This window comes from Nycticebus coucang, chromosome 10 (genome assembly GCF_027406575.1).
Source record: "Nycticebus coucang isolate mNycCou1 chromosome 10, mNycCou1.pri, whole genome shotgun sequence".
Lineage (NCBI taxonomy): Eukaryota > Metazoa > Chordata > Mammalia > Primates > Lorisidae > Nycticebus > Nycticebus coucang.
Genome location: NC_069789.1, coordinates 82,312,903 through 82,434,677, shown reverse-complemented (window position 1 = coordinate 82,434,677; position 121,775 = coordinate 82,312,903). Strand labels below are relative to the sequence as shown.

The following is a 121,775-nucleotide window of genomic DNA, read 5'->3' as shown; positions in this document are numbered from 1 at the left end:
ACAATAGCCAAGATAAGGAAACCAACCAAATGTCTATTCACAGATAAATGGCTTTTGACATATCCAAGAACTTACCGCCAAGACCAGTGTCAAGAAGATTTTCCCCTATGTTTCCTCCTAGAAGTTTTACAGTTTCAGATCTTTTTTTTTTTTTGGTTTTTGGCCGGGGCTGGGTTTGAACCTGCCACCTCCGGCATATGGGACTGGCGCCCTACTCCTTGAGCCACAGGCGCCACCCACAGTTTCAGATCTTATATTAAGTCATTTCTTCCAATATCTTTTCTCCCTTGGAGCTTAAAGCTAGTGACTCCTCATTAACTTATTAGCTCTTTGATGCTTTCAAGATGGTTTTAAACATACATTAGCCAAGTTATGCAAACAAACCAAATGCCTACTGACAGATTATTGGTATGCAAACACGGTGAAACTTTTCAGCCCTAAAAAAGAAAGAAGTCTTACTACTTAGGACAACATAGATGATCTTGGAAAACAAGCTCAGTGAAATAAGCCAGTCACCCAAGGGTAAATATTAGCTACATGATTTCACTTATATGAAGTCACTTACAGAAGTACAGAATAGAATGGTAGTTTCTAGTGGCTGAGAGGAGGTGGGAAATGGGTATAAAGTTTCAGTTATGCAAGCTGAATACGTTCCTGAGATCTACCTAACAATACAATGCCTATACCAACAATGCTGTATCATACATTTAAAAATTTGGTAAGAGAGTAAATCTCATGTTAACAGCTCTTAAAACAACAATATAAACCTCATAAGAAAAGCCCAAAAAATGAAGAAACACCAGGAAACATCTAGAGATGATATGTATGTGTATCACCTTGACTTGTGATGATGGTTTCACAGCCTATTCATATATCCCAACTCATTAAATCGTATACATTAAGTGTGTGTAATTTACATGAATGAGTTTGGAGGACATTGTGTAAAGTTGAATAAGTCAGGCACAGAATGTTAAATATTGCACGTTCTCACTCATATGTGGCAGCTATAAAAGTCAATCTCATGATCTCTCTATAGAGTAGAACAGTGGTTATAGGAAGAGGGAAAGGGTCGTGGGGAGGGCATAGTCAAAGGCTGGTTAACAGAAACAAAAGTACAGCTAGATAGGAGGAAGATGTCCTGGTGTTCTATAGCCTTATAGGGTGACTATAATTTAAAATGATTATATATTAAATAATAGCTAAAAGAGCAGGTTTTGAATGTTCCCAATACAAAGAATAATAAATGTGTGAGGTGACTCATATGCTAATTACCCTGATTTGCTCATTATATACATTGTATACATGTATCAAAATATCACCCTGTACCCCATAACTAAGTACAATTATTAGATATTGATTAAAATAAAAAAGACAGTGGAAAAAAATGTATGCACTTTTTTATACGTCAATTGTACCTCAAAGCTGTCTTTTAAAAATCTAAAAAACGAAGAATTTAGTAACATGAAAATAATTATACACCTTGAACAACAGGGCTTTATTCCAGGGATGCAAGCCTAGTTCAGTTCTCAAAGACCAGTATAATCCATCATGTTAATAGGTTAAAAAAAGAAAAATCAGGCCAGTCACAGTGACTCAGACCTGGAATTCTAGCAGTTTGGGAGGCTGAGGTGGGAAGATCACTTGAGACTAGGAGTTTGAGACCAGCTTGAGCAACACAGTTGCTGGTTGCCCACAGCACTCAACCCTAGGTGACAGAGTAATACCCTATGTTAAAAAAAAAAAAAAAACCTACATGATTATATAAACCAATTTAAAAGCATTTGACAAAATTCAACACTCGGTGACAAAACTCAGAAAAATAGGAATAGAAGAAGAACTTACCAACTTGATACTTATAGCTGATTTATATTTAATCATCAAAGACTGAACGCTTTCTCCCTAATTCATATCAAAATACCAGCAAGGGTTTTTGTAGATATAAAAGAAATTATTCTAAAATTTAAAGAGAAAGGAAAATAAACTAGAAGAGCTAAAACAATTTTGAATACAAAGAGTAAAGCGGGGAGAATAAGTCTACCCAATTTCAAGATTTATTATATAACCACAATAATCAAGACTGTGCCGTATTGGTGGAAGTATCGATGGAGCAGAATAGAGAGTCCAAAAATAGATCCACACTAATATGTGCCAAACTGATTCTTGACAACGGTGCAAAAGCAATTCAATGAAAGACAAATAGACTTTTCAATAAATGATACTAGAGCAACGGTATCTTCTTAGAAAATATAAAAGAACCTTGACCTAGATCTCACATCTTATACAAAAAAATTAACTCATAATGGATCACCAGCTTAAACGTAAAGTGTGAAAAAGAAAAAAAGACAGGATAAAACCTTTGGGGTGTAGGGCGAGGCAGCAAGTTCTTAGCCTTGACAGCAAGAACATGACCCATAATAGAAAAAATTGAAAAACTGGACTCTATTAAAGTTAAAAACTCTGTCTACCAAGTGCATGTAAAAAGGATTAGGAGGACGTAGATTAGGAGGAAATATTTTTAGAACACACATCTGAAAAAGGACTAGTATCTAGACTATATAAGCAATTTTGAAAACCCAATAGTTTAAAAAAAAAAAAACAAGATCCAGCTAGCAAAAGACATAAACAGACATCTCACTGAGAGAACACACAGATGGCAAATAAGCATATGAAAAGATAGTCAACATCATTAGCCATTAGGGGAATGGAATTTAAAACCACGATGAGATATTGCTACACATTTATCAGAATGGGTAAAATATTTTTAAATATGGGAACACCAAATGTTGGCAAAGATGTGGAGAAGCCAGATCACACGTATATTGCTAGTTAGGATGTAAAATGATACAGCTACTCTGGAAAACAGGCTGGCCATCTTTTTAACAAGTAAGCATACAACTATCATATGATGTAGCCATGGTTCTCCTTGGAATTTAACAAAGAGATATGAAAACTTAATGTTCATGCTTCATGCAAAAACTTGTATGCAAACATTATGGCAACTTTATTTGTAGTAGCCCTAAACTGGAAAATTAAAAAACAAACAAACAAACCAAACAGATGTTCTTCAATGGGTGAAGTTACGGTACATCCATAGGGTAGAATACTACTAATATAAAGGAGCAAAATATTGATACAACAACCTGTAACTCAGTTTGCTGAGTAGGGGGAAAAAACTCCAAAGGGTTATATACTGTATGATTTTGTTTATACTATGTTCTTGAAATTGCAAAATTTTGTTAATGGAAAACAGATAAGTATTTTCAAGAGGTCAGGGATGGGGAGGAGTGCAAAAGAGAATTAGGTGTAGCTATAAAAGACTAATAAGCAGGATCTTATGTGGTAGAAGTGTTCTGTATCTTGACTGTGTCAATACCAATATCATAGTTGTGATATTGTACTACAGTTTTTGCAAGATGTTACCAATGGGGGAAACTAAGTAAAGGGTACTTGGAATGTCTCTTTATCATTTCTTACAACTGCTTGTGACGCTATCATTATCTCAAAATCAAAATGCTAATTTTATAAATTATTCATGATTAAAAGATACCATTAGATGAGTAAAAAATATTTGCAGTCTGTAATTGACACACCCGTAGCTAGAATATATAAAGAGCTTTTATGAATCAATAAGAAAGTCAGACAGCTCAAGAGAAAAATGGGCAAACACCTGAACAGGCACTTCACAGAAGAGAAAATTCAACTAGCCTGTAAACACATGTAGTGAGTAGGAATATAAAATGAAGATCACAATGAAACACCATTATACATCCACCTCATTGACCAAAAACAAAGTCTAATAATATATTTTGGCAAGGATATGGTGCAACTAGACACATCTCTGATGGAAGTGCAAATTTTATGAGCACTTCAGGGAATAATTTGATACCACCTAATAAAGCTAAATATAAGCACACTCTATAGCAATTCTACTTCAAGGTATACGCCCTAACGAAAAGTGTAAACTTGCTTACCAGAAGATATATATGAAAATGTTATTAGCAGCATTATTTGTAATAGCCCCAAACTGGAAACAATCCAAATAGCTGTAGGACCAGAATGGTCCCATCAGTTGTTGTATGTTCATATAAGGGAATGTTAAGTAGCAGTGAAAACGAGTGAGACTACAACTACGTGTAACAAAAGTAGATGTTCCCACAAAGACAATCAAACAAAAGAGGCCAGGCACATACAAAAATATACATGCTACATTATTCTCATTTATAGGAAGTTCAAAACAAGCAAAACTAAAGGATAGTGGTTAGGGATGCTTTACAAATTGATACAGCCATAAAGATGTATAAGCAGGTGTCCTCAAACTTTTTAAACAGGGGGCCAATTCACTGTCCCTCAGACCATTGGAGGGCCGGACTATAGTTTAAAAAAAAAAAAAACTATGAACAAATACCTATGCATACTGCACATATCTTATTTTGAAGTAAAAAACAAAACGGGAACAAATACAATTCACACCACTTCATGTGGCCTGCGGGCCGCAGTTTGAGGACATCTGATGTATAAGGAAGTAATTACCATGAAGTCAGGATATTGCTGCTTTAGGAGGAAGGGAAGACTTTATGAAGGAAGGAAGACTCAGGGCGATGGCAGTGACCTGGGTGGTGATTACACAGGTGTTTGGTTTATGATGATTCGCCGGGCTGTCCATGTATTCACTTTTCCATGTCTGATGGTTTACAGCAAAATTACACACCCTTTCCTAGTTCATCGTGTTGTTTTTGAGAAGAGGTGAGGCGAGAGAGGGTTGTAGGTGTGAGATTTAACTGTGCTGAAAAAAGGCAGCACATAAAACTCAGAGTTCAATATTAAAAACTTGTGAGGAGAGAGTAAACAAGTGGAGTGTTGAAACAACAGCAGACGTGCTGGAATGATTAGGTGGACAGCTTGCCCTTGATAGTTGTTTTTAAAAAATAGTGCATTAGAAATCATAAAGTTGCTGTGGGTGCTAAATTCCCTGCTCCCTTTCTTTGTAAGTTGGGCCTAGGCTGAGGGTCCTTGATTTTTCAATGTTTTAAAGAGTTTTTAAAATTTGTTTTAGAGTTTTAAAATCGATACCCTGATCACCTTTGCCTTGAATCCCCTCCCCCCAGTCTATCCTGGATATGAAGAGGAAGACATTTGATGTAGTGGGAAGACCGCCTCCTCGAGCCTCAACCAGGGCGGCCCATCCCTTCCTCCTCCCCATCTTCAGGCCAAGAACAGCAGGATCAGGAGAAAGACGAAGAGACCAGAACAGGTAAAACTTCTGTATTAAGAAGCTTTGGAGGTGCTAAGAAATGACAGTTTCTTTCCATCTCAACCTGCCATGTTTTCTCAGCAGACCTTCTGAATTACTGATGTCAGAACTCACAGTTTGGGGTACAGCAAATAAGAAACTCGTAGAGTTTTAAAACATTGACAGCAGATGGTTTTCATGGAGAAATCTAGTGCACCATTAACCTTTCTCCCGTGTTGAAACCTCGCTTCTCCCTTCCCGTCTTTTCCGGCCAGATCTCGCCCCGTCACAACTCTAGTTATACCCTGACTGGGATCCCAGCCCGCTTCTGAGGACCCGGTACCCCTCAAAAGCGAGGAATCCGGGGGTCATTGGAATTCCAGGGAACAGCGCGTGCCGGAACTAGGAAAACCAAGGAGCCTTTCGGGAGGCCCTAGAGGCAGTGTCTTTCCAGTGGACAGCGACACACCCTGGTCCCCAGATTCCCATTGTCTCCGGATTGTCGGTGCCAGACCGTAGCGCGCCGAGTCCACGCGCTGGGGCGCGCCGGGAGCGCCCGACGCCGAGGGAGGGTGTTGGGAAGGCGCGAGCCGTGCGCCTGCAGCCCTTCCCTTCGCCCTCGCGCCGTCACGGCTCCAGCGGGGGATTCTCGCCGGACTCGGACCCGCGCCAATCAGCTCGCGCGGTACCTGCCCCCAGTCTCGGCCACCTGGAGGGGCGATGAGGCTCCACTCTCAGAGCGGGGCTGGTCCTGCGAGCGCAGCGCGGGGAGGGCGCGGAGTCTCACGTGTGCCGCCCCAGCCGCGGCGCCGGGAAGGACGCGCAGACCCCAAGCGCGGAGCGCGGAGCCTGCCAGGGCTGCGGGGCCGGTCAGGGCTGCGGGACCGGCCAGGGCTGCGGAGCCGGTCAGGGCGCGCCTCCGCGCGGGGAGGAGACGAGCGGCGTGCCTGGAGGCCCGAGGACCCCGCGGGGGCCCCGGCTCCGCGCGTGGATGTGCCTGGCCGCGGCGCACTTTCGAGGGCACCTCGACACCGGGTAAGCGCGCCTGGGACCACCTCCCTCTGCCTCGGCCGCAGCGGTCCCCGGCTGAGTCTGGGGCTGGGTGGGCGCTCGGCTTTCCCTCTGGGCTTCGGGAGCCTCTCTCTTCGAAGGGCGCGGCGGCGCGGGGCTCATCCCCGGCCTCCGGGCCAGGCCTCGGGTGGCGGTGCCCCCTCCGTGGGGCGGGACCCACCGGGCCCCTGACCCCTCAGCTTGTCCTCACCCACCGACCTCGCAGCGCCTCCAACCCAAGCGGGCCCCACACCGACCGGCTGCTGCGCCTTGGCGCTCGCTACTCCCGGGGTCCGGGCGAAGACCCGGCTGGCGACGCCGCGCGCTCTGGGGATGGCCGGGGCGCTGGGCTGAGACCCGGGGCGGGCAGGTGCGACCGCGCGTTACTGGTCCAATCCTCTGCCGTCGGTCTGTGCTCCAGTTTCGTACGGGCGACTCTAGACAGCCCTGCGACCCGAGCTCGTCTCCTCTGGGATAGTCCTCAAGTTTTACAAAATAAAGAGGCCGACGGGCTCTCGCAGAGCGAGGTGGGCGCTTGAGCAGCGAGGCCTGCAGGGACAGGGTCTCGGCCGGCGAGTGCAGGTCCGGAACAGCGGAGGCACCTGCCTGCCTAACAGGAGGAGGAGCAGGACTTGCCCGGGCGACTGTCCCCTTTCCTGAGACCCCAGAGCCTGCGTCTCGCACCCTGGTCCCGAGGGCTGGAGCCTCCGGCCACACCAGAGCTGCTGCTCAGAGGCCTGTGGAGAGAACCGGGCGAGCACAAAGCCCCGTGGGGAGAAAGCCGGCTCTCTGCGGCCCGGTGGGGCGGGCAGAGTCCCGGGAGGCTTCCCACGGGGGTGGCTTCCTTAGTCCTCCGGGACTCCACAGGCAGCGACGAGGACTGGGGTGGAGATCGGTCCCTCCGTCAGCGCCCTTGGGCTGCTGGTCACTCTAGGAAGGAACTGGGGGCCCCTGGAAGTTTTCTAGGCAAGTTGGACGCGGCGGGGGTGCAGACATCCTCCTGCCTTGTCCTTTCCAGGCTGCTGAGCGACAGACTAGAGACCCTGCCCCCGCCCCGTGCCTCACCCTTGGCTTGGCTGCAGGACCCGGCTTGGGTGGGAAGCGGGGTTCTTGCACGTGGGCTGAGGGCCTGTGTCGAGGAGGCGGCCGTGTAACGGGCAGGGGTTGACGTCTACGCGGTCGGATCTCTGTGCGCTGCAAGGTCTGAGCCAGAACCACGTTCACACTGCGTGAGAGACAACAGTGACCGGGGCTTGGAGGCTCACTTTGTTATTCTCTGAGGTTTTGTGTTCGGAGAGAAGCGGCTTGCTTTCTGTCCTAACAAAGAACTTGGAGTAACAGACATTCAGAGCCTGCCCCTTTGTTCAGGCTAAACAAGGGGAATAAAGAGCAAAAGTGGTCTCTGAAAATGGGTACAGTTTCTCAACTTCTACGGAGGCTCCAGCTCCCACACCTAAGAGCACCTGAGCCAGCATATGGAGTCAGGGGGTCGCGCTGCCATCCCGAGAGGAAATGTGGCTCTCTGGAGGGTTAGCTGGAGCGCCGGGCAGATGGGCAGCTGCCTCCTCCCCACGGTTCCCCCTGCAGGCGAGGAGCATGGCTATGGTTTCTGCCATTTGGGGGATGAAATGAGGTAGGAGCATCTCTGAATGGGAAAAGCCTCTTTAAGTTATTTGAGACGGTGGCAGGAGGGTCACACGCATGGACAGAAACCCTCGTTGTAGGCATCACTAGCATTCCTGCCGGAGCTGGAGACCTCATCAGAAGCAGTGTTCTGGAAAGGCAAGGCGGAGGGGCTTGTACACATGAGAGCAGCCCTCATGTTTGCCAGAGTTTCTGTTTTTTCCCCTAGCTTGCCCGTCTGTAATTGCAAATGAACACTGCTTAGTCCAGGGAGTGCCTCGGTCTGAGTTACAAACATCACCTGGCAACAGGGGAGCCTGGCACAGGAATAGTGTCACCCAGAGCCCAGGGTGGGAGGTTAGTGACTCCTGAAAACTTTGGGGAAAGGCTGAGGTGGATTAGAGAAGGAGTTGGGAATCTTCTGGTGGCCACTTGACAAAAGAGCCATTTGACTGTGGTTGGGCCATTTCAGGGTCTGTTGATTATGAAAAATGCACTGCAGCTTAGAATCCAGCCTGGTGATCGTTAACACTAATAATGTTAATAATGAAAGTTGCTTCGGGGGAAGCAGAAAGAGGGACGGATGGAGGGGGGTGGGGCCTTCGTGTGTGTCACACTTTATGGGGGCAAGACATGATTGCAAGAGGGACTTTACCTAACAATTGCAATCAGTGTAACCTGGCTTATTGTACCCTCAATGAAACCCCAACAATAAAAAAAAAAAAAAGAAAGAAAGAAAAGAAAAAAAAAAAGAAAGTTGCTTCCATTTGTTAAGTACTTTGTATGTGCCAGACACAGGCTTTGAAAAATCAGTATTATCCCCCTTTTTTCACATGAGGAGACTGAGTTTGGGGGAGGCTGAAAGAGGGACGGATGGAGGGGGGTGGGGCCTTCGTGTGTGTCACACTTTATGGGGGCAAGACATGATACTATATGAACTATACTTCGTTAAGTTCATAAAGCTATTAAGTGGCAGAGCAGTGCCTAGAGCCCAGGTCGCTCTGGTTCCAAAGTCACTGCTCCTTCCACAGAGGGCTTCTCTCTTCCCATTAAAAACAGACACACACAGTAGCTGAAAATCCAGAACCATCATGATGAAAGGCTGTTATTTGTAAACTCAAGAAATGTTGTGACCCTTCATACATGGGCTGGGCTGGTAAAACTTGATACTAGATACTCTTCATTCCCCATATGACACAGGGGCTTAATTCATGCACAAAAGGTTGATTTCTTTCACATGTAAAGTGCAAACTCGGTAACATAACTAATTTACCTTTCCATTAGCAAACATCAGAAAGATGAATACATTGTTGATGAGGTTCTAGAAAAACATATGCTTTCATAATATTGTTTGCGGGAGAGTAAATTGGTACAACTTCTTTAAAGGGCATTTTGAAGACACCTGTCAAAATTAGAAATGTCTGTCCCATCTGATTCAGTGATTCCATTTTTAGGAATTTAACTTACTGTTATACTTGTATATAGGCACAAAGATGTGAATTACAGCTTTGTATGAACTGTCAAAGAACAATCTACATGTTTAACAAAGGGGGACTTTTTACCTAATTCATGGTACTTTCAGAGAGTCAAATACTGTCGTATTCATTCATAGAAAAAGAATTAGGAAATTTAGTATATAATGGATGTGAAATGATTTCCAAGGTATATGGCTGACTGGAAAAAATAGCATGCATAAAGTGTTTATAATATGCTACTTTTAGGGTTATAAAAGAGGAAGAAGGGGCAGAATGCAAGATGTTTACTTGTATGTGCACAGCTATAGACACGAAACCTAATCATATCTGTTGCCTCCAGGAAATGGGACCTGTAGAACTGTCTTGTACCTTTTGAATTTTGAACCATGGGACTATATTAACTATTTAAAAAACCCTCTTTCTCTAGCCTGTGCCCAACATGTTCCCTCAAACACTTTTGTGGCTTAACAATATGGGGTGACACACCCTATCCCCCTCCAGGTCGCTTGAGAGGTTCCCTTTGGATTAAAAGCCAAAGGGCTGTGAGACCACACAGTACCCGTAGTATCTGGGCCATCCAGATGCCTTTGAAATATGCCGAGTTGTACTTGGAAAGGTGTCTCTGGACAGCAGGCTGTCTGAGCTGGATAGGCAAGATATGATCATTCAGCCTTGAAAACAACATGCAGAAATAGAAATCAAGCCTCTTTTTATTGCCCTAATGTTCCCCCATACAGGATAAAGTGTTAGTAACTAGATAATACTGAGTAAGGGAGGAAGAGGAACACTGGGGTTGGGTATCACAGAAGACAGAAGACATAGAGGTCTATTTCTGATGTTGCATTTGGAACTCAAAAAAGAGCAGAGAAATATACTTCAGAGAAAAGTTTGGAAATTATTCAGGGGTCTAGGGCTGTGTTGCCCCTGAGGAGGAAGGAAGGTTATTGATGGAGTCCCTACATACCTCTTTGGGCACTTCCCATCAACACAGATGCCCAGCTCAGTCCATCGCCCCCCACCCAAGAATTCCCTTCTGCTTATCACTCAGCCTGAAAGCCGACGGAAGCATGAACTGCCTTCCCTTTTTCAGGCGGCACAGGCTGTGCCATAGCAGAAGCAATGGTGGAAAGATTTGCTTGCTTGCTATCAGTGCTTAGTGACCTGGGCCCACCAGGACTGATGGGTGAAAAGTCTTCATGGAGAGCGTTCTGTGTTCCAGTCACTCTGCTGAGCATCCTGCCTACACTATCTTGTTTAATCTGTTCAATTTGAATTTATGTGAGAGCCCAGGCTCTTTGCCATCAAGCAGCATGTCTTTTACTAGTGTTTCCGTTCTCTCTACACAGTAAGCTGCAACACAGGCACCGTAGCATCACAGAGGGGCTCGCAGACCCAGTTTGGGTGCTAACAGCATGTGGCTGAGCATTCATGACATGCTTTGAGGGATGAGTTGAAATCTTTGCAGGATGTACAGATTCGTACAAGGTGTGGTTCAGGGACAAAGCAGTGAACATTCTGGGTTTGGATTTCCGTTTCTCTTATTTCTCTCTGTGTGTGTGCATTAGGGCCAGAGCTGAGCATATAGAGCGTGTGACGTTTTCCAGGGAAGGGAAGAGGAGGAGGAGGGGCTGTCAGTGCTTTGATCCAGATGCTAGTAATATGGAAGGCTGTGAAGATGGGCTTATGAGGCCCTGTGTCTGTACCCAAGGAGAAAGGTCAGCAGGGGTGCCTCTGAACCCCAGATCTGTGCTGGGAGTCTGTCTGCTGTTTGGAAGAAACAGCCAGAGAGCTGAGAACCTCTCTCAGCAAACCTCTCTCGTTGCAAACCTCCCACGCAGCTCATTGGTCAGGGTTCACCTCTGACTTCCATTCCACTTCAAAGAGAAACAGCTTGAGTTTTTCCCCAAATAAATTCTGGAGCACTCGAGGGAGCTGCTTTTTTTTAACGTGATGCTGTTGCCCACAGAGGTGAGAGCAAGAAGCTGGACTGGGCTTTCAGCTACAGCTACCAGAACCCAGCCAGGAGGGGCGAAGTCAGATTGCCCCACTATTAAGAAAAAGAAAAACAGAAAAGTCACCTTATGACAAAAAAAAAAAAAAATTGATCTTTACATAGCATACTGGTAGCTAGATGACCAGTTTAACCAAACTGAATTCAGAATATGTCTGTTACACAAGGCACCGAGGAGGTAGAAAGATGATCAAGGCCTGAGCTCAGGCTCAGGTTGACCACGGTCAGCGCTGGGAGAGGAACATTCATGTCACCAGCAGGACTTCGCACACGGAAGAATCAAACGCAAAGTCCAGGTGCAAGGAGCATGACATCAGGTGCAGGCTGCTACAGAAACTGAGAGGCCGGCCCAAGTAATTCTGAGAGAGGTTACCATAGCATTGGGCATGTTTCAAAGAAACATTGGTATTTATAATTCATTATTGACCCAACTTCTGCCACAGACATAATACATGGCATTTTTAAGTACTTATAGAATGAAACTGCTCAGATCCCCATAAAGTAGTGTGTGTGTGTGTGTGTGTGTGTGTGTTAAAATCAACAGGGATTGATGTTGGGTTAGAGATTAGAATCACACAAGACCTGTAAAACTGTAATAAGCTTATGTCAGATTTATTTTGCCTTTTAAAATGATGGATGGCAATCTTGATATGAGGACAATTAATGACAATTAAGTTTATGGGGGGGGAAGCAGAAAGAGGGATGGAGGGAGGAGGGTGGGGCCTTAGTGTGTGTCACACTTTATGGGGGCAAGACATGATTGCAAGAGGGACTTTACCTAACAATTGCAATCAGTGTAACTGGCTTATTGTACCCTCAATGAATCCCCAACAATAAAAAAAATAAAATAAAATGATGGATGGCATTTTATGGTTTTTTGTTTTTTTTTTGGCCGGGGCTGGGTTTGAACCCGCCACCTCCAGCATGTGGGAACGGCGCCCTACCCGCTGAGCCACAGGCGCCACCCTGGATGGCATTTTAGACGTGTGGCATTGACACTGCTGATGTCGCAAGCAACTGGATCACTATGGTTTTTACAATGGGGAGGCAGCAGAGCACAGGAATGAGAGCACTGGTGCTGAGGATTCACCTTCTGCTGCACCATTTTATTCAGATTTTTACTTACTTGTTCACTTCTGCATTCAGTAAATACGGTCTGTGTACCTGATCCAAGTGCTGGGCTGACTGTGATGAGAGAGAGAAAAGGAAAAGCCATGGTCCCTGGACCCTCCAGGGAGGCACAGTACATGGAAGAGATCACCAGAGAAGGTGGTAAATGTCATTAATAAAAGCAGGGACAGTAAGCTGTGTGAAAACATAATATGTGCTCAATAAATACTGGTTGCTAAAATGAATAAACACAACAGCCAGATATCACCACGAGAACAAATCAGAGGACTAAAAATATTTCTTTGGATTTGGTCAATGGGTCTCAAAATTTTATTTGTGTCAAAACCCATGGAAATCATACTGCTCTTTGGAGAATACCAAGAATTTTATATATTAAAATGAATGAAAGTATACTTTTGAGCTATTAAGATCAGAGAACATTTTATGTTAGATTTTACCACAGCCATAGAATAGCAGGTGCCAACTGTTAAGAAAACTTTATGAAACAAAAGCTTTAAGTTGAGGATATCCTTTCAGTTTGTTTATTTTTCTGTGAATTGGGGAAAGACCTACCAGATTCTATTTTAGTATAGGAAACCCTCAGTCCAGGTGATAGAACACCAGAGCTCCACAGAAACACAGTTTGGGCCACTTGAAGGTTGTTGTTGACTTTAGCAAGGACAAAATGAGGCCAGAAGTTAGATAGGAATGGGAATTGAAAAGTGAGGGTTGTATTTTCAAGATGTCACCAAGTATTTATTGAATGTCACTGGGGATGGACACGGTATTGGGTGGAGGAGAAGACAGTCGAAATCATGCATTGAAGACATCCAGGGACAACGAATCTGTCCCAAAACAAAAGTAAAGAAACACTCACTGTACCAAAAGCTATAAAAGTGGAGGTACATGAGATTATAATAGAAAGTGGGGACCTTCGGGGAGGAGCTGGGAAGTCATCCTGAGGAGGTGATGATTGAGCTGAAAACTGAGAATGAGTAAGCACTAAGGAGATGAGGGGAGTTCCAGAGCTGGGAGAAGATATTCCTGGAATGGGGAAAGACCGTGGCTAGAGAAAATAGGACATTTTGAGGTACTAAAAGGCAGTGGAGCTGAGGTTCAGAGAGTGAGAGTGAGAATCCTACAAGGGGAGCAGAAGAGGCAGGAGGGGGTTAGAACATGCAAGTTCTCCTCAGCCATGTCAAGGACTTTGACGTTGATTCTAAAGCAACAGGTAATCACTGAAGTACTTAAGCAGGAGGGTGACACCATCAGATTTTCTATTTAAGAGGATCACTCTGGCTATCTAGTCAGGTAGGATATTTAAGGTGGTCAAGAGAAGATCAGGGAAAACTTTTGGGAGACTCTTGAAGTAGCCCAGGGAAAAGTTGACAGCTTTGGGAAATTTGTAGTGACTATAGGGAGAAATAGATTGGAGAGGTTCTAGAGGGTAAAGTGGAGAGGGAGTGGTAGTATAGGTGAGGGTTGAGAGAAAGGTGTGGAGAGTGAGCTCTAGGCTCCCAGCTTAGTATCACCGGATGGCAGGCAGTACCGGTCCCTGAGACAAGAAACAGCCACAGAGGACTGGGCTCCAGGGCAGACATCATAAGCGAATCTCAGCCAGAGATGTCCACAATCTACGTGGATGGCTTATAAGGACAGGTAGATAAACAGGTAGAAGTTTGGAGGAGAAGTTTGGGCGAGAGATGTGCCTGTGTGATTCATTTACATCTAGGGGTAACTGAAACCATGGCACCGACGAGTCTGCCTAGGGAGAGAAGATAGACTTAGAGAAAAAGCCTGGAATTAAATCTCCAGTAGAGGAGGATGGTCCTGCAAAGGAGACAGAGAAGGATGACTGAGAGAGACAGGCGAAAAACCAAGAGGTGCGAATGTCATAAAAGCCAAGAGCAGAGTGTTTGCTGAAGAAGAGAAGAGAGAGTGTAGGTGCTACGGAGAAGTCAGTTACAACAAGAATCTAAAAAATAGGGCGGCGCCTGTGGCTCAAAGGAGTAGGGCGCCGGCCCCATACGCCAGAGGTGGCTGGTTCAAACCCAGCCCCAGCCAAAAAACTGCAAAAAAAAAAAAATGTCCATTGGCTTTAGAAACTCTTAGTTTAAGCAAGAACTTCAGTGATGTGAAGGGCTAAATCAGATGTAGTTGGTGCAGGAGAAGGTGGAGGGTGAGAAATGGAGAAAGCACACATAAATCAGTCTTTCCAGAGGTTTGGCTGTAAGAATCACATGGTTTCATTCTGTTTTAATAATGAGAAAGAATTCAGCTGGTGGAAATCCCACAACTAGCATCAAACCCAATGGTGAAAAACTAAAAACTTTTTCTCTTAAGATCAGGAACAAGGCAGGGATGCCCACTCTTGCCACTTGTATTCAACAGAGAACTGGAATTTCTAGACAGAGCAGTTAGGCAAGGAAAAGAAAAGGTACCCACGTCAGAAAGGAAGGAATAAAATTGTCCCTATTTGTAGATGACATGAAGAAAATCCTAAAGAGTCCACAAAAAATCATCCTAGAGAGTTTCAACACACAAAGACGACCTCTGTTCATAGTCTAGCTTCAAATTCCCTTCATTTCCTTAATGCCAGTGGGTTTTACTTTCTTTTCACTCACCCACTACCATCACAGTCTTCTGAGCAATCATTCTGCCTCCAATCACAGTGAATCTTAACCCCGTCCTCCTCCACTCTTCCACCCAAATGGTTCCTCTAGTGACCACTTTAGTGATCTTGCTAATGTGTAAGGCAGGTGTTATGCCTCTGTTCAAAAAATCCACAGTGGCTCCCCATCTACAGAGTCAAATCAAGGTCCTTGGCCCAGCGGGCAGCACTCCAGGCTGGTGTGTGACCTCTGATCCCCATCACCTGATGTTCAAGTTCTGACACTCCTGGATTGCATGCAGTTCCCAGTTCCACTTTCCATCTCATGAGCCTCATGGCCTCCCTCTGCCTGGAAAGGCCATTTCCTCCTTGTCTGAAAAGATGAGGAAGTAAAGACGACAAATACCCACAAACATTAGGGAAGCTTTGCGGTGAGTGGGGCAGGGGAATGCAACAGTTGGGTGATTGTTGTGAAGGTTTGGAGACAGCTTCTAGGTGTTTATCCCTAATAGCTTTGTTGGGAAGAAAAGGAGAGAGAGTTGGGATAGTAGCTATGGGGGAATGTGAGGAGAAGCAATGAGTTGTTTGTTGGTTGGTTTGTGTGTTTGTTTTGAGACAGAGTCTCAAGCTGTTGCTCTGGGTAGAGTGCCGTGGCATCACAGCTCACAGCAACCTCAAACTCACGGGCTTAAGCGATTCTCTTGCATCAGCCTCCCAAGTAGCTGGGACTACAGGTGCCCACCACAACACCCGGCTATTTTTTGGTTGTAGTTGCCATTGTTGTTTGGCAGGCCTGGACTGGATTCGAACCCACCAGCTCCCGTGTATGTGGCTGGCGCCCTAGCCACTGAGCTACAGGCACCGAGCCAATTGAGTTGTTTTTTAAGAGTGGAAGAAACGTGACCATGTCCATGGGCTGAAAAGATAGAGCCTAGAGAGGGGAAGAAGGGAAAGTATGCAGAGGAACATGGACCAAAAGGAGGGGGAGTCATTCAGCCTTTCAACATGCAGTGAAGAGAATGGAGGTTGGGGTCATCCTGGATAAGATTTTAGGTTAGGACTTGGAAGGGGTGGGAAGCTTAAGTAGTTCACCCCTGGCCAGGCATCGGGGCTCACACCTGTAAATCCTAGCACTCTGGGAGGCTGAGGCAGGTGGATGGCTTGACCTCAGGAGTTTGAGACCAGCCTAAGCAAGAGTGAGACCCCAACTCTACTAAAATAGAAAAACTAGCCAGGTGTTGTGGCGGAAGACTGTAGTCCCAGCTACTCCAGAAGCAGAGGCAGGAGGATCTCTTGAGCCCAAGAGTTTGAGGCTGCTGCAAGCTACAATGATGCCACAACATTCTACTCGGGGTGACAGAGTGAGACTGTTTTCTTTTGTTTGTTTGTTTTTTGTTTTAAAAAAGTAATTTACCCCTGATGGCATCAGTATTCCCCATGATATTGACAAAGTTGTTTGTTAAGCATAAAGAGGATGGGGTCAGGCAGGGGCATGAAGAAATAGTCCGTAAGGGGAACAGAAGTATCATGGACTGAGGGATTCAAGTTTTTGAGTCTAGGCCACTAAACAGTGATGACAGTGTTGGCAGAAATGGCCGTTGTTGTTTTGGGGGACATGGTAAGGATGTTTTTGAGCCTGTTGAGGTCAGGGGAATGGCAAGAAATCCATGTGAACAAGTGTGTTGAGAATATCTTGAGGGTATGTGGCTCCTGAAAGACAGCATCTCTCCCAGACTCTGCTAACCAAGCTGGTCAGCACCGCTGCTGCAGAACTTCCTGGTTACTTCCTTATACACATGTTCAGTAATACGCCCTGGGAGAATCTTTAAGCACAAAGTCATATAGGCTTCCAGATGTTGGTGTTATTGATTCCTGATGCCTTGTTAGTTGAAAAGGTCACATAGGAAAAGGTAGGCTGGACACAAACTCTTCTTGTAGCTTTTTTTCTTTTTTACCCTTTTGACTCTGTTAGCAAAGCCTTGCTCAGAGGACTCGCTATTTGCTCTGGGAGGAGAATGCTTATTTGGATTTCAGAGCTTTCCTCAATGCAGACCATCTTCCCAGATGTTTTCCTACTGTCAGATAAATAATAACTCTATATTCTGGATCTTTCAGAATATAAATGAAGTTATGTTTTTTTTGGTTTTTTTTGTAGAGACAGAGTCTCACTTTATGGCCCTCAGTAGAGTGCGGTGGCCTCACACAGCTCACAGCAACCTCCAACTCCTGGGCTTAAGCGATTCTCTGGCCTCAGCCTCCCGAGTAGCTGGGACTACAGGCGCCCGCCACAACGCCCGGCTGTTTCTTGGTTGCAGTTTGGCCGGGGCCGGGTTTGAACCTGCCACCCTTGGGATATGGGGCCGGTGCCCTACCGACTGAGCCACAGGCGCCACCCGAAGTTATGTTTTTTTAGAATCTTAATTAAGATAATTTTGCTTCAAACATTTTAGGAAAATGTTGGGGTCTCTCTAGGAACCTGCAGGCTTGGGGCCACATGTGACCTTCTGGATCCTTGAGTTCAGCCTTTTGACTAAATCTAAGTTGTATAGAACAAATCCTTTTAATAAAGGTTCTGTGAAGTTTGGATTCAGCTGAGGGGCCAACTTGGGGATCTGGAGGGTCACATGTGCCCTTGAGGCTACAAGTTCCCCACGTCTGGTTTAGGAGAAAAAACAACAGAAAGAAGAAAATTAATGTTCTGCCAACCCCATAATGCTTTCTGTCTGCCTCATTTTTATGTCTGCTAATGCTTCTAGCATACTCTGTATGTTCTCTTAGCAGATAAGTTTGAGTAGATGTGCAGGGCTCAGAGCTTCTCTGTCCACACATCCACTAGAAATAGGCCCCTTCTGGTACCTGTCCTTCCTTCAGCTCACTAGCTGCTTCACTGGTGCGCCCGGCCTTCTTTTTCTATCTGCCCTTGCAGGACCGACTTTTAGCAGCTGTGCACTGGTCAGGCCATGCAGTTGTTAAAATGCTTACATACTGGCTTACCAGATGGTGAAGGGTATATCCTGGGGTCCCTGGAATCCTCCACCCCTGGGGCTGTTTCAGCCCCTCCCTTGGGACACCCTGTTTTTTCCCAGCGCCAGTGTCATGGTTGGCCTTTCTGACTGATCTTGACATGCCCTATGAGTGGTTAAAAGTCTTAGTAACACCACTGCAGCCAGCCATCTCTCTACTTTTCTATTCAGCAACATATCAAGGACTTACATATCTCTAGCATGACACTAGGAACAAGGCAACAAAGTCCCTGGCTTTGTGGAACTTACAGTCGAGAGCAGGGTTTCTCAGTCTTATCACTATTCACATTTTAGGTCAATGACTCTTTGTCGTGGGCATTGTAGGATCTCCAACAGCATCACTTACCTCTTTCCCTACGTGCCACCAGTACACTCCTATTGGGACAGCCAAAAAATGTGTGCAGATGTTGCCAATATTGCCCTTGGGTGTATTTCACAACCTCCTCCCCATTGAGAGGATACACAGTATCATCAAACAAATGGTCACAAAACAAAAATATAATTACATGGTATAAACATGCTCTGGAGACAGCAAGCAGGTTACTATGCTAGAGAATGAAAGGAGACTGACTTTAGGTCCAATTATGAAGCAAGGCCTCATGGATGAAGTGGAGGGACTAAGGCAGTGGTTCTCAACCTTCCTGAGGCCGCGACCCTTTAATACAGTTCCTCATGTGGTGGGGGCCCCCAACCATAAAATTATTTTCATTGCTACTTCATAACTGTAATTTTGCTACTGTTGTGAATCGTAATGTAAATATCTGATATGCAGGATGGTCTTAGGCGACCCCTGTGAAAGGGTCGTTTGGCCCCCAAAGGGGTCGCGACCCACAGGTTGAGAACGGCTGACTAAGAGCTGAGAAGGAGCCAGTCACACGAAGAATAAAGGACTGAACGTTCCTGGCCAGAGAAGATCCCAGGAGAAGAAAGAGCTTCAGTTGTTTGAAGAATAGAAACAGAGCTCATTGGCTGGGGTACGAGGACAACAGGGAGAAGGGGTACAAGGTGAGAGTGGGGAGGCAGCAAGGGCTGAATTATTTATAAACCACGGTGCTCTAAGAGTAATCTAAATGTGTGCAGTGTTTCAAGTAGGAAAGCGATGGGTACAGAGTAACATTTTAAGAAAATCATCTGCTGAGTAGCAATGAATTTGGAAATGATTATAGTGGTCCAGGCAAGAGACTGAAGGTAGCCTGGAGCACGAGGTCACTTGGGATTCACCTTGCTTGTTCCTATTGCCTCACATATTTCTGACCTACTCAAGGGTTGGCAGTACTCATCTGGGGACCACCTTACTTTATTCAGTAGCATTTATTAAATACCCATTGTATGCCCAATGAGTGAGACACTGACCCAAGCAGCTCAAAATCTAGTACAGAGACAGACACAAAGTGATAACAGAGTATTAAGATGTTGAAGTCTGGGGAAGGGAGGTTTAATCAGCCTGGAGGAGGAGAGAAAGGAGAAACTGGAGGGGGTGACAAAGGGAAGTGCAGGTCTAGCACAACCCAGCGAAGACCCAGAGGACCCCAACAGCAGGGCCGGGCAGAAGCATAAAGCCCAGGGCAGGCACAGGTGAGAGAGGAGGCTGGAGGAGCTGGCAGGGCCAGCTCATGACGGCAAGTGCCACCTTTGGGTCTCCAGGAGCAACTGACAGTGTAGGGAAAGCAGGAGCAGATGGGGGTGTGGGGGGGTGTCTCAGGCTCAGGCTCCTCCAAGGCACCTCCTCTCGCTACCAGGGGCATTTTCCAAAGTCTACAACTGCTGAGACCTCTCCATGTTTCTCTCTTCTGTATGTCCCACAAAGCTCCCCACAACCCAGCTCCAGAGTGCCCTCATCCCACACCATGCCTGGTACCCCGAGCGAGGTGTGCTTTTACGTACCCGCCACTCTCTTCCACACCACATCCCAGGGCTTACGCTGCTCCCTAAATCCCCAAAGAAGAAACCGTAAGGTTGTTCTCACAACTAACACAATTAATATCAACTGAAATACTTAATAATAGGGGATTTTTCTAGTAAACCAACAGAAACTTTAAAATGATGTGGAAACATATTTACACAAAAAGATAGTCACCAATATTGTTAATTATAAAACAGCATGAACAGAGTCTGATCCTAGTAAGTGTACGGGTGTGTTGTATGAATAAGGGTGCAACAAAATGTTACCCAGGCTTATCTCCAAGTGGACAGAGAATTTTAATTTTACCTTTGACGTAAGCAATTTAAAAATTTTCTAAAACACAATTACTACTTTTATGATAAGCAAACAACAAACAAAGCTGCTCTGGGGATCTGGTTGGCAAATGTTCACAGGAGCAATCAGCCTCTCGCTGGTTACTGTGGCTGCACATGTAGACACAGCCATATTTTTCTCCAAGAGGACTGCAAGCGAGACTAATTCATTAAGTGCTTTCAGTCCCAAAGATGACAGGAGCCAGGAAAGCATAAAGTCTTGTTACTACGACAGCTGGTAGCCTTGATGTCTGTGTGTTTATTTATTAACTGGACTTTATGTATTTATCCTCCCAGAAGGTCCAGGAGCTTCACAGCTGACTTTGATACAGATCACATCCTCAAAATAGCATAGCCCATCCGTCAGAATAAAGACAGGGCCGCCTCACCAGAGGATTAAAAGTCCAAGAACACTGTCCTAAGAGGCAAAATGAACTCGAAAAAACATACCAGCTGGAGTGGGTAAGATGTTCAGAGACGAGAGAGTGGAGGAGCAAACTGGATCACTCTCTTTGAGCTAAAAATTACTAAATGCCTTATTTGTGCCATCGAGTATAGTTCCATACACTCTCTCCCTTTTCCTTTACAATGGTTCTGTCAGGAATTATTCCCATTTTAGAGCTGTTAAAACTGAGACTCAGAGAGAATGAATAACTGGTGAATGACAGAGCGTGGGTTTTAACGTAGGTGTTTGTTCACTAACCACCACCCACCTCTCTGCTTCCCTACCTGGTGGATACTGCTTAAAGGCAGGCAAACTTTAAGCTTGGAAAATATCCTATTGATTTGGGAAGGAAGTAGATGAATGAATGAACAAAGGAAAGAATAATTCTAAAAGGTCATATAATCTTATCAAGGCAGGGAGACATAACCACATTAGAAACCTATCTCACGGTTGCTACAAATGAGTGGATAGCAAGGATTCAGTAATTCTTTCTGCTTCCTTCCCAAGATTTACAAGTATATGCCTATAAGGGGAGTAAACATCAGGAGAGTTGTTTTCTAGGGCTGGAGAGAACTGGGATCAGGCTGAGTATGTGGGTCATGTCGCCCTGTCACAGGAGGAGAGGGGTTAGCCTGGTTGTGTTCCTAGCACACAGCTAGATGTCTGCTGTTCTCATTTGCAAATTGGTCAGCAATGTCCTACTGTGTTCTAGCACCGTTTATGGTCTAGGGACACAGAGAAGGAGGCTCTGATGGCCCAGCTTCTTGAACCACTTGTGAGAAAAATGCTTAATCTCTTTTTTTCAAGATTATATCAAATGAAGAGTTGTTGTTCTCCATATGTGTGCTGTCAACTTTAGAAATGCTCAAGACTGGTTACTGGGTCAATGAGTAGGTGATAGAAGCTTCGGTTCAAAGCTCTTATCTCCCTAGTCGTTTTCCTTGCTGCACGTAGAAGAGGCGCACATGTACCTTTCTCCAGCTGTACGTTAGTTAGCCAGCAACAGGAAGGAAGGCCACTGTGTGTAGAGACATGCTGCAGGCATTGTGGAGTTCACAGTGTAGGGGAGAAAACAACAATTTTCCTTCTATCTTAGCTGGGACCTCCAGTAACAAAAGTCCAATTAACAAGAGAAAAACACACAGAAGTTTAGATATATTCTTTATCTATATGTGAGAGATAACTAGGAGAAAATGAATAAATCTCAAAGAGGTAGCTTAACATTGAGGTTCAAGCACCATCTTGAACTAAAGACAAAAGAGAGAACCGTGGAGGAGAGGTCAGTTATGGGGAGGTGACCCGGAAAAGTCCAAGGGTAAGATTTGTTGTGCAGTTTTAAGTTGGCACCTTCTCCATTTATAGATAAGACTTTGTCAGTTAGTCATGCTTCTCTTCCTGGTACAAAAAGGGAACAGGGGTCCTCAAACTTTTTAAACAGGGGGCCAGGTCACTGTCCCTCAGACCGTTGGAGGGCCAGACTATAGTTTAAAAAAAAAACTATGAACAAATTCCTATGCACACTGCACTTATCTTATTTTGAAGTAAAAAAACAAAAAGGGAACAAATACAATCTCGCCTTGTGTGGCCCGCAGGCCGCAATTTGAGAACCCCTGAATGAAGATGCCTTTATGGATGTAAATTTCCCTTACAAAAGGGTAACTTGTACTCTGTTTTCAGAGCTTCTCCTGTATCCCCCATTTCTCAAAATGATCAGCTCAAAATAATCATTATGCCCAAAGAGGCATATTTTGGCACAGCATATTATGGTCTCCTGCAGTCATATTTTGGGGTGGCATAGTCTGATCTCCTACAACAGCTTCCTTGGGAAGAAAATATTAATATAGACTGACTTTAGGATTACAGACTAATGACATTAAAATAATTGTGGAAAAATTTGTGAGCAATGAGGCTGGCTGTTAAACATTGGACTGGCTAGTTTCTTCTCCTGAAAAACTAAGGCAGTTGGGATGGACTCTACTTTTTCCTTTAATTTTTTTCTCTATATATACATGTGTTTATTTGGTTTCTACTTTTTGCCTTCATAAAATTAAAAAGGCTTAAAATTTAATAACAATGTTTAAGATAAGGACTAGAAAAAACCTTGTAAAGAACGAACTAAGATAAATACATTCAGAAAAGAAATCAGACGATTGCTGCAACAAAATATTGAGCAATAATGATAATAATGCAAAAAAAGTAACATTCACATCGTCAGATAAGAGTATGTCTATCATAGAATGCTTTGACTCTAAGGTACAGTATGGAGTCATCAGTTAACTTCTTTTTTTTTTCCAAAGTCTCAAAAAATAGACACCTAATATTTATAAATAAAAATAGAAGATAATTTAAGAACACACACACACAAAAAAGATCATGCCAAATCTTATAGACAATAGAAAAAGAAGAAATACTTCAAAATCATTCTACTTCATCTGGATATACCTGTTATTAAAACTGGAAAAAATATTATAAAGGGCAATTACAAACATATTTCACTTATAAATGAGGATGCAATAAACAATATATTAACAAGTTGAATTAAAAATCATTGTTGAAGGGTTGGCGCCTGTGGCTCAAGGAGTAGGGCACTGGCCCCATGTATCAGAGGTGGCGGGTTCAAACCTGGCACTGGCCAAAAACTGCAAATAAAAATTATTGTTCAAATAATGTACTTGGGTCAAAATTAAACCCAATTTATGTGAGAATTAGTGGACTCTACTTTTTCCTACTCTCTTTCTCATCTAAAAATTTAAAGCTTTTAAATCACAAGTCTACTAAGGTTGGTCAGGAAAGACCTGCAGAGGTGACTTCTCAGAAAGGGCATAGGACACTAGGGAGAATTGAATCTTAGCGTGTGAGGAGACACATGGTTTCTGGGGGTAGATTGTAGCAAGTCCCACTTTACAGATGTGGAAACTGAGGGCTTCCCCCAATACCAGAAGGACAGAGAGATTCTAATGTTTCCACTTGTGCAATAGCTATGAGATAATTGCCATCCCTTGGCTGAGGAGAGGTACATTTCAGGAGGACTCAGCCGGGTGTGTGTGTTACAGAACCAATCTGGGATCTGCTCACCCAGTGCAACAAAGCCAGATACTGAAGCAGAGGATTGTGGCAGGAGAAGGAAACATTTTTTATCACATCATACCATACAAGAAGTACGAGCAGCTAATGCTTAACACCATAAGTCCCCAATGGCTTAGAACCAAGGGTTTTTAAAAGCAGGGGTACATTTCAGGAGAGCAGAAGTTGCAGACAGAATCATAAATCAATACATAGACCTTGTACATTGGCCTGGCCTAGAAGGCAGGATATCTTGAAGCAGGGGCCTCTGGGTCATAGAGGGATTCAGAGATTCTTGGATTAGTGGCATGGACTGTTAAGATGGGTGTGACGTTGTCCCCTGAGGGGCCATTTTTAGAACAAAAAATTCAATTCCTCAATTCCTTCTTATCTGCATTTTTCATCCAGTGGGAGTTTCTGAAAAACAACTCAAAAATATATGTATGGTAAAATGCCATCTTTCAGTTTCCACAGGGAACCAAAACGGCCCGTGACTCTGGCTTGTCTGGAAGGCTGTTGTTGTTACTGTCCTCCTCCTCATCAGGCTGCCTATTCACTTCTCAAGGCTAGCCAGGTGCCTGGAACTTTCCTTGAAGGCGCTCAAGATTTTCCTTTTATTTCCACACTGGGAGGGCCTGGCAGGCCCCAAAGTAGGATCCCTGCTCCTGCTCACGTGGAGAAATCTGAATTTCTCTCGTTGGCCTTCTGCCCTGGTGCTTCCTGGTCAGCCCCATCCAACTTGGATTAGGAACGATTTCTAAAACTTATTTATTTTTTTTGTTTAACATTTTATACTTTATTCCTTAATATTAACAGGTTAGAACAAAAATTTCCCAAATACTGATTTATAGGTAACATTTTTTTTTTTTTTTTTTTTTTTTGTAGAGACAGAGTCTCACTTTATGGCCCTCGGTAGAGTGCCGTGGCCTCACACAGCTCACAGCAATCTCCAACTCCTGGGCTTAAGGGATTCTCTTGCCTCAGCCTCCCGAGTAGCTGGGACTACAGGCGCCCGCCACAACGCCCGGCTATATAGGTAACATTTTTAAGTGGCACACAAAAAGTTCAGGTTCACAAAGAGGAATATTCAGTGATCTATTTTAATGCAATTTTAATCCTTATTTCAACTTAAATGCAATAATAATTTGATAAGATACATACATACAAAACCCACATGTCCTGAATTACCAAAGAGTTTCCATGGGGCTTTAACTCAAATCCATCCCTCTAAATCCTAATTCTCTATTGGTAAAAATTTACCCAATATTTCTTCTTTTCACATGGCCTTTTTCTTTTTTTTTCTTTCTTTGCAGTTTTTGGCCAGGGCTAGGTTTGAACCCGCCACCTCTGGCATATGGGGCCGGCACCTTACTCCTTTGAGCCATTAAACAAATCTTTATTTCATTTTGATTTATGCCGAATGCAACATAAAAATATAACAAGGTAGGGCGGCGCCTGTGGCTCAGTGAGTAGGGCGCCGGCCCCATATGCCGAGGGAGGTGGGTTCAAACCCAGCCCCGGCCAAACTGCAATAAAAAAATAGTGGGGCGTTGTGGCGGGCGCCTGTAGTCCCAGCTGCTCAGGAGGCTGAGGCAAGAGAATCGCGTAAGCCCAAGAATAGAGGTTGCTGTGAGCCTTGTGACGCCACGGTACTCTACCCAAGAGCGGTACAGTGAGACTCTGTCTCTACAAAAAAAAAATATAACAAGGTTAAAATAAACATTGTATAAGAAAATTAAAAAAACAAAAAGCGGCTTGCACATACACACACGGTTTTCATCAAGTATGTTTCCATGATGAATAAGTACTTACAAATATGGAAATAAAACATTACCATAAATGCTTATCTTGCCATCAATGCCTTTCAATTTTTAGGCATGCCATTCTTGCTACTGAAAACATTTTTTAAGAAGCTTCTGCCAAAACTTAATAAATAGTATATTATAATCCCCAAAAAGTTTAAATCTTCCACTTCCACGTTGGAAAGTGAAATATTCACATGAAACTTTGTTTCTCCAAGAAAATAAAATCATTCTTAGTATCAGAAGAAAAGAATATTAAAAGAAATCAGCCATAGGTGGTGCCTGTGGCTCAAAGGAGTAGGGCACCAGCCCCATAGACCAGAAATTGCGGGTTCAAACCCGTCCCGGCCAAAAACTGCAAAAAAAAAAAAAAAAGAAAGAAATCAGCTTTAAAACAGATAAACATCTATGCCAAAAAAAGATCTTTTCCTATATCATCCCTTCAAATGAAACATAAAAAATGTTCACTACAATAATCTCAGACTACTTTCATATAAAAATTTCAGAATACATAAAGCACCATTTAGATTTCACATATTAAACAGATACTGCATAGCTCACAATGGCACAAATATGCCTAACACATGAACACTATTTATGTTTAATCCCTGGCTAACAGTCAAAAAGAACTGCATAGTTTGAAAGGTGGTTTAATGTATGTGTGGTCACTAAAATTCAGTAGGGAGTGATTTAGGTATAGTCATATAAAAGCAGGCAATTAATCCAATATCACTATAAAAAGCAAAGCCATGAAAATAAAGGCAGAAAACTTGGTGTCTCTACGTTTCATTTACATAGGTAGATATCAGGACCTTACTGTAGAAAATACAACAGTTCTTACATACGGTTTCCCTAGAACATAATGGAGTTTCAGAAACTACAAAAGATGTCAGGATCCATAGTTTATTTCATCAAATGCTTTTCTAGCCCATTTCAATTCTTCATTCATAGTAAACAAGTCTTTAACCCTAGTAAACTTCCCGGGGTCCTTTTGAATCAAGAAGATGATATCTTCAACTTGCACTCGACCTTGTCTGCCAGTAGACATGGCCTTGTGAGTCATTTCAGTGATGAACTCTCTCACAGTGGATGTTCTTCAAGAGGAAATATTGTTCTTCAAGAAGCTCTACCAACTTAATATGAGGATTCTTTTCATCTCCAAAGCCACACATCATACATCTCAATTCTTCAGAAAAAAGTCTCTGTCTTTTACCCTGTCCACCTTCTGCACCTCCTCTAATTTCTTCATTTTCTTCCTCAAAAGCAGGGTCTTCCTCCTCATCTGCCACCCCATCAGCCCGCCAGCCTACAGCACCCCGCAGGCTCCCTCCCAGCAGGTTTCACTACTTGCACAGCCTCACTTCCGGTGACTTCCACATTAAAGTGAGTTTTGGTTGTATTTTATTTTATTTTTTAACTAACATGCTTAACAGTTTTATTTTCGCATTTCACAATACAAATGAAAACTGCCCCTTTTTTGGGTTTACTTCTTCCCTTCAAAACTATCCTCTCTTTGAGAGGAAGGAAGAGCAAGTCTTCCTTACCACGCTATTCGGAAAACACCCAGAGTCACAGCACCACGATCTCCTGGTGAAACAGAACAAGGAATATGAAACTGACGTAAAGAAAACTCCCCTCTACCCTTATCTGTCTGGTTCAGTCATTCCAGGACCAGTGGGCACCAACATGGGACCAGCAGGAGGTCTCATCTTGGGGGCCCAGGCCTCATTGGCATGTGACCTCCCATGGGTGGCCTCATTCCAGGAGCAGGTCCCCCTGGCATCATCCCAGGAGGAGGAGGACCAATCATCGGCATCATGGGAGGGCCCCACATATGGGGTGCTGGCATCGTACCAGGATGAGGAGGACCCGGAAGATTAGTGGGAGGTGGAATCATCGCCCCTGCAGGAGGAGCAGAGAATGGAGCAGGAGGTACTTTTCCTTGTTGAAATGCAGCCATTGTTTTGTGAGTCGGGCTCTGGGCCTGCTCCTCCATCCATCTCTGGTAGTTCCTTCACATTCTCTCTGTGCTTCCTCCCCCTGCAGTGTGTCTTTCTCACAGATGGAAAGTCCTGGGTGAGATGTGTATCACAGTAGTCACAATAAAACTTGGGCATATTCCCTCCTGGCCGTTGGTCATTAATTTCTAACGTGAGTTTTTAAAAAGAAGCCTCCATGCCAGTGTGGGAGGAAAGAACTGTAGAGCGGGCGAAGGAAGTCTGCTCTATTGGTAATAAAGCTCCAAGTTCATCCCATCATGGATTTCATAGTCCCCTAGAGACATGTGGTCCTTAAAAATTGTGTACCACTTCTTCAGGACAATCTTGTTCCAACGGGTGCCAGTTTGGGCTGCAAACAGCTTCTTAAGGTCCCCAGTGGTGTCAGTGTGGCATTTAACACAGACCTTCTTCCCCAGATGGTCGTTGCAAACAACCTTGCTCATCCAGGCTGGAGCTCCAGACTCAAACTTCCAACCTGCAGACGCCACAACCTCCAGTCTCAAGTGCTCTGATGGACGAGATTTTAAAAACCATGAGAGTAAAGATCTTGAAAAAACATTACTTCGTTTTATATGGAATCAGAAAAAACCTCGAATAGCCAAGACATTACTCAGAAATAAAAACAAAACAGGAGGAATCACACTACCAGACCTCAGACTTTACTACAAATCAATAGTGATCAAAACAGCATGGTATTGGCACAAAAACAGAGAAGTAGATATCTGGAACAGAATAGAGAACCAAGAGATGAATCCAGCTACCTACCGCTATTTGATTTTTGACAAGCCAATTAAAAACATTCAGTGGGGAAAAGATTCCCTATTTAACAAATGGTGCTGGGTGAACTGGCTGGCAACCTGCAGAAGACTGAAATTGGACCCACACCTTTCACCATTAACTAAGATAGACTCTCATTGGATTAAAGATTTAAACTTAAGACATGAAACTATAAAAATACTAGAGGAGAATGCAGGGAAAACCCTTGAAGAAATTGGTCTGGGTGAGTATTTCATGAGGAGAACCCCCCGGGCAATTGAAGCAGCTTCAAAAATACACTACTGGGACTTGATCAAACTAAAAAGCTTCTGCACAGCTAAGAACACAGTAAGCAGAGCAAGCAGACAGCCCTCAGAATGGGAGAAGATATTTGCAGGGTATATCTCTGACAAAGGTTTAATAACCAGAATCCACAGAGAACTCAAATGCATCAGCAAGAAAAAAACAAGGGATCCCATCGCAGGCTGGGCAAGGGATTTGAAGAGAAACTTCTCTGAAGAAGACAGGCGCACGGCCTTCAGACATATGAAATAATGCTCATCATCTTTAATCATCAGAGAAATGCAAATCAAAACTACTTTGAGATGTCATCTAACTCCAATGAGACTAGCCTATATCACAAAATCTCAAGACCAGAGATGTTGGCGTGGATGCGGAGAAAAGGGAACACTTCTGCACTGCTGGTGGGAATGCAAATTAATACATTCCTTTTGGAAAGATATATGGAGAACACTCAGAGATCTAAAAATAGATCTGCCATTCAATCCTGTAATCCCTCTGCTGGGCATATACCCAGAAGACCAAAAATCACAACATAACAAAGATATTTGTACCAGAATGTTTATTGCAGCCCAATTCATAATAGCTAAGTCATGGAAAAAGCCCAAGTGCCCATCGATCCACGAATGGATTAATAAATTGTGGTATATGTATACCATGGAATACTATGCAGCCTTAAAGAAAGATGGAGACTTTACCTCTTTCATGTTTACATGGATGGAGCTGGAACATATTCTTCTTAGTAAAGTATCCCAAGAATGGAAGAAAAAATACCCAATGTACACAGCCCTACTATGAAACTAATTTGGGACTCTCACATGAAAGCTATAACCCAGCTACAACTTAACAATAGGGGGAAGTGGGAAAGGGGGGGGTGGGTAGAGGGAGGGGAATCGGAGGGATCACACCTGTGGTGCATATTACAGGGGTATTTGCGAAACTTGGTAAATGTAGAATGTAAATGTTTTGGCACAGTAACTGAGATAACGCCGGAAAGGCTATGTTAACCACTGTGATAAAAATGTGTCAAATGGCTTATGAAGTGAGTGTATGATGCCCCATAATCATATCATTGTATACAGTTATGATTTAATAAAAAAAATAAAATAAAATAAAAAAACCATGAGATCCTTTTGCTATCTCCATGCATTTAAAAACCACTGGAAGGCACGTCCAATCTCTACTCTACTTCAGCTTTTCAGAGCAACACCTCTAAAACTTATTTCCAAAGGAACACACACACACACACACACACACTGAGTGAGCTCTGTGTATTTTATTTGGAAAATCATAGTGACTCGGGCTAAATAGAAAGCTGAGACAATCAAATAATCTTTCCAGGGTTCAAAAGAAACAAGAATCACTGCACTGGCTGGCCACATGGCAGAAAATAGAGTAGAAAGTGACACCCATGTGGGTGTGAGGTGACCTTGACTAGGGAAACACTCCCAAGTATTTTTACGTGCCCTCTTTCTCTCGGGACACTGCCGTTGTTGCATACACCAGCAACAGGCTCCAGTTTATTATCATAACATCTGGGCAGAAGGGATAGGGAAGGCTGTGAGGCAGATAAGAGTATACCTGTTTTCAGGAAGAGAGAAACTGAGCCATAAATAGAGAATGAAGCTTGTTTAAAGTCCTATGGACAGGGGTTGGGGTTCTTCAAGTGGAAACAGGTTGAAGACATAGCCCATTGTTCCTCCTGGACACTCAGGAACTACCTTGAGGCTTAAAAGCAAATTCTCTAAGACAAAGGAGCTGATGAATGTAAAAAAAAAAAAAAAAAATTTACATTTCCTTTTGGTCTGCTGGGGTCCTCTGTGGTTTGTGAAAACAGAATCCACAGGGTCCGGCAAGACAATTTATAGAATTGATATTTAACTGTTACTAGCAAATTGCAGGATTAGGTACCTTTGTGTTATTTTTGCAATTTTTGCAAGGCCACCCCTTTCCACCTGGGTTCGCATTCAGTGCTCTAACAATTCAAATTTTGTAATCACAAGGAGTTTCTATTAAATATAATTTTCTTGCCCTTTTTATCTCTTCTGTTACCCTTCATAGGAGGCAAGATATTGGCCAGGTAACCAGCTTTTTCAGGACTCTCCCAGTTTTAGCACTGAAAGTCTCACATCCAGGAAGTCCCCTCAGGTCTTTCCAAACCAGATGGCTGGTCACTGTAGAGATATGTCACTGCTTAAAAGAAACTCCTGTTTGGGGGAGAGTGTTTCCCCAGCCCCCTCTGGCGGTGGCCTCTCCTGGTAGTTAAGATCGTGGGCTCTGGGCACGTGGCTAGGGTGCAAATCCCGCTCTAACACACATCCACGTGACCTGGGACAAGTCATTTGACCACTCTGCCTCAGTTGCCTCATCTGTTCTGACAGCGTGTATCTGAAGAGGTTGCTGTGTGAATTTGATAAATCCATACATGAAAAGCACTTTTATTTAGGCTAGTGCCTGCCTCATAAGAAGGGCTCAATAAATGGTAGCTACGATTGTAATTTTGCCAGCGTCTGCCTGTTAATGAATTACAAGGATCACAGAACCTCAGAATTCATGGCATGCTTCTGTAGACTTCATCTCAGTGCCCCCGAATTTAAATGCACTCCACACACTGTAGCAACCCTCTTGTGTGTGACCCCCCCATTCCTTGATTCACCAAAGTGGCTGCTGCTTTGCTCCACCTGGTGGTGGTGGTGGGGAGAGGGTCCTAAATTCAATAGTCTCAGACTTTTCATGCACACAAATCACCTGGGCTTCCTGTGCAACGTGGGTCTTGATTTAGCAAGCCTGGGATGGGGCCCCAAACTCTACATTCTAATAAGCTCCCAGGCAATGCTGCTGATCAGGGGACTACTGTGTGAGTTCAAGGTCACACTGTGTGTCAGCCTGTGGGAACCTGCGCAAAAGCCTATAACATTCATGCTGTTGATGTGGGTAAAATAATTAAAAGAGGTTTATTCTGAGCCAATATGATTCAACCATGGCTCAGAGAAACACAAAACCTTGGGTGAGTGGTCTGGAAGCAGTCAGCTCACAGTTTGATTGTATATATTTCAAGAAGGCAGGAGTTAACAGCCAAAAACATAAATCAGTATGTAGAAGATATATATTGGTTTAGTCCAAAAAGGTGGGGTATCTTGAAGCAGGGGGTTAATGAGTCACAAGTGGATTTAGGGATTCTTTCATTTGTAATTAAAGGAGTAAGGCTCTATCTAAAACTTGCAGTCAGTACAAAGGAATACTTATGAGGTTCTGTTCTCTGTCATGTGCGACACCATGTAAGCAAAAGAAAAGATCTGTTTAACCTATTTATGGATTGTGAGATATGACTTAACCCTGGCTTTGCATGGGCTTAGGTCTTGTTTATAATTTGGTATCTTACAAAGAGTCTGTTTCTTCAGTCTCATGATCTCTATGTTAATATTAATGCTGGAACATTGTTGTGTCTAAAGACCAAAAGGGACGGCGTACAGCGAGGCGTGTCCAACCTCCCTTCCAGCCATGGCCAGGAAGTGTTTTTCAGGTTTCTCTGAGATTCCCTTGGCCAAGAAGGGGTCGGTTCAATTGGTTGCGGGGCTTGGGATTTAATTTTTAGTTTACCATGCGCAACTGAAGATCATAAAATGTAGAAAATTTATGCTGGGGGTACAGTGGGCGTTGCTGATACGTGCTTGGAGCTTTGAGGAGCGCCACTCGGAATGGAGAAGCCAAGCAAGCCACCGGGGTTGAGAACTGTGGTGAGGAGTGTTGCAGGTAGTTATAATACTAGCTAAAGAATTGAGCTTTTGGAATTTTTTTGCTTGTCTTAAATATCAGAGCTGGTTCAAGACTATTGCTTCAATCACGTCCTTCTCACTCTGAGTCTGTGGATTTGCTCTCTCTTTTTTTTTTTTGTAGAGACAGAGTCTCACTTTATGGCCCTCGGTAGAGGGCCATGGCCTCACACAGCTCACAGCAACCTCCAACTCCTGGGCTTAAGCAATTCTTTTGCCTCAGCCTCCCGAGTAGCTGGGACTACAGGCGCCCGCCATAACGCCCGGCTATTTTTGGGTTGCAGTTTGGCCGGGGCCAGGTTTGAACCCACCACCCTCGGTATATGGGGCCGGCGCCCTACTGACTGAGCCACAGGCGCCGCCCGGATTTGCTCTCTTGAATGGTAGGCAAGGCACACAGAGCCCACCAGTGCCCAGGAATCACACATGGTGAGTGTGATCCAGACCCGCTGACCTCAAACAACACAGACCCCGAAGCTGGGCCTCCTGCCTCCCCCACAAAACAGAGTGTCCTTGCCTGGGAGGGATCTAACACTTCCTCAGCCACCTCAGAACTTGAGTCTGGCTCTTAGAGGCCCTTGGATGGATAGACCAAACTCTCCCAAGCAGACAGCCTGAGTACCAGGAATAAGCATAAAGAGCGGCCCCTCACATTTGAGGTACACTTTACTCCTTTCTCAAAGCCTCAAACAGGAATCTTCTGCCATCCTCCTCCCAAGTGTCTTCCCTCAGAGACCCTAACATGCCCCAAGCTAAAGTCACCACCAGGCGCCAAGATACTATCAGTGGATCTGCCCTCTGCTCTCTGGCAGGTAAAGATCCTAAAGGAAACTTCCCACCAGAGGTCGAGAAGGGACTTGACCTGAGTCCAGTTCTGCCCACCCCTGCTTGGCTTCCCTTAGGTCAGCCTTGTGCTCATTTGGAAACTGGCCTTATGATAATGAGCACCAACAGACAGCTCTCTCCCCAGACCCTAGTGTCCTGGGAAGAAAGTGGGGAACTCAGTCCCCCAGCTCCCTCCCCTGCAATGCCAGCTTCAGCTTGCTGTATTTCTGCCAGTGTGCTACACGCTTGTATCTGTCCCTTTAGATCCCCAGCTGGGCGCCTTCTCCTTACTTCCCAGAATGCTCCCCAAGGACAGCCCAGTGTTTGATAAATAACAGCTTCTACTTTGTTTCTCTTTCGTAGTAAACCGGCAGCCCCCGGCTCCTACATTACAGAACCTGCCCACCCACCCCACCTCCCAGGGCGCCTAGCCTGCTAAAGCACAACCAGGGTGCTTCCTGATGGATTTCCAAAGGTCAAGGGGATGCCAAACACATCCTTCCAAACATGTTTCCCTTGGTGGCTCCCCTGAAGAAGAGGAATGGTGTTCCCAGACCCCTCCCAGCCCAAATGAGACTAGCAGCATCCCACAATTTTATGATGTCCCTCCAATTCCTACAGTCAGAAGAGCCCTCGGAAATCTTTTTGATTGTGGTTAAAAAAAAAACATGTAACATTAAATTTATCATTTTTAAGTGTACAGTTCTATGCAATTGTTGTACAACAGATCTCTAGAACTTTTTTATCTTGAAAAATTGAAACTCTATACTCCACTAATCTCCCCTCTGGCCTTTCCTTGGTCCTTGGCAACCACCTTTCTACTTTCAATGGTTTTGTACTCCTTCGGATACTTCACGTGAGGGGAATCATTGAGTATTTGTCCTTTTGTGAATGGCTTATTTCAAGTAGCACAGTGATCCCAAGGTTCATTCCTGTTGTAGCCTATGACAGACTTTCTTTCATGTTTGAGGCTGCATAATATTGCACTGTTTGTTCAGACGACATTTTCTTCATCCATACATTTGGGTTGCTCCCCAATTTTTTTAACACTTTATTTTGCAAGTGGTCACTCACATTAAAAAAAGTGACTTGCCCGTGACCACATAGCTAATAAGATGTTGTTTATCACAATTTTATCATTGTCTCCTGGATTCTGGCAGCAGTGTTGGGGGGCTCTGGTCCAGCCTAGAGTTAGCTGAACTAGGCCCTCTGAGCTTTCTCTAGGCTGCAGAGGCAAGCAGTGGCCATCAGGCTGGTCCTGCCTCACGTGCATTGACACTGGATTTTTCTTATGACATTAGACTAATTGTTCATTTGTTTAGGTGTGTTAATGATATTGTGTTATAAGTTTTCTTAAAAAGACTTCTAGAGACGCAAACTAAAATGTTTATGATTTTAATATGATATCTAATATGCTTCAAAATTATCATCGGAAGGTGAATGTGACACATCTGTGGGTTCATGATACTCTTCTCTCTACTTTTTTTTTTTTGAGACAGAATCTCAAGCTGTCACCCTAGGTGGAGTGCTGTGGCATCATAGCTCACAGCAACCTCAAACTCTTGGGGTTAAGCGATTCTCTTGCCTCAGCCTGCCAAGTAGGTGGGACCACAGGTGCAACTGTTGTTGTAGTTGTCATTGTTGTTTTAGCTGGTCTGGCAGGGTTCAAACCCGCCAGCCTCAGCGTATGTGGCTGGCACCCTACCCACTGAGCTACAGGCACCGCCATTCTTTCTACTTTTGTATAGGTTTGAAATGTTCTAAAATAAAAAAGTTTTAATCTTAACATTTATTTTTCATCTTATATTTGAATAGGCCACACCTACCTCCCCCTCTTCAGGAACTCAGCAGAGTATGGCCAAAACAGGAGCGATTTCAGCATTATCAGTTGTAAGTTCTGGACAATAAACCACGACTGCCATTGTGCAGACAGTGTAAAAACAAAAAGGGCGCGGCGCCTGTGGCTCAAGGAATAGGGCACCAGACCCATATACCAGGGGTGGCACGTTCAAGCCCGGCCCCGGCCAAAAACAAACAAACAAACAAGAAGGCTGCAGGATGTGGGGATGGCACCAGCAAATACATGTGTGACCCTAGGGCAGAGATGTCAGTGGCATGAATGGCTCAGATTTCCCCAGGGAGCAAACCTCCTAGGCTCTGGCTCCAGGCCTGCCTTCCTGCTCCACCAGAAGTTCCTGCCACCAGTCACCAGCTTCCTAACTTATCAATGTTCTGGCCCCAGCATGAAGTAAATAGGTTAGTTTGTTCATTTGTTTCGGTATCCATTCACCCAGTCACCCCTAATTCTTTTTCTGTATCCAGCCAACACTATGATTGAATTTGCCTCCGAACTACTTCGTACCTGCCTCCTTTAATCCATAGCCAAGGCCACTGCCCTAGTTCAAGCAGCTGTCATCTCTTACCTAGGTTATTGAAATAACCTCCTAACTGGTCTCTTTCCCATCGTGTCACCCTGGCCTGCTCCGTCCCATCCATTCTTCTCATCACCTCACTCATCCCTGCATAATTAAGAACCAGAACACTGCCCTTGGAATGAAGTCTGAGCACCGGCAGTGATGAGTCTTGGGGGGACCTGGCCTCTCCCTGCTCGTCCAGTCTCATGTTTCACTCCCACCTTTCTCACTCCCTGTGTCCCAGGCACCCTGAAATTCTTTCAGATCTTCAAAAACACCCTGCTCTTTCTCATTTCCAGGACTTTGCCTGTGCTGCTCCCTCTGCCCAGGCTACTTGCCCTCCTGTGTGGCCTGGATACCTTACTCACCCCACAGTCCTCAACAGAATCTGCTTCCATGAGAAGCGCCCCAAGACCTCCTCTTCCACAGTCACATCGGTGTCCCCACCCTGCACTCGCCTCCATCGTCGTGCTCAGCCACACTTATTGCAGGTGGTCAGTAAATATTTTTTCAAGTGACAGAATATGTTTGATTTACAAGAAAGAAAGATATATAGAAATATGTGTATCTGTTGCAACAAGCAAGTATCCTCAGTCCCCAGATAGCCCATCCCAGAAATGTTCCCTGGTCCAATTACCATTGAAGGAAATTTCTAATTACTGCTGAATCTGTCGTGCTACCCTGAGCTGGCAGGGCCTGCTTGTTCAAGTGTGATCTCAAACATATTGTTCCACTGTTAGATCTTCTCACCCACCCCTGTCCCTGCCACACACCCCCGTGCAGGACCAGTACGATGCTTTCTGGGCCCCCACCCCAGGGAGCTGGGTGCTCTCCTGATGGGGAGCTGCCCAGAGGGCATCATACTGGTCCTGCATGGGGGTGGGGTGGGAGTTGCTCCCACTTCAGTAGAGTTCCCAAGTCAGAGTGTCCCCCATGCACCCTCCCAGGGCACCCCGTGTGCATCCCCAGTACACACTCCCAGATGTACACCCCCATAAGTCACCCCACCTCTGTGCACCCCAGGTGCATCTCCCTGCTTGCAGCCCCGTCTGCACCCTCAGGACCTCACCCTGCACTGGGGGCCTGCCCCACTCTCGGATGCTCTAAGTCCAGCAGCCTTGCCTCTCTGATCTCGGGGCCTCACTGAGGTGCTCCTATGACAGCTGCTATTGCTTTTGTTTTCTCCTTTGCAAAGTTTCTGTCTTTCCTTCGCTTGTTTTGTGTCCAAAGCGCCCCTCTGCCCGTGCTTTCACATCACTTCTGCCTCCTTTTTTGGGACCTCGTAACAGCACTGCCCCCTTTTTCATTGTCCCTTTGGTCTGTCCTCTCATCCCCGTGCTCCTTCCTTAAATCTGCACCTGCCTTGGCTTCTGCTTGTCTGCCATCTCCCTGACTCATCTGCTGGCATGTCTCCATCTTCCTGCCCGCTGAATCTAAGTGTTCGTTGAGATTCTGTTCTCTGCCCATACCATCTTCCCAGCTGCTCCAAATGACCCTTTTAAGTGGGCAGCTGCCAGGTCACAATCTCTTGCCCAAACATCTCTCCTGCTCTAATTTTGCATTTCAACTTTGTTGAATATCAGGCCCAAAATCAAACTGCTGCCCTATAAAGAGCAACTCCTCTAGACCTTTCTTTCTGTTAGTGGACCTATCATTCTATGGTCCTCTGACTCAAAAACCCACAGGTACCTCTGGCACTTTTCTTTCTCTACTTATATCTGTCCAGCCCACAGGTCCTGTCACTCTGCTTTCCCTGAGGCTCTCACATCCATCTCCTTTGAGTTCCTCCCACCCCACCCTTAGTGTAGGTCTCACTGCACTGGCAGAAGTCATTTGTTCACCTTACCCCTTCTCCAGATCATCTCCTGTCTTTATACCTCCAGACCATTGTCTACTCTGCTGCCAAATTTGTCCTTCTAAAGAAGTGGTTCTCAAAGTAGACAAGCAGCTTCGTCACCTGGGAACTTGTTATAAATTCCCATTCTCAGGCCCCACTTCAGACCTGTTGATTCAGAAACTCTTTGGGTGGGGCCCAGGAATCTGTGTTGGGCAATTCCCCTACATACTAAAGTTTGAGAACTATTGCCCTAAAACAATGTCCTGAGCAAGTTTCTCCTCTGCTTAAAAACCTCAAACATACCTGGATGGAAGTGGAACACATTATTCTTAGTAAAGCATCACAAGAATGGAGAAGCATGAATCCTATGTACTCAATTTTGATACGAGGACAATTAAGGACAGGGCAGGGGTGGGGGAAGCAGAGAAAGAGGGAGAGAGGGGTGGGGAAAGGAAGAGCAGAGAGAGGGAAGGAGGGCGGGGGGTGGGGCCTTGGTGTGTGCCACACCTTTGGGGGGCAAGACATGATTGTAAGAGGAACTTTACCTAACAAATGCAATCAGTGTAACCTGGTTTCTTATACCCTCAATGAATCCTCAACAGCAACAAAAAAAAACCTCAAACATTGGGCGGCACCTGTGGCTCAGTGGGTAGGGCGCCAGCCCTATATACCAAGGGTGGCGGGTTCAAACCCGGCCCTGGGCCAAACTGCAACAAAAAATAGCCAGGCATTGTGGCGGGCGCCTGTAGTCCCAGCTACTCGGAAAGCTGAGGCAGGAGAATCACCTAAGCCCAGGAGTTGGAGGTTGCTGTGAGCTGTAACACCATGGCACTCTACCAAGGGCAATAAAGTAAGACTCTGTCTCTTAAAAAAAAAAACCTAAAGCATTCGTTTTAGTTAGGACAAGATTCAGCTGTCTATAAACCAAAAACGTGACTTGGATAAGATAGAAATCTACCCTTCTTTCACTTAAACCTGGCCATGAACAGTGCAGGGCTGATGTAACAGCTCCATGGTATCAATTAGGATCCTAGGGTCCTGGCTCTCTCTTGCAATTCTTGAAACATGGTTCTCTCTATCATCAAAGTTACCTCATGATGCAAAATGGCTGCCCGACTCCAGCCATCATATCCTAATACAGACCAGGGGAAAAAGCAGAAGAGCACAGAGTGGGCTCTTCCACCTGAATCAGCTTCCTGTAAGCAATCATCTCAAGAGGCCCAGAAAAGCACTTCCACCTAAATCCTGATTGCGTCAGAATTTGGTCACAAGGCCACACTAGATGCAAGGAAAGCTGGGAAATCGAGTTTTCTCTTCTGGGTGGCAAAATGCTTGGCAAGTTAGTGAGGTTCTTTCAAAAGGTTACATATAGTACTATATGATTCAATTTATATAACACTCTTGAAAGGCAAAATTATAGAAATAGATACTAGATTGATGGTTGTTGGGGTGTCAGGAAGGAGGGAGGTGACTATGGCTATCAGACGGCACCAGGGATCCTGGTGATAGATCCAGTCCGTATGTTGGCTGGTGGTTACAAATCTACACGTGATAAAATTGCACAGATATAAATACACTCATGCACTCATACATGTGTTCACGTAAAACTGGTGAACTCCGAATGTCACTCGATTGCACCAATGCCAGTTTCCTGCTGTGATATTACACTATAGTTTTGCAAGATGTTACCATTGGGAGAAACTGGGTAAAGGGTGTATGGGATCTGTCTGTATTATTTCTTACAATTGCATATGAATCTATAATTATTTTAAAATTAAAAAATTGAAGAAACAAAATCAAGGTTCTATTACTAATGAGTAAGGGGAGATGTTGTAACTCGTCTCTGCCCTAAGCCTAACCCACTCCCTGCTGTAAGCACTCAAGCTTCTTAGCCTAATCGAGGCCTTTTCATGATCTACCCTGTTTCCCTAAGGTGAGCTCCCAAAGATGTGCTAGGTCTTATTTTCAGAGGACCTCTTATCTTTCCTGTAAGTAGGTCTTATTTTTGGAGGATGTCTTATTTTCGGGGAAGCAGGGCAGGATTAAAGTGCCTCCCAAGCAGTCCTTTCCTTGCCAGGTTAGGGTTGTTTACATTAAAGCGTTGACCTCTAAAGAGTAGGCCCCAAGGGTGTGGCCAGCATCTATGAAACACCTCTTCACCTATATGGACCTGAAGAGACCTTATCTCCCCGCCCTCTAGATGCCTCCATTCTGAGAAAGCACCATTATTCTCAGGCGTGGTGCCCACCTAACAGAGAATGCAAAGGGCCTCTGTCTAACCAAAGGGGGCAGCGAGCCAAGAGGGACATTTTAGACCCACATGTTGCTGTAGTGACTACAATGAGAGCAGGAGTTACTGGAGCATATTTTAAAATGACTTCTAAAGAATTCTGTCCTGTCATCTTTCTCTGTGTTCTGGAGCTCTATTCCTTAAGGCATTGTTTAGCACCAGCTGCTCTCTTACCCCTGGGCAGCCCTGCTGAACTTGACTGTGCCCCCACGGGAAAGGAATTAAACTGCTTGTCAGAAGCTTCTGCTCAGCCAGAATCCTGCTCCTATAGCTTTCTGAGACTCTCAGGGGAGGTGCTGAGGTGGGATGGTGAAGGAAAGAGGTTCCAAGGGGCTGGAGTGGAGCTGTACCATGGAGAGGGGGCACCTAGGTGGCAGAAGGATTCTGGAGAGAAAGAGAGGCGGGAGCCAGAGGGAAGGGCATCGGGAGGAAGGATAAAGATGCAGGTACAGCCCTAGGAGAGTGAGGAGGAGGGAGAAAATCAGGCAGCGCTGGCGTCTAGGGGCCTGGGCAGAGAACATCAGAGCCCACCCGGCAGAGGACTCTGCCCAGAGCACTGTCAAGTGAAGCCTGGGCCCTAAGGACCACAAGCACATCACAGGGCAGCTGAGGGATGCTGCAGGCAGCCAGGCCTGATGGAGCGGGAGAGGCCAATCCTGAGCCCATGGACTCCCAGAGGGCGGAGGCATCCAGGGATGGGCTTCAAAGCTCCATGAATTCCCTGAACTTGTAGGCAGAACTCTGTATGTGCTTTTTTTCTTCAGGAAAAAGGGTCCATGACTTTCATCAGATTCTCAAAAGATATCCACTGCTCCTGGTGCCCTAAGCTCCAGCAAGCTCATCTGTCAGAAAGCCATGGTTTGAATGCTGCACTTCCTGCTAAACTCCTTTCAGAGTGGGTGGTGCGTCCTCAGGCTGCCCTGGGAGGTACAATATGAAGCTGCTTTTTAAATATGTAATGATGTGTAATGACTTTCCCCTCCTCAACCTCGCCTTTAAGAAAATCCTTAGGAGAAATCCCTCTCAAGGCCCAATGGAAAGAAGACTGTTTTAATGGACTATATTTCTCCTTTTGCTTTTGCTGCTAAGAAGCTCAGAATTACATTTGCAGCTCATGTCCAGCAGTATTGTATACCAAGTTTATGACTGGCTGCATCTGCTATACTACCCTCCCTGCTATCTGTTTAATTTTTATCCTACCAAATGGTACAGACGGATGTTCTTCGACTTACAGGTTTATTGGGACGTAATGCATTTACCCATTGTAAAGTTGAAAAATCAGAAGCTGAACTATCACAAGTCAGGGATTGTCTATATTTCTGAAGTGCCTGTGATCCTTTTTAGGTTGAGGTGAGAGATAAAGAATTATTTTCTCATCTTGGCAGTTGTGAGTATAGATGTCTTCCTGCCATGAACTCTGAGCATAGAACACATAGATGGTCCAGGGAAAATCCTAAGAAGGGCCAGAAGAGCCCTCCTCATACCCTACTAGCCCTGGCTCCAAGGAGGAGACACCACCCCCGGAAAGAGCAGGTAAAAGTGGGCAAGATTAAGATCTCATACAGCCGGTGGTGCCTGTGGCTCAAAGGGTAGGGTGCCAGCCCCATATGCCAGAGGTGGTGGGTTCAAACCCAGCCCTGGCCAAAAACTGCAAAATAAATAAATAAATAAATAATAAAAAAAAAGATCTCATACAGCCATTATCAGCTTCAGTTCAACCCATCCAAGCACCTACTTGTGAACAGCACTTCATGGAACAAAGGGTAAAATAAAGATGATGGCAGGCCAGTAGGAATTCTAGCACACAGACTAGCATGGGCATGAAGGACTGTGCAGTTGGCACACAGGAATGGAGAGAAGCATCACATGTCCCGGAGCAGAGGGAAGGAAGAGTTTTTCTGACCAAGGGATCTAAAAAACATGAGCGTTTGATCTGAATTTTCAGAAAGTGGTAGTAGGAAGGATATGGAATTCCAAGCAGGTGAAATCACTTGAGCAAAGACTTAGAACCAGATTAGTGTAGTTAGACACACAGGCCGCCAACTCAAAGGCCTGCAGGGCTGTGCAGTTTACACACACGGATAAGGGGTGGGGAGGTAAGGAAGGAAGTGCCAAGGAACTCGTGGAGAGACCAGGCATAGCCTGCGCCACCTAGTGGCAGTGTCCTTTCTAACACTGTGGGGCATAACCAGCCAGAGGGAAGGACACAAGCCTGATGAAGGTTCTAGGCTAGAGTCACAGGGCCTGGGAGAGCGGTTTATAAGCAAACAGGGGGCTGACTCAGAGAGGCAGGGAGTATTTAACTTTTATCTAAATAGAGGCCAGAGGAGCTCTCAAAGGGTTTAGGCAGGGGAGCAACTAGTTATGTTTTATTTATTATTTTTTTATTTATTAAATCATAGCTGTGTACATTGATATATTCATGGGGCATCATTCACTAGCTTCACAGACCGTTTACCAAGTTTCACATATACCCTTGTAAGATGCGCCGCTGGTGTAATCCCACCAATCCCCTTCCCTCTATCCATCTCCCTCATCCTTCCCCTCCCTTTCCCCCTTCCCCCTATTCTTAGGTTGTAACTGGGTTATAGCTTTCATGTGAAAACCCTAAATTAGTTTCATAGTAGGGCTGAGTACATTGGATACTTTTTCTTACATTCTTGAGATACTTTACTAAGAAGAATATGTTCCAGCTCCATCCATGTAAACATGAAAGAGGTAAAGTCTCCATCTTTCTTTAAGGCTGCATAATATTCCATGGTGTACATATACCACAGTTTATTAATCCATTCGTGGATCGATGGGCACTTGGGCTTCTTCCATGACTTAGCAATTATGAATTGGGCTGTAATAAACATTCTGGTACAAATATCTTCGTTATGATGTGATTTTTGGTCTTCTGGGTATATGCCCAGTAGAGAGATTACAGGATTGAATGGCAGATCTATTTTTAGATCTCTAAGTGTTCTCCATATCTCTTTCCAAAAGGAATGTATTAATTTGCATTCCCACCAGCAGTGCAAAAGTGTTCCCTTTTCTCCACATCCACGCCGACATCTCTGGTCTTGGGATTTTGTGATATAGGCTAGTCTCACTGGAGTTAGATGATATCTCAAAGTAGTTTTGATTTGTATTTCTCTGATGATTAAAAATGATGAGCATTTTTTTATATGTCTGAAGGCCGCACGCCTGTCTTCTTCAGAGAAGTTTCTTTTCAAATCCCTTGCCCAGCCTGCAATGGGATCCCTTGTTCTATTCTTGCTAATGCGTTTGAGTTCTCTGGCAACCTGTAGAAGACTGAAACTGGACCCACACCTTTCACCATTAACTAAGATAGACTCTCACTGGATCAAAGATTTAAACTTAAGACATGAAACTATAAAGATACTAGAGGAGAGTACAGGGAAAACCCTTGAAGAAATCGGTCTGGTAGAGTATTTTATGAGGAGGACCCCCCGGGGCAATTGAAGCAGCTTCAAAAATACACTACTGGGACTTGATCAAACTAAAAAGCTTCTGCACAGCCAAGAACACAGTAAGTAAAGCAAGCAGACAGCTATCAGAATGGGAGAAGATATTTGCAGGATATGTCTCCGACTAGCTATGATTTACAAAGTTACTCACAAACCTGGGTGCCCTCATTCAAATTCTCATGTATAGAAAAAATGACACAAAATATTAAATAGTTTGTTAAAATATAACAAATGATTATACTGGGTATTAAGAATCTGGGCTTTTTTATTTTCCTTATTCTTTTATCGTTACTAGTATTTATATTGTTAGAAAAGGAGTCCATAAAAGTTGTATCAAAATAAAGAGTGAAAATATTTTATGCTGGCCAGGCACGGTGGCTCACATCTGTAATCTTAGCACACTGAGAGGCCAAGGCAAGAGGATCACTTGAGGCCAGGATTTCAAGACCAGCCTAAGCAACAGCGAAATTCTATCTCTATAAAAAAAAGTTAGCCAGGCATGGTGGCACCCACCTGCAGTCCCAGCTATATAGAAGGCTGAAACAGGAGGATCATTTGAGTCCAGGAGTTTCAAGTTGTAGTGAGCTGTAATGATGCCACTGCACTCTAGCCAGGGTGACAGAGTAAGACTGTCTAAAAAAAAAAAAAAAAAAAATCTTATGCTGGCAATAGGCTATGAGAGGTAATAAGACTCTGAACCCCAGAGTATAAGTAGCAGGAGCAGAAAGATTAGGTTAATTTCAGCCTTCTTAATGAAGGAATTGGCCTAGTCTGGGGCAGAGGGTATGAATGAAATGGGCTGGATCCAGTCAGGATCATGCCTTCACTTTGTGGTTAAAGCCCAAGAGCCCCACTGGCCCATCAGTGTTTCTGCTCCCCTGGTACTTTAATGAGAACCAGTGGGGGTTGGAGACTGGGTAGGCTCTCAGTAGGCACACACAGCTGCTTCCTCCCAGAGGTCTTCAGAGCCCTACTGGGACCTGGTTTGTGGGTCTCTGAGTAGGAGCTCAGGCAGTGACAAGATGATGTTTCAGCTAAATGAATAGACTGAAATATTCCAAGAAACATGGTCTTGGCTTTCTGGACATTTGAGACTTAAAACTCAGTACTAGTATGCATTCATATTTCCTGCTTATCAGCTCCCATTGCCTTTTGCTATCTTACTGTAGATAAAAAAGATATAGGTTGTTTTCAAGTGGCAATCTCAAGGCATCCATAATGACAAGTGGGGTTTTAAGTCTGGGAATTCATGTGAATGATAAAGTGACAGATATGTGACGATGGCCTTGGTTAGCACCTAGCTTCACCACTAGCTGGAGCATTTGGGGCAAATCACCTCAGTAAACTGAGCCTCAGTTTTTTTATGTGTGAAACACATTTGTAATACCAGCCCAGCTTATGTGACAGGATTGCTTTGAACCTTTATATTAGGTAACATGAAAATATTGTGTTAACTATAAATGATCATTTTCACAAAGAAGGCATGCTCTGAAGATGGCCCAGCCATGACCCAGAGTCTGAGTCTTGGGCTCTGTCCCTGTAGCACAAGATACAGGGGTTTGGGACCAGGCAGGGTCTCATGGATATTGTGATACAAACCATGACACATCTTCAAAGGAGAGCTTTGGGTGACAGGCCAATAAGGCTCAGGACGAGGTGAATGTATTTTATGATATGGGTAAAGATCTCAAAGGTTGACAGTAACTGGTAGGAAAGAGTAATCTGTAAATCCACAATCACGCTTCTATTCAGAAAGGAAATTATTTATTATTTGATTATGATCTGTTGCAAGTACATTAAGGGATTGACGATCTTGGCTTCCAAGTGTGAAATGGAAAATTTTGAACATAAAATGTACTGTGGAAATACATGCAATGTTATTCACCAGTTACTGTAATCAAAACAAGACTTCAACTTAACCAGTTAGCTTCAAGAAGTGACGTATAAGTAAAGCCAAATGCATAAGTTGGGTGATCACTCTTCCTTGTTGTGGCTATTAATCAATATAGGTTCTTCACATGTGATTCCCAGATCAGCAGTGTCAGCATCACCCAGGAACCTGTTAAAAATGCACATTCTCCCACCCCAGACCTGCTGAATCAAACTCCGGGGCTGGGGCCTGCAGTCCACATTTTAACAAGTCCTCCAGGTGACTGATACTTGCTGAAAGTTACGTGATTCCTACACAGGTACCTGCCCCAAGACGGTTTGCCTTAAATGCCTTTGTGCTTTCTTGTGTTTGTCTAAAATGTTTCACTCTTCATGAGAAAATAACTGAGGTTCTTGACATCACCTGAACTTCTAATGCTACCTAGCTATGTCAGCTAGATTAGAGCTAGATTCCCAGCCTTACACCAAGTAACAGTGTTCTTCTCAGCATCTTGGTGCTAAGGGAACAGGGGACACTTCTCAGTCTTGTGTGGTGAGAACCAAGGAAGCTACCGCAGTGTAAGTGCTTTGAGATCCCAGAAGTAAAAGCATCCTATGTGCTTCTCACAAAGGTCTCTTGGTACCCATTTATGAAAATCATAGTGACAAGGAGAGAAAAGCAGGTATACAGGATGGCTCTAAAACCAGTGATTTAATAGAGACTGGAAAGTAGATTAGTGGTTCCCGTGACCTGGGCAAGAGCGGGAGGGTAGAGAGGGATAGGTTGTATTTTTAGGGTAATGAAAATATTCTGGAATTAGATAGGGGTGATGGTTGAACAGCATTTGTGAGTTTTCTAAAAACCACTGAACTGTACATTTTAAAATGGTTACAATTTGAATCTTATGTGAATTTTATCTAAAAAAAAGGTGTTCGAAAACTAGTGAATTAATGGGAATTCTACCCCTGTTTGATTTCTCCTTGTCCCTCATCTAGTTGCAGCGTAGCATGGGGCACATGACAGATGTTCAAAGAGCTCTTGGTTGGTTGGTTGGTTGACTGCGCTGAGCCCCAAGAAAGGAGTTCAAGTGAGCAGGCACCTGGGAATAAGTACACGGTTGGACCGCGCTTCCCTTGGGATGGCTCTCTGGGGCAAGTTTGCCTTTTCCTGGTGTAAATTCTCACCTCCAGGTTGAGAGATTCCACTGGGATGGGGGAGGGAAGTGAATGCAGGTTAGTTAAAAATGACTTCTTGCTTTGAGCCCGAGTTGTTTCCAGCTGCCTGTGATGAGCACAAATTTGTTTATGCCATCGGAGGAAAGCTTGGGAGGCCAGCTGCTCCTCCCTGAAGTGGAGAAGGCGCCTCTCCCAGGCTGACTCCTCTGCAGCCGGCAGACAGCCCCAGGGAGTGGTCAGGATGATCTCACAGCGGTGGAGTGAGCACACGGAGGACAAGCACCAGGCCCCTCTGCTCACGGATATAATCAGCTTTGATGGGCAAAGGCTGAGGCTGTTTTTCCAATTAGAGTTGTTAGAGGATTCTGGCAGGGGCAGTGGTGGGCTTAATTTAACAGACTTGGGATTCATTGAATTAGCAACGTGGAGGGGATGAGAAGGCCGCTAATGTAGGCTGAGATAGGGAAAGGGGAAAGGGGGTCCAGAAGGGGTTGGTCAGCAAGAACATAGTGAGAGTTTTGATGTGGCGGGGGTGAGGGGAGCATGTGACTGTCTTTTCATTTAGCAGGGAAGCTTATGCAAGCAGGATGGGGCAGACACTGCTTTGGTACTGGTAAGGTTGGCCATGGGGGCTTTGCTTCGGGGATCTGGACTCTCAGAGGCCATTGTCCAGGATTCTGGATGATTTCTTGTGCTCATCTTCCTTCCCGGGGATCCTGAAGCTGCCATCTCCTGTCCTTCCAAGAACTCACAGTTCTAGGCCATCCTAGCAGTGACGTTACGTTTGTAAAATCGTGGTTCAACTCCCACATTGTTAGGTGGCAACGAAATTTTGTGAAACCCTTTGGGGAAATAGTTTGGCAGTTTTTTTTAATGTGCATTAAAAAGTATTCTCCTTCAAAACAGCTAATCAAATCAAACACCTGTGTTTATTTTTCCTACCCTCCAATGTCCCATTGAAATAATAGAATAGGAACAAATAGGCACTACTTAGCGGCGAGGGCTCCAGCCACATACACAGGGGCTGGTGGGTTTGAACCCGGGCCGGGCCTGCCAAACAACAATGACAACTACAACAAAAAAATAGCCAGCATTGTGGTGGGCGCCTGTAGTCCCAGCTACTTGGGAGGCTGAGGCAAGAGAATCACCTAAGCCCAAGAGCTGGAGGTTGCTGTGAGCTGTGACACCATAGCGCTCTACTGAGGGCAACACAGTGAGACTGTCTCAAAAAAAAAAAAGGAACAAATAACCCTAGTAGTATCTGATAAAAATGAGGCACAGAAAAGTTTGCCCAATGTCACATGGATATGACCCACTAATGAGGGCTGCCACACACTGTACCTTTTCTTTTCTTTTTTTTTTTTTTTTTGAGACAGGGTATCTCTGTCATCCAGGCTAGAGTGCAGTGATGTCATCATAGCTCACTGCAACGTTAAATTCTTGGGCTCAAGCAGTCCTCCTACCCTAGCTTCTCAAGTAGCTGGCACCACCATACCTAGATGATTTTTCTATTTTTTGTACAGATGGGGTCTTGCCCTCACTCTTGCTGGTCTTATGGTCTTAAACTCCTGAGCTCAAGTGATCCTCCTTGATCAGTCTCTCAGAGTGCTAGGATTACAGGCATGAGCCACCATGCCTTTGCCCTTTTAAATACTTTCCAAATTGTCTACAATTGAGCATATTAAAAAAAAAATAACAACAAGAAACTATATTAATTTTACTCTAGTACTGGCCTTCATCCCAGGAGCACATTTGGAATAGACAGGTCCTGAAGGAGAGAGATGCAGGTGAAATTCTTGCCACCTCTAAGACTTTCAAGAATCTGGTTCTTCTACATAGGAGCCAAAGGCTGGGTCTGATCTGCAGTAAACAGACCATCTGCAAGATCCCTGAAACCCCAGTGGGGCAGTTCAGGGCTGGGCATAGTTGGTTGCATTTGAAGATAGGTCTGCCGTACACCCACCAGACTCTTGGGCCTTCCAGAGCCTCCCATCTTCACCAAGAATAACCCGGCCACAACTCAATTTGCTTGTGCCCCCACTTTGAGCCAGACTCACCTCCTCTTTGAGAGCAGTGGTGGAGGAGGTCAGAATGTAAAAGCCATTCTGCCCAAGTTCACATCCCAGCTCTGTCAATGACTAATGGCACTTCCAGTTACTTTAATCTCTCTGAAATTATTGTCTCCTCTGAAAATGAAGACAATCATGTGTTATATAATTCCTGGTGAGGATGAACTAAGTTCACAGTGAACACCGCACCCGCCACATGGCAGGCATCCCTCCAGCCTAACCTTCAGGAGTTCCCTTCCCTCTTTGCCCAGCGTGGTCCTGCGTAGCTGCACACTCAGACCCAGAGAAAACACAGCATGGCGTCTTCCCCTGAGGGGCTTATCATCTTCAAGGCACAAAACCTGCACACATGAAACAAAAAATTAGAAGGAAAAAGAGACTAACATTTGCTGAATTCCTAGCATGTGCCACAAAGAGAAAAGGATGCTGCCTCTCTTTTCTTTCATGCAGAAGATAGCCTAGTCTCATCACACTTTGCAGGGTGCAAAATCTAGATGCCAGGAGTTTGGGGTATTCCTTCCATCCCTCCCCTTGCGACTTAATAAGTGACTTTAATCCTATCTCTGTCCCTTCAATTCTCTCTGGCAAACTGGACCCTTCTGTTGCCTGGCTACCAGGCAGGTGGTCCCAAATATCAAAGAAAAGCTGCCCAACCTTAGAAATTGGTCATGGACATCACTGTGGGAGGACAAATAAATATAGAACATCAAGAGATTATTCCTTTACAGCCCAGCTTCTCCAACGTCTCCTCCCTGTGGTTCACCAGGTCAATTAAAGGCGCAGTAATTTAGCGTGTCGGGGAGGGATGTGTGGAGAGAATATGTCCAGTCTCCCCGGTGCCTCGGTCCCCCCCCGATGCAACCCCCCACCCAACCCCAGCAGCTGACAGGATTTACTCCTCCCTTGCCTGGTACAAAAGTTACTGCTGCTTGTGTCCAGAAAACCAATTAAGAACCCATAAATTGCAGTCGTCTAGAAAGGTCACTGCACAGGCTATAAATACCAGCATTTCTAAACTCTGAGTGGAAATCTCTGAAGCATGTTCTCTCCTGTACACCCACATCTTCCCGCTGAGTTTTTCCTTTGATAAAATGAGAGAACAGCCAGCCAGAGATCAAAAAGGCATTCCCTGGGTTTTTATGCTGTAGCCTGCCCTCTAGAGTGTACCTGGGAATTCTGAACCTTGGGCAAAACCCAGCCCAGAACAGACTCCAGGTTTGGTGTTGATTTAAATTGTGGGGGGGGTTCATGATCGTTTATATCTTCACAATGTGTAAAAAGTGTATGAGTTCAAGGCAAAAAATTGGAAAATGCTGAGAAGCACAATGGAGAAATAATAACCCATAATTCCACCCCTTAAAAAAAACTGTTAACACTTTAGGAAACATTCCAGGCTTTTTTTTTTCCTATGCTGTATGTATGCATTTCTGTTTTTCTTTACAAAGATGTGTTTAAAAGTGTCAGTAATACTGCTTCGTGGCCTGTTTGCTCAGCAGTATTCATGAGCTATGTACAAAATATCACACATTCTATATGTACCGCAGTGCATTTAACTTTCCCCTGCTGTTAAGCATTTAGATTGCTTACAGATTATCATTCACACAAAGTACTGCAGTGAACGCTATTGAGTCAATGTCTTCACATAGTGATAATTATTTCTTTCAGGGAAATACTTGAAATGGATTTGCTGATCCCTTGATCTTTAAGACGGATGCATATTGCCAAATTGCCTTTGAGAGAGAGGCTGTACCTGTTTATACTTACACTAATGTACACTGTGACCATTTCCCCACACCCTTACCAAAAACTGACCACTAATATATACGATCTAATCTTGACCAATTTGTTGTATTTAAGAAGATGTCATGTTGTTTTAACATAAGCAGTCACTTAGTACCTAGTAACACATCGTAAAAGACTTGCAGAACCACACAGGAACCTAAACTGGAGTAGATATTCCTTCCCCCAGCCTCAGCAGGGCTCTTCTGAGCTCCCTCAGCCTCAGGAATGTGGCAGTGACAGTACCAAGGTCTTGGGTCTCCCTAGGAAAGATCCAGAGCCAGACATAGGTTGAAGGCTAAAGGGTCCCATTCAACCCAAAAGGACACTGCAGGGCCAGCGCTAATCTGGGCTGCAGGCCTGAATATCATACAAAAAATGAAACAAACTCAGGATGGTGATCCAGGAGCAGGGCCAGGCTCATCTACTCCCCCACCACTCCCGCTGCTCAGCAGCAAAGAGGCATCTCCAGGGCTGTGTTGGGAGAGAATACCGGCCACACATTGCAGCACATAGCTACCTGCTAAACCCTTTGACACAATTATGTCATTTAATCCCCAGAACAGCCCAATAAGGAAGATACAAATAGTGGCCCCATTAACAAAGTATCAAAGTCAAGAGACATTGAGTAGCTCTCCCAAAGTCACAGGAGCACCAGGATTTAAAGTGAGACTTCACTCGTCAAATCCTGAGCATTTCTAATGTGACCTATAACCTAGGTGGCACCTGGCATTTCTCAGCCCAGGGTCTGTCCTCATCCTTATGTATTTGTGTGAATTTCAGGAGCCAGGAGCCCAGACCTTTCCCCAAGGGCCTGGCAGCGGAATGAGCTGGCTGGGAGGGCAGGGTGCCCGAGCTCTACTCACCCCGGCCATAGCAGGCCTGCTGCCAGGAAAAGGGAGAGAGACTTTCCTAATATCAGGGATGTGGGAGGATGAATTAGATAAACTTCATTAGGCAAACCTTGACATCCTTTGACATACAAAGCAGTATTATTAATAATGTTTGAAATGAGGTCATTTCAAAAACATTAAGTGGTCGTGGAACAAGTGGTATCAGACCCAGTGCAGTCTTCCAGTTTCTAAGCAATCTCTTTAGCCTGAGGTGCCTCTTAATTTGTAATAAATAGAGTCAGCTGTTTAGCTGGGCTATTAGGCCTTGGAGCAAAGAGAGCTCACCCTTAACACTTCTATTCTTGTGACTTGCTTGATCTGAAAGAACGTGAATGACAGCTCAAGGGACTGGCATGCACGTGTTCATTCAGCTGGTGTTTCTAGAACTCCTCCTCCGGGGTGGTCCCTGGACCCGGTACCAGGGATACAGAAATGAAGAGAACACAGCCCCTGCCCTGAAGCTTCCATCACTCACTTATTCCGCTAAATAGATCTGTAATCAAATAACTACATACCCCTGAGAGCAGCGCAGATAGAAAATACACAGCACCCGCTGCACAGGCGGGTAAAGCCGGAAAACACTTCACAGAGAAGCTTTGCATCACAAGTAGCCCTGGGCCTGTGGGTGAGGTCTAGATTCACACACTCTGTAGCTCCCCCAAAGTGCCAGGCTTTATCCTGGGACAGGGGAGTGGGGGTGGGACATGGCTGAATGTGTTTTAGGGAACTTAGTCTGCTGGCAGAGTGGAGAAGAGACTGGATATGGAAGGATTAGAGCCTGCTGCAGGGCCCGGGTGGGAGGTGGGGGCAGTTGTCCTGGTGACGTTTAGAGGTGCCCACCTCCAGCTCACCATGGGATTCCCTGAGGGAACATTGCACCATACAGCTTCCCACCTGTAGAAATTCTTGATTTCATAGATGTGGGTGGAATCTGGGGACCTGGGTGGTTACAGTCTCCATAGGCAACACTGATACCAGCCCGGCTTGGAAACTGCTGCCTCACGTGTCCTCCGCTCAGAGATTCTAGGAGACAAGTTCATATATGGGCTTTATAAGCTGTAAACTGCTACGCAAATATGAGTGGTGTGTTGCTCAGGATTTTCTCCAGCCAAGTAATTTTGTCAACCACCGTCCAATCCGTTCTCACAATGTGAGCTCAGTGGCAAGTTTCCTTCTATGTCTGTCTCCCTGGTCCTCTGGCCTCCACCAGCCAAGGCAAAAAGAGAACTCTTCTCCAGCCAAGGGGAACCATTTTATAAATGAATCATCCTCCCTCTTTCCCACCACCACTTACCTGCTCATAGACGTGGTAAATCCAAATGATAGTCCTCTGGTTTGAAATGAAACTGTTACTCCCAGGCTGCATTTATTAACCATCCAGAGCCTGTTTACTTGCAGGCAAGCTTCCTTGCCCTGAACCTCACAAGGAAAGCCCACTCTGCCCAAGACCTACTCTGCCCCCAGCCCTGCGGCTTTCTTGTACATGCCAGAGCCGGCGAGAACCAGTGTGGCTCTCTAAGGCTGAGTCCGGATAAACTCCGTGTGATGTGGGCCTTTGGGGCACACATATTTGGGTGCAGATCCTGGTCCTTCCTCTTACCAGTGGCATGGATTTAGATCAGTAATTTAAATTTCTGCGCCTTAGTTTCTCCATCTCTAGATTGGGGGAAATAATATGTCTCAGGGATTTTGCAAGGTTGAAATAAAGCAGCAGTGTCCACACTGCCCCCCACAGGCCACATGCTGATTTGGTGAGGACTCTTTTTTTTTTTGCTTATCTATGGTGTCAGACATTGTGAAAAGAATGCCCAGACCTTTGTCCAATGTGTGGCAGAAACGAAAAAAGGTTGGACATCCCTGAAATAAAGTCATGCACATTATGGATCTGGGATAGCATCGTATGGGAATGTAGAAATGCAGCTTAGCAGAGGAGATGTGTCACAAAAAGAGGGCTCAAGCAGTCGGCAGACTAGACACTGTGGCTTGGTTGTTGACTGTTTTCTAGTGCAAGGCCCAGCCCTTCAGCCTGCCCCACTCACCAGGGGCTGTGTTCACCTGGCGCAGAGAACTGCCCTGTCTATGTCCACTGTGGCTCTGTCCCTCTGCCCCGGCTGCCCCTACCACGTTCCCCACAGCAGCCTCCTCAGCACACGTCAACCTCCAACCCCATGCTGACACAGAGAGAAGGTCCATGTAGACATGTCTGCCACCGGACCCTTGTATGACCCCAAAGATGGCCCTTGTCAGCCATCAAAACCACAACTTGAAATAAGTGAAATTTCTAGTTACTTAATTTCAAAATCCTTAAATGCATTCACAGGAGAGCAGAGGGGAGATCTGATTCTTCTTTTTCCTCCTCTTCCTCATTTCAGAACATTGTTAAATCCTGGATCTGATCATCCAACCAGCAGGAAGTAGAAGGACAAATCTTTTGTATAAATCATTTACCTTTTATGAAAATGGAAGGACAGGTCTGGCGCCCATAGCTCAGCGGCTAGGGCACCAGCCACATACTGGTGGGTTCAAACCCAGCCTGGGCCTGCCAAACAACGACACCTACATTAAAAAATAGCCAGGCATTGTGGCAAGCACCTGTAGTCCCAGCTACTTGGGAGGCTGAGGCAAGAGAATCACTTAAGCCAAGAGTTTGAGGTTGCTGTGAGCTGTGAAGCCATGGCACTCTACCGAGGCTGACATAGTAAGACTGTCTAAAAAAAAAAGAAAACGGAAGAACAAAGAGTGTCCTAGAGCAGAGCAGCAATGATTAAAGTCTTAGTATTTGTAGGGTGCTGTCCTGTTGTTTCTTAGCTGATCCGCACAACCAGCCTACAAGGTACAGTCATTAAATAATAATGTTACTAGCCCCATTTTGCAGGGTGAGGATGCAGAGACTCAAAAGCCCTTGAGCTCTGTCCAATGTCACACAACAAACAGCACAGATTTGAACTTAGGATATCTGACTACCCAAACCCACAAATAAACCAGCCATACTTTGGATTGTAAGGATTAATGCGGAAAAGTAGGCCTGGGCCTACGTTTTGGCAGGCTGAAAAAATGAGGTTGTGTTTTATGCAGTGGGTCAATCCCACAGCGTTTTAGAGGAGGGAAGAAACGTGATCCAAGAAGGATTTAGGAAAGTGAGTACAGCAGCATTCAGAAAAGAAAGGAGAAGAGGTTGGTAGAAAAGGAACTATTTGGGGCGGCTCCTGTGGCTCAAAGGAGTAGGGCGCTGGCCCCATATGCCTGAGGTGGCGAGTTCAAACCCAGCCCTGGCCAAAATTGCAAAAAAAAAAGAGAGAGAGAGAGAGAGAAAAGGAACTATTTGAATTATGACCCTCAACTCAGATGTAGTTGTAGGAACAGAAAAAGATGTGAAAGAGAACATCAAGGTTCCAAGCCTAGAGGGGGAAGGAGCACCATCAACAGGCTGGGAAACATTAATAATAACAGCTGACATTTTCTTCTGGGCAGCTATGTGCTCGCCGCTGCAAGATCAACAGCTTTTGTGGACTTTCTCATTAAGTCTCCTCACGGCCGTATGATATAGTCACTGTTATTGGCCCAATTTTAAAGATGGAAAGCTGAGGCCCAAAGTAATGGAGTGGCTTTTGTCCAGTTTACATGACTAATAAACAGTGGAACCAATATTTCAGCTCAGATCTGGCTGACAGTCTCCAGAAACCCACACTCCTAATCCAGTACTAAGCACCTCCCTGCCACCTGCAGACACAGACCAGGACAAAGCGAGGTTGACTTGGTAAGTAAGGCAGGTTTGGCCTCTGTAGCTGCCATGTCCCCTAATAAAACAAATTCACCCTTCAACTGGCCTGGGTAGATGGCAGTGAGCACTCACTGAGGTTGGGATTTCTGTGGAGATGTTTGTTCTAGAAAAGGCCTGCTGTAGGAGAAGGCGGCTCTAGGTCAGCCGGGGAAGACTTGAGAAGATCATGAAAATCAGGAGACAGAGGAGATAAATGGAAGAAGGTTGTGGGATAAGGGAGAGGAGAATTCCTCCAAAACCTAGAAAATCCTTAAATAAGGCCTGATGTGTGGGCAGCCAACCAGGGAGAAAGGGACAGAACACAAAGGATATGAAGTCGAGCCCCCCCGCACCGCACTTGGTTATTTTGTCTGGGTTTCTCCAGGGATATCCCCTTCCAGCCCAGCCACGCTCCCTTAAAGCCCAGCTCTGAATCATCTAGCCTAGATGTCTTTGTCCCAGATAGAGGATTTTGGTCTTAACCCAGATAATATAAACATCCAAGAGAAAGAAAAGACCCACGGAATCTAACATCATGAGACTCCAGTGTTGGAAATAACACTGCCCTTAGACCCAGGCAAGAGAGGCCCCTTGTCAAGCCACACCCCTCCCCACGTGGAAGACAAATCTGTGGGGTTAAGAGGAAGCATCCGTGCCCTCGCTTCTAGACCACACCCTAGCCCTGCCCAAACAGACCTAAGCTGCTTCCAGGGCCTATGCAGGCCTCTTCCGCCATCTGTCCTTCCAAGGGTATTCACACCCCTGTGCCTGCAGGGCAGCTGGGAGGCAGCTCTTTGGGAACAGTAGATGGAGCCTGGATATTTGGCCTGCAGTGTCCACACTCCATGCACATGAGGCCAGCCCCTCAGGAGCAAAGGACCAACTCTGGGGTGGCAGGAGAAAGGGGATGGGCTGCAGTCCAGCAACTGGGCCAGCAGTTCCCATGCTGCTGCATTTCAGCACAGAGCTGGTCTTGAAGTTCTAAAATTGAGCCCAGTCTTATAGATACCGTAGAAGTGTATGTATCAAGGTAGGAGAATAGAACCTTTTTTTCTTTAGACTCTTTTTTTTTTATTATTATTAAATCATAGCTGTGTACATCAATGCAGTCATGGGGTACAATGTGCTGGTTTTATATACAATTTGAAATGTTTTCATCAAACTGATTAGCATAGCCTTCACGGCATCTTCTTATTGCGTTAAGACATTTATATTCTATACCTAGTAAATTTCACATGTATCCTTGTAAGATGCACTGTGGGTGTGGTCCCACCAATCACCCTCCCTCCACCCAACCTCCCCCTTTCCCCTTCTTCTTCGGCTATAATTGGGTTATAGCTTTCATAAGAAAGCTATAAATTGGTTTCATAGTAAGACTGAGTACATTGGATACTTTTTCTTCCATTCTTGAGATACTTTGCTAAGAAGAATATGTTCTTTAACAGTTACTAGCTTGACATTTAAATTTTCAATATTTAGATATATGGTCTGTGGCCCCCATGTATCCTCTTGCCCTGGGCCCCACAAATGTTAGGAGCAAGACCTTGAGTGGAAGGAACCATGAAAATCACTTACTCCAACCACCCAGCCAAGCACACGTGCCCACCAAGTGCTCTTTAACACCTCCAATGATGGTGAGTGCTGGTCTCACTGCCTCCTTGATACTGGATCGTTCTGTCTCTGTGCTCTTCTCACGGCTAAAACTACACCTTTGTTTTGAGCCAAAATGTCTTCCTGGTCCAGAAATAGCATTTAGTAGTAATACTTGATGGCTTGTTCTGCCAAGCAATGAAGTGTCGAGGTTAAGGAGCTTTGACCTCTTGCAGAACAGGGTCCAAATCCTGACTCTGCCACTGACTAGACATCTGAACCTTGGGCAAGTTTCTTAATCTCTCTGACCTTCGGTTTCCTTGTCTATAAAATGGAATAATAATTCCCACTTCAAAGGGTTTGTGTGAGTAATAAATACCTGTGATAGGCATTTTTCATTCTTGATGTCTTAAACAGAAGGCCCAGTCTCAGTGATGAGGACATACTTAGTGCCAGTGAGTAGTGGCGTGATCATTGTTGCCTGGGGGCCTTCACAGGTTTTCTCCTTGCAGGAAGAGGTTGGAATTTGACAAAGGAAGACCTGAAAACAAGTCTCTGCACCACTACTTACCAGCCCTGACCTTAGATGTGTCACCCATCCTCTCCTGCCTCAGTTACCTGTCAATTAAATGGAGCTGGTGATATCCCCTTCACCTCGCAGAGCTCTTGTTAAAAAGCCCCTAGTCATTTATTAATTCATTCTATACACATTCATGAAAGGGCTGCTCTGTATTAGGTGCTAAAGTACAAACTTGTACCCCAGCTCCCACCCTTAAGGGACCCGCACTCTAGTGGAAGAGTCAAAGAGATAATTTAAAAGTACAGACTACAGCCTGATTAGGTGCTTTCCAATACTTTCCAAACTATCCTGAAAGAGAGGACAGTTGGCTCTGCCCCAGGACGTTTCCCTAGAAGAAGTAGCTTTCGAGAGGGGAGAGGGATATGGGGAGGGGAATATCAAGGAAATATCTATTTTTTTTTTTTTGAGACAGAGTCTTACTTTGTCACCCTCAGTAGAGTGCTGTGATGTCATAGCTCACAGCAACCTCAAAGTCCTGGGCTCAACCAATCCTCTTGTCTCAGCCTCCCCAGTAGCGGGGTATACAGGCATATACTACATGTCCAGCTAAATTTTTTGTTTTTAGTAGAGATAGGGTCTTACTCTTGCTCAGGCTGGTCTTGAACTCCTGAGCTCAAGAAATCTATCCATCTTGGCCTTCTAGAGTGCTAGGATATAGGCATGAGCCACCACACATGACCTGGGAATGTCTTTTTCTTTTTTTTTTTTTTTTGCAGTTTTTGGCCAGAGCTGGGCCTGAACCCCACCTCCAGCATATGGGGCCGGCGCCCTACCCCTTTGAGCCACAGGCGCCACCCGGGAATGTCATTTTTAAGAAAGCATGGAGTCATGTAGTTTTGTGGAATACAAATACAGAATAAAACTAACCCTTCTTTCAAGGGACAAGCCTTTCGATCTTTGACAAAGTTTTCACAGCCTGCCCCCGCCCCATCCTTTCTCTCACATCTTAGGCAGGCTCGACATGCCCAGGTTCTTCAACCATTGCTCACTTGATTGGCACTGAGTCTCCCCAGGCTGTCTCTGAATGTGGTCCCTTCTCCACAGATCCCAGTGTCAGGGAATACTCCTATGTCTACATATGTCACATACATTGCCACAGTCAGTACTTTAAACCATAGCATAATTCAAACCTTATTTTAAAGCAGGTTATACTTTCCAAACTATAAGTCTATGAGTTATACTACAACTCAGGCTTCTCACCCACCTGCATAGTGATGTGTGGGCTTGGCTTATGGACACGGGAAAAGTATGTTGAGATGAGAACATGGGGCATAGAAATGAGAAAAAGGATGTGAACTTGCACAGGGATTCTTTGGAATTCTGTGTACTGTTGGCTTAATGCTCTCAGGAGACAATGCAACCCCAGCTCTGGATGGTGTCTTATTAAAGCTCAAGGGATGCTGGCAAGATAGGTCTGGAACTGATATTTCAGGTGTAATGTCATCGCTCACTTTGGTTCAAAGATCTTAGAATTGGCTTTGATAGAACTGGGTACTTTTCCTTGAACTAAAAGGAAAAGCAAAATGAACAGAAGGAACGTTCCCCTGGAAAGAAGCAACAGCGCTGGGGCAGGATCTGGAGACGGCTGCTGTCTTCGATGACCCTGGGGCATCTGGTCAGATTGCAGAACATCAGCACACACCAGGTGGCTGTGGTCACATTTGCCCGGCTATTGTTACCTGTCTGGCAGGTATTATTTCTCATGGCTGAGTGTGGGTCGTTGTTTGTGTGAATGCAGGCCCCTGAAAGCCCCATCTATGAGTGAACAGAGCCTGGCCCTCGAAGGATAGCTGGAGGGGGCACGTCAGCACCAGTCCCTTAAAGCTTCATTCACTGTGGCACAGCCAGCCTCTCCCAAGGTAGCAGACCACTGCAGGCCAGGACCGCCCAGGGTCCTAGCTGCCCTTGCTTCACACTCTTGCCCACCCCCTGCTCCTGTTCAGCTTTCTGGCAGCACCGTCATTCCCTGCTCAGCCTGTCAGTTCAGACTCTGTCTTTACTATGAAGTTCAGGGAGTTAAAGGGGAGAAGAAGCCTGGCCCCAGTAGCAAAGAATTAGAGCCTGTGGCAGCAGTTCTCACATTTGATTGTCCAGAAAAATATTTGAAATGAAGGTGATTGTCCTGGTTTATGCCAGATGTCCCAGCATAATTATTGATAGTAACCCCTTTTACTCAAAATTGCCCCAGTTTAGGCAGTAAATGAATAATCACCCTACTTAAAGTGCATATTACCAAGCTACACTCACAGAGGTCTAGGGGTTCCCTGCAACCTGGATTTTAAACTAGCATTCTGGCACTTGTGTTGCAGGTGCACTTTGAGACGATCTGATGAGATGAAACTAGGTAAACCAAAAATCATAATAACATTAATTTTTTAAAACACAAGAATCCTTGGCCTTTGTGAAGGGCTTATATGGGACTTTCAAATGTCTGACTTTGAACCAACAGATCCAAATACCCACTGTGTACATAGCCCTTTGCTAGATTCCCTGGGAGAAGCAGAGATTGATAAGATGGGTCTTCGCATTAAAAGAATTTACATCTGGGAAGGAATTGAGACAGGCATTACATGGGAGTGAATTCTGGGTAATGAGGGAAGGTGCAATGGAGGCCTAGATACAATAGCCTAACAGTGTCAGGTAGGATATTATCATAAGGAAACGGGAGATGAGAATTCAAAGAGGCTGAGGGGCTTACCCAGAGCCCCTCTGAGCCATGCATCTAACCTGGGCCTCCCAATATCAAGGTCTGGGCTCCTTCCCCAGATAAAATACTCACCACAGAAATATGTAGCCGTAGACGCCTGCCTGCTACACCCCAGAGATAAATATGCACGTGATAAATAAAGCACTTGGTGAAGTGATAAGAAGGGGGGTGGGAGAGGGTTATCAGAGTGCCTAGAATTACTGAAAAAAAAAAAAAACAGGAAGCATTAATCTAAAAAGGATTCAAAAGACAAAAAAGAATTTATGAAAAATGGGAAGAATCATCTATAATTCTCACACACCACCCCCAACTTAGCCAAGTATTACATTGTCTATTCCTTTATTCCACCATTTATTTGCATTCAATTTTTTGCCTGTTTGCAATCATATTTTATATGAATTTATGTCCAAGTTTGTCAACTTAAGCAGTTCTTAGTATCTTGATAAAGTGTTCGTAATTATAATTCAATAACTATGCCACTGAGGGCCTATAGTATGAGTAACAAAGAGTTTCCATATCATTAGGTGCTTAACTTGTTTCCCATTTGTTCTCTACTATAAATAATGCTACAATGTATCATTTTTCTGGTTTTAGCCTTTTCCTTGTTTTGGATCATTTTCTTGTGGGTATGTTTCTAGAAAGAGAAATATTAGGTCAAACAGTATGAGCACTTTTAAAGTTAAATGTTAATCTCATAGACACAATTCTTTTTTTTTTTTTTTTTTGGAGACACAGTTTCAAGCTGTCATCCTGGGTAGAGTGCTGTGGCGTCACAGCTCACAGCAACCTCAAACTTTTGGGCTTAAGTGACTCTCTTGCTTCAGTCTTCCAAGTAGCTGGGACTACAGGCGCCCGCCACTTTTTGTTGTTGTTGTTGTTGTTGCAGTCATCATTGTTGTTTAGCTGGCCCGGGCCAGGTTTGAACCCGCCAACCTTGGTGTATGTGGCTGGTGCCATAACCATTGTGCTATGGGCGCCAAGCCCTCATACACATAATTTTTAATATAAATGGAATCTTATTCTATTTCTTTCTAACAACTGCATAGTATTCCATAGCATTTAATTCATTTATCTACTGCTCTGATAATGAATATTTATCAATTTTTTGCAGTTACAAATAATACTACAAAGATGTACATGTATCTGTGCCATGTGCATTTCTGTGGGATAGGTTCCTTAGAAGTAGAATTGGCAGGCTGGGCACAGTGACTCACACCTGTAATCCTAGAATTCTGGAAGGCTGAGGTGGGAGGATCACTTGAGGTCAGGAGTTGGAGAACAGCCTGAGCAAAGTAAGACCACGTCTCTACAAAAAATAGCTATGGGGGCTCGGCACCCATAGCTCAGTGAGTAGGGCACAGCCACATACACCAAGGCTGGCGGATTCAAACCCGGCCCAGGCCTGCTAAACAATAATGACAACTACAACCAAAAAATAGTTGGGTGGTGTGGTAGGCACCTGTAGTCCAGCTACTCGGGAGGCTGAGGCAAGAGAATCACTTAAGCCCAAGAGTTTGAGGTTGCTGTGAGCTGTAATACCACGGCACTCTACCGAGGGCCACATACTGCAACTCTGTCTCTAAATAAATAAATAAAATAAAAATAGAAAAGTTAGCTGAGTGTGCTGGTGCCTATAGTCCCAACTACTCAGGAGGCTGAAGCAGGAGGATTGCTGGAGCTCAGGAGTTTGAGGTTGCTGTGAGCTAAGGTGATGCCATGGCACTCTAGCTTGGGCAACAGAGTGAGACTGTGTCAAAAAAAAAAAAAAGTTGAATTAGCTAGCACAAAGTGAATGTATCTTTAAAATTTTGATATATACTATAAAAGCAACATCAAATCAGCTCTGCCAGTTTACACTCTGCTATGGTTTAAATGTGTCCCCCCCACCAATTTTTGTGTTAGAAACTTAACTACCATTGTAACAGTATTAACGAACAGGACCTTAAAGAAGTGATTAGGCCATGAGGGATCTACCCTTATAAAGGAATGGATTAATGCTGTTATCAAAAGAGTGGTTAGTTATTGTGGGAGGGAGCTCCTGAAGGAAGGATAAGTTTGGCCTCTATCCAAACTTAGGTTTCTCACACTCATGTGCATGATGTCACTCACCTGCCACAGGGGAGGACCCTTGCCAGATGCCAGCACCATGCTCTTGGACTTCCCAGCCTCTAGAACTATGGGCCAAATAAATTTCTGCTCTTTGTAAATAACCCAGTCTGCATTATTCTGTTACTGCAGCATGAAATAGACTAAAATAGAAAATTGGTACTAAGAAGTGGGGCTGGTGCTATAGCAAGTACCTGAAAATTTCGAAGCTGTTCTGGAACTGGGTACTGGCCAAAGGCTGGGAGAATGAGAGAAGCAAACTGGAAAAAAACCTGCGTGACCCATGAACAGAGTATTAAAGGCAATTCTGTTGAGGGCTGAGAGGAAAAGGAGAGCTGCAGGAAAAGTCTAAATCTTCTTAGAGATTGCTTAAGTGGCTGTCACCAGAGGTAGAACTATGGAGAGCAAAGTCCATTCTGATAAGACGCAAATGAGGAACACAGTATTGAAAACTGGAGCAAAGACCTTGGCAGAATTGGGGCGATGTGCTAGTACTTTATGGGATGTCTAACTTAAGAGCAACAAAGCAGGATTATCTGGTGAAAGAAATATTGAAGCAGCAAAGCTTTTGGGCTGCTGCGTGGCTGCTCTTAATAGGCTCCAGTGAGATGTAAGGGGAAAGAGAGAAACTGAAGCCAGAGTTTGTAATTAAAAGAGAAGCAGAACAGAACAATTTTTTTTTTTTTTTATTCTCATCCTGGCCACGTAAAGAGTAAAAAGGTATCTTTAGGAAAGCAAATCAAAGGTGCTGCCAAGCCACCATTTGCTACAGAGACTGTCATGGGTAGAAGGGAAGCAGGTGCTGTTACTACTTTCTTCTTGCCTATTTCCCCCTTTTGCAACGGGAATATTTATCCTGTGCCCATCATTGTATTTTGGAAATAACATCTTTTGATTGCACAGGCTCACAGCTGAAGGGAATTTGCCTCAAGATACATTGTACCTTGAGTCTCACTCGTATCTGATTTAGATGAGACTTTGAACTTTGGACTTTTGAGTTCATGCTGGAATGAGTTAGACTTTGGGGGCTATTGGGATAAAGTTAATATATTTTGCATGTGAGAAGGACATGACTTTCAGGGGCCAGATGCAGAATGCTATTGTTTGAATGCATTCCCCTGAAGTTCATGTGTTGGAAACTTCATTGCTATTATCAGAGTATTAAGAGGTGATTAGGCCATGACAGCTAAGCCCTGATGAAGGGATTAATGCCATCATTGCAGGAGTGGGCTCCCAAAAAGGGGTCAGGCCAGCCCCCATTCTTTCTCTGTCTTGTGCCCTTGCCTTCTGATTCACCTTCTGTCATGGGGTGACCCTTGCCAAATGCTGGCGCCATTGCTCTTGGACTTCCCAGCCTCCAGAACTGTGAGCCAAATAAACTTCTGTTCTTTATAAAACACCCAGTCTGTGGTATTCTGTTACAGCAACAGAAAACAGACTGAGACATACTCCCACCAACAGTGCTAGGGCTGTGGCTTTGTCCGCAGGCTGAGTGAGTGCTCCATGGCAGCTGGTCTCAGAGAGGTTACCCAATAGGACACTGTGAGGAATGTTTATGCTTCATGTCTCCTGTCAAATCTCCGCCTCCTCTTGTCTCCACCACCCCCCATTCCCCCACCCCCGCCCCAGTTTGGCTTGGTCTTTCTTATAGAAGTGACTCCCTGCCTCTGCCACTCCATGACTGATTTAAATTTAATTCTTCTTCCTTCCTCTACCTATAGGTCCCACAACAGGAGTCTTTCTCCTTTATTATAATATTATCATTACTATTGTTATTATTTTACAGTAGTTGTCTTCTCAGCCACAGCCTTCCTCTGTCACTTCCTTTCTACTCATCATCTTATTCAGAGATCCTTGACCTTTCTGCAGCCACAGAATTCCCCCATACCTGTCGATAGCTAAGTCCTCCCTCTCCAGAAAAACAGCACACACACACAAACTTAACGTTTAGGAACTTCATGAATGCTCATATGTCTGTTTCTGCTCTACCTTACTGAAATTGGCAACCTCTTATCTCTGAGAGTTACTCACAATTCCTACTGCTTATTGGTCTTTGGACAAGTCATCCTTCTTCATAATTATAACCTCCCCAAAAAAGAAAAGTTGGCTTGTGGGCTCAGTCTCTTCAAGGTACTCATTAAAAGAAACATGTAATATGCAAAACGTATTTGGAAAGCATAAATAAAGTTTTTATTGAAGATTTTAGGAAAATCCCAAAGGGAGGAATTTCATTTATAATACATTTCTACAATTAAAAAATCCTCTTTCCCCATCGCCATCTCTCCCAATATCTCACACAGAGGGCAGCCGCCCGCAAAGTCTCCTTCTCTCTGCGGTCTCTGCACAAAGTTTCTCAAGTACCTCTTGCACTGGCTCTTTGATACACCCTCCTCTCCTCTCAAGCTAAGTATAGTCCGGTCAGTTACTCTGACCTTGCTCACTTATATAAATCCAAACAGCATGGTACCTCCTGACTTACCTTTTACCCAAATCTGCCCAGCCCAGAAGATGAGCTGGTAGACATGGTTTAGCAGAAAGTGGAAGAGGGGAAAGGCTGTAAACATTGCATCTTAACCTAATATGTTTTTCTATTAATTACATAAAAGGGCTGTAAAGTTGCCCTATTGCCAACCTCCCTAACCTGCTCTCTCAAATAGAACAGGCTTACCTGGGACTATCTGGTTCTGGAGGCTTCCCCCGTGGGTAAGCCACCACACGCAGTTTTTACCCCTTCAGCGCGCAGTTGACAGTGGATGACATATGAGACTCCTGTCCACTTTCATCTGGGGGTAGAGTTAGAGCTGCCGTTTAGAATCAGCCAAAGCATCCCTCACTCACCCCAGCTATAGAATAGTACAAAGTGATATAGATTCAGCTCTAAGAGCTATCACAGGACTGTATGTAACTCAGACAGAAATAAGCTCTGTTGAGACAGGAAGAATAAGTTCAAGAGATCTATTGCACAGCATGGTGACTGGAGTTCACAGCCACATATCATATGTTTGAAAACTGCTGAACAAGTACATTATAGTGTTCTCAGCAGACAAAAAAATTATGTGAGGTATGTTAATTAGCTTGATTTAGCCCTTCCACAATCTATACGTGTATCAAAACATCATGTTGTACCCCATAAATATGTATAGTTTTTACCTTTTCATTAAAAAATAAAATCTAGAAAATAAAAAGATGCATTGTGAGACAGATGCTATTTCCCGAGTTTTGCTCCCTCTACACATCAGAACATTGACTCCATTAGTAATATAGGTCAATTTTTAAGGGTTTAAGTTGGAACTTCACAAAGACTTGGTTGAGAATTGCTAAGCCCGTCCCTAATGGGGAATAGGAGCAGTATACATTGTGATGTGCAGTTGATTAAGCTTGTGCATGGACAACTATTAAGAATACGAGGGATGTCTGGATGTGAATGTCCCATCCCAGCTCACTAAGTGAGGTCAGAAGCTCCAGTCTGCCATTCTGAGCATGTGGTTCTGTTCTGAAGCAGTGGGATCCTCTCCTTGCAGATTCCGCTGTATCTCGTGCTGAGCTCGCCCCATGTGGTCCTGTTGTGTGTGGAGGTGGGCACTTTTGCCTATTCTAGAATATTTTCTTTGAAGTGATTGAGGATTCTGAGTAAATCTGATGCCTTTTTTTAAGGCCACCAAATCCAGAAGCTGCCTTGTCCCACTTGGGACAAGCCCTCAGCCTGGCCCAGTCAGACCAACTGGCAAAATAAACCAGCCAAGCGCTCTGGGCTGGAAGAAAGGATTGGACAGCGGCTGAGTAATGCTCCCTAAGCCTCCCCCATGCCATGTGGGTTGACAGTTTCCACATCTCCCTGTTGCACTTGTTTATGTACTTTTGTGAGATTTACCTTGGAGTTAGTACAATCTTATCTCCATACAGTCCTGTGATAGCTCTTAGTTCCCCTTGGAACACCTTGAGCAAGCCTCCCACTTCCTGCTACCCTGAGTTTGACAACTCTTCTGTGGCCAGTCCCTGCAGCTGGCTCCCTCTGGCCACCTTGTTAGCCTAATGCTTTGCCCCTCCTTACCTCCATCTGGCCTCGGACAGCAAATTGTGTCCCTTCGATGGCCCGTGTTCTTATTGGATTTCTTCCAGTCTGCTGACATCTTGTTAGAGAGGAGAAACAAGTCCCGTGGATGCTTCTGTCTTTCCTAACAAGTCGGTTTAGCAGTTGTTGGCTGGAGGCCGGCTGCCTGGGGATCTCAGAACACCTTATATGCAATAGGAGGTATCAAGGACAGATGGAGAGAAATTCAAGCATAAGGTGCAACTCAACATACCTTGTGAAATACGAACCTCCTGTCCCACAACCCCAGGCCTTGGCGCCCCCTGTGAATGGTCAGCAATTAAGGCTGCAAGTTTAGGCCAGGAAAGAGCACTGGAGTTAGGACAGCTGGGGCAGCACAGAAATGGGCCACATGGCATGTTCCCTGCATAGTCAAAGCTGCTGTGGTCATGGAAGAATAGTGGGGGCAGGGTGTCCCAGCTCTCCTGGAAATAGCTGCGTGACCCTAGCCAAATCACTGTGGCCTTCTCGAACTTAACATTTTCTGAAAAATAAGAGAAATCAAAAACTGCCATGCCTGGGGATCAAAGAAGATGAAGCATAGCAAATCTCTGTGAACAGTAATGAACACTGTTATGAGGCAGAAAGGGGAACCCAGCCAAGTCCAAGATGAACCAAGGCCTTAACACAAGTGTACTGCTCTCTGCATTGACCTTTCCAAAGCAGAGAAAGCACACCCATGATCGGAACCACAAGAGCTTCAGGGATGAGCATTATCTGCTGGGAGGTGGGGCAGCGGGAGCTGGAGGTGCTGTGATGACCCACTGCAGGGACCGGTGGGCAGCCTGGGGCTAACGGGTGCTGAGGAAGAGTCCCACAAACTTGGCACGCACCTGTTCACTAGGTTCTTCATTTGACAAATATGCACTGAGCGTCTACTGTGTTCTGGAGCTAGACGTTCAGATTCACTGATACGTTGGCAGACACAAAGCAGCGTGCTCTCGGGGCTTCAGACTAAAGTCACATCCCTTCCCCAGCCCGAGGAGCCTAGAGCCAGGTTCTCAGGCTGTGGCAGTACAGGGGCTCCCACGTGGCTGGACCCGCTTTCCTTCCATGAGCAGCACCATTTTGCTGAGGGAACATGGGAGCGGCCTGCTTCTGTGTCACCTTAGCTAAGGACGAAGTGAGCTTCTCCCTGCACCTACAGAGGCATCGAGGCCCAGGTCTTGTTTGTTTTTTGCAGTTTTTGGCCAGGGCTGGGTTTGAACCCGCCACCTCCAGCACATGGGGCCGGCGCCCCACCCCTCTGAGCCACAGGCGCCGCCCTTGTTATTATTTTTTTATTCTCCCACTTTCATTCCCCTTTGTCCATAGGCAGCCATAATGTGTATTCATTTTCTTCATATATTCTTGAAAATACGAATTGCTGATCTGTATGCTTGTATTTTAAATATATGTAAGCAGTATTGTTATACAGCTCATGTATGGGCTTTTGGGGTTGGATTTTTCGCCCAGAGCCGTGCTGAGATTTCTCCTGGTTGCCGTGTGTCACTGTGGCACATCCAGTCCATTGTTTTCAATAGTTGCATTGTCCCCTGTGGTTTGCACCTCCCTGATTTCACCTTTCCACTCCCCAGTTATTGTCTCTGAGGTTGTCTCTAATTCTCTGCCACCATAAACACACCAGTATGGTAATGAACATCTTTGTACATGACCCCTTCTGGCCATGTTGAGAAACTGGGGGGACATAGACCCAGGAATGGAACTGCTGTTTCATGGGGGCAGATGTACTTGCTGTGGCTAAGTGGGGCCAGCTCACTCCCTCAATGCCTGCGCCGGCTCCACCCCACCACCAGTGCTCCTGTGTTCCCCCACCTGCACCAATACTCAGCATCCTCCTGTTTCTGATTTTTATCAATCCAATAGGCAAACAGTGATAGCTCATTGTGGTTCTGGTTAGTATTTCTCAGACTACTAATGAGTTTGTGCGTGTCTTCATTTTCTTGTTAGCCTTTATGGTTGTCCCCTTTCATAAAACACCTTGTCCATTACCCATTATTATATGAGGCCCTTGGGGGTTTTCTTGATGTTCAAGGGTTCCTTGTAACTCCCAGAGAGCCCCCTTCTCAAAGAGCACACACCCCGGCTGCTGTAGTTACCCATCTGGGGCAAAATGACCCACATGGTCACCAACTCCTCAAACCTCCATCCTGCAAGACAGGGCTTGGGAATGGGATACACACAATCCAAGTAAAGAAATCTCTCCCTGTTCCCCTCTGCCAGCCTCACCTGACGATTGTATTCTAGGAAGACAGGTCATAGGGGAAAAAACTGCTCCTCTTCTCTGGGGCTAACCTGCTGTGTCAATTTCATGAGTTAATAAATGATTGGAGAGGGCTTAATTTCATCAGAGAAATTGAGATCAGTCAGTGCTTAGGCCCCACTCAATTAACTTGTGCTCCTAAGGGGGCCGATCAAGGGGCAGGGGGCAGCCGATGGTTAATTACATGTGCTACGGCCAGCTATAGCTGGCGGCTCCTGCTGGCCTTCACCCAGGCAGTGAGGCGAGGTGGCCCTGCTGCAGTGAGGCTGAAGCCACTAAGGACAGGGGGCCACCGATCATTTTTCTATAAATAACTGATACATTAAAGAAGCATATTGCATTACTTGTGCTCAGAAAGCAACTTTAATTTTTTTCTTCCATTGTCCCTTTCCTTTCAAAGTGTTTTCAGTGGGAAAAATCTTCCCCTCCCCAAGCAAAAAGCCTTGGGCTGATGCCGCTGCATTTTCATCCTGTAGGTGACAGGTTACTTCATTACGCAGTCTCAGCTGGGAAGTTAGAATACACAATCATGAGTAATAATCAAAACATTCCCGGTTTAACAGTGTTAGTCTTTTCCTTTCCTCCGATTTGGATATGCTCAGGCTGGTAGTGGTTGGGAAGGTGGGACACACAGGTCCCTCTGCCACCTCCGCTGCCCCGCCCCCTCTCCCTACAACCACGCCCAGGAGCGGTTGTTTCATTTCTTGCCAGGATTGACACCAGCAGTTCTTGCTACCCTGTTTCCCCAAAAATAAGACAGCATCTTATTTTAAGGTGCACTCCCAAAGATGCGCTAGGTCTTATTTTCAGGGGACGTCTTATCTGTCCTGTAAGTAGGTCTTATTTTCGGAGGATGTCTTATTTTCGGGGAAACAGGGTAGTTAGAGAACTTGAGATGCTTAAAATTGGCTCTTGCTTTTGTGAATGTTTTTGTGGGCTTGCATAGGGTTCCCTTGCTCCAGATAAACCATATCTCTGTTTCAAGAGTCTCTTGCAGCCCCTTGCTCAGCCCCTGGGCATCTGGAGACGACCTCCAGCCTCTTCAGCTGAGGTCACTACTGGCACTCTGAGACTCAAGGACAGAGAGCCCCATGTCCTTCCTCCTCCTTGGGATGAGCGGCTTAGCAGTATCTCTTGCCACAGAAATCTTCCTTACCCAGCCTTCACCAAATTACTGCCCCATCTGTATTTTATAAAGTCGGTGAAAGCATTCACAGGGCTGGGACAGATGTTCTGACACTGTAGGGACTGCATGCTGCCAGGGCAGAGGGACCTGTCCCAAGCCGACTTTCGGACTTCTCTTTTGGCACATCAGTCCAAACTTCTACAGAAGAGCCTCGCTCTGACCCCCAGACACGTGTTACCAGTTCAATGGTAACGAGAACATCTTTGAGAAAAGAAAGCCTGACTGCTCAGAAGGGAGCTGGAAGACAGCACACAGCCCAGATCCAGAAGGGAGGTGGATGTGGGGGCAGGGCTGCTCCTTCCTGCAGTCACTCTGCCACCTTCTCAGCTTCTCCCAGAGCTCTGCCCGGAGACCTGCTGGGCTCCCATGGGTGCCACTCCACACCCGCAAATGTCTGTCCCTTAAAATCAACTTCTGGCTGAGGCCAAGAACCTAGAAGTGGTCAGCCCTGTCCCCTTGGTATGTGGCTCTGTGGATGTGGTTGATGTTTGGGTCTCCTCAGCACTCTGGAGGCCTCCCCTCCTCAGGACCACTGGGCAGATGCTGAGTATCACCACGGGTGGCCTTCCTCTCCCACCCCTCCCCAGCACAGGGCCTAAATGCTTCTAAATAATGTGGGGTGAGTACTCTAGGCATTTAAAGAGATCCCAAATAATTAGCCTGTACTGAGTTCCTAGATGTCTCAGGAGAGTCCTGCCTCTTCCTCCTCCCTCAGCACATCAGCCTGAACTTGTTGATCCTCTTGTCCTGTTGATGTGTTTGTTCTGGTGGAAGTCAGGATATCAGAGTGGGAGAAAGGAGTATGCAGCACCAGACACTGGAAATAATGGGCAAGTCCGGGGAAGAGTGGGGAAGGGAATGGGAGAGAGACAGATGGATCAGTCATGCAGGCCCCAGGGGTATCTCGCCTGCAGGACAGATGTGAATTCTTCAGTGGAGCCTTGTGTCCCCTACAGCAGCACTGAAAGAAGGAGGCAAGGAAACGAGAACACGTGACCCTAGAGATCTGTGCTCATGTTCTCAGACTGGGGGCCTCAGAAGCCAAGACAGCTGCAGGGGTCGGGAAGCAAACCCCCTAGAGTCACAGGGTCACACCAGATGCTGGCACGAGCCTCTCGGGCTCCCTGTCCAGCCTCACTGATCCTCCCCCTCTCTTCTCTGGCAGGGTCTGATGCCCTTGGCTGTGATGCACCCCCGACTTCTGTCCTCTCAGGCACAACCTGCGTGACTGAGCCACTGCTGCTCCAGCTGTTTCACGTAAGTGTAAGACACGGGCCAGTCCTTTCCCCCCAGAAGAGAGTGTGTAAGGCACTGGGTGGGTAAGGAGCTTTAGAAAGTCCTCGTCACAGAGGGCAGGCCCTTGGGATTCTTTAGTAGACATTGGTGTTTGCTCCTAGCCCCTGAATTGGCCACCACTCAATCATTCTGTCTCAGATCTGCCAGGGCCTGCGTAGGAACACAGAGGCTTTCTCCTGCAGAGGCAGCCGGTATGATGGAGACGCCATAGCATTGGCTGTTACATCCAGACTTCTCCTCCTGCATCATAGGAGCCCTATTTGGGGAGAGTGGAGGGAAGTAAATTAGTTATCTTTTGCTGTATAACAAACTACTATAAACTTAGCAGTTTAAAACAACACACCTTCATTATCTTGGCATTTCTGTGGGTCAGGAATCAGGCATGGCTGGTTAAGTCCACTGCCTCAGAGTCTCAACCGGGGCTGCAGTTTCATCGGAAAGCTCAACCAGAGAAGGACCCACATCTATTGTTCTTTATGCGATTGTTCAGTTCGTGTTGAGCAGCTAGGTGGAGGACCTCAGACCCTAGATGGCAATTAGCCAGAAGACACCTTCAGTTCTGTGGCACGTGGGCCTCCCACACATGGCCACTGCTGCATCAAAATCAGCAAGGGAGAGCATTGGCTATCAAGAGAGAAGTCAGAATCTTACATAATCTACTCACAGAAGTGGCATCCTTTGCTGTATTCTATTGATTAGAAGGAAAGCACAGGTCACACCCATGCTCAGGGGTTGGGGGGTGCATGGGACACAACCGCCAGAAGGGAGGGGACATTTGGAGCCATCTCAGAGCCTGCTCACCATAGGAGGGAATAAAAATGGAGCACTTTGCAAATGTGGGGTGCTGTTCAAGGGGTGAGGAGGTATTGTCAGCATTTGTACAGGCACAAAGAAATAACCTGACATAACCAAAAGTCACGAAGTGCAGGAATTTAAATACCAAATTGTACCATTAGTACTGGGCCCTTGGTGAAACAGGTTGTGAGCTGGTTAGTTCACTTCACGCCCTTTACACGTGCCTTTCCGGCTTAGGATTTTAAGGCCAGACTTAAACAGCCACAAAATGTCTGGACCTGCCTTTCCCCCACAAATTACCAGGTTTATAAGTTTTTTTTAGAGTATGCAAGGAAGTCACACATACATTGTACTTCTTCCTTGCAATCATACTTGATAAGTCTGAGGCAGAAAGTCGATACTTGATTATGATGCCTCACAATCATCCTTGTGAGAGAAAAGTGAGAGGTATGTGAGAGCTGAGATTTTTCACTGATCTTTACTTTGTAAAGTTTCTGAAATGAGTGGCTGCTAGGTGGCACAGTTGGGCCTCAAACCTGGGCCGTCAACCTGGCTCTGCCTGCACTGCCATGCTCCCCCATTTCTGGACCACCACTGCTGCACAGCCTCTGTGGTTCTGGAAGAGGGAGGCTGGGCACAGAGGGCAGTGCAGAGGAGGGTGCTGTTCTTCCATAGCTTCTCCATGATTCCCTGCCTCTGCCCTCCTGGGCATATCCTAGGGGACTAAGCCAAGCCTTTCTAGAGAGTGGATCCCTGCTGCCTTCCCTCAAGGCCACTCAGTAAGCCTGTCTCCTAAGCAGCCCTCATAGTGAGCGTGCTGCGAAGCAGAGGAGCTTTTGTATGAAAGTGCATAAATCCTCCCCAGGTTGAGATTCTTCTGCCCGTCACCAGACGCCCCAAGGAACGCCTGAGCATGTCCCACCATGCACCTGGGCAAAGTCAAGCTGGTCTTAAATAGTAATGGATTCCCTGGCTTATTGTACCCTCAATGAATCCCCAACAATAAAAAAAAAAAAAAAATAGTAATGGATGCTCAGGTCCGCAGAATGAGCTGAAAGGTGCTACTTTCTGCCACCTGGTGGTACATCAGACTCATAACTGCCAGGCCTATGCCTAGCTGCCCTGCTAAACGATGAGATGGTTACCAAACCTGTATTAAGTACCTGCTATGTGCCAGGTGTATAATGCTGCAGGGGGATAGAACAGTATGTGGGTCATTACAAAATTCTTGAGATACCCAAAAATCAAGAAACATAAAACCCACATGGATGGAAACAAATGAAGCCCTCCTAGCAACACCGATAAACTGAGCAATTTGTCTGGATAAATCAGAGATGGCACCATCAACTGTGTTTCTTGGAAGTGAAATAGAGGCCCATAACACGGTCTATCTCAAAACTTTGACAGTGACTCATGTGTAAGACACAACCCCTGACCCTTTACAGTTTAGTGGAAGAGTCAAGATTTTGCAACATGAAAAGCTCACTTTTATCTCAGACAGATAAGGTTTGGCAAATGGAACAGGGAAAGACATTGCAGTACAAGTACAGAGATGAGAACTCATCAGGGACAGGCGGTCAGGAAAGGCTCTCGGAGCTTCCATGGAAGGGCAGGACTTAGACACAGAAAGATCATGGGCTCGGTGCCTGTGGCTCAAGCGCCTAAGGTGCTAACCACATACACCTGAGCTGGTGGGTTCGAATCCAGCTCGGGCCTGCCAAACAACAATGACGGCTACAACCAAAAACTAGCTGGGTGTTATGGTGGGTGCCTGTAGTCCCAGCTACTTGGGAGGCGGAGGCAGGAGAATCACTTGAGCCCAGGAGTTGGAGGTTGCTGTGAGCTGTGATGCCACAGCACTCTACTTAGAGCGACAGCTTGAGGCTCTGTCTCAAATAAAAAAAAAAAAAAAGATCATGACCTTCCCTACTGAAAGCCCCTCAGGAACCCCTGTCATCTCCAAGGGAGTGAAATCCCAGTTCTTTGCTGGACTTACAGCCTCTCCAGCCTCATGCCTACCCTGGGCCTATCCCAGGCTATCCAGATTCCTTCCAGTTTCTAGAATGCCCTAACCCTGTCCCCAGGTTCTTCACACCCTGGTCTGTCCATTCTGCTCTCTCTACCTTGTCTACCGGATGAGCTCCCACTCAGCTTCTAGGATTCAGCTCTGACGTAATATCTCCTATTATATGTCTATCCCCGAGAATTAGTTGGGCCTCCTCTGTTCCCAGAGCCTTGGTCTGTTGCCCGTCTCACGCAGTCCCATGAGGTGTGCTAAGTGTCTTCTCCTCACTAGGCTGTAAGCTTCTTAAGAACTAGGACAGCCTGGCCAGTCAGAGGGCTCATTAGGGGGAAAGGGGGGTGGAGGAGTAAGCAGGTGGTAAGCTGCAAGGAACAGGGGGAGGGCAAAGCTTTTGCAGCTCCAGCATGCAGGGGTGTGCAGCCTGGCCCACGGGCTGCATGCAGATTGTCTGAGGTTTGTTTTGCTTACCTGTGGTGTCAGATATCATGAAAATTGTGCATGGATCTTTCTTTTTTTTCTCATCAGCTTTTATTAGGGTTTATGTATTTAATGTTTGGCCCAAGACAACCCTATTCTTCCAATGTGTGGCAGAGAAGAAAAAAGGTTGGACACCCGAGGAAAGTTTGTGTCCAAATGCATCTGGTATAGCCAGTGTGGTACCCTGGAGTCACAGAGGGGCACAGGGCTGGGATGAGAGGCTTAACTGCCGGCTCTAGGAAGGTGCTCAGAGGCAAAACCAGGGAGGTTGGTCAAGAAACCCTGGCATCTGGGCAGGCTTAAGAGGTGAAGAGTCTTCACTGAGTGTGAAAGAAGAAATTGAGGATTTTAAAGTCTGGGCAATAAGGGGAATATCCAGTGTCCTTGTCCAACTTGAAGGTGCCGGTTAATCACCCGAGACCCCTGAAAATGCAGACTCTGACTGGTTAGGACTGTGGTGGGGCCTATGAGGCACCCACACCACACGGGGAACCTTTGAGGGGGTCAGGAACAGGCCACTGGCTGAGGGCAGCCTTCTAGGAGTGTAGGGGTGAGCATGTGGTGTCTTTGGGTGAAGAAAAGTGTCCCCCTTCCACCGGGGGAACTGTCAGGGTGCACAGCCTTGTGAGCACAGTGTGGTGGGTTCTTAGCCCCCACTTGCCCTTTGACTAATGAACGACCTGAAAACCCCTTCGGAACCACCAACAGAGATGGAGGTCAGAGGTGGGGAGCTCATTTGGAGGGCAGGGTGATGACTTTAGCCTGTTGTAATGTAGTTTGAGATGACAGTGGGACAACCAAGTGAAATGTCTGTCTGCTAGCAGTAGAAACTAGCTGGACTCTGGTCTGTAGGGTTATTAATGATATGCCACACAGGGAAGAAAGCAAGGTGGAGGGGTGGGATCATCTAACCCTTGGGCCCTTTGTTGGACTCTTCCTCCAACAAATCTGTCCCCTTTTTTGTCTTTCAGGTCACCGTTCCCTTTACTGAACGTAAGTGCTCAAAGCCATTCTTCCACCCTCCAGAAGCTAAATCCCCACTCCCCCTGTTTCCTTGGTCACTGGGAGGCTCAGAAATCCACATCCACTGGCCTGAATGGGGATTCTGCTCGAGGCCAGGACAGCCTCACACCCAGGGCTTGTCTCTATCCCGTTCTTTCAGCCCTGTTGACCAGGACCAGACCCCCAGTCTGGCCACAGCCTGCCAGGAGCTGCCTCCAGGCTCTCCTTGCCCTTGTCTTCCAGGAGGCCTTGAAGGAAAGGAGAGAGAGGAGAGACAGCCCCCAAAGAAATGAGAATTTAAGCCAGGGCAGAATCAGGCAGAACTTTTGAGACTGGGGCCCTGTCCCCATCCAGCCTGGGTGGAATCTCAGCCAATTAATCTCAGCCCTAGTTCATCACATGTACAGTAGGGATAAGTAATAACTGCCCCAAAATGGTGTTGTGAGATATGACCTTGCACAGAGAAAACGCTCAGGCTGCAGAGGCCATCGTTCTGTGTCTTGGAGCCTCATAGAGGGGAGGTCAGAAGGGAGTAAGAAGGGAGGAGCGGGAGAAGAGGACTAGCAGAGAAAGACAGCAAGAACTTTTTGTAACGGACAGCAGCAGGTCTTCCCTTCCCTCCAGTAGCTGTCACCCAGGCCCAGGCCATAGCCCATCCTGTCTTCAGGAGTCCCTGCCCCTGCTGCCCTCAAGTCCTCTCACAGACAGTTCCAGGAAGGCTCCCCTGGACTGGAGGCCAAGGCAACCACAGCTGGTCCTCCCCTTCTGCGCACATCTTTGCAGAGTTTGATGGGGCGTCGGGCGGATGACAGCGGGAACGGTTGTGATCACCGGTGGAATCCTAGCTACGGTGATCCTCCTCTGCATCATTGCCGTCCTGTGCTACTGTAGGCTCCAGGTCAGTCCCCTGGGTCTGTACTAAGGCTGCCAGGCCACCAGCAAGCCACGTTTTCATTAAGGGAGCAGGAACCAGAGGCCCACTTGGGGGCAGACAGAGCCCAAAGCCTGGAATGTGGGAGACGTGGGAATTGGGGCTGTTCAAAGGGGGCTGTGAACCCCCATACCCTGCACCCTTCAGAGCACCCACAGGGAGTGTGCTGGGAATATACTGAGTCTTTGTGTCTCCTGTGCCCCTGAGGCTCCAGGAGTGGTGGGAAGAGCACCATCCGGGGAGACCCTGAGAGCTGCCGCCAGCAGCCCCCCAGCCCTGCCCTCAACACATCCCTCCTTCTCCGCCTCCCCATCTCTCAACCACAGCCTGGTTAATACACTGAGGAGGAGAGGGAAGGGAAAGGGAAGGAAATACTGGCCCGGCAGGGTTGGATATGCATACTTGTGGGAGACTTGTGGGATGCGACCTTGGTTGTTGAGTTTTATCTTCAGCACCAACAAAGGGCTGGGCCTTGGGACCCAGTGGGGCAGGGGCGTGGGTGCCTGTGTGCGTGCAGAAGTGTGCCCAGCCGAATCCACCCCCTCTCAAGTTCCGCTCTCACCTCCCCCAGTATTACTGCTGCAAGAAGAGCAGAACCGAGGATGCAGACGAGGAGGAGCAGCAGGAGCATGACCTTCCTGTGCACCCCAGAGGCCCCAGCTGCAATGCCTGCAGCTCCCAAGCCCTGGACAGCAGAGGCGGCCTGGCACCTCTCCCTGGAGAGCCCTGCAGCCAGCCATGTGGGGTGGAAGGAAGCCACTGCACCACCTGCTCCCCGTACAGCTCCCCCTTTTACATGCGGACGGCTGACATGGTGCCCAATGGGGGTGGAGGCGAGAGGCTCTCCTTTGCCTCCACATACTACAAAGAAGGGGGGACCCCATCCCTCAAATTGGCAGCGCCCCAGAGTTACCCGGTGACCTGGCCAGGCTCTGGGCGTGAGGCCTTCACCCATCCAAGGGCTATTAGTACGGATGTGTAACACCCTCCACCTCTGACCCACACACGCTGACAACTGCTGCCCAGCAGGGGAAGGGGGCAGCAAGTGGCCCTCCAGCAGCCCCACAAGGGCCATCTCTGCTTCTTTGGCTTTTCTTGCTCTACAGTAGAGGGCTCATCAGGATTCAAGCTTTTGAGTGCATTGAGACCCAGGACAGGGCTGGCTACAACCTTGTGGCCCAGGGATGGGACCTGATAGGTTGAGTCTGCAGCTTTACCAGTTTCTCAGCTGGGACGTGGCGCCAGCAGCCCCAGCACCACCACAACCCTTTCCAGTGCCCCCGAGCTCCTCCCTTTGCTGGGCTGTGAAAAGGAGGGCTAAGGAAAGCTAAACAAAGGCTCTGGAGGCTTCCAGGGTCCTTGGGAGATGAAATGTCCATGCCTGGAAAAAGGGGGGACAAAGGAGAGAAGAACTAAGACATTCTAGAATTTGAGAAGCGATGGGAAGGCATGGTAAAGGCACTGGACTCGCTTGCTAAGATGAATCCCAGAGCTAATTCACAATCCAGTTTCGTACTTGGGGTTACCATAGACACTGCTGTGGTGTAGCTGCTCCCATAATTGAACATACATGAAATAAATCCTGAATATACCACTTCTCCATTTGCTCCCTTCCTCATGGAATGCTTGAGTAGACTGTAAAGGCCATGACCTAATGTTATTTGTAGAGATTGCACAAAAAAGGGACCACCTTCCTGAAAATTCTTTCTCTGCCTTAGGAGTCAGCTGCCCTCTGCTGGAGAAACTTTTTCAAGTTTTGTTGCTAAAGTCCTTATAGCTTAGCAAGGAGATCTCAGCGATGGTGTCTGGGCCCTGGCCCACTACGCTGTGTGTGTGTTCCCATCCCCAGGTGTGTGCACACACCCACACAGCAGTCACCACCAGCAGAAACCGGGGCTTTGCCACTTTCAGGAGCTGCAGAGTGGAAGGGTCTCAGATGTACTCCCTAGAAAGAAAAATCTGACCCCCAGGTAGCATGAACTGAGGTGATTAATGCAGAAAATCCCATGGCAACCAGCTGGCTGGTGGATGGGAAGAGGGAGAAGTCTTCATGGGGCGATGAAGTTGAAGCAGTAGAAGCCACATAAGGTCCTCTAGGGCCTGGTATTCTAATGGGCATCCACCCATGACGCCATAGAACTGGACCTCATCATCCTCAACATTGGAGGGATATGACTCAGCTGTTGGATTCCACACCTGCCAGCTTCCCTCCATCACCTTCCTTTCCAGTCTCCTGGTGATGGGCCATTTATTGCTATCTCACTCTAGCTCCGTGTCCCACTCCACTTCCCACTTAGAACTCGGCAGTGGCCGTAAGTCTTTTGAGTAAGTAGTAATGAGTCTTCCAGTTGCCTCTGCAGATGCTGCCCCTCTCCTTCTAAAGGCATACCCCCCCCCCCAAGACTTGAGCCACTGAATGCTCCTGGGCAGGGTGCAGTAAGGAAGCAGGGATGAGGAAGGGCAGGCACACCTTTTGCATCACCTTATTCGGGCACTTGTCACTTTGCATCTTGATCTGGAATTAAAGTGCCCTGGGTTAAGAAGCAGACAGTCAGGGCTCTAGTCACATTTTAGTCACTTACTAGCCCCAGGACCAGTCACTTATCTTCTCTGAGACTCTGTTTTCTCCAGGGAAACAAGGCTTGTCCAGACGGACTCAAAGGCCCTTAGCGCTCCACCAAACAAGGACTTCCTAAAGAAATCTGCCCGCCAGGCCACCCCCTCCTGCTCTAATCCTGGCAAGAGCTGGATGTACTTACCAGCTGTCTGGTCCTGTGTGCAGGGATGCTTGTTGAAAGATGAAAGACCACAATAAAACACAAGATTAACAACCAAACAATTGTAATTATCAGTGAAAATGCAAACACGTTCGTCTGACCCTCCTACTTAGTGACCTGAAATGGCAACACCAGGAAGCAGCTCTAAGGCAAGGTAATGAGCTCTGCCTCCCAGTGCAGCTCTAACATACCCCAGCCCAGCCCACCGCCAGCCCTCACTGGGCCAGCTGCAACCCCCCGACCACGGGCTGCTGGGCTGACAGCACTCCCCACTTCCTGAATACCAGCCCCAGTGCCTTGCTCCCCTGGAATCCCCCAGCAGCCATGTCAATATCATCAACCATCTGCTTCTTGCTTCTTGCCCCTGATCTGTCAGGGTCCCTGAGTACAAAGCGACTTATGCGATCCTGTTTCCTCTATAGCTTTCCTGAGCTAAATTCCACCCATCCACAAATCAAGATCAGGGATCAGGGTGACGGAGAGATGGTGGGCCACAGCCCTTCCCCACGCAGCCCACATTGCTCAGGGCATGGTCTCCCACCCAGCCTCGAGATGGCCTGCCCACCTTGCTGTAGCCACACAGGCCTACCCTGTGGAAAAGGAAGCCCCCCCCCCTTCAACTGCACTCTGTTTTAACCGTGGAGTCTGTTCTATGGGACACTATTTGTACCTGTTCCCAACTTCACCATACCTAGGAAGAGGAGGGTGGGGGAATACTCTGTTCTCTCCACCGTCTTCCTCCATCTCCCCTATTCCCACTATAGATTTCTTGTCTTGCATCTTTGATAACTTGGAGTGGCAACCAAGTGAATGTGAGAATAAACAAAGAATTTGAAATACAAATCCCATAGGGTGTTTTATTGTTCAACTGGGAGGGGACTGGATTTGAGAATGAATATTCCCTTTCAACATCCAGACATCCATTTCCAACACCAGAATCTACCAGCTTCCAGTCCCCTCCTGCTTACGCAGTACCGAATCTTTTCCATGTTGGTGCCAGGTACCCAACACATCCAGGGAAGATGTGTTTGTTAGGAAAGGAGATTTCAAGTGTATTTGCTGCTGTCCCCGGAGCGGAAGTGGCCCTTCTGAGACATGCTCCCTCACCTTCTGGGCCTGAAATTTTCCCCACCTGTGTGGCTCTGGGTCAAATCAACCCTTTGTGGTCTTGGGAGACTCTCGGTGTCACTTGACCAGCCCTTTGTTCCCTGGAAAAGGAAGGAAGGGGGTGGGGGGGCGGGACCATCCTCAGCTCAGACCCTAGCAGTGACTGCAAAACAGGAGAAGCGTGGAGTGGGGGCTGAAGAACCAGGAAATAGCTTCGTATGTGGAAGGAGAGAAAGTATGTGTGTGTGCACACATGCGTGCATGCCTGCCTGCGCGCACACACACACAAGACACACACACACATATGTGCTGTCTTCCCACCTCAGGGCCACAGCAAGCCCTGACTACAGGCATCAGGCAGCCTGACCTAACCAGTTCACAGCCCAGACCCCTGGCCCTTCCCTAGTCCCAGTGGGGGCACAGCTTCACCCCTAGCCCAGGGAGCAGCTGGCAGCAACTCTGGCACCACAGGTGTCCTCTGGGAACAGAACCCGGGTCCTGAGGCAAATCTCATCACTGCACACAGCCCACCTCCAGCCTCCTACCTGACACTCAGTACACCTGCCTGGCCTCAGCTGGGTGGCAGGCTCACAGCCTGGCGGGCTCTTGTCCCTGGCAGCCCTTGACCTCCCTGAGCCTGAGAAACAGCAGTCAAGGGGAGACTCTTACCCCAATACCCATGGGCTCTCTGACTGACAGGTCTGCACTGGATACCACCAGTGTGTCAGCCAACAGAGGTCCCCTGGGATTTCTGCAGGGACTTCAAGAAGAAGCTTCTTACACCATAAAAACTTCTCACCCGTTTTCTACACCCAAGTTTGCAAGCGCTGCTCCAAGGCCACTGATTATTTCCAGGGGTTGATAAACATCTGAGACCCCCAGGACAGCACAGCAGCAAGAAAAGGCACGACCAGGAGTGCCCTCCAGCCTGCTCAGAAGGCAAACAGCCCACACTCCTTGTACCTCGAGCGCTGACTGAAGCATTGCCCAGACAGTGAAAGGGACGGCCACCACCACACCCTCACCGGCCCTCCTCAGTCCGGTTCAGGCTGCTTCTCCACACCCCTCCCTGTCCGGCGCCTCCATCCACATTGACTGGGATCGCTAATCCCAGTGGCCACTGTTCCTCCATGCCCATCATTTCCCCAGGGCAGAGCCCACTGGTCCACGGCCTCTCAGAACACATGGTCATGTGACACAAAACCCAGGACTGGATGCCTATACAGCGGGCCTCCTACACTCACCAGCCACCCCATCCTCCAGCCCACCCAACAGCACCCTCCACATAGCTGGCATGGTGGTGGGAACATGGGTGTGGGGGCAGCCCCTGGGCCCAAAGCCGGCACCTCCTTTCTCCTGTGGCTTGCCCAGCAGACCCAGCCACCTAGTTGTGGTAGTTAGAGCATAGGATTTCAAAGATGACTTCAGTCTGAGTCCTGGCTCTAGAGTCACACACATGCTGTGTGCCTTTGGGCAATTTTTTGGACTTCTTAATGTCTGTTTCCTCATCTGTAAAATTAGAATCATAACATCATAATGCCCAGCTATTTTTCTTTTAAGACAGAGTCTCGCACTGGGTAGAGGGCCGTGACATCATCACAGCTCACAGCAATCTCAAGCTCCTGGGCTCAAGTATCCTCCTGCTTCAGCCTCCCCAAGTAGCTGGGACGACAGGTGCCCACCACCATCCCCAGCTAATTTTTCTATTTTTAGTAAAGATGGGGGTCTCACTCTTGCTTGGGCTGGTCTTGAATTCCTGACCTCCAACAATCCTCCTGTCTGAGCATCCTGGAGTGCAAGGAGGACAAGCATGAGCCACCAATCCCAGCCATAATGCCCCCCTTACTCCACTGCGAAAATTAAGCAGGCTGATGCCCGGCCCAAACAGCAGCCACCATCATTAGTAGGATTTATAGACAGACCTGAATCTGAGTTAGGAGGCAGCAGAGACCCATAGAGGGGCTACTGGGCATCAGGGCGGAAGAGCCTGCTGGCTAGACTCCACTCTCCCCACCTCCCCTCCCGCTAAGCCCTTGCTAAGCCCCTCCCACCTTGCCACCTCTCCCTTCCTGTGCCTGGTATTTCCAGGACCACCTTCTCCCTCACTCAGTAGGCCTCTCACTTCATTTGGAACTCCTCCTCTCCAATAACTGCCTACGACTCCCCCCAGTCTAGGACTGCATTTTTGCCTCACATTTGCCCCATGAAAGTGAATGAATGAAGGAGAGTATTCATAATCCAACTCAGAGCATAGCTCTCAGCTTGGCTCTGCTTCTGGCTTCCAAGTTCAAAACTTGGGTTTAAAAGGCGGTCCAGAAGGGACCAGAGGACCCCCAACACTTCCTCGGGAGCCTGGATTCCTCTGCTTGTTCATCTCTGGCTCCACCGGGCTTCCTGCAGAATCTGCTGCGCTCTCTGGCTTTCCTGCTACCAGGAGTGGGCAGGGATGCCAGGAGTTACTGGGGATGGAGGAAGGGCAGGAGGGAGGGTGCCCAGAGGTGTGGCAGGGAGGGAAGGGAAGGCACTCACGCAGAACACCACCTACATCCTCCCAGAGTTGTGAAACCAAAGGAGAATCACCCGGAGACTGGACTGCCACACTGGACCTGCCACACTGGACTGCCAGTACTAACTCTAAGGCACCTGCCTTCCCTCTGCCCTGAACCCTCCTCTCCGGCTCCATGGAAAACAAAGAGAAATGATGATAAAGCTATAAACCCTAACCTATGGGTCACAGGGAACTCTGTTCCCTGACCAAACATCCTATGATCACTTAGGTTCAATGGGTGTAAACTCCCTAAGAAACAAAATCAAGGTTCTTTCTCTATTCAAGTTAAGACGACTCTGCAACCCTGCCGTGCCCTTGTTCGTGTCACAAATACAGATGCTTCTCAGTTACCACAGGGTTATAAACCTGCAGTTTTAAGTTGAAGTTATCATTAAGTCAAAAAAGCATTTAATACACCTAACCTACCTTAAATGTGCTCAGAACACTTACATTAGTCTACGTTGGGCAAAATCATCTAACACAAAGCCCATTTTGTAATAAAATATTGGCTATTCCATATAACTTATTGAATACTATTCTGAAAGCGAGAAACAGAATGCTTTATAAGGGACTTAAAGTGCGATGTCTACTGAATGTGTACCACTTTTGCATCACTGTAAAGTTAAAAAATTGCAAGTGCAACTATTATAAGTTGGCACCTGTACTTGTTTTGTCACATGACTTACTGTGTGATTTAGCTAAGCTTTCTATGCAATTTGGGGGAATGTCGGATCCATAGACTTATTTCCACTTCAAGGTGACTTAGGGCAGCTGGACTGGTGTCAGGCAACTGAAATATGGAATGTAGGACCCTGTGGGCTTAATCCTGCCAGTTCTATAAAAGAGCATCAAACCACCTCCCTTGCACCCTGGAAGGAGGACGTACCACCAAGCACCACCACACACCTGCCTTCATCTCTTCCATTCCCGGTGTGGGAACCAGAAGAAGAGGGCTTCCATCCGAGCAGCTCCCAGTACCTTTGCTTTTTCCTCTTTTCTCTTTTCTTAAGCAGGGTAAAGGGTACTTTTTAGATGGGAAGAAATAAAACCTATTAAGTATGCTCCTTGGCACTCTGCTTGTGAGAGTTTTTGTTCTGCGTCTATCTAAACAACTTGAGTTTAACAGAGGCCTGACCCTTCTCTCAAAGTCTTCTGAACTCTTCCCTCAAACATACGGGCCCAAGCGAGAGAGAGGCCTTTTCTAGAAAAGCATTTTATACTGTTACCCACAAGGACTGTCGTTAGAGAGGCCACAACTCAAACCCTAAGGAGGGAGCTAACTCTTCCCAGGCAGGACAGAATGCTGGGTAGAAAGATGGAGGAACCCTGTCCTCAGAAGTTTCACTGGAGGGGGGTGCCTGTGGCTCAGGAGTAGGGTGCCAGTCCCATATACTGGAAGTGGTGGGTTCAAACCTGGCCCCAGCCAAAAACAGCAAAAAGAAAGAGAAGACGTTTCACTGAAAGATCAACTCACAATAAAGCAGATTAATAAGAGAAAAGCCATCAAATTTATTTAACCTGTATACATAGGAACCCCCAGAAAACGAGTTTTATTTCTAAAACTAACAAAGGACCATGCTATCCCCTGAGTAAGTTTGTGTCCCCCTGAGACATTTTGAAGTGACAGCAGAGGCCTGACTCTCCTGAAAAGGTCCTCTGCACTCTTTCCCCAAACCAAAGGGCTCCAGCATGCCAGGAGACTCCACACCCCAGGCCCCAGATACGGAGGGTCTCACTAGCCCCCCAGTCCTTCTCTTGACTCTGCCTCCCTTCCACTCCACCCAGCACTAATGTCCCCATCTAAGGAGGAGTCATAACCTGGTGACAGTGAAGGAGGAGAAGCCTACAGGAAAAAAAAAAAAGAATTGAGAATGTTAAATAAGATGACAATTGTAACATAAAATGCACCTGAGATAAAGAAAAACTGGAAGGATACACACAAAAAACTCAAAACAGTTTTCTGTGGGAGGCTAGATGTGGTGGCTCCCTCTGTAATCCCAGCAGTTTGGGAGGCTGAGGTGGGAGGATTGCTTGAGACCCTGGAGTTCAAGACCAGGGCTAGCATCAGTGCACAGCTCCCCAAGGGGGGTACTTGGAAGGTGACCACAGTGATACAAGGTCTGACAATGAAGACTGCAAACTCATCTCAGAAAAAGAGCTACATAACTGATTGCTGAGTATCACTCTGGTCACCTTCTCTACCAAAACAAAAAAAAAAAAAGAAAGAAAAAGCACAGGCTTTGGAGTCCAGCAGCCACTGAAATGAAGCCTCCCACTTCCTGTCTGCGTGTTGCATCTGTGCTGTCCACAACTCACTTTTACAAGGTGGTTTTGATTTTTGAAGGAGATATCCTACAGTAAGTACTAGTCAATGTGCTGTTTATAATCTAAACAGAGAATCAAACAATATTTCTTTTTTTTTTTTTTTGTAGAGACAGAGTCTCACTTTACTGCCTTCGGTAGAGTGCCGTGGCCTCACGCAGCTCACAGCAACCTCCAACTCCTGGGCTTAAGCGATTCTCTTGCCTCAGCCTCCCGAGCAGCTGGGACTACAGGCGCCCGCCACAACGCCCGGCTATTTTTTGTTGTTGTTGTTGCAGTTCGGCCGGGCTGCGTTTGAACCCACCACCCTCAGTATATGGGGCCGGCGCCCTACTCACTGAGCCACAGGCGCCGCCCCAAACAATATTTCTTAAAAAAGAAACTGGGGCTTTTATATCATGAAAGTTAGAACTTCACCAATAAGAGTTTTTATTTATTTATTTTTTTAAGACAGTCTCACTTTATTGCCCTCAGTGGAGTGCTGTGGCATCGCAGCTCACAGCAAACTCCAACTCCTGGGCTTAGATGATTCTCTTGCCTTAGCCTCCCGAGTAGCTGGGACTACAGGTGCCCGCCACAACGTCCGGCTATTTTTTGGTTGCAGTTTTGCTGGGGCTGGGTTTGAACCCGCCACCCTCGGTATATGGGGCCGGTGCCCTACCCACCGAGCCACAGGCGCCACCCCAATAAGTTTTTAGATTTGAGACACAGTATCTAGCTTCTTGTAGCCGTAATGCAATCACAATAAGGCTAACCTAAGCAGAGTTTAGTAGGGGTCAAAAGACAAACTACATGACAAATGAGAAGTTATCAAATTGACTTGCAGCATTCTTTATATGAAGCATGCAAACAAGGTGTTTTTTAAAGGCTGCTCGAGATAGCAATTCCAGCATGGTAGAGACTGCCAACAAACAGTGTTGCTTATGTAGCCTGTGTACTGCAGAGGAGCACGCCTCGTCCAAACTCCCTGCAGTACTCTGCCTTTGAATGCAGGGTCCAGCAGGTCTGTAGCTTCAGCCCTACTCACTTTGAGTATTTATCCTGTTTCTGATCTTCAAAGATGCATCTCTTCTTTTTAAACCTGGCTCCGTCTTTAAAATTTTTTCTTGATACTCTGATTTTTCTTCCGATTGGAGAAAATTTTTCCTTGAAATATTGTATTATCGTTGTGTTTAGAGTTAGAGAGGAGTGCCAGCCCCTAGTGAGAACGTCAAATGGCATCTCAGGTCATATGATGATAAAAGGGCACCACTAAATTAATTGTTCATCTTAAATAATTGATTTTTTTAAATTAGGGATACTAGAAAGAATGAGGCTACAGATTAAAAAGACACTTAAAATACTCCTTTTTAATACGTGCATGGAGGCCTTCTGTGGACCCTGAAATCATGCCCTGTGGGTGGACTCCCTGGTAATGAGGGCTCTGCACATATACAAAGCAGGATTTGCCCACTTGTGTTTTCTTCCTTTTTTCTTTTTTGAGACAAGAGTCTCCCTCTGTGCCCTGAGTAGAATGCCATGGCGTCATAGCTCACAGCAACTTCAAACTCTTGGGCTCAAGCGATCCTCTTGCCTTAGCCTCTCAAGTAGCTGGGACTACAGGTGCCCGCTGCCACCACGCCCTGGCTTGTTTTTCTATTTTTAGTAAAGACGGGTTTCACTCTTGCTCGGGCTGGTCTTGAACTCCTGAGCTCAGGCCATGCTTGGCCTCACAGAGTGCTAGGATTATAGGTGCGAGCCACCGTGCCCAGCCCCACTTGTTTCCTTTTCTTAAAGTTGCTAAGATCTTGGCCTGGTAACTAAGATCTTTTCTTAGCTCCACAGAGCTGTGTCTGCACCAAACATTCCATGAGCCAAACCGCAACTTCAGACTTTATATCATTTTTATTATAGCCTGCTTAAAATTACAATTCCTACAGTAATTAATTCATAGTCACTCCCTCCTTTATCAATCAGTACTGAAGCCTGTCCATTCCTAGATATTTACAGCATGTAACATCCTGTAGTGGTAAATATATGTTTTAAGAAAATCGTGTTGCTGGTAATCTAATGTGCATTTTTGGAATGAGTATTAAGAAATCTTATGCCCTTTACTTTTAGGCTCATCTTACACTTGCCGTTAGCCCATGTCACTAAATTTCACAATTTATATTTTTCTAAGCTGCAGAAAAGAAATCTTTCAGGTTTTCAAACTTCAATTCAGAATTGGTAGAAAATATTCTGTACTAAATTTCTCTTTCCTTCTCACAAAAAGAAAAGTATTCTGTAAAGTATGTCAATTAAGTCCTCTGGTTTTAGTTGGGTATAGATGGGAGGGGGGTGTCAGGGTGTAGATACCCCCCCCCTTCTCACCTGGGAGAAGGTGAGTGAGGGGCTGATAATGGTATTCAGCTGCTTTTTTCTTTTTGAGACAGAGTGTCACTATGTCGCCCTTAGTAGAGTGCCCTGACATCACAGCTCATAGCAACCTCAAACTCTTGGGCTTAAGCGAGTCTCTTGCCTCAGCCTTCCAAGTAACTAGGACTACAGGTGCCCGCCACAACACCCGGCTATTTTTGGTTGCAATTGTCATTGTTGTTTTAGCAGGTTCAGGCCAGGCTCCAACCCACCACTTCAGTGTACATGGCCGGCACCCTACTCACTGAACTACGGACGCCAAGCCATGCTTCTGTTATTTAATTCTAGACTGGCAACATTTCAAGGCGGATATTCTTAACACACCCCTGCCTTCCCACTCCCAACACATAAGATGAGGGACATTCACATTTAAGAAATACCTTCACAATAGCGCACCCCAGGTTGGGAGCAATCCCCAGGGACCTACTTACTACTCAACCTTCTCTCCCCTACTCAAGAAAGCCTTGTCAGGGTGGAACAGCACACGAAGAATGTGACATGACTCCAGGCAGTGTCAGCACCATAAATGCCACCTGGCCCTCACAGGACTCTTTGGCTCTTCAGCTGAACGAAAGTTTCCTTTCCCACTGTTAACGACTGTGTGCCCATTTCTATAAACTTGCTATTTTTGGAACTTTAATCAAGAATCTGTCAGCTGAGAGAAATTAAGATTTATTTTTGGTAATAACCAGACAACTAATCTGAATAAGGCACATTCTTCAACATCCATTAGAAACAAATGCAAAAGCAATCAGTTTACATAGAAAGGGATGCCAAGAAGCCTGACATTAACACTGGCAAAGCCCATGTATTTTTTTGTTAAGTACAAATAAGCAAAATGCAGTTGGGTTTGAACATCAGCATGCTGCTTCTTTCTTGTGTGACAGGTTTAAATTTCATGTGACCTCTGATAAACCAGGAACAACTACCTGAAGCTTTGTGTTAACTAGGGCCCGGTTTTGGCTGGGAGAAGGCAGGCTGCTGCTGCGTGTGGGTGAGGGGTGGCACGAGTCAACAGCTTGCCAACTCTGCCTACTCGATGTTACTCGGCCTGTTGCTTCCCAAGTCCAAAATGTTTTTGGTTCATGTAACTGCTCTTAGCCAAGGGCAAATTTAGTTGATGAGCCCCAGTGAAGAAAAGTGGGAGATCATTTGCCTACAAGAACCAATCTATGGACTTCTGAAGACATCAAAGCAAGCTGACACAGACCCTGTAGGAAGCACTGGAAGGAAAAGCATCGAAGCCTAAATTATTAGTCTTTGCAGATTAGGCGACACCGACTGTGTTCTCAGGCCATGTGAATCAGGTTAGGGCTCTTTACTGTATAGATTCAGAAATTAAAGGGCAGTATATTAGTTGGAAAAGAATTTTAACAGCCCAGCTTCAGTCTAAATGAGGCAAATGTAAGGACCATATCATTAGGTATTTCACAACCTAGTAACTAAAACTTGACATTAGTAAAAACAGGTTTATTTTAAGTTCATCTGGAGAAAATTTTATATTTTAGGTATTTTCCATAAAGACAAGCATCAATTCCCACTGAACAAGTGATATAGTGTTCAAGGTGAATTTGAACAAAATTCAAAACCACCATGAATTCTGAACAAAAGCCAAAACCACCATGACTTCTCAATGAATAAATTTTACAATGAAATACATGCTGATTGATGAACAAGACATTAAAATGAAGATTAGCTTGAACTACATATTCGATTTGAAAAACAAGTAAAAACTGAGTTTATAACATGGTATATTAAGGTCTGTATAACAATATACTGTTTTATTTTTACAATTATGTTTCATTTTCAAACGATAAAAGGTTTCATGTTGCTATTTCAAAGTATTTCTCTAGAAATAAACCCGTGTATGGATGTAAGCTTTATTCCCATTAAGTAATAGCCCTAATACAATAATTATACTTTCTATTTAACATTAGTTCTTAAGTGCTACAGACCTATATATAGGCTGCATAAAAATTTTGGTCAGATATATGGCAAACACAGAGCTAGTGAAAAGTTCTTCTTGCTGAATTATTATCACTCTCACATGCCACTGTTTGTTGTATTTTAACATCAATGCTCATTACGCTTCCTGTCTTTAACAGATACAAGTATAAATCAAACAAAAGCTATTTAAAGGGTCAAAATCATCTCAGTGGCTAGCACTATTTAGTTGATTCATTAGCTAAGAGGCTGATGAATTACAGGCATGCTGAATCTTTTTGTTTTGTTTTGAGACAGAGTCTCACTTTGTCACCCTGAGTAGAGTGCTCTAGCATCACAGCTCACAGCAACCTCAGACTCTTGGTCTTAAGTGATTCTCTTGCCTCAGCCTCTTGAGTAGCTGGGACTATAGGTGCCTGCCACAAAACCTATAGGCATGCTGAATCTTAACTACCATAAGCCCATAGGCTTCCAAATGAAATGTATTACTTTGTTGGTTTAAAAAACAGAAACAGAAACAAATTAGCATTACTATCTTTAGTAATATAAACCTCTGACACTTCTCAGTCAATGCCTGGAAACTAAATAGAAAACCTAAAATTTACTAAAGGGGGGAAAAAAAAAAAACCCAATCCAAAGACAATTTCTCCTTCCACCATTTGCTTCTATAATTCTGGTGTTACTCAACAAGTAATTTATATTAATATATAATGTAATTAAAGTTGTTCTGTAATAGTAATTAAATGGTGATGTTTATTTATGATGTATGATATCTTATGTCCACAAATTGTTTTTCCACGTCAAATAAGCAAGTTATCTGTTACAATAATGAAAAATAAACTACTAGATACACAAAGAAAATTTGAAAACTGGAAAAATGTAAAATTTCTATTTGTAAACAATCAAATAGTAATTAATCTAAGAGAATATATTAGATAACAGATTTTAATTATCTGTACACTTATAAAATAGAGTTTACACCTTAAAAATAATTATTTTAGTCCTAAGAAGCCCCAGAGTGAATATATTCTTTTTAAAATGATTTTTGAAATAGTGGACAAAAAACTGCAGTCTCAGTTGATTGCACTTATACATGCAAAGAAAAGTGTCTTTTAAAAGAATAAAGTTTTAAAAAAAGGAATTGTGACTTTTAGAAATTTATTTTTCTAAATTATATTGCAAGTAAGGGATGAAGGAACAGTGAATCTTTGTTATCAATTGCGGTCTGAGTCCCCGACTCCTTTAAAGATCTGAGGTAGCAGAGGGCAGCAGGCTGACCTAACAGTTCTAAAGGCACCATTGGTTTTGTGTGATGTAATGCTAGCATCTAAGCTCCAGAAATACAGAAAATACTGAATATGGTATATAGATTTTTTTTTTTTGCATTTTCTTTTGATTCTATACTGGATTGGCGTTGATAGTACATTCACCGTGCTTTGTGTTCAGTTCTTTTTTGAAATCTATTGCGAGATTCCTTCAAAGTCCCAAAGGCAAATTGCTCCTTCAGGTAAGCCCTTATGCTCCATTGAGCCCAATTTAAGGCTTTGGTTAGAACTGATTTATGTGTTTTTCCTGTGGCAGATATTTTTTCAAATAGGTTCTTCCTCATATCTTTGTAATCTTTTTGGTAAGATCCATTATTTTCTTGGTGTTTCCTAAAAATCCTCCCATAATTTAATCACATGACTTCTTTAAAAAATATATATATGTATATATTTAAATATAGAGAGACTTCATAGAAACAGAGATGCCAAAACCTACTGAAACATTCCACGATCATGATGACAGTCCACACAATGGAACAGACCCTTTGTTAGGTCAAGTTCATCTTACTAGAGTTCTGCTTTCAGAGTTCAAATACTAATCAACACTACTGTCTCCAGCCACACTGTTCTTGTTTTGTAGTCACAAACTTGATCTGACAACTAATAATGGCCATTAAAACCTCTGAGAATCTATTAACCCTTTCTGCCTCCCTCACTAAGTATTACATCACTTGCACTTCTCTAATTCTTAACTTCTAGTTAACTTGGCCCTTCTTGTTAGTCAAAAAATGAGCTGCATTACATAACGTGCAACCACTGCACAGCAAATAAATTGATAAACTTATGCCAATGTGCCCATGTAAAACTACTATTGAACTGGTTATTAAAAATCTGTTCTGCTGAAAGGGCCTTCAAACTCTCACCCTACACAATTTTTTTTTTCTTTTTTTGTAGAGACGGAGTCTCACTATGTCACCCTGGGTAGAGTGCCATGGTATCGCACAGCTCACAGCAACCTCCAACTCCTGAGCTTAGGTGATTCTCTTGCCTCAGCCTCCCGAGTAGCTGGGACTACAGGCGCCCGCCACAATGCCCGGCTATTTTTTGTTGCAGTTTGGCCGGGGCTGGGTTTGAACCCACCACCCTTGGCATATGGGGCCAGCGCCCTACTCACTGAGACACAGGCGCCGCTCCCATCCTACACAATTATTAAAAAACCCATTTAGTGGAGACAGAAATGATGATTAACAAAAATGGAAAACATCAGAAACATGCTAGTAAATGCTAGCTTATATATTCTGCTGTTCATCTGTAGATGTTTATCTTTCATAAATAGTGTATCTATATAATAAACCTGTATTTCATCTTCTTCCTACTCAAGTTTTAATACATTCATTTTTTTCCTATCTTCCAAGATGTTTATTCTCTTAATGGTTTTCAAACTTCATTTTCAGTGAAACTGTTTGAATGAAATCTTATATAACATATAAAAGTTAAAAACAGAAACTACTCTGAAATAATGGGGGTTGGGAGGGGAATTAAGGCAATTTGAAAATTACTGCTCTGAATCATTCAAGAAAGCTGAAGATAACAGCCAATTAGAATTTCTTCATTTCTTCCAATGATTATAAACAATTTCCCCATTGATTTCAATATTTTGACTTTTTTTTTTTTTTGAGGGTCTCACTCTATTGCCCTGGCTAGAGTGCAGTGGAGTCATCATAGCTCACTGCAGCCTCTAACTTCTGGGTTCAAGCAATACTCTTGCCTTAGCCTTCCACAAAACTGGAACTACAGGTGTTTCTGGCTACATGTTTTCATTCTTTTGTAGAAAGAGGGGGGGGATTTTACTATGTTGCCCAGGCTGATCCTGAATTTCTGGCCTCAAGTGATCCCTCCTGCTTTGGTCTCCCTAAGTGTAGGGATTAGAGGCATGAGCCCCCATGCCTGGTTTGATTTCAATTTTTTTTGAGACAGAGTTTTACTTTCTCACCCTCAGTAGAATGTCATCGCATCATAGGTCACAACCTCAGACTCTTAGGCTCACACTTTCCTCTTGCCTAAGCCTTCTGAGTAGCTAGGACTACAGGCACCTGTCACAACGCCTGGTTATTTTTTTTAGAGATGGGGTGTCACTCTTGCTCAGGCTTGAACTCCTGAGCTCAGGCAATCCACCCATGTTTGCTTCCCAAAGTGCGAGGATTACAGGCATGAGCCATCACACCCAGCTTCTGATTTCAATTTTAAGAACTTTTTTTTGATACTAGGTCTCGCCATGTTGCCAGGGTTAGAGTCCACTGGCATCATCATAGCTCACTGCAACCTTAAACTCCTGGGCTCAAGCAATCCTCCTGCCTCAGCCTTCCACAGTGTTAGAACTACAGACATGAGCCACCATGCCAGCCCAGAACATTTTTTAAGCATGGTTGCTTTTACCTCAGCTTATTAACAGAAAAAAAGCACAGCGCCTTACATATAGTAAGAATTTAGGTTAAGTAAATGATGGTTTGAATTTATATTTTCTTTTTTTACACTACTCACAACTGCAAATTAGGATATCTCACAACTACATTATTAAAGTGGGTTTTAAAAATACTTAACACGTACTAGAAAAAATTTTCTAAAATTTAACATTGCTTCATAATTCTAATTCTAACCACTGAAAGGTTTTTTACAGTCTCAACTCAAGAAAACAAAAATCACTTGGTAGTTACTCTGAAAAGTATCTTCCTGTGCAATAATTAGGTTGCTATATTCTGGAATTTTACAGTTTTTTTTTTTTTTTTTTTTTTTTTGGCCGGGCCTGGGTTTGAACCCACCACCTCCAGTATATGGGTCCGGCGCCCAATCCTTGAGCCACAGGCGCCACTCTATATTTTTAAATCTTAAAAAATTCCTCAGTTATAGATACCATGTTGTATTTCAAACCTAAGGCAAAGAAAAAAGTCACATCAAGCTTTGTCAAGGCTTAGATTAAAAAGTAAAAATGAAAACTTTTTTCCTAACATAAGCTCATTTGTGCTTTCAGGCTATCTTTTTGCATTTATTAACCTCCTTCCACATACATGGAAGGCCTTTAAACTGACTTTTTCATAAGCCTGTGCCTTCTATAATCAACTCTGAGCCTAGCTTTTTGAAAGGCACCCGTGTTCCTCTATGTTCCTCACTGGCTGAACGGGCAGTACTAGGTGTGAAATACGGCTCCAGAGCCCACTCAGTTTGTCTGAGTCCATGTGATTGAAGGAGCTGGGAGTGTCAGCATTGGTAAACTTGGCCCACAGCAAATCCCTCACTTTTTCTTCTGTTTCCCTTGGGCCTACACTTGCTTCTAAAGTTTCTTCCTCTAGTAGAACAGTCAGGACCAGAGCCACATCTTTAAAGGCAGCATTTTCATGATCACAATACTTGTAGAAGATCAAAGTGGAGCCTGCAGGAAGGGATTCAAAGTTGTATACCACAGCAGCCTTCTGGCCATTCTCAAACCCGTAACTCAGCTCCATGTCAACCAACAGCTTGACTGTGTCACTGTCCTGTGAGGTTCTTCCAGCCCCATCGATCTGAATAGCAGAGACCTTCTGAAAAGAGGTGTAGGCATCCGCAACGTGGTGGCTCAGGCACTTCAGGGTCTCTCTCCCCTGTTGAGCTGCTGTGAAGATGAGGGTGGCTGGCTCAGTGGGGTTTGAAGCGTTGAGGTGCTTCTGGAGAAACTTGCGTCCTCTCTGCCACAGGAAGGAACTCTGGCCTGGAAATTTATCCTTCAACTGGCTGAAGTGAGCCAAGAAGGCCTCCAAAGCTAGATTTTGGGGTACTTGCTCTGCTGAAAGTGAATAATAGCTACTAATAAAACTTAGCCCAATAGCCACAATCAGGATGCCAAGAAAGATGGGACCTGCCAAAAGAATGAGGAAAGAATAGAAAATCAGAACATGAGTCAGAAACAAAGCCTGCAGTAAACAAAAGCGAGGCAGAGATACTGTCAGGTTTTATTCTGGAAGTAGTACGTTTCTTTTGCCTAAGTATTTTAAACTGTCTGCTATTAAAGTTTACCAGAAATAGCCTTTCTCTAATCTCTTCTCAGATTTTTTTTTTATCTATTAATTTTTTGTTGTTTGTTGTTGCAGTTTTTGGCTGGGGCCAGGTTCAAACCCGGCACCTCCGGTATATGGGCCTGGCGCCCCACTCCTTTGAACCACAGGTGCCGCCCTCTTCTCAGATTATTTGATGATACAATATCCTTGCCAAAATTTTAAAATCTAAGTTTATATATTTGTTCTAACTTATAAAGTGATTTAGAAATGAACTATCAGGATTTTCTTCCACCTTCTCAAAGTACCAATATAGCAGAACTTTTTCTTTTTAGGGGTCAAACCTCAAAAATGGTTACTTGGGAAGTTAATATTCTAATTGAAAAGGCAGCTTTAGAGTCTTGTTTAGGAAAAGCCCTCTCTACTCTGGGAATTTCCATTCTGTTAAGCACAGTGAAACATCAGCCAATACCCTTAAGGGAAAAATCCCTAAAACTCCCTTGTTCTAGTTTACCATGAGTTATTATTAAACATTAAAAACTATATATATTAATATAGCCAGGCACGGTGGCTCATGCCTGTAATCCTAGCACTCTGGGAGGCCAAGGTGTGAAAATTGCTTGTGCTTATGAGTTGGAGATAAGCCTGAGGAAGACTGAGACACCCTCTTTACTAAAAATACAAAAATAAGCCTGTTGTGGTGGTGGGCACCTGTAGTCCCAGCTATTTGGGAGTCTGAGGCAGGAGGATCACTTGAGCCCAACAGCCTGAGGTTGATGTGAGCGAGGCTGACGCATGGCACTCTAGCCAGGGTAACAGAGTGAGACTCTGTCTTTAAAGAAAAAAAAAATTGGGCGGTGCCTGTGGCTCAGTCGGTAAGGCGCAGGCCCCATATACCGAGGGTGGTGGGTTCAAACCCGGCCCTGGCTGAACTGCAACCAAAAAATAGCCGGGCGTTGTGGCGGGTGCCTGTAGTCCCAGCTACTCGGGAGGCTGAGGCAAGAGAATCGCTTAAGCCCAGGAGTTGGAGGTTGCTGTGAGCTATATGATACCATGGCACTCTACCAAGGGCCATGAGGTGAAACTCTGTCTCTACAAAAAAAAAAAAAAATTAATACAATGTTAAAACTATTTAAATCTGTTAGTTTTCTAGGTATTCTCACTGAAGATTTCTGTATGTGAAATCAACACTACAATAAAACCACATTTGTTCTCACCATAGCACTGAAAAACCTTTTTCTTAATTTTTCTTGTGGCATCTTGTGCATTATCATTGTTTTCTTCCAATTTTTGGGTTTCTTGTTGATGACTTTCAGGCTCTAGGGGAGAAAAGAATCAATATTATTTTTAGATGGCACACTATTTACAGTATGTATACCTTTATACCTCTCCCCAACCCAAAGAATTATTCGACTAAGAAATTCTTACTATATTTTGTAAAATTTTCTTTTGTACAGAGCTAATTTTTTCCTACCGTTTCCTTAAAGCCTCACTACTACTTTCACTCTACTTAGAAATATAAAATGAAGCACTGTGAAATTCATTCATGATCACTGTTGCTTTATTTGCAATTCCTCACTGCCCCTTAACATCAAAGACAAGGAAACAAGTATTCTAATAGCAGCCAAAGCTATCTAAAATATGACTCAACAAAATGTACCAAATTAAGAAGGGATTTAAGGAATGTCAGATGTGCACAGGATTCCATATCCTGGGGCAATGGTGTTTTAATCCCAATCTCACATGACTCCTCAAGACCCCAAGTGTAAAAATAACGTAAGTATTAAGTTCAGAGATAGGAGGAATTACTATATGCTTGCAAAATAGCTTACAAAAGCAAGTGTAAAACTCTTAGTGAAGAAAGTGTAACAAAGCAAGGAATAAAAAATGAAGAACATTTGTGAAATATGTAAAAATACAGGTGCAGCGTGAGCATATCAATGTTAAAATGTGTGGATGAAATGAAGGCCAACATTTTATAGCACTCTAAGCTAAATCACTCTAGAATCTAGATATTATACCCAGCCAGGTACCTCTATTAGCATACACAAGTATAAAGGAAAACCCCTATCACACCAAAACTAGGTTCTTAAAATATCCTATCATGGAATTTCAGAACTGAAAAGATCTTCAGTGAACACCAACTCCAGCATCCTACTAAACATCAACATGAAAAAAGGTCCAAGAATGTTAACAGCCTAGTCCACGGTCACATAAAGAGAGGTGGCTGAGTTGAGATCAGAAAAGATTTCTTACCTCTTAGGTTATACTGTGGATTAGCTCATTTCACTAAGTTAAATAGCTTCCTACACATAAATTGCATTTTTTCAACAGTATTTTCTTTTTTCTACTCATAGTGAACCTGCATAATTGCTAAATTGTGGTTTTCTATAAATTCTAATTTGCATAATGGTTTATACAAATCACATTTATTCATTCATTCAACATTCATGAAGTTGTTTCTTTATGCCAGGTATCAAGAAACACAATGAATGAGAGGGACACAATCCTTGCCTTCACTGAAGTTATAGACTATTCTAATAACTAATAAATGAAACATACATTTAAGATCAGCCCTTGACTACAGTGAAACATGCATTACTAGCACTTGGTCAAGTCTCTGATAAACAGAATGTCTGAGAGAACCGAATATCATCTCATCCAATTTCTTCATTTTACCAATAAAACACTAAAATACTAGGCAGTTAAGAGACTTGCCCAAGGTCACTACAGTTAACAAGTGGTAGGGCCCCAATTAGAATCTACATGTAAGGATTTAGCACACTGTAACTCTTAACCTTCATAAGGGAAGACATGCTCATTTCTCTTGATATATAAGTGAAGAAAATCAGGTATAAAGCAATTAACTGATTTACTCAAAGTCCTAAAAAAACGAAATATAACTGAACTAAGGATACCATAACATTAACATTTGTTTTAAAACATGCCCAGCTTGGCTGAGAACAGTGGCTCTCACCTATAATCCCAGTGCTTTGGGAAACTGAGGCAGGAGGATCACTTGAGCTCAGGAGTTTGAAACTAGCCTGAGCAAGAGCCAGACCGTATCTCTACAAAAAAATAAGAAAACTTAGCTGGCCATGGTGGCACCTGCCTGTAGTCCCAACTACCTGGGAGAGTGATGCAGGAGCTATGATGATGCCACCACCCGCTAGCCAGGGCAACAGAGTGAGACTCTGTCTCAGGGAAATAACAAAACAAAAAAAAAAGAAAAGAAAAAAACTATACATATATATCTCTTACTTTATGAAACATTTAGTAGAAAAGTAGAAAACGAAAGTAGAAGATTTTTTAAATTGTAAGTCCAAATACTCTCATAAAGAAAGAAAAGGCAGGGCGGCGCCTATGGCTCAGTTGGTAAGGCGCCGGCGAGGGTGGCGGGTTCAAACCCGGCCCCGGCCAAACTGCAACCAAAAAATAGCCAGGCGTTGTGGCGGGCGCCTGTGGTTCCAGCTACTCGGGAGGCTGAGGCAGGAGAATCGCCTAAGCCCAGGAGTTGGAGGTTGCTGTGAGCCCTGTGACGCCACGGCACTCTACCGAGGGCAATAAAGTGAAACTCTGTCTCTACAAAAAAAAAAAAGTACAGTCTGTAGGAAACAACTTCCTCTCGTGCAATGAGCTAGTCTAGGAGAAAATTTCAGTCTAATCTCAACTCAACCACACTGCTTTGTGTGACCGCAGGATCACACAAAGTTCCTATGAAAGACAGGCAAAAGTTCTCTAAAAAGGCCCTTGACTCTTGCTGTGGTCTTAGTAACATAACAATACACAACAGCATAGTTCAGTGGGTTCGCTCACCTGGTACCAGCTGCCGCCTCCTCAGCGTATCCTGGCTCTCTAGACCAGGACTCTGGGCCAGGAGGGCTATAGCAGCAGGTGGTTCCTGAGGAGTTCTAGTCCTGTTGCTGACTTCCTCAGGGAAGGCTGCAGAGCTGCTGTCTAAGTGCGTATCTGCTCTTCCCTGGCCACTTGGAGAACGGACAGGGTCTGGATCCAAGGCTTCTTCACCCAGACTTTCTGAAGAAACATGATGCCCTTGTTCTTCATCCTGAAAACTCTGGCTGTTCTCATGTTCTGTTTTATCCTTTGCAAAGTCCCCTACATTTGTTTCATCTGGACTTTCTGAGGTATCGCCTGTATCTGTTCCCTCCTGGCCACTTGGAGAACAGACAGGGTCTGGATCCAAGGCTTCTTCACTCAGACTTTCTGAAGAGACATGATGCCCTTGTTCTCCATCCTGAAAACTGTGGTTGTTCTCATGTTCTGTTTTATCCTTTGGAAAGTCCCCTACATTTGTTTCATCTGGACTTTCTGAGGTATCGCCTGTATCTGCCCTTTCTGGACCTATTGTCTCTATCTCTTGGTGGTCTTTGTTAAGACCAGAGGCAGCATGTGGAGCCTGAGCTTCTTCAGTGGTACTTGCTGGGACTGTGGTCTTCAGTGCCTGAGAAGTTACTGATGGATCATTTTCCAAATCCTTTTCAGAGTCTATTGAGATAAAAATTTATAATTTTTATTGAAAAAAACCCCTAATTTTTGTATTTGAACAAGGTCCCTGATTAATATAGATTCTCATAGTTTACAAGGCACTTTCTAATTTTAGTTCTCTTGGCTCCCTCTAAAAGTGATTAAGCAAATTAATTATCATGTTAATAAATCCAACCAATACACTAATATAAAAGAATTCTGAATGACAGAACCAACTTTTCATTATATTATCTTCTTCCCTAATGAAAGGTAGCTAAAACCATTATGCAAAAGGCTGATGGGGTATTTTACAATGGATAGACCAGATTAACAACTGCAAAACCCATTGATCAATCTTACTATCACAAAACAGGGAAAAACCAGGTATCATTAACCTCCTGACACAATGCATTAAGAAATACACTAGATCACCTAAGAAGTATTCTTGCCAAACAAGTGAACTTGAATCTGATCAAGCTGCTAGAACTATCAGCTTTCCAAGAAATGTAGAAATAAAGGAATATATTAAATTATGCTTTAAGAATATTTTAAATTATGCTTTAGAAAGGGGCAAATTCCAAGAGACAAAAGACTGCATTTCTTTAATAATGGCAAGAAATAAAAATAAATGGCAAAATCGGGGGGGGGGGGAGGAGGGGTAATCTATGGATTAAGTGACTCAGGAGATCCATTAACCAAATTCAGTATATAGACCATAATGTTTACAACCAGTTTAGAAAAACCAATCATTAAAAAAAATTTATGAGACAATCAAGAATATCTGAATACGAGACATTTTGACAACGGTACTGAGATTATTCTTTAAAAAAGAATCCTCTCCTTTAGAGAAATATATTCAAGTATTTATGGCTAAAATTATAGGATGTCTACAAATTTCCTTTTCTTTTTTTTTTTTTAAGACAGGGTCTCATTCTGTTGCCCAGACTACAGTGCAGTGGTGCAATCACAGCTCACAGCAACCTCATAATCCTGGCCTCAAGCTATCCTCCCACCTCGACCTCCCCAAGTACAAGGATTAGAGGCATGAGCCACTGAAATGGCCTGAAATTTTCTATAAGATATTTTGGTTATGTTTTTCAAAAACAATCTATCTCTTGGAGATGTAAACTAAAGTATTTACAAATAAAATAAAATGATATAATGTCTTAAATTTACATTAAAATAATCCTGGGCAAGCAACAAGATCAGCATTATGCTGTTAATACTTGAAGCTGGATGTTGGATACACAGGGGGTTCATCATCCTGTTCTACTTTCCTAATATTGAAAAACTTCCACAGTAAAAAGTCTTCTTATTTTTGAAGGTTTTTGAGAAGAGGGCAGGGTGTGGGGATGAGTTCATCTCACTCTGGGGCCACAGGCAAGAGTCCCTGTACCCAGCTTATAAAAAGATTTTTAAGAAAATATCTTCTTTCTTTTCTGAAAAATCTGTTTCATATTTTACCAATTTGCTATCTCATATATACAAGCAGGATAAAGATCTTAAATTCCATCCTTACCTATAACTGAAAGGTCAATCCCCTCTAAATACAGCACATCATAGGGTTTTTTATACATTTTAGAAACATAACTCTAAAGGTCTATCATCTTTTTAAAAGATGGACTATATTTTTCTAATATGATAGGTTCCTATTACTGGAGTCTCATATAAGTCTCATATATTTTTTCCCCATATAAGGAAGACAATTATCTTCCTCGTATTATAATTAGGGTCTCATATTATGGTAAAACTCAGTAAATATGAAAGAATAATACAGTCCTAACAAACTGATCCACTGAATAAGCTTTTTTACTTCAAAATTGCAGGTTTAAGTCATCAATTTTCTCTCTCCGCACAGCCCTAGTTTCCCACAGCACAAACCTCAGTGCTGTACAAAAACTAGTCTTACCCTCTTGAGGATCCCTAAATCCACTGTCGGTCATGTTTGTGTTCTATCTCTTCAGAGTTTGGGGTAGTTTTTTTAGTGTCTGATTTTCCTTGTGAAGATGTCTTGTTTTCCTCTCGTCCCAAGTCCCAACAGACTCATGCCTCCCGTGGACCCAGGAAACAAGGCATACATACAGTAACTAAAATAAAATGAAAAAAATTAAATGACTTTTTATGCATACAAAGGGGAAATGCCAATTTCAGCTTTATTAAATCTGCTTAGTTTGAATAGTTGCTCTCTGGAACATTTTACTAAAGAAAAACTGCTTTCCAGCTTTCCAGAGTATTTGGAGATTCAAACTCCAAATCCTAGACTACAAAAAACAAGTGAATAGACAAAAATAAAACTGAGACCTCCAGACTAATTAACCTTGCCTGGACATCATCATCTCCTAATATATCCCAGTAAAAGTGAAAGAATATAAAAAGATGAAGTGACCAAGATCTCAAAGAGAATAGACAAAATTTAAAAAACTCTTAAGATTAGAAATTTAAGTCACTATTTCCTTTACATCTTCAATTTTTTCCCCATATAACTTTCTCACAGTCTGCCTGTCAGAGGCTTTCACTTATTAACAAGTCACAATGCACAGGGCTGCCTTGAGGTACTAGGAAATACTCATGTGGACTGCCACCTGAATGGTTTTCTGATAGTATCTTATTGTAAAATCTGGAGACAGATATTCCCTTATATATGTACAATGCCTTTTTATCCAGTGCTCCAAGAAGACAGATAAGGCAAAATGATTATGGGCTTTATACAAAAGAAATCAAAATCAGAAGCAGTTTATAAGTAATAAAAATCAAATCATATCATTTTATGTTAATAGTTTAATCTTATTTTCTCAAAAACAAACTGATCAATAAGTTACTTAACTTTCACTACCTATAAAAATAAAAGATTGCTATGAGGATTAAATACAAAAAAAAAAATACAACCTCAGAGATGGCCAACACATAGAGGATATTTTATAAATATTTTGTAAAAATTTATAATGAATATTTTATAAATATAGGTACTTTTAGCTATAATTTCTCATTTCCCCTATGTATGGTGACTTATTGGGCAACTCTTGGGACATCCTGTCTAGCTTTGTGATGTTGTTACTTTTCTGTAGCCTAGTTGAGAGGCTAACTACACTTCTTTGTATTTTTCTCCTAGTACTGTTTAGTAAAACTTAATTTTACCAGTTGAAAATTTTGATCACAAATGCCTAACACGGTGTCTAGCATATATTAAGAACTCCATATTTTCTTTCTTTTTTTTTATGATGGGCAGTTATATATATTTTTTAAATTAAAGCATAGCTGTGTACATTAATGCAATCATGGGGCACCATACACTGGTTTTATATACCATTTGACATATTTTCATCACACTGGTTAACATAGCCTTCCTGGCATTTTCTCAGTTATTGAGTTAAGATATTTATATTCTACATTTATTAAGTTTCACATGTACCCTTGTAAGATGCACCGTAGGTGTAATCCCACCAATCACCCTCCCTCCGCCCATTCTCCCTCCTCTTTCCCCTCCCTTTCCCCCTTCCCCCCATTCTTAGGTTATAACTGGGTTATAGCTTTCATGTGAAAGCCATAAATTAGTTTCATAGTAGGGCTGAGTACATTGGACACTTTTTCCTCCATTCTTGAGATACTTTACTAAGAATATGTTCCAGCTCTATCCATGTAAACATGAAAGAGGTAAAGTCTCCATAAGCACTCCATATTTTCTTAAGAACTCCATCTTTTAAAAGAGTATAAAAAGTGAATGAATGCATGAATAGTGATAATGTCTATAAAATGGAAGGCAGGAAGGAAGGACAGGCTCTTCTTTCTAGTAGTGTGAATTCTTAGAAATGCCTCAACTTTGTAGAGTTCCTTGTCATCCCTTTTAGAGTTGGAAGAATCTAAAAGAGCAAAAGAAGCCACACATAACATTTATATGAAGTTCTAGAACAGGCAATTGATTATGATCAACAGTAGCAGAAAATAGATTAGCAGTTACTGGAAAGAGTATGGACTAGAAAATAGCAATTTGGAAACCTTTTTAAAGTGATGAAAATGTTTCATCTTTACTGAAGTGGTGGTTCCATTTGTCATCAAACTTAAAATCTGTAGATTGATTGTACGTAGATTGTCCTCAATAAACTTTATTGAAAACAAATAGGACTGAATGCTTTCAAAACTGTACTTCTTGGTTACGAGGTTAAAATAAAAGGAATCTACAAAGGAAAGCCGGCACAGATATTTCTAAAATCTTACAAATGCTTAACATACATACACCTTTCCTGTCACAAAGCATACATCAATTCTGTAGCTCACTTCATGTACATTCTTTGAAACAATCATCAAGCAGCTAAGGTGCCAGCCACATACACCAGAGCTGGCGGATTCAGATCCGGCCCGGGCCTGCCAAACAATGACGACTACAACCAAAAAATAGCCAAGTGTCGTGGCAGTCGCCTGTAGTCTCAGCTACTCGGGAGGCTGAGGCAAGAGAATCGCTTAAGCCCAGGAGTTGGAGGTTGCTGTGAGTTGTATGAGGCCACGGCACTCTACCAAGGGCCATAAAGTGAGACTCTGTCTCTACAAAAAAAAAAAATAGCCAAGTGTTGTGGCAGGCGCCTGTAGTCCCAGCTACTCGGGAGGCTGAGGCAAGAGAATCGCTTAGGCCCAGGAGTTGGAGGTTGCTGTGAGCTGTGTGAGGCCACGGCACTCTACCAAGGGCCATAAAGTGAGACTCTGTCTCTACAAAAAAAAAAATAGCCAAGTGTTGTGGCAGGCGCCTGTAGTCTCAGCTACTCGGGAGGCTGAGGCAAGAGAATCGCTTAAGCCCAGGAGTGGAAGGCTGCTGTGAGCTATGATGCCATGGCACGATAGCATGAGGCTCTGTCTCAAAAAAAAAACCAACAACGATCATCACTGTTCACAGTGCAAGGAAGCGGGACAAACAAGATTCTTGACACAGGCTCACAAGAAGTCACACAGCAGGCTACAAGGGAGGTCTGGAAGCCACTGTTCCAGAGGCAGGTAAGTCCTCTGACTGGTATCCAATCCCTATCAAATGTGTTCATTAGGAACCTGAGTGTTTCTGATGGGAATTGGGGTTGTTGGAGACTTTCTGTAGTTGTAGAAAAAAACATTCCATAAGCATGCCTAAAAAAAGATACGTTTAATGGTATCTTTTGCAACAGGGATCTAATGAACACCTGTGTGCTATACAAAAGACACTTATTTTAGTGAATCCCTTACAAGTTCAATTGTGAAATGTTGGTTTTCAGTGCCTCGTACATGGAGGTGATGATTCATTTTTCTACTTAAATAAAATTTAACCTCATTGATGACAGTCATCTCTACTTTCCTGTGACCCTGAAAACTCTCTCAGGGCTTTTAACAGGTTAAAGCCATAGGTTCTATTCTCCATTTAGGCTGAGGGATACGCTTTACTTAATTTTGATTTCCTGAGACTTCTCTCAGGAGGAACACAAATTTGCCTCATTTCCCTCTGCAAATGTTGCTGCTCTGTGCTCTGTCTTTTAAAACATACCCTTTCAGCTGCATCTCACTGTACAATTGTAAATGCTTTGACAATCTAATCTAGTAGGTGTCACTGTGTAGTAGACCAAATCACCTTTGCACAGCAGGCACATAACCAAGTTTAGAGGACTCCAACATATAAAATTAAGTGTTCTCGCTCGGCGCCTGTAGCTCAAGCGGCTAAGGCACCAGCCACATATACCAGAGCTGGCGGGATGGAATCCAGCCTGGGCCTGCCAAACAACAATGACAACTACAATGGAAACAAAAATAGCCGAGCCTTGTGGCGGGCGCCTATAGTCCCAGCTACTTGGAAGGCGGAGGCAAGAAAATAGCTTAAGCTCAGGAGTTGGAGGTTGCCGTGAGCTATGATGCCACTGGACTCCACTCGGGGTGACAGCTTGAGGCTCTGTCTCAGGAAAAAAAAAATAAGTGTTCTAAGGGTAACTCCAAATCAATATATATTGTATGCTTAAATATGAGCTTGATACTAACCAAATTTTGAAAGTATTCCATTCTTTTTGTTACTCTGTGCATTGTTTACCCCTGTAGAAATGTATAATAAAAGGTGATCTCAACTGTATATGTAAAGTTTCTTTTTTTTTATGTAAAGTTTCTTAAAAAATAAAAAGAACTGGACCAGGTACAGTGGCTCATGCCTATAATCCTAGTACTCTGAGGGTGGTGGATCCCTTGAGCTCAGGAGTTTGAGATCAGCCTGAGCAAGAGTGGCAGGTGCCTGTAGTTTCAACTACTCAAGAGGTGAAGGCAAAAGGATGGCTCAAGCCCAAGAGTTTGAGGTTGCTGTGAGCTAAGAGGCCACAGCCCTCTACCCAGGGTGACAAAGTGAGATGCTGTCTTGGAAAAAAAAAAAAAAGAACTGAGGTTAAGTATGGCAAAATGTTAATGTATTTTAGATTTAGGTACATGGGTGCTTTTTATTTATTCTCTGCATTTTTCTGTATATTTGACATAGGTAATGAATTTTAAAATTGAGAAATGAAATATATTAACCTTTGTAGGAAAAGTATTAAAAGGAAAGATCTGTAATATTAACTCTTTAAGCCCGCATGCAATGACCTTATATTACATAGGTATGTTTCAACCACAGGCTCCTATGCATTTTGTCACAGTAAGCCGGGAGGATACAGAACAGGGAAAGGCTGCCTGTGAGACAAAATCGGGACTGGGAGAGCAGTGGGACCTTATCCATTCTCCACTCCATCCCATAAACTGCTAGTGTTGTCATGGGGGTCAGTGAAAAGGAGAGGAAAAGAAGAAAACCTGGGAGAGAAAGGAGTAGGTATCAGGAAACACAAAAACTGAATTTTTTATTTTTTTATTTTTTGTAGAGACAGTCACATTTTATCGCCCTTCGTAGAGGGCCGTGGTGTCACACTGCTCATGGCAACCTCCAAATCCTGGGCCTAGGCGATTCTCTTGCCTCAGCCTCCTGACTAGCTGGGTATACAGGTGCCCGCCACAATGCCCAGCTATTTTTTTGTTGCAGTTTGGCTGGGCCTGGGTTTGAACCTGCCACCCTCGGTATATGGGGCCAGCGCCCCACCCACTGAGCCACAGGTGCCACCATGAATTTCCTTTTTTTTAAATAGAGAAGGAAATTAGAAGTTTAGCAGCTAAGGAAATAAAAAAACAATCAGTAATTCCAGGATGGTAGTTCAGATATAAATGCCATCATGATTAATGTATGGCAATAAGGGTACAATAAGTATATACCTTTTTCTTAGTTTTAAACACGTTTATTTTAGTGAATGATGCCATTCTAGGCTCTGAGAGATAAGAAACACATCCTGGCCCTTGAACAATTTACAATCCTGCTGTGGAAAGAAGTAACAATAAAGCATACATAATGACTATAAAATCTATTATTTATTGAATGCTTTCTTGGCGTCAGGTAGCATTCAAAGCACTATATATTAACTCATTTAATCTTCATAACAATCTTATGATTATGAACTATTAATATTCTTACTATTTTATAGATGAGGAAATTGAGATACAGAAAGGTTAAAAACCTTACCCAAGAACATACAACTGCTAAGGGCAGAGTCAGGACTTGAACTCAAGTAGTCTGGCTGTGTATAGGACCAAAGCTTTTAACAGTGACCCTTTACAGACGCTTATATTACACATACTACAAAGCGCTCTGACTATGGAATGCTTAAATCTAGGTTTTCACTGTGAGTCTAGCACCTATGACCTGAGTGAATTTGCACATATCTTTCAACTTTTCTTAACCTACTTGTTTCAGTGTTGTGGGAAGTCTCAGATGTTATAAAAAATCATACAAGAATTGTATCTTCTGTAATTAAGATTATAAATGGACCTAAAAAATGTGATGACAATGTACCTCGGGTCAATCTATCCCTCCAGGCCTTTTGACTTTTATTCTTAGGACCATCGACATACTATAGGCTCAACCTCGGTCCTAACACCAATCTTATCCTTTACTGGGAGAGACTTAAGAAGCATTTAAATGATTCAGAATCATGTTCTAACAACTGGCTTTAATCACTGTCGTAAGATGCTATCTAACTGCCTAGTTCTAACTTTTGCCTTCCTGCCCAGTATCTTTCTTAGTCCTCAGGATTTACTCTGTGCCACATGATTGGTATATATTATCACATTTAAACCCCACAACAATGTGAGGCAGGTATGGTTACACAACCTATCTCACAGATGAAGAAACTAGATAGAGAGGTTAAAATGCCCAAAGTTGTTTAATAGTGTCAGAATTAGAATACAAACCCAACTAGTGAAAAGGCCATTATTGCTCTACGGAAAAATAGTTTTCGTCCCCAAAATACCACAGAGACTCAAGAACTGTCATGGGGGACTGGACAGATGAAAGGTCTCTGGCTCATCTCACTTTTACAGCTGGGGACACGCAGATCGCCACATAGTGTATGGATGCCATGGCCTTGTTTCTGCCTGTGCTTTCTTCTTCCATAACTTAGTAATAAATCTTACCTCAGTCACCCACATCCCATGAGCGCCTCCACCTTTTTGGTGGATGTATTTCCTTCCCAATCTGCCCCAGCATGTTTCCATTAACCATTCCACTCCCAGGTCTACCATAAAATAGGAAGTAGTTATAATGGTTGCTTCAGAAATGCTACCATTATGTATAAAAAATATTATCAATTCTTCCATACTATAAAAAGAGACGAATACAACTTAACACAATTTAAAACACCACATAATCTCCCCAGTCATTTGTTGTTAGAATTATTTTTAACAGATACTTATATTTTAATAAAACTCATTATTCACATCAACTATGGGTTTTTTAGGATTTGCAGTATTTTAAGCCATATGAAGTCACAAAAAAAAGATGTAAGCTGCAAAACTGCAAAGCCTTCCTAAATGTTCTCCTGTGCTCGATTTTATGTGCTCTACATGACACTGTTTCTGAGAGCTGCTCATGTAATAGGCATGACAACATAAACATGTATGAAGGCAATTTACCCTTAATATTGTTGACTCCTTGCTTTTGCCAGTATATTCACATTTGTAGCTTATAATGACACCAAACAGAACTGTTTGCGAGGGCTGTAACAGTTCTGACTAGTTTAAATAAGAAAAACATGACTGAGCTTGTCCTAAAACATCAACAGTGATCTTCAGTCTGACTTGAAACCTCTTTATATGTCACCAGCATAGCAAAGTACAATAAATATTACTACCTTGCAGTTTTATGAGTTTCAGCTCCTATTCTTTTAAGCCAGGTAAGTAAACACTATGGATGTGCTACAACAGTGTTTCTCAAAGTACAGTCCATAGAGCACTGCCTAAGAATCTCCTGGGGTGCTATTTATAATATGCAGGTTCCTGGGCCCTACAAGCTGCCCAAGGAATCAAAATTTCTATAGTAAACCAAGAAATCTGTGTTTTTGAATAAGTTCCCCAAGGTACTACTTAGGTATTGATTTGAGAAATTAATGGTCTAAGTCCTTTTGAACTGACCTTACTATATAAAGGAGTGGTTAAAACAAAAAACGAAGACCTTTTTTCTCTTTTGCTATTTAAAATTTCACATATAGAGAGTATTTCTTAGTGTGTGTCCTTGTAGCATAAACATTTTCTAAAAACTGAAAAAAATTTAGGAGACAATATTGATCATAATACTACCCTCAAAAGCACTATCTCAAAGTAAATTTTCACTTTTTAGGAAGAGCTTTAGGATAGTGAAAGAGTTCGTAATTAAGGGTTAATGACAAACTAACTAGTCTTTACTCCATTTAGCAGCCCACACAGTTTATTTAGCAATATAACAAGAGAGAACCTCCATCATGATAGACATAAGGCAGATACAGGATAGATCTCTAAGGTACATTCTTTATACAGACTAACAAATAACTTTAGATTCCACAACATGTGCCAAGTATGATTTGTTGCATACCAATAGCCATTCACTTCTCACTTCTCTGTCTGAAAGAGCCCTGATTTTAACAGTAGATTGCCATCCCAGGCAATGCTAACCTTCTTCCCCTTTGCCAAGCTTCCCCAAGTTTCCTTGTGAACATTCTCAAGGTTCTCATTTCTTCTAATGAGATGTAAGAAGAAACCTGCTATGGACTTTGGGGAAAGATTTTATTCCCAAATAAGATAGACTTGAAAGGAGAAAGCCTTTTTGCTGCTTCCTATTTCCAGCCTTTGCCTGGGATTAAAATATCTGGCGCAACAAGCCATATTGCACTCATTGAGGACTAAAAGGACAAAAAGCAAACATGATAAGGATCCCAGGGGAAAAATAGAAAATGCCTGGGACCTTGATAACATTGTTGAGGTAATACATGAGCACTAGATATCTAGCATCTTAAATGTTAGTTTAAGAATTGTTCAGTGGCCTCTGAGATGTTTTCAATAGCTTTTTCTAAATTGCTTAGTCCTAATTCTGGATCCATGTTTTTCGTAACAAGAGAAGTCCAGAACGTGGTCAATGTTCAGTAAGACCTTCTTAGCATGGTACTAAGAAAGATGCTTGCCCTAGACTGTTCTTAATATATATGGAGTGAGGTTTGATAATTCCTTCTTTTTTGAGACAGAGCCTCAAACTGTCGCCCTGGGTAGGTGCCATGGATCACAGCAACCTCCAACTCCTGGGCTCATACGATTCTCTTGCCTCAGCCTCCCAAGTAGCTGGGACTACAGGCGCCCACCACAATGTCTGGCTATTTTTTGGTTGTAGTTGTCATTGTTGTTTGGCAGGCCTGGGCTGGATTCGAACCCGCCAGCTCTGGTGTATGTGGCTGGTGTCTTAGCCGCTTGAGCTACAGACGCTGAGCCAGCTTGGTAATTCTTTTTGTCATGTATCTCATAATACAGGTACTCATAATACAGGTACTTTTCCATTTCCAGGGGAGGACATTGTAAATTCAGTCACCTCAAAGACAGGGTAGTCTTTGTTTATGTAAAGCCAACTAAGTGCAGACTGGTAGCATTTCTGCATGTTTTTACATAACCTATGTTAAGTATTGCCTAATAAATGTGACTTCTCTAACAGTGACCAGATATCAATGTCACAGCCACACTGATGGGCTAGAATCAATGATGAATGGATGGCAATATATTAATAAATTATATATTATATATAAACACACACACATACACGCACACTATAACTGATCAATGTATAAGAGATGAATTTAGAACAAAGTTCTTTTTCAAATTTACTGGAATAATCTAGGATCCAGCTTCAATGAGAATGCTTTCCCACAAAAGTTACCATTAGAAACACCATTATTCAGCACACAGTATGGGGCCTCTTTCTAGGATTACCTTGTCATATGTCAATAATTTGGCTCTGCAACTTTTCAGAAGTGGCAACATAGTTCCAAAACACTGCTTACAGGAAACATGGATTACTCTTAGTCTAGTTCTAGATGAACAGTCTGGCTTTAATACTGACTAAATTCATGCTGAACAAAATAAGCACAGGCCACAGAAACAGATCCAGCAATTGAAGCAGTTCCCCAAAGTAGTGACAGCCATGGGTCAGCTAAAAAATTAGCTTTTTTCCCATCTTCCTTGGGCTACTAGCACAAAACCCTTTAGAATCTTGATGATGATTTTGACTGTTAGAGAAGTTACTTGCTTTGGCCAAGTTTTTTATTTAAGGTTTTGTCTGTTCTGGTCAAGATTAACTGTAATGCAGGGTTAAAACCAGCTACTCTGGAGTCATGTATTCTTTTTCTAACCAGTGGAGGACCCAGAAGAAATGGATGGCAAGCTTTTTCAAAGGTCCATCTGGTAAGATTTTGGGGAGCCCACTCAAGTGGGAAAGACCATGGAAGAACAAGACTTCTATTAGCAGAATTATCAGGATAACACTCAGGGCAATAATCAGCTCTGTTAATACGGTCTAGGAATACTTGGTAACATTCATTTTCAACAAGTTCAGTTTGATACAACCAATGGCCTAGTTCTAAACTAGGGAACCACTGTTGTCCACAATCAGGACAATGTGAATTATCTGAGAACATCTGGACCTAGAAAGACAAGACAGGGAGCAATGTAATGGCAAGAGGCAACAATAACAAAGAGAGACACCCAAATAACCGGTCCTAATACAGGTTTGGTTTAGCAATTTCTCAGTTCAACCAACATTACTCGGAGAGGATTAAATTTGGCTTGCACCTCAGTGCAATTCTTCAAGATTTCGTTGTCTATTTTTCACTCAATTGCAACTCAGTCTCTGAACTCAGGGACCAATCCAGTCTATAATGTTATCAGTCACTTATAATGCTATTAGCCACTTACTAGCAGCACAGATACCAGAATAGCGCCTTCAAATTCCAGCTTCTCAAGAAGAGATAGGCTCTAGGCTAAATTAGTTATTTTTTCTTATGTGTTATCAGCTGGTGGTGGTGTCACACAGAGGCACTTGGCTTACTCTGCTCTCTTGGTAAGATTATTATGTCTGCTTGGTGAAACAGAGGAGCTGACGGGTCCAATGGATCTTTTGCGGGCGCTGGCACTCTTGCCGTTGTAATACACGTACCCCAATCTTAAGGCCTTGGCACTTTACAATGATGGTCTGGAAAACCTAGCAGAGCCTTCTTGAGCGTGGATCCAGTGAAGTCTGTCTTGGGAGGATCTTAATTAGGACCCAGTCACAGAGAAGGAATGGATGTTGAGTTGGCTGGAGGATCCAGGAATGCGTCACAAACCTGTAAATGATAACACTTCAGACAACTCATATAGGTTTTGTAGTTGCTCACAATATGATTAGAAACATGCATTTCAAATTATTTGGGTCCACCAAGGTGGATGAAAAATGTCTCATGGGGTTTCCCTATGACAATTTAACATGAATTCAAACTAATTTTACCCATTAAGAGGTTTTTCTGAGGTGGGGGGACAGATTCTTGTCACCCTGGATAGTGTACAGTGGCAAAATTGTAGCTCACTGGAACCTCAAACTCCTGGGCTCAAGCAATCCTCTGCCTCAGCCTCCCGGGTAGCTGGGACTACAAGGTATACACCACCATGCCCAGCTGATTTTTTTCTGTCTTTATTAGAGATAGTTCTTGCTCTTGCTCAGACTGGTCTCTAATTCCTGAGCTCCAGGGATCCTCCCTCCACAGCCTCTCAGAATACTAGGATTACAGGTTTGAGCCACCACACCTGACCTGGTGAGTTACTCTTATGCTTACACGGACATTAGGAAGAGCTCTGGGGAATCATTTAAAATTTGTACTAGACTAGCTTATTTTTTTAGGACTTTATTTCTTTTTTCTGCTCCTTTTGCACACTGGGAATACTAAGGTCTATGTAATCCTGTTTAACCTAGTAAAACTTTGAGATCTCTGTAAAATGGGTACCATTTATGGTATTCCCATAATGTATGCGATAAAATAATGACAGCTTTTCCCTAATAGGTTTCGTTCCACCCTGGAAAAGCTTACAAAATTATTAGATAATATTCTCAAAAGCTAACCACAGGAAGCTGGGATAAATACTTTTGAATGCCAAAAAAGAAGAGGCACAGGTTTCTATCTCGTCTATCTTTATTGGTTTATGCATATTGTCAGCTTGAGGAAGCAAATAAGGCATAGGCCTGAGCAGTTCTGAGCTATTCCTGGAAAATGAACAGTCTATCAGTTGGAATTTACATATGCCACCTTCATCTCTGAACTTGTTCATGACACTGAACGTAGCATGTAAGCAAGATGAGCAGCAGGATGTGTGTGTATGGAGCTACTAGATGCCCACTTACAGTATGTCACAGATTATCAGAGTAAAAAATAATGTGACTTTTTCCAGTGCTCCTTTTGTAAATTCTGAGGATCAATTCTGTGAGAGTAATAAGGGACATTGGGAGGCTACAGACGTCAAATCTATATAAAAATCTGGTCTGAAATGCAGGAGTTACATACAGCCTTAGGTGTCAAAGCATTTTCCTTACAGAAGTATCAATAATAGCTGTGATTCTCAGACTTTATGTATATATTTATTTTTTGACATAGAGTCTCATTATGTCGCCCTCAGTAGAGTACCATGGCATCATGGTTCACAGCAACTTCAAACTCTTGGGCTTAAGGGATTCTCCTGCCTCAGCATCCCAAGTAGCTGGGCTACAGGCGCTCGCCACAATACCCAGCTATTTTTTTGTTGTAGCTGTCATTGTTGTTTAGCTGCCCGGGCCAGGTTCAAACCTGTCAGCTTCAGTGTATGTGGCCAGCACCGTAACCACTGTGCTACAGGCACTGAGCCTGAGTCTCAGACTTTAAAACGGCAAGTTTAGAAGGCAACAGAAGAGCATCTGACAGTAGTATAACATGAGGCTCCTATTTTGATGGCCATCCCAGAGGAGGTGAAACAGTCGTCAGTCAGGCATGTCTTTTGTTGAGGCTGAGTAACAATGTGTGAGAGAGCGCTACCAATTCAGCTTCTCAGGCATAGTGGACAAAAAGTAGGGCTCCTGGCCATGCACAGTGGCTCTTGCCTATAATCCTAGTACTCTGAAGGGCTGAGGCAGAAGGATCACTTGAACTCAGGAGTTCAAGACCAGCCTGAACAAGGGGGAGATCTGGTCTCTACTAAAAACAGCAAATTTAGCCAGATGTTGCAGCCGGCACCTGTAGTCCCAGTTACCTGGGAGCCCAAGGCAGGAAGATCACTTGAACTGAGGAGTCTGAGGTAGCTGTGAGCTAAGCTGACACCATGGGACTCTAGCCTGGGTGACCAAGTAACAGTCTCAAAAAAAAAATAAAATAAAATAAAAAAACATGGTTCCTAATTCCACGACCTTATACTTGGTGGTGACAGCAGAGGGCAGAACCAATTTCCTTAGGGTCTATTGACAAAAGCCAACAGAATAGAAGTTTCAGCTGCTGAATTAAAATCTTGGATGCCTAGTCATAGTACAGACAGATGACAAATAAAACTCCACAATAGTGGAGATCATTAAACACAAACAATAAAAGTGAAGTTATATAACTAAGTCTGATATTTAAAAGATCAAATTTTGAATTTTTGGAGTGAAATCAGTGACCTTAAAATAAAACTACAGCAAACAACCACCAGACTAACAAAATTAACAAGTCTGACAATGGGCATGAGACATACTATGGAAATCACTCGTCCCCTACAGGACTTCATTGGCAGGAGTCAAGAGAAAGCCCTCCAGTTCTAAGTGCTCAGAATAACTCCATCCTTCCCCAACCTTCATTTCTCCAACTTTAAGAGTTGAGCAAGCATCAGCGCTCAGAGTATTCCTGAATCAAGAGCACTCCACTGTTCCCTATGTTCCAGATAAGATGCCCCTCTTTTGGGTCCTTCAAACCACTATAGGCAAGAGCCAAAGGGAAACCCCAGAGCTCTAAGTGCTCAGACTAACACCACCCTTTTACCAGCCTGGTCACTCATTCTTTAGCCTTATCACTACCAAATAAGCAGGAGTGAGGAGAAGGGCATCTGGAAATGCTCCTGGCAAGATTCCCAAACCCCAACCCCACCCCGACATTCACAGCTTCACTACCATCACCTACACGACAGCATTAGAACCAATCTCATATCTGCATCTGTTCATGTCAATCACCACACAAAGCCCAGGACTTCCTAGTTGTATTTCATCCCCTTAGTCTCTAACCCCCCATATGGCTCTAAGAGAAGCGAGATAATACCCACCAACCTTGTGTCTTTTCCCTCACAAAATACTACTAAAATATAAACTAACCGAAAGCAGGACTTTTTGTCTTTTTATTTACTGCTATAAATGTCCAATAAGTATTTCTTGAATGAACAAATGGCAAAAAGAAAGCACAACTTGAATCCTTAGATTCTAATGATAATGATAGAGAAGTGTAAATTAGTACAATCACTTTTGGAATTAATTTAGCATTATCTAGTACAGCTTAAGATGTGCACTTCCTGTACCTCAGCAACTGCATTCCTAGGCACATACCCTAGAGAAAGTTACATATGTACATTTGAAAACATGAATAAAAATATTTATAGTAGTATTGTATAATAGCAAAATAAGAGCCAAAATGTCCATGAATAAGACAATGGACAAATTGAGGTCACATACAATGGGACACTGTATATACATAGATGAAACTAAAGAATGTTGAACTTTTTTTTTTTGAGACAAGGTTTTACTCTGTTACCCAGGTTGGAGTACAGTGGCACAATCACGGCTTATTGCAGCATCACACTCCTGGCATGAAGTGATCCTCCTGGCTCAGCCTCCTAAGTAGCTGGGACTGACCAGCATGTGATACCATGCCTGACTAATTTTTTAATTTTCTGTAAAGACAGTGTCCCACTATGTTGCCCAGGCTGGTCTTAGAACTCCTGGCCTCATAGGTGCTCTTGTGAGCCCCCATGCGTGGCCAATGCACACACTCTTAAAACTTTCCACTTATATAAAGTTTGTAAACTTTACAAAAGCATGTAAAATTAATATATTGTTTTGGATAAATATGCAATAAAGCTAAAAAGAAAAGAAAAATAAGCCCAAAACTCAGGATCATTATTACCTTTGACGGTAGAGCAAAGGGTAGGATGGGGAGTGTATTCAAATAATTTCAAAGATACTTGCAATTTTTTTCTTTAATTGGGTCGATTTATGAGAATACTCACTCTATCATAAATCTGAACAGGGGTGGCACCTATGGCTCAAAGGAGTAAGGAGCCGGCCCCATATACCAGAGGTGGCAGGTTCAAACCCTGACCTGGCCAAAAACTGCAAAAAAAAAACGACACTGGCATAAATCCGACAGTTACACATCTCTATTCTGTACTATATAATTAAAAAAAAAAAAAAGAGTAGAGTGGAAACAGTAATGGGAATAGAGATTAATAAGCAAAACCCAAATTTCATATTGTGGATAAGAGTAGTAGCAGTTAATAGGCTCGAAAGAGAAGCAGGTGACTGATACAGTGGGATAGAGAAACCCTACAAAAGTATATGGTGCCTTTTTTGGGGTTTTTTTGCAGTTTTTGGCTGGAGCCAGGTTTGAACCTGCCACCTCCGGTATATGGGGCCGGTGCCCTACTCATTGAGCCACAGGCACTGCCTTGGTGCTTTATTTCTCTCATAAAACAGTAAGCAACCATCTCTTCATAGAAACTAAGTAAAAGCCTACATACTGCCGGTATAAAAAAGAGTTTATCTCAGCATTCTTGAATCTTTGCGTAGGAAAGTTGCTGTTTCATATGGCACCTTTTACAGGCAGGTACAGCCCAGAGATCTTGACTTGGCCAGATATTTAACAATACACAGTAATCTTCTGTTAGACGGTAACACTTAACCATCACATTTACAGAGTGCCACTTTTTATTCTAAACACCTTATGTGTATTAACTCATTTATTCTTTACAAGAATACAATATGGGATTATCACCTCTATTTTATAGTTAACAAAACAGAATTAACCAATTTGCCCAACATCATAAAGGTACTTGTACAGAAGCCAGATTTGAATCCAAGCAGATTGGTTCCAGAGCCTACACTCTTAACCATGATTAAGATACTACCTTTCTGAAGCAGTGATAGTTAAGCTTTAAAAGCCCTTTCATAAGCTGTTTGCAAAGCAAAAGGATACAGTTAAATTGTGTGTACATACTGGCTCTGGGGGTGGAGGAAATCACCCCTCAATTTTCCACTTCCACACAAAAATGCAGCATAAGATTCAAAGAATTCCTGAATCCCCTGAAAAGACATATAAAAATCTTTATGAACATACATGCATTTCTTCCCAGAAAGATGGTACATATTTTTAGATTTACAAAGGAATCTGAAGCAATTCAGGACCATTAGGTATTAATGGTTCCCAATCACTTTACTATCAAAGACAACTTTTATTATCTCATTTTCAATAATGTGCACTCTTGCAATAATTTCATTTTTCACTTTTATTACTCTGACACGGAGATCTGCTTCTAATAAACCAAAAAACTAGTGTTCCTAGCCTAAAACACTAGGTTTAGAAACATTCAATATTTTAAATTAGAAATATTCTGTATGTCTATAACAATTGCAAAGACTTGGCTCGGCGCCTGTGGCTCAAGTGGCTAAGGTGCCAGCCACATACACCTGAGCTGGCGGGTTTGAATCCAGCCCAGGCCCGCCAAACAACAATGATGGCTGCAACCAAAAAATAACCAGGCATTGTGGCGGGCACTGGCAGTCCCAGCTACTTGGGAGGCAGAAGCAGAATCGCTTGAGCCCAGGAGTTGGAGGTTACTATGAGCTGTGATGCTACGGCACTCTACCCAGGGTGACAGCTTGAGGCTACAAAAAAAAAAAAAAAAAACTAAAAAATTGGAAAGACTCAAGTATCCTGAAATCTGCTTCCATCTTCAACTTCATTAGCTTATGTCAAAAGCAGCTGATGTAAAAAAATAAAACCAGAAGAAAAAAAAGCAGCTGATGTAAGGTAAATATAAGACCATTATTAGGCTTTCAGAAATGCTGAAAATACCCTGAGAACTACCATTACTCTACTGATTATTGAATATAATTAAGTTATTTGAGGAAACCACCATATGTCAGGCCCAATGGCAAGTACTATGGATGCAGAAAGAACACTCTTATTTCAAGAGTTCTAGATGTCCTCTAGATCAGAGCCAGTGATTTAGGTAAGCTAAGGGCTTTTAGAAGAATATGAAAAAAGATTACCTACAGACAGCCCGAGCAACATAGCCAGATCCCATCTCTACAAAACTTTTAAAAATTAGCCAGGTATGGTGGTGTGCCTACAACCCTAGCTACTCAAGAGGCTGAGATAGAGGACTTCCAGGCTGCAGTGGGCTATGATCAGGTCATACACTCCAGCCCAGGCAAAAGGGGAAGATCCTGATCACGTGTAGAGATCATAGGAAATTTAGGACGGCCCAGAGAAGATGCCAGAATGCCTGTAATTTTTTTCTTTTTTAGGCTATACTGAAGTCCTGCCTCAGCCTCCTGAGTAGCTGGGATTATAGGCTCACGCCAAGTTTTCAAACAAAATGTCTGCCAAAAGCAGTGGGCAGGGCAGAGCCTGTGGCTCAGTGAGTAGGGAGCCAGCCCCATATACCGAGGGTGTGGGTTCGAACCCAGCCCCAGCCAAAACTGCAACCAAAAGAAAAAAAAAAAACAGTGGGCATAAACCAAAGTTTTAAGAGCTTCCCTACCAAATAAATGCTATTCAAAAGAAGATACTAATCAGAATCTTTATGTGTAAAAACTAAAGTAAATTTAAAAAGGAAAACAGCACTTTCACACCAAAACAGAAAATGCAGTTCTATTTAATCCACTGAAATTTACATCCACTATCATGGCAGTTTTATATATATCAAATACAACAGACCCCCTGTAAGTTGACCACCCAAGGGACTGCAACAAACCAGTCAACATAGGCAGGTGGTCAACATGACCTACTACTGATACATACAAGTGATGCATGTCTGGTCTTGGAGTTAGGGCAACCTAAGGAGGGGATCAATGTAGGGAAGGTGATCCATTATGAAGGTTCTACTGTATTCTGATTCTATTTCATTCTTTGTTATATCCTGAATGGATCTTAGTAAATAAATTCAAACTTGCCTTTGATTTTCTTGTTCTTTCTAGTAATAACAACAATTAGTTTCAGACTGGGTCAGGATTTGGGTGACTTTTTCAGCCTCAACCAACTCTTGATATATGACACATAAAATCAAAAAATAAGCACACAGAAAAAAATATAAATGCTTTAAATCCTCTTGAATTCCCATTTTAAATATTTTCTTCTATATGATATTATATCCTAAGGCTAATCAATAATCATAGCTGTCTTTCTGTATGTAATAGTTTCTCCGTTAAGTTTCATACACAAAGTGAAATCTTAAGAGCTTCTTATGTCATACCAATTCTGAATTTAGATGACAGAAGATTAGGCAGTATGAAAACGACAGGCATCATTCTTCTCTTTGAATTCACATAATCCAAAATAGTTTGCTGAAAATGTATGTCCAAGGGCCAGGCAAGCATGGTGGCTAATGCCTGTAATCCTAGCACTCTGGGAGGCCACTGTGGCTGGCTCATGTAGTCTCAGCTACTTGGAGGTTGCTGTCAGCCATGGCATCTAGCCTGGGTGACAGAGTCAGACTGTCTAAAAAGGGGGGGATACTACAAAAATATGCTCCTGAAAAGCTTTCATTTTGTTTTGTGAAGAACTACTTTTAATTTGGCTAAGTCTTGTGATCACCAAGACACGGCATACAGTGATATTCAGTACTATTTAGTACACACAATTCCCTCTTAAGAACAGATAAGCTGAAAGAAAAATGTGACCTTAGGTTAGAAAACAGCTGCAGAATGTTCTCCTCTCTCACCCCAAGAACTGACAAACAAAAACAGGTTACGTGAGTGCATTTCTAGCATACTTTTTTTTGTGTATATGGGAGGGAATCCTATGTTATCCACATGGACCCAAAGTCTGTGGTTTAATTCTTCTACAGTTCAACTTTAAAATACCAGCAGCCAAACATTTAAGACTAATACATAGCTTTCAACGGTACGACCCTATGCCAAGCTTAGGTATTTCTGTATGTGCATTAGCTATTTGTGTTTGTTTTTAAAAACTAAATTTCTGGCTCGGCACCTGTGGCTCAAGCGGCGAAGGTGCCAGCCACATATATACCTGAGCTGGCAGGTTCAAATCCAGCCCAGGCCCGCCAAACAATGATGGCTCCAACCAAAAAATAGCCTGGCGTTGTGGTGGGTGCCTGTAGTCCCAGCTACTTGGGAGGCAAAGGCAGGAGAATTGCTTGAGCCCAGGAGTTGGAGGTTGCTGTGAGCTGTGATGCCACAGCACTCTACCCAGGGCAACAGCTTGAGGCCCCGTCTCAAAAAAATAAAATAAAATAAAATAACTAAATTTCTGGGCGGTGGCTGTGGCTCAACAGAGTAGGGTGCTAGCCCCATATGCTGAAGGTGGCAGGTTAAAACCCAGCCCTGGCCAAAAACAAAAACAAACAAACAAACAACAACAACAACAAAAAACAACGAAATTTCTAAGTCTTGCCCATTCCTCTGCACCATTATCCTGTCATAATATCCTAGTATTATGATTTTTTTCACAATTTACCCACTCAATTTCCCAGTATTTTCACTACCTGGTGGCTTACTCCAGATTTTTAAAAGGAAATTTGAGGCTGCCACCATTTTCCATTTTCAGTAGCAGCCCAGTTGCTTGCAGATGCTCTTAATAAATCTCTGCTATGAAAAAAAAGAAGAAGAAAAAAAGGAAATTTGAAAAGTTACTAAGCTAGAAACAAAAAACTCCAATTGCTTCCTTAGGGAACTGTTTCTTACATAAGGAATGAATATGCCTGGTGCTGTTCAGATACTACATGTATTTTCTAAGTACAGAAAGTCTTCCTCTCCTGAGTACCTTTCTTCCTATTCCTTTCCAACTCTTTTGACTTGTATCTCACTTTAAGTTGACCATGCAAAAGCATTAAGCAATGCACCTGGGATCTAAGAATTTGCTAAGATTTTTGATACTGGGTGTCATAACCAACACCCAGTTTTAATTCAAGTCCCCTCATCACTTTTAGTTATCTACTTCAAATGAACAAATTTTTATTAAACTTTTTACTTTTAACTAACTTCAGACTTCTAGAAAAGTTGCAAAAATAGCACAGAGTTCCTCTATAGCAGTGGTTCTCAACCTTCCTAATGCCGCGACCCTTTAATACAGTTCTTCATGTTGTGGTGACCCCCTCCAACTATAAAATTATTTTTGTTGCTACTTCATAACTGTAATTTTGCTACTGTTATGAATCATAACGTAAATATCTGATATGCAGGATGGTCTTAGGCGACCCCTGTGAAAGGGTCTTTTGACCCCCAACAGGTTGAGAAGTGCTGCTCTATAGCCTTCATTTAGCATCTTATATAACTAAAGTACAATTGCCAAAATCAAGAAATTAACATTGGGGCGGCGCCTGTGGCTCAGTCGGTAAGGCGCCGGCCCCATAGACCAAGGGTGGCGGGTTCAAACCCGGCCCGGGCCAAACTGCAACCAAAAAATAGCCGGGCGTTGTGGCGGGCGCCTGTAGTCCCAGCTACTCGGGAGGCTGAGGCAGGAGAATCGCCTAAGCCCAGGAGTTGGAGGTTGCTGTGAGCTGTGTGAGGCCACGGCACTCTACCGAGGGCCATAAAGTGAGACCCTGTCTCTACAAAAAAAAAAAAAATTAACATTGGTACAAGTCATGTTCAAATGTCACCAGTTTTTCCCACTTATGTCCTTTTTTCAGTTCCAGGGTCCAATCTAGGATCCCCATATCACATTGCATTTAGTGGCTATTCCTCTTAGTCTCCAATCTGTGACAGTTCCTCAGTCTTCCTTTGTCTTTTGTGACCTTTCCTTGTCTTTGTAACCTTGACACTGTCAAAAAAACACTAGTCAGTTATTTTATAGAATGTTCCTCAATTAGTATTTATATTTTATCATAATTAGAAAGGAAAAGAGATTATGCATTTGGGGTGAGAAGAATAAATACCACATACATGGTGTTTGTATCCTTCTCACTGTATCATATCACTGGGTTCATGCTGTCCTTGCCTTATTACTGGTGATGTTAACCTTAATCATTTGGTTAACATAGTACCTTCACCATCTCAAATTACTATTTTTCCTTTGTAGTTAATAATTATCCTGGGTAAGATACTTTGAGACCAGGTAAATATCTTGATTTTCCTCAAACTTTCACCCACTAGTATCTCAGGCAGATTTTGCCTATGACCCCTATGTACAGTGCTATATGCCTAATGGTGGTTTTCTATTTCCTTCTTTCCTTCTTATGTTTACTAATAGGGGAATTCTCTGTAAGAAAGTACCTTCTTCCCTATTTATTTATTCAGCTATAATCAGTACAGACTCAGCTATTTTATCTTACAGTTTAAAGTTCAATACTATCATTCATTTTATTGCTCAAATTGTTCCAACGTGGCCATTAGCAAAGAGCTTCTTCAATTTGGT

At 44.1% G+C, this 121,775-nt stretch overlaps 4 protein-coding genes and 2 pseudogenes across 5 annotated transcripts; 1 reads left to right on the top strand and 5 right to left on the bottom strand.

The window, feature by feature from the left end:
- The first annotated feature begins 5,997 nt into the window (after window positions 1-5,997).
- On the top strand, window positions 5,998-76,969 carry FAM163A (family with sequence similarity 163 member A). Its single transcript, XM_053604422.1, has 5 exons — window positions 5,998-6,265; window positions 70,580-70,671; window positions 74,977-74,998; window positions 75,791-75,905; window positions 76,510-76,969. The coding sequence occupies exons 4-5, from the start codon at window positions 75,813-75,815 to the stop codon at window positions 76,918-76,920; spliced, it is 504 nt and encodes a 167-aa protein (XP_053460397.1). The 5' UTR covers window positions 5,998-6,265; window positions 70,580-70,671; window positions 74,977-74,998; window positions 75,791-75,812; the 3' UTR covers window positions 76,921-76,969.
- Window positions 26,568-27,057, bottom strand: LOC128596453 (transcription initiation factor TFIID subunit 13-like; annotated as a pseudogene).
- On the bottom strand, window positions 27,322-27,795 carry LOC128595652 (U1 small nuclear ribonucleoprotein C-like; annotated as a pseudogene).
- Window positions 27,903-28,121, bottom strand: LOC128595654 (ubiquitin-like protein 5). The gene has a single exon (XM_053604424.1). It carries the CDS (start codon window positions 28,119-28,121, stop codon window positions 27,903-27,905), a length of 219 nt encoding a protein of 72 aa, XP_053460399.1.
- Window positions 76,970-92,728: 15,759 nt separating the features above from the next.
- On the bottom strand, window positions 92,729-111,435 carry LOC128595650 (torsin-1A-interacting protein 2-like). Of its 2 annotated transcripts, none has more exons than XM_053604420.1 (5): window positions 111,320-111,435; window positions 100,718-100,895; window positions 98,140-98,829; window positions 95,541-95,642; window positions 92,729-94,187 (listed from the first exon to the last, which is right to left on the bottom strand). In XM_053604420.1, the coding sequence occupies exons 2-5, from the start codon at window positions 100,749-100,751 to the stop codon at window positions 93,424-93,426; spliced, it is 1,590 nt and encodes a 529-aa protein (XP_053460395.1). In that variant the 5' UTR covers window positions 100,752-100,895; window positions 111,320-111,435; the 3' UTR covers window positions 92,729-93,423. The 2 variants fall into 2 exon arrangements, with proteins under 2 accessions (XP_053460395.1, XP_053460394.1); XM_053604419.1 differs by lacking the exon at window positions 111,320-111,435 and adding an exon at window positions 111,079-111,207.
- On the bottom strand, window positions 108,557-111,080 carry TOR1AIP2 (torsin 1A interacting protein 2). The gene has a single exon (XM_053604423.1). The coding sequence runs from the start codon at window positions 110,799-110,801 to the stop codon at window positions 110,406-110,408; it is 396 nt and encodes a 131-aa protein (XP_053460398.1). The 5' UTR covers window positions 110,802-111,080; the 3' UTR covers window positions 108,557-110,405.
- Window positions 111,436-121,775: the final 10,340 nt, after the last annotated feature.

Excerpts from the sequence above, each read along its gene's own strand:
- LOC128595654 (XM_053604424.1), bottom strand. The coding sequence starts at position 28,121 with ATGAGCAAGGTTGTTTGCAACGACCATCTGGGGAAGAAGGTCTGTGTT.
- FAM163A (XM_053604422.1), top strand. The coding sequence starts at position 75,813 with ATGACAGCGGGAACGGTTGTGATCACCGGTGGAATCCTAGCTACGGTG. Across the intron at positions 75,906-76,509 it reads TGTGCTACTGTAGGCTCCAG|TATTACTGCTGCAAGAAGAG; the intron begins GTCAGTCCCCTG and ends CACCTCCCCCAG.
- LOC128595650 (XM_053604420.1), bottom strand. The coding sequence starts at position 100,751 with ATGACCGACAGTGGATTTAGGGATCCTCAAGAGG. Across the intron at positions 95,643-98,139 it reads GAGGCGGCAGCTGGTACCAG|AGCCTGAAAGTCATCAACAA; the intron begins GTGAGCGAACCC and ends TTTCTCCCCTAG. Across the intron at positions 94,188-95,540 it reads AAAGGTTTTTCAGTGCTATG|GTCCCATCTTTCTTGGCATC; the intron begins GTGAGAACAAAT and ends TTCTTTTGGCAG.
- TOR1AIP2 (XM_053604423.1), bottom strand. The coding sequence starts at position 110,801 with ATGTTCTCAGATAATTCACATTGTCCTGATTGTGGACAACAGTGGTTC.